The 144179-nt window shown below is 39.9% G+C and overlaps 2 protein-coding genes and 2 long non-coding RNA genes across 11 annotated transcripts in view; 1 reads left to right on the top strand and 3 right to left on the bottom strand.

Moving 5' to 3' along the window:
- Positions 1 to 38302: 38302 nt before the first annotated feature.
- Positions 38303 to 67239, bottom strand: net1 (neuroepithelial cell transforming 1). 4 transcript variants are annotated; one of them, XM_017494611.3, is made up of 11 exons: positions 67006 to 67239; positions 59412 to 59478; positions 51924 to 51983; positions 42038 to 42313; positions 41493 to 41555; positions 41236 to 41332; positions 41064 to 41140; positions 40711 to 40968; positions 40440 to 40610; positions 40081 to 40267; positions 38303 to 39976 (listed from the first exon to the last, which is right to left on the bottom strand). In XM_017494611.3, exons 1-11 carry the CDS (start codon positions 67146 to 67148, stop codon positions 39597 to 39599), a joined length of 1779 nt encoding a protein of 592 aa, XP_017350100.1. In that variant the 5' UTR covers positions 67149 to 67239; the 3' UTR covers positions 38303 to 39596. The 4 variants fall into 4 exon arrangements, with proteins under 4 accessions (XP_017350100.1, XP_017350101.1, XP_053544199.1 ...); XM_017494612.3 differs by lacking the exon at positions 67006 to 67239 and adding an exon at positions 60895 to 60953; XM_053688224.1 differs by lacking the exons at positions 59412 to 59478; positions 67006 to 67239 and adding an exon at positions 52097 to 52159.
- A 2030-nt stretch (positions 67240 to 69269) lies between these two features.
- On the bottom strand, positions 69270 to 99221 carry LOC108279743 (uncharacterized). Of its 5 annotated transcripts, none has more exons than XR_008398401.1 (4): positions 88798 to 99221; positions 88489 to 88668; positions 79234 to 79663; positions 69270 to 70369 (listed from the first exon to the last, which is right to left on the bottom strand). It is a non-coding gene; the product is annotated as an uncharacterized LOC108279743 (long non-coding RNA). The 5 variants fall into 5 exon arrangements; XR_008398402.1 differs by lacking the exon at positions 69270 to 70369 and adding an exon at positions 87637 to 87829 and having other exon boundaries at positions 74727 to 79663; XR_006984158.2 differs by lacking the exon at positions 69270 to 70369 and having other exon boundaries at positions 74727 to 79663; positions 88489 to 88665; positions 90944 to 99221.
- Positions 99222 to 129182: 29961 nt separating this feature from the next.
- LOC128635428 (uncharacterized) lies at positions 129183 to 134637 on the bottom strand. The gene is made up of 2 exons (XR_008398403.1): positions 134252 to 134637; positions 129183 to 131687 (listed from the first exon to the last, which is right to left on the bottom strand). It is a non-coding gene; the product is annotated as an uncharacterized LOC128635428 (long non-coding RNA).
- A 5788-nt stretch (positions 134638 to 140425) lies between these two features.
- Positions 140426 to 144179, top strand: part of mkln1 (muskelin 1, intracellular mediator containing kelch motifs) — a 39633-nt gene continuing 35879 nt past the window's right edge. Inside the window, exons 1-2 of the mRNA XM_017494175.3 lie at positions 140426 to 140544; positions 143277 to 143346. Of these exons, the coding sequence (XP_017349664.1) occupies positions 140465 to 140544; positions 143277 to 143346 (150 nt within the window). The 5' untranslated portion in view covers positions 140426 to 140464. The remainder of the gene's footprint in view (positions 140545 to 143276; positions 143347 to 144179) is intronic.

The raw sequence follows: 144179 nt of genomic DNA on the forward strand, positions 1-144179 counted from the left end.
TTTGATTCCACTTAACTGAGCCTGAAACAGTGTAATCTGAGAGAAGTTTAGAACCTGCAAAGCCTCATTAACATGTGCCAACTCACCTCCAACCAACCCCTCCTTAACTCAGGAAACAGCTCAGCTGAGGGCAGAGGGGAGCAACAGGGTGAGAAAACAAATTTAGAGGGCAGAGATGAAGTGTTAATAGTGCCTATGACAGATGGGTGGCAGAAGGAGCTGCTTTGCCTTGGGAAGCCAATTCAAAGCTTTCCTGAGCACAGACGCTCTTTCAGATTTGCAGCACAAAAGGTTCTTTTGAACAGCAGCCCAGCGGTTCAGACCTGTTCTTAAAAGGCTAATGAACTTCCATGAATAAGTGCTTGTGCAGAGGGTTTTACAAGGACATAGAAGGAGAGAGTTAGATTGAGACAAAGAAAAAGTATGCCGAGGGTTTGGAGTTGCATTCGCCTCAAAAATAGTTTTGGCCGTTTTTTAGAAAACCGTTTTTTTTTTTTTCCTTGCCCATGCTTTTTGCCAAGTCCAGATTGCTTGAGTTACTTGAGGCCATGACAGGCTTAAAAACTAAAAAAAAATGTTTTCATTCTGTCTGCAGTTTGATAGAGAGGAAGGAAAACTCTTAAAGTCTGAGAGCTGCTCTCCTGACAGCCTCTGGTTTCTGTTCAAGGACCAGCATTAAAAAACATACCATCTCACTGTGCTTGACTGAGTCTGTGCCCTAAAATAAACCAGGCTTCATGGGTGGCTCTGTGAAATAATGTGTCTCTCTTAAAGTCCCGAATCAGCATTACAGACAAGATACTAACACTTTCTATGAATCCAGCAATCATATAGCGTTTGCAACATTTTATACAGCATACATAATATAATAACGTGCAGTGTGTGGTATAGGCCTGTATAGCATTTATACCTTATGTGCATGCATAACACTTAATCCATGAGTCCAATCCAATAACGTCCAAGGATTGTGAGTGTTGAGTGTATGACTTCATAATGTCAGGATGTATGGTACATTGTAATATCTGTTCATAAGAACATTCTAGACACTAATGTTGTAACATGGGTTGTAGTATACAATCCATTTTGCATGTTATAATGCATTATAATGTACATCTTTGGTTTCTGAAATTGTAGTCACTCAAGTGTTTAAATTGATCACGAATATAACATGCAATGCGACCCGATGTACTGTTACCACCACAAAGTTAATTATTTTCCCATAACTGCACGTCCCGATGTGTTTTACTTCTCTTATACCACAGAAATTTGCTAACAATTTATTTATTTATTTATTAAAGATTGACACGTCATAGTTTTATCTGTTTATAGTTACAATTAAACATTGCTGAAGAGCCACAAAAGTTCTTCCTGTTATCTTCCTGGTATCCCCTTGTTCTCTTGAGGTTAATAAGAAAAAACGTGCAGCTTGTTATCCAGAGACTCATACTAAATGCTGACACTGGATGCTGAAAACTCGCTCTCCTTACAGGAAGCTTCGCCATAACAGTGATTATACATTTCTCTTTGCTAAATATTTGATTATACATCTCTCTTTGCTAAAGATGACAAGCTTATTATTAGACTTGGATGATTGTGGATTGTGTGCCATTCACAATTCAAAATTCAAGACTAATTCTTACTCTTCTTACGCTAAGGAAAACACATAAATTACAAATAGTGTGTGTGTGTGTGTGTGTGTGTGTGTGTGTGTATATGTATATGTGTGTGTGTGTATGTCCCTGTAAATTAGTTGTTAATATAGAACTGATAATGTATTAGAATGAGATATAATATAATGACATTAATAACTAATAGAAATCTGTGAGTCAGGTATTTGCAGACTTAGGTAACCTTGGGTCCCTAAGATTGAAGCTGAAACCACTAGACTGGATGGGATCAGGACAGCATGGCAGCATTCCCAGTTTCTCTTCCTTCCAACTTTCTAATACTTGTGTGTGTATTTGGCGCGTCATTGAGTCTGAGTCACTGGCTGGCCTGTTTAGGGTAAACAAATTGTGAGAGACCGGTTTACCCATGTTGGGTAAACACTGAAGGAGAGACTGAGGTTTTTTTTTTTGGGGGGGGGTGTATTTGAATGCAGGCAACAATAGTAGGTGTCAGAAAACTGTGCAGGAGAATCCATGCTTGAAATAGCAACTGAAAACTGATCCACACCTTTTCAAATTGTGCAAAGCGCATCGCACAGGCTGTAAAGAGAGCACTGGCAGGCAGGTCATTATCCTTTCTGTCACTTATCAATGATGGGTAAACGGTGTCTATTTCAAACGGTGTGCTAAGGTCAGAGTTCAGCAAAGGCCCTCTATAATTAGATGTGCTTCAAATCTTGCCTAACACCAAGGAGTATTATTATTGTTTTGCCCAAAGAGAGTCAGATAAAGCATGGGGTAAGGAAAGAGCGAGGAATGAGATGCTGTGTTATATCCCAAGCCAAATATCTCAACTAAAATATTCTTTCTATCTATAGAACAAATCCACAGAGCTGATATAGTATACATGATTATCACTGAAGCTACTCTATTTAAAACCCCTCATTTAACACCATGAATCATCACATCACACAAGGAAGAAGAGCGAGATGCACTTTGTGCCCCCTACTACCTTCTTTCAACCAGAGAGAAAGTCGGACACAAAGATAAATGTGACAGACCTTCACTCACAGGTCTAAAATAAAGCAGAAGCTGAGAGAAGACTCTTTGTTTGATTCTTTGTTTGATTCAGAGTTGTTCCTGCAGTGATCGGTCACTAGCCTCCATGCTTCTGAGGGATTAGCCTCTGACCCTGAGAGATAAGCTGCACACAGTCACAGTGTGAAAACACATACAGCACAGAACATCATGATGAATCTTCTTTCTAGGTGATTATTCGTTTTCTGTGTGATTTCAGCAACAGCAGCAAGTGATGAATCCAAGCCATTGGCTCAATTGCTTCCTTACATCAATCCTATGGCATGTGTCGACCAGCATTTCTTCAGTTCCTCACTCAAATTTTACTTTCTACCTGCAGTCAGGTCCAATTTACCAGCTTTGTACATTCACAAGAGGCTAGGGCTGTGCCATATCGTATCATCCATGATATAAACCGGTACAATTCCTCCCCACGATAAGAGTTTGTCATCCCGCGATATTGAAAATATAGTTGATGATGTACAGCAAAAAATACCATGAAATATTGTGATGTAGTTTTAAGTCTGTATCGCCCATCCCTACCAGAGGCACTTCTTTCCAAGCTTTATTTCTCTTTGTAATATATCCATACACATTTAATGAGAGGTCATATATCATAGAATAGGTTGGTCACAGGAATTGGTTTTGCACAACCTATAGGCAGTAAAGTGTTTTCTGATTCTGATTCAGACATGCCGAAAATGGAAGAAAAACTTATCCTGTCATATACGACCTCTCATTAAACGTCTATAGACACATTACAAAAAAATAATTAAAAAAAAGCTTGGAAAGAGGCTCTGTTGTGTGTACATAGCTAGTACTGTTATCTTACATTGCTAATCTGCTAATCCTCTGGACAAACTACAAGCCTCATGAGTGACTTGTGAGCACAGGATTGGGCAACCTGAAGTGGCAGAAGGTGTGAAAGCTTGACTATAAATGTAAGGAAGAGTTTCATGAACCACAAAAGCTGAGGATTTTTTCAGGGCCTGAATACACTGCAAACAGAATTTAGATCAATAGATATTGTTTTGACGTTAATGGACTTGCACATCCATCCATAAGCAATTCACAAAGTCGTACTTTGGTCAAAATTGAATTGTTTACAAGAGCTACTATGCTTATACTCTATATTAGAACTTTATGATCATGTTATCTCTGCTGAAAAAAAAAGTAACCTTCATAGTATTTGTACTGGTTTTAATGGTATAATGAGAATTGTATTGTTTTTAAATGGAAACTGTAATGGTCCCTATTGATCTTTTACTTGTAATTTGTTGCCTTCTATGTTCTGTCTAATGGATAACATTCAGGACAAATAATGGTAATGGTTTTAATAGTTGGCTGATGTTTTGTAATGGAAACCATTAGAATTTCTGTGATGGTTTCTATTGTTTTTTTCAGCGGGGGTTTTCTCCAGACTAGCTTTTTATTAAAATAATAATAATAACCCAACCAGTCTACAACCATTAGTCTTAAATTAATGGGTTTAGGATGACACAAACATGAGTCTTATGAAAGCTGTACTTATAAAGCAATACAATAAAAAGATGGAAACCGAGACACTTTTTTTGTATTTATTTTAAGCTACAAGCTTTAAGCCTTAAGTTCTTCCCTCTGGAAAAAGTAAAAAGAAAATCTCAGGTCAACTAATAGGGATTATTATTTATTCATGAGGAATTCATGAAACTATTCAACAAAAATGTTTTCCGCATACATTTGCAATGACTGGTAATTACTGTCACATGGTTAGTACTGTCTATTATAGAGTACTTATACAGTACATTTCTCTTCATTTCCCAGCACAGGGTAACGTGTCGAAATTCCCGTCTGTGGTGATCACAGTGGTGTGGTGTTCTAAACCTGCAACAGATATTAGGCTGAATGGAGCAACAGAGTCTTTTTAATAGGATTGCTCCATTAGCACACCTACATACACTCATCATGCAACTCTTGTACACCTGCAAATTCATGCGATTATCCAGTTAATCATGTGGTAGCAGTGGGATGGCCAGGCTGGTTTGAGCTGACAGGAAAGTTATGCCCAGTCTTTACAACCATGGTGAGCAGAAAAGCATCTCAGAATGCACAACATGTAAAAACCTTGAGGTGGACGGGCTACAACAGCAGAAGCCCACATCACTCCTGTCAGCCAAAAACAGGTACAGGCTCACCGACACTTCAAATATCCAGTTTTGGTGAACCTGTGTCCACTGTATCCTCACAATTCCATGCAAAGCATGACTAGCAAAAGCATATTGACAAAACCATCCAAGAGAAATGAATCACATTTTAGAGCGTGATGTTGGTCACGTAGTACTTAATGCACTGCAAGAGGAATCAAATATACATAAGGCGGCTATTCAAATATACATCAATTTGATAGCGCTTGATTACACAAAGATCTTCTAGACATTTTTAGAGTCTAGCGCAGCAGGCCATGAACTGGGTCAAAGGTCCCTGTGAATGTGCTGTATGGAGTATAGCAGATATATGACTCAACCTGATCAAGACCAAATATGCCCTTAAAGAGAAATAAACAAAACAAAACAAAGAAAAAGGATTAAAAGTTAAAATATGAATGGCAGATATTTGCTGAAGAACCTACAGTAGGTGAAGAATGTAAAGAAGAAAGGAAACAGAGAGGCATATGGATTGTTCTATCTGAAGAAAATATATTGCAGGCCTTGCGAAAGGCCACAGGGATAAAGTGATGTGAGTTATGAAAGAATGACCTGTTTGTAATAAACAATACTAATCTGCCTTTCTGTTGAAACTACATTAATGTGTAATTATATTATCAGTATAAAGTACACTAAAACGAGACGTTTGGGTTCAAACATGGCTCTAATCGGAGTGTTTAGAAAGAGTGTGTGTTTACAGAAACACAAAGGCATTTTGTTCGAGCAAACACTCACCACAGGTGAATGATGTCATCGTTCTCTGTGCAACTACGGCGAATAGGGATTAAGCACTTTGTCTGTGTATGTACACGTGTGTGTGACCTCACTGATTAGAGCCATACCACAGTGCGTATCAGTTGCTCCCTCGGGAAAAAGGAAAATTCCACCTCATCACGCTATAGTGCCATATTTATCCCAAGTCCCCCCCACACATATTTCTCCAATCACACACATGGAGCCCAACAGGACACACCAACATGCTTCACATTTTCACATTACTCATGCTGAAACACAAACTAGTAGACAGAAAGTACACAAAAAGCATGGAAATGAGTGCCACATGTGTAACCAAAAACTCATGTCTCACCCAAACATTTGTATATTTAAACACGTCTTTACACTGAACTCATGATCACTAATCAATGCGCATTCTACCGCATGCTGCTGAATTCTCGACTCTGATTGGTCAGAAGGTGTTGATTAATAAATTGTTGGCAAACTGCTGTGGTACAAGTGATTGATTATTTTCCTATAACGGCATGTTTTATACCTCACTACGTACATAAATGGCACATTAGATCTTACAGACAATACACTAGAACATTTGGTGCCACTAATTGGATCTGAGGGACTTTTATCATTGGCTATTGGTCCATAGGTACCAGTTCTGTGATTCTTCATGTCTGCTCAAAAGTTACCAGGGCTAGTAGCACTGATTTGTAATTCTGATTGGTTACACATGCTGTTGTGTCATAGTTTGTGCTAACATTATAATACTAAATTAAAAAGAAAATAGTCTGGTACACTGGTGTTTTGTTTGTTTGGTTATTTTTTTGTTTTCATCGTTTAATGTCTCACAAAAACGTACAAACCCAGTGATATTTTTTTTTTAGCACACAAATGAACAGAAATCCACTGTGAAGATTTTAGTGTGCTATTTCATTGATTCATTTCAGTGTCTTTTCACCAAGGCAGTTGAACCGATCATTTTCATCTTGTTATTGTTGATGAAATTTAAAACCTTTTTGTCGACCAGCCTCTTCGTGAGTAATTACATTGCCACTAATCTGTTTAAACAGTCAGACAAAGGAACCACATTAATCCAAGCACCTCATGCATGCTGGATTTAACCCTACGTTTTTGTTGCTGCTTGTCCAGGCCTGTTCTTGTTTTTGAATACGCAGTACAAAGAAAATAAAAACCCCACAAACTCTTTGCGAAGGCCACTTTTCACAGGCAACACAGTCGGGCTGTGCAGTCGTCGTGTTCCTGATGATCACGTGACATTAAGACACGTGTACAAGTAGAGCTGAATGTCCCCGTATGTCAGCGAGCTCATTTATTCTGCACAGGCGCTTTCAATAAATGTAAATGTTTGTTTTACAGTACATGAGTCTGGGCTGTATGTGAGAAAGTGTGCACATGTGTGTTTGTACAATATCGCTCTGTCTGCAGATGACGGGCTTCTTCCGTTCGTTCTCTCATTGTCTGTCTGTCATGTAGGTGTGAATGCTGAGTAAAACATGAGCTGCTCTATATGGACTGCTCTTCCTCTCTCACACCTACTCCCACACAGAGCTTGTACTTCAAACCAGTCACACGTTCTTGCTATCATTCTTCTGAATTCCCACAGACTGCGTAGGTTTGTGAATGTTCAGAAGTCCAACTGTGTTCGTTCAAGAGTATATTTGTGATCCAGTGGGATTTTTTGGGTTGCCATAAAACACTTTGTGACGTGTTGCTGTAGGAAAATAATCAACGACGGGGTGGTGTGATGCAGTCAGGCATGAAGCGAAGTCACAGTCAACACCCCAATGTTGATTATTTTCCCAAGCCCCAAGTGAACTCCTGTTGTCATGTACATTATATTCGTTACAAACTTCTCTCTCTCTCTCGCTCTCTCCTTTGCGCTCTCTCTCTCTCAAAGGCAAAAAAAACATAGTTCACTGTCCTGAGGATTTCCCTTAACTGTCTAAAACAAAAAGTCGAATATATATCTTCTTTCAGAAAGTATCGACATATCAATGATTAAATGTTTTTTCTTTGTTAAGTAGCAATGCAGTCTTATTTGTTTATTATTAGTCTTTGATTAAATGGTGCATCCTAAGTACAAGTGCCTGTGAATTAGTTGTTATGATAGACATTTCTGTATTATATATTTTAATGTATTAATACAATGCATGTTTTAATGTGTTATAATGAGTGCATTAATATAACCCTGTGATTTGTATTACAGCCGATAGTATTGTCAGAGCTGCTGTTTATAGAGAATGAATCAACACATTCTGACCAATCAGAATTGAGAATGCTACAGTGATATAGTATAGCTATAAGGAATTATACATATATAAAACGGAGCAATTGGATATAAAATGATTCAATACTTTCCGTTGTCCATATGGGAATGATGGGATTTTTTCCCCATTTTATTTCACCAGTGATAAGGTTTCAGTGTTGGATCCCTCTTACACACTACTCCTGTGGTTTTTCTGGATAAACACAATCATGTACAGCTAAGAATATAGAGCCAAAACCAAGCATCATGCCTATGAATCCCACTCACAACTGCTCACCTTTGCCTCTTGGTTTCACTGGAAATACAGACTAATTCATAGTAGTTAATGAATAATAGGTTTAAAATAAATAACCGAGCAGCAAAAAGAGATCTGAGCACACCTGATGAGAAGATTAAGATAAAGGAAAGACGATTCAAGCTGGTCTGATTATCTAGTCTTCAAGAACAAAGAGCTAAACTGTCAAATAAACTGAAACCTTTACAAAGATATAAAGGGCAGATTCGAGTCACCTGTTTTTAATAATAAAGGCTGGTCTATTGGGAAATGTTATGTCTGATAATCAGAGTTGACAAAAACACCAGACCTGTTCCTTGTTTCAGAAAACCGGTTCCTTTCTAACAAGGCCTTGTTTTTAATGACGTACGTTACTTATAACTCTAAAAGTAGGCATGTGTGTAAAGGCAAACACAGAAAGCGCTGATTGTTGAAAGGCAGACAGAGGAAAGATGAAGTGATAACATAAAAGTGTGTATGTTAGGGGTAAGTGAGAGATGCCCGGGAAGTTCATTTGGATAAAATGTCAGGTGACCTAGAGAAGACATTTTTGGACTGTGATGTCATGGCGATACTGATACGAGCTCGCTCTGAATTCCCATTGTGGAACATTGTTCTCTGGGCGAGTTAAAAAAAAAAATGCAGTGTGTGACATAACCAACTTTTTTTTAGAGGCCTTTCTGGACAGATACAGGCTAAATGTGGCTTCGTGGCGCCCTAAATTGTGATCATGGTCATGGGGCAGTCTGATTTTTCCACTCTCGCAACAATATGAGTACATTTATAGCAGACATGACTGCACTTAAGCCAGGAAGAGCTCCAGCATACAGCAAGCTTCTGTAATACCTGATATAGTCATGTAATGACGACAAAGATATCTAGCCATGACCTGAAAAACAGCACAGATGCAAAGTGCACATTTTTAAGAATTCATAGAATCCAACTTGTAAAGCTGCAGTCGTTATTTCTATTTGAATAATATTAATAATAACAACAACAACTATTATTATTATTATTATTATTATTATTATTATTATTATTATTATTATAAAGGGCAAGTGTGTGTGAATGTGGGTGTACATGGTGCCCTGCATTGGATCCAGGGTGTATTCCCATGTCATCCCCATGAACAGGCTCTGGATCCACCACAATCCTGACCCAGGATAAAGGGTTACTAAAGATCAGTACTAACGAAAAGCAGGTTTCATTTTAGATTTCACCAAAATCTAAAACACCTGTTTTATTAATCCAGAACTTCTTAAGGCAATGATTAGGTAGCCACGTTTATGGTTGGAGCTAAGTTCTTCAGGAAGGTAGATCTTAAGGAACAGGGTTGGTGACCACTGCTGTAGATAAATGAATGACATAAATATTGAGCCAAGGAAGTAAAAATACTTGGTGTTCTGAACTGCTATTAGTCTATAGCCCTAACACTTGTAGAAAACAGAAGCACAACCGTCATACAACCAGAGCTTGTGTTTTAACTAGCTAGCTAACTCTTTATGTTCTAGACACAGCATTAGTAATCAGGTTAACAAGGCATGAACAATGGCAGAACTCATACAGCTGGATCTTGCTAGCCAGCTAAGACTTGCTTACAAGCCACACTCTTGTAAGTGTTGAGAGGTTTTGCTCTTTTACCTGGTACTCAGCAAATGACGGTGATGTGCACAATAACATTTTTATTCTCATTATTCTTGTGTATTACTGAACAGACGATGATAACGGAAGCAGATAATTACATCCGTAAAGTCGTGAATACTTGGGCTGTGTTCCAAACCACATTCTGTATTAAACAGTGTGTCAGTGCACAAATTTACACTGTTTACTCATATTCCCTTATTATCGACACGATTCAGTTTTGATTAATAACCCAATGTTTCAGTTGTAGCGTAACTATCACTGAACAAACCAGTTCCTTTTCAGTCAACTCTTTGCCACCTTACTTCCAGTTTGTATTTCTTTCCCTTTCTTTTTCATTTTCCATCATCTTTATATGTTCATGTGTTCGGATTCTCTGCCTATAATCATCCTCTCAGCAAATCATCAAGTAATGACTAGCTCTAACAGAAAAGGCTTTGCTCTTGTCTCTAAATCACTCCACGGCACCAGCAAAGTTCAGGGTGACTCAAGATCGCACATCTGCATCTCTCTTTCTCTTTTTCTCTCTCTCATTTTCTGTCCATTATGCTCCCTTTCCTTAAAGGGCTAAAAGAAGAGTTAATTATAGGTGCGATAGGTAAGGGGGAGGTCATGAAGAGGTGTTGGTGCTGACAGCAGACTCTTGTTCTTGTTTCCTGTCGCTGCTGGGAATACGCTGACAGAACAAAGGTTCCGTGGTGATAGACAAGAGACATTTCATCGTTGTTTGTTTCAGCGCATTCATTTTAATAACATTTTTTAATGAAATGATTAACACTTAATTTTAACGTGACTCAAAGCAGAAACGCAGATGCTATTAAAATCAGACGCAGGGACAAAAGGATGTTTTGGGGGGCTTTTTTGTCTAACACATGGGTTCCCAACCTTTTTTTGTCAGCTGAACACCTTGAGCATAAATTATTTGTGTAGCTTAATGGTTAAGGTGTTGGACTACTGATCAGAAGATCATGAGGTCAAATCCCAGCACCATTAAGCTGTTACTGTTGGACCCCTGAGCAATGCCCTCAACTACTCAGGTGTATAAATGAGATAAATGTAAGTCGCTCTGGATAAGGGCGTCTACCAAATGCTATAAATATAAATGCAATGTAAAGTTTCCCCAAAGATGATAAGCAGGTTAACTTTAAGTGAATCTTACGCCTTTTGAAAAAGTTTTGTTTTACTCATTTACAGCTTTTGTTGCTTTTTAGATCTACGTAACTTGTTTGGTTTTATGGCTAGGTTTTCACATTTTGCTTCCAAATGACTTTTTAGGAAAGATGTCTTCAAACTTTCATTAGAAAGCTGTTTCAAACATATCACACATTTGGGAAAGGGTTTGGCCTCGTCACTGTCCAGGCACGTTAGTCCCTATATTAAATACAGTTTAGCTTGCTAACACTGTAATATAAACTATAGTTGAACTCTCACATCCTAAGAATGAATCATGAGTAATCACTTTTTACTCATGAGGTCACAATAAAACACTACAACATTAATGATTCTAATGAATTTAGTTTTTCACATGTAGAAAATATATATCGTTAAAATTTGACTAAACGTATCATTGACATTTCCATCAAAGTCTCATAAACCCCCTGCAAAGCCACCACGAAGTCCTGGTTGGGAAACTCTGGTCTAGCAGAACCTCAGATTACAGATGATCTTTTGTACACACAATACTTTATAATGTGGCAAAAAAACAACCCCAAAAACAGCCTTTCTAGCAGTACACTTGTGTTCTGAATGGAAATCGAGTTATCGGACATTTTCAATGAGTATAAACAAATGAATCATTTTATCGCCCCGAGTCTGTTATAAGATTATTCAGGACACTGTTGGGTTTCTGTGTGTTGAGTATCATGACTCTGTGTTTAGCTGCTGGTGAGCAGAGTGATGGGAAAAGGCATCTCTCCACAATAACATTGGTACAGAGATGAAACAGACAGCACAACTAAAGCTTTTTTGATGGTACAACACTGTATAAAACAGCTACAATAAAATTATAACATTACAACCTAGTAGGCCAGGTAAAAAAAAAAAAATACTTATGAAAGACTGAAAATTCCTAAAGCCCAGTGTGTCTACTTTCATGTGAGTCAATAACCACTACTGTGGAGTGTAACATCACAAAAATATTCAATGCTAAACACGAGCACCCCCAAAACAGGCGCAAATTCCCTTTTTTGACTCTGGTAAAAAGATTTAACAAATGTTATTTACCTGAAACATGCACGAAGGTTGTTGTGAAGGACACTTTACCTGTATTAAAATGTCTTTTAGCTTTACTTTATATAAATACATGGTGTAATATTCGTGGGGCAATAATAGCACCCTAATCATGGAAAGACTCAAAACAGAGTGCTAACAATTTGACAGTTTGTTGTTGTTGTTTTTTCCCCCCGGTATTTTCTGGTCAAAATTTAGAGTATAGTAATAAATCACACACAGTGTTGAGGTTAAAAAAAAGTGTATAGAGAGTGACAGGAGACGGCCAGCACCAGCCGCCATGCTGCTCAGCCAGACAGGAAGTGCTTTAATCATGATCTTCCTCTCAGGCTATGTCTGAAAGCTGTGTTTTGTCTGAGTGTAGTAACACACTCACCAGCTGTTACCACCACAGCTGGATCCCAGTGTATACGGACGTATGTGTGTGTTAAAACATTACAGTAGATTGCTAGAGCAGATATTTCTCTCAAGTGCTTCCTACAGCCCACTGTTATGGCTGCACTCGAGATGGTCTCAGTGATAAGTGACTTTTATGCCCCTCGAGTAATGTTGCTTTTGTTGAGAATAGCTAAGACGAAAAAAATGTTAGTTGAAGACGTTGTTCCATATTGTAAATGAAATAATAATCGACTCTTTTACTCAAACATATGATTAAATTTGATTAAGTACATGTTCCTCAACAAATAAAAACTAGATGAAAATGACAGATCTGGTCGATTGGACATAATCGCCAATGCTAAGAATTAAAAAAAAAAAGGTAAAGGATAACATATACTGTATATTTTTTCAGTTTATAGTTAGATTTTATGTTGTGGAACAGCCACAAAACAACAAGTTAGTTCCTGTTCTCACATAACCCTCACCAGCCTCTTTTATTCTCCCTCTTCAAGTTAAGACAAAAGATTATGCAGCTTGTTTGACTTTCCCATGGCAAAGTTACAGCTTTATCTGTGTTACAAAACATTTGAAAATGTCTGCTTACAGAAAACTTCAGATCAATAACTGCATGTTTATATCGAGCATCTACCATATAAATCAACGTGTAAGTTGTTACTATAGAAACACTAATCAACACCTAATGACCAAACAGAATCAAGAATTCATATGCTAAAGTGCCAGTTAATATGACCTCATAAATATCTGCAACAGGTTACTTTAGATGCTGCTGCTGGACCACTTGGCTGTGTTTTATTGTATTTTATTTATTTTTTATAAATGGGTGTTTCTGCAACAATGGGCATTTTTTAATTTTAGATTTATGTTCAAATTTGTTATATGATGCTTGATAAATATAAACATAATATCATTACACATCCTGACATGAAAATAATTACTGATTAATGTGATTTAATAAAAAATTATGAAACATTTATAGGTCCAAACACCATGTTTGTCCATGTCCCACAACTGTGGTCTCAACATTGAGATGCATAAAATGAGCTAATTCAATTATATGACATTAATTAAAATGAAATGTTCATATGTTCATATAAATATTACTTTACACCATCTAAAAGTGCTTTTTTGTTGTTTAGCGTTTAGCGATCATATATATATATATATATATATATATATATATATATATATATATATATATATATATATATATATATATATATGTATGTATGTGTGTGTGTGTGTGTGTGTGTGTGTGTGTGTGTGTGTGTGTGTGTGTGTATATATATATATATATATATATATATATATATATATATATATATATTTCATCTAAATGTGCCTGTCCCATACTTTTGAGTCCTTACCGCAACACTGAACAAATGTCATAGTAAAAGTTTTTTCAAAGCCAAACAAATCTAGTTTCTGTGGAAACAGAAGTTAGCACTTAAGGACATGGCTAACAGGTTGGACCACCCACTCTAGGTCACTCACAAGATCCAGAAAAATACAGTAAAGATCATCTTTTCTTCTGAAGTATTTTGTTGTGTGTCCTTGCCATACAGTTTAGTAATTGTGTATTTTGAACTACATTTTAAAAATACATTTATATTACTGTTGAATTGTATATTAGATGCTAAGAGTCAAAACTAATGTAGAACTAAATAAACATGTTCAAAATTCAAATCTTAATGACTACGTGCGATTTAGTGTACCTTTTTATATGTATTACAGACTCTGATGGTTAAAATTAAAATTCACGGGTTGAGATATATATATATATATATATATATATATATATATATATATATATATATATATATATATATATATATATATATATATTTGGGAGAGTCAAAAGTGGCCCTAGTTGCAGAGACACCCAAATAAAGCTCAGAAGTGCTATGCAAATGATATATATACAGTCCCCTCCAGAAGTATTCTCCATAATCTTCTATCAGTTGATGTTTGTTCTGGGGTGTTTCTCCCTTCAGTGTCTTCTTCAGGAGGTGAAATGCATGCTCAGATGGGTTAAGTTGACCTGCCCAGTCTAAAACCTTCCACTTTTTTCCTCATTTGTCAAGTTGGCAGTGTGTTGTGTATCATTGTCTTGCTGCATGATGAAGTTCCTCACAATTAATTTGGATGCATTTCTCTGTACGTTGGCAGGCAAAATGTCCCTGTAAACCTCTGAATTCATTCTGCTGCTACCATCATGAGTTAATAAAGATTAGTGAGCTTGTTCCAGAAGCAGCCATGCAAGCCCAAGCCATGACACTACCTCCACTGTGCTTCACAGATGATCTTGTATGTTTTGGATCATGAGTAGATCCTTTCTTTCTCCACACTTTGGCCTTTCCATTGCTTTTGTAGAGGTTAATCTTGGTTCCAGAACTTTTGTGGCTCATCTCTGTATTTCTCTGTGAATTCCAATCTGGTTTTCTGATTCTTACTGCTGATGAGTAATTTGCATTTTGTACTATTGCCTCTATAGTCCAAGTCTTCTTCGAACAGTGGGTTGCGATACCTTCACCCCTGCCCTGTGGAGCTTGCTGGTAATATCACTAACGGTTGTTTTGGGGGGTTTTCTTCACAATGTTTCTTTCATCAACTACTTGTTTTCCTTGCACGACCTGTTTGATGTCATGTTGTTAGTACAGCAGTGGTTTCTTCTACCCAGGGCTCAAGCCAAAAATAGACATTCAAAGCCATTAACTGTTTAAACAATCAGTCTAACTGGGCACACCTGGGAAACAAGAAACACATGTCAGTCACATGTTCCAATATTTCTGATCACTTGAGCAATAGGTGTGTTCAAACTAAAGTTGCCAAAAAAATGTTCTAAGTTGTACATAACTTGAAATGAAAGCTGAAATCCTGATGTCTAATGTTCATATTTGGACCTCAAACTAAAATTCAGAGTATAGCAAAAAAAAAAAGGGTTGGCCTTTCTGTTCCAATACTTTAGGAGGGGGCACATGGGAGTGTGTGTGTGTATGTGTGTGTGTGTGTGTGTGTGTATATATATATGCATGTGTATATAATCCATGTGTATATAATCCATTTAGAACAATACAGATATTGTTCTGAAGTGTATTTACTGCTGATTTACAAATAGATTTCTTGGTTTTCAAATGTTTAAACAGAGTTCAAAACTCTGACTCACACTTCCGAAAGCGGATAGAGAAAGAGATAAAGGGGGAGGGTGCAGACACGTCTCTGAAAATTAGATGAAACTAATATGATAGTGTTTTTGTGGTTATATCACACCTATGAACACACACACTGAACAGTAGTCTCTTTGTATTCAGCGTTATCAGATCATAGCTGAGATCAGGGTGAAATAGTTCCATACTGTGCCGTTCCCCGGCCTTGATGGGTGCGACAGTTTACTCAGTGATACTCAACAAACACTGCGTTGCCATAGAAACATCACTCCAAACACCCTGAGAGAAAATTACTTTACAAAAATAAAGACTTGGTGCCAAAGAAGTGCAGAAATACTGACAGTACTGTATATACGTCTGACATGCAGAATTCCCGGGATCGGCTCTGGATGCACTGTGACCCTGACCAGGATTAAGCTCTTAATGAAGATGAAAGAAAGAACGCTCTATACAAATAAGCATATATTAATATTTGTAACTAATGCTTAACAATGATGAAGTAATACACAGATAAAAGAATAAGTGTTGAGTACTGACAATTTGTAAATTGTTTTGGTAATTAATATTACCAAATAACTTTATGTTGTACTATTTAATTATTATATATATTATTAAGGAAATGTTAGGCTGCAAACTTGATTGTTTCTGGTAAATATACTAATGATAAAATAAAATATATTTAAAAAAAAACTGCAACATAATGTAACGTAATGTAAAAACATACCAAATATAACATCATATTAAAAATAGAGCACTTTTATTTTTTCAGATAAAAGGATAATGGAGGTGGTGGGGCAAATTCTACAGAACAACAACCTTCCTGCCGATTTCCTTAAAACATATGTTTAGATGTAGTAAAAGTAGCTTTACTATATTTGCCTTCAGGGTCATATATATATATATAGTTATAATTCTGAATATATACATGTAAATCATGAATCTATAAATGCAAACTGAAATACCTATATATTCTGATTTACATTTTTATATTCAGAATTATAACTTTATATTCAAGATTTATAAATATATATTCAGATTTCATAGAATTATTTCCTGTATGGCCCTTCATACATATATAGGCAGACATTACAAAAAGCATTGTTTCTTAGGAGGCAAAAAAAAAAGAAAGGAAAAACAGAACTCTTCTGGTGATCTTGTGTTTAAATATCAAAATACTTGGGTATGGCATACCTCTAAATATTCACAATTCAAGGAATAAATCTCTTCTTATTTCCTTATGCTATTAGCAAACTTGTATTCATGGTAAAACAATTGGTCTTATTTAGCGCTGACTCTTTCTTCAAGTTATTAAGCAACAACATTGTACTTCATGTTTTATCATGTTACTGTAGATTGAGTAATTGATCCTAGCAAAAACGTCATCTGACCTAACTGACGTGGTCAGTGGTCTTAGTGTAGACGTGATCTGAACTGAAAATAATGTCCTACATTTTGAGCATGTGCAATGACGTCAACAGCCAGGTTCAAAGTATGTTTTTATGCACTATGCTATGAATCAATAATATTCTGTCCATCTACTCTAGCCACAGCATCTGCTGCCTTATCCAATAACTGTGCCATTCATTCACTATTACTTCTAGGTGTCGTAAAGCAGCAGCAGGAAGCAGCACAGATAAACTGTGCATTGTTCTAATCCTGTTTTCCTGTCATAAATTCATTAACTGGACTTCACTTTGGCTATCTGTTGGTATTTAAGTGTTCCACTGATAAGCTGATAGCTTTACGTGTACTTACTGACTGTTACTGACACTGGAGACTCCTTACAGAAAGCTTTACCATATCAGCAATTAGTTACAAATAATTTCCTTGTTAAATAAAAGCATGTTTTTTTTTTTGTTTTGTTTTTTAAATTATTATATCCTTATATTAGATTATGTGGCGCACCTGCAATAGACGTACCTGTGAATGACATACTATAGAAATAATAACTAATTAATCAACATCTTCTGATCAGTCAGATTCAAGAATTCAACGTCGCTGTGCTATAATCATTTGTAGCACTACTAGGAGAAGGCTAGCTTATTGCCAGGAGACTGTGTTGTTTTTCTGTAGTGGAAAGGTTTGAGGAAATCGTGCAACTCCCTTCTTTCAAATGAAACAATAATAAAACTTTATGACCATGACTTCATGTAATTAGTGAAATTAAATTATTCACCAGAAATCATGCTGTTTTATGGGCATACCTGACCCCACCGGATAATATCTTAATAATCCCACAGTGCTGTTCATTTGGCAGGTGGGTTGTGCTATAGGATGGCACAACACACTAACTGTTCCTCTGAGGGGAACGCTATTCATTTCAATAAACGCTCCACTGCATCGTGAAGAGGAATGCTTTTGCACTGAGACATGACAAACCCAGATCTCTCTGCTGACTGGAGTTGTCTCAGGGATTGAAACCTCAGACCTACAGGACATTCCTGTATTATATATGTGCTTCGACAGCTCCTTGGTGAGGATATAAGTGGATAGATTTATCTGGGCTGAAGCTGGAATTAGAGCTTTCAGAGTCTACAGACTGCAGGATGAGGGTCATACAGTGCATTTCTCCATTTCTCTGTTAGTTCTCTGTGTCTCTAATTTAATCCACACGTTCAAACCTGGAAATGGACAAACATGCATTTAAACTATAAAACAGAACTGAGTCTAATAGAGTTAAAATCACCAAGGGGCAAGATGCTCTGCATAATCAAATCATAATGCTGCAAGAATGTGATACAGTGGGCCATTTTTTTTTCTTCTGTCTTTGGTTTTCTTTCCTTTTTTTCTTAGATTCACTTGACTGAAGTCAAAGAATTTGCCTGTTAATTCTTTCGTTCTTTCTTTCTTTCTTAGTTTCATTCTTTTCTTTACATCCTCACTGGCAAAACGAGTCCATCCGATTCTTTCATAGATGTTAGAATATGCAAGGGGTCTTTCTTTCTTTTTCTTATTTCTATATCTATGGGTTTCTTACATTCACTTCACTAAAGTCAAAAAATTTGCCTGTTTGTCTTTCTTTCTTTCTTTCATAGTTTGTTACATTGTTTTCTTTACGTTCTTACTGGCAAACTGAGTCCATCTGTTCTTTCATAGTGCTTAAAATACATAGGGGGTCTTTCTTTCTATTTATTTGTTTATTTATTTATTTATAGTTTATTACATTATTTTTACATTCTCACACTGCTTAGAATAAATAGGGGGACTTTTTCTTTATTTCTTCCTTTCTTTTGTTCTCCTGAAGAGGTTATGCTGAAAGTAGTGTGTGTGTGTGTGTGTGTGTGTGTGTGTGTGTGTGTGTGTGTGTGTGTGTGTGTGTGTGTGTGTGTGTGTGTGGTTTGTTTGTTTTTTTTAGATGTTTATAGAGCTGTAATAATGCATAAATGCTATGTGTTCTTAATATTTGGACCAACACACAAGAAAGGGAAATTTAAAGCTGATTGTGTTACACAAAATGTTTTAAACTAATTATATGCATAATTATCTAATCCCTTATTCAGTGTCAGCTCAGGTTTCTCCCTGCTCAGGTGATTTTTGTCATTTCTATGCAGACTTTGCAAATGTTTGTTTGTTTGTTTGTTTGTTTTGCATGGCTGTATTTCTGACCAATGAATGAAATAGTTTTAGATGTACATTCTGAGCTGTACTCGACCCTCAGTCAATCTTTTTTACTCTTCTGTTTCATATAAATATATGAAAAATGAAACCAAACCACATAACAAACTGACCAAAAGTATCAGTTTTGCTCTTGAACTATGGACTAAGATGTGAAAGTCTTCATAACATTTCAATTTTAAGTCTTTCAAATTTGCAGGCATAAGACATCTTATCCCCTGACTCATCTGATGCTCTTCTCCCAGACTCTTTGATTACTGACTGTGACATCCTGCGACTCTGAAGCTGAAGTGGAACAAAACTGTGTGGAGAAATAAATGCTATGTCATCCATGTTTGTTTGTGGGTTGGCAGCAGCTGGCCTTCTCCACTTGACTGTTCTAGCTGCTGGGTTTAACTGGGTTTACATTGTGTCAGACTCAGTGATGAAGGAGAGAGTGTGTATATATAGCAGTGCTGAAGAGTGTTAGATAACTGACACTTCTCTACACGGCCAGGGTGAAGCAGGACTAAGCCTGTACACAGCTGTTCATCATACACACTCTTCACCACTACTGTTCATCATACACACTCTTCATTACTACTACTGTTCATCACACACACTCTTCATTACTACTACTGTTCATCATACACACTCTTCACCACTACTGTTCATCATACACACTCTTCATTACTACTACTGTTCATCACACACACTCTTCATTACTACTACTGTTCATCATACACACTCTTCATTACTACTACTGTTCATCACACACACTCTTCATTACTACTACTGTTCATCATACACACTCTTCACCACTACTGTTCATCATACACACTCTTCATTACTACTACTGTTCATCACACACACTCTTCACCACTACTGTTCATCATACACACTCTTCACCACTACTGTTCATCATACACACTCTTCACCACTACTGTTCATCATACACACTCTTCATTACTACTACTGTTCATCACACACACTCTTCACCACTACTGTTCATCATACACACTCTTCACCACTACTGTTCATCATACACACTCTTCACCACTACTGTTCATCATACACACTCTTCACCACTACTGTTCATCATACACACTCTTCATTACTACTGTTCATCATACACACTCTTCACCACTACTGTTCATCATACACACTCTTCACTACCGCTGTTCATCATACACACTCTTCATTACTACTACTGTTCATCACACACACTCTTCACCACTACTGTTCATCATACACACTCTTCACCACTACTGTTCATCATACACACTCTTCATTACTACTACTGTTCATCACACACACTCTTCACTACCGCTGTTCATCATACACACTCTTCATTACTACTGTTCATCATACACACTCTTCATTACTACTACTGTTCATCATACACACTCTTCATTACTACTACTGTTCATCATACACACTCTTCACCACTACTGTTCATCATACACACTCTTCACCACTACTGTTCATCATACACACTCTTCACCACTACTGTTCATCATACACACTCTTCACCACTACTGTTCATCATACACACTCTTCACTACTGCTGTTCATCATGCCCCATGTACGCCACTATTAAAGTCATCATACAGTTATACAGAAATGATCTTATTGCATTCTTTTCTTCTTCTCTCTTTCTGTCTCTTTCTCTCTCACTAGTTCTCTCTCTTTATTTACTGTATCTCCTGTCTCACTCTTTAGTTCTCCCTCAGTCATTCTCTTTCTTAATTTTTCCTTCCTTTCATAGACTGGCAAAGAGTTTATTCTTTCATTCTTTCATTCTTTCATTTTTTCTTTTATTAAATTGGCAAAATGTTATCTATTCTTTCAAAGGGATAGAAATCTAGATAGGATCTTTCTTTCTCATTGAGAGGTTATGCTGAAGGGTGCTCTGGGCTGATTTTGAGTTAGTGTTAGAAGGCATGCTCTCAGTTTGGCTCTGATATAACGATGACTCAGAGGGTTGAATAAGGCAAGTGCTGCCTAAAGGCTGTGGCCCTATTCCAATTCTTTAAACCTCTCACACGCAACCATGAGCAGACCCTTCATCACTCGCTTACCGTTACCTGCACGGCCAAGCACGGACAGCCTCTCAGAGCTGTAGAAATGTGTGCAGGGATTTTTCAACACTCTAATTTTTAATACTAAGTTTTGCATCCCTTTATCTATCCTGGAGTACAGGGAGAACCGAGTCATAAATCCTCTTTATCTTCCCAGCACTGATGTAGAGGCTTCTATAAAACACTCCCAAAGGACAAAACCTTCAGAACAGAGCAGACAAGGCTACACCTAACTATGATGTCTTCTGCTTATACATTTCCCTCAAACACACACACAACCAAACACACAGACAGACAGACAGAGGAGAATAAGTGCTCTTAAATGCTGACCAGACAAAAGTGATGAGTGTACACATTGGCTGGTTATAATTAACCTCCCTAAAACACATCATGCACACACACGAAGGTTTTATCCTCAGCTGATATACAGGCTCACTCTGTGTTCTGATGTACACGTGTACGAGGCCCGAGGCTGTTAAAACAAGCACTGTACTTTCACAGCTTCTCAAATCCTCAGGTGTGTGTGAATAAGCCTTGTAATGACTTGACTCATGGCCTTATCCGCCACTCCGCCTGCAGTATCAGTTCATTTCACCACTCACAGAACAGTCTCGGTACTTCCAGATTATCTGAAAACAGGGATTACCCACATGTTCGGTTATTTAAATAAAAAAGGAGAGCGAATACAATCCAAAAATATATCAAAGAGAGCTGATAAAAGTTAAAGGCATTGCTCAAGGGCTGAACAGTGTGGCTGTATGGCAAAGCTGGGTATGGGACTCACAACCTTCTGAATAAGAACTTTAATCAACTCTGGAGCTCCAGTTTCTACAGAACCTTAACTGGGGCTTCATTTATGTGTGTAGTGTGCAGTGTAATCCTGAGTTCCCACATATGACTTATAACACATCTGTACACAGATAGATAGATAGAGCTTTATTGTATATTAATATATTTATTCTGATTGGCTGACAGACATTCTGAGGTGTGCAATTATTTTTCAGCAAATGCACGGCTATAGCAGGTCTTGACCGCATTACATTTCCAGATCACTTTGCCGAGTTAATTGAAATAACGGAAGAGTTAGCCTTCTGTCCAGCACAGCTCACAAAGCTAACGACAAACAAAATGACAGCAAATTTAGATTTTTCTTTTCAAGGTGGTAATGCGGCCATGAGGCGAAGCAGAGGCTTGAGCCTTTGCTGGAGAGAGAGAGAGAGAAAGCATGAGAGAGGCAGTGAACAAGTACACTCCACTTAGAGAATAGCCACAATAATCTTATACAGTAAGACACAAGTAATAAAGGCTGGTTAAGTCATTTGTCATAGCAAATATTTGCTTTTAAAAAAAGGCCCAAAAGACTGGTTCGGCTCTTGGTATCTGATAGGAACTCGCCTAATAGGACAAGTCCAAGTATAAGCTGTGTTGGAAAAATGCATCTGTGTAATATGCAATTGCTGAGATTTCTAACATTGAGTTGATCAGGAAATCAGGACAGAGGAATTTTCTCAGGTTCTCTGTAACAAGACAAGCGGCACTTTTAGTCTTATTAAATTGAATAGTGAAAGAAAAAGTGAGGCTGGTGAGGAAATGACTTTTATAGCTTCTATAACATAAGTGATAACAGGAGCTAAAGCAACATACTATTAAAGTCATCATACAGTAATGTTGAAAATATCTTGCAGTCTCTTCTTTGTTCTCTTTCTCTCTTTTTCTCTGTTACTTTTTCCTTTCTTTCATAGATTGACAAGGAGTTTATTCTTTCTTTTGCACTTTCTTTCATTTTTCTTTCATTAAATTGCCAAAGATTTTATCTCTTCTTTCTGGAAATGTACATACAATTAACTGTTTTCTAATAATCATATTCTAATGAATATTATTAGAATAATTATTCAGCTTCATGTCGAGCACCAAAACTGATCAAAACCTTTTAATAATGAGTTCCCTAGATATTACACTGCTACTAGTTTGAGGTACACAGAACATTTTTTTTGTAACATTAGGTTTCTCTTTTTGTTCTACAAAAAAAAAAAAAAAAAAAAAATTGTTATTCAGGTTTGGGGGGTGTTGGAATGTTTTTTAGCAAATGTTCTTACAATATTGCTGCAACTTTTTTAGTTGTAGAAAAATAAAAAAACCCAGCCAAAACATTATTCTTATCATTATTATTTTGTAGCATTTACAGCTCGACCTTCTTACAGCCTGATAAATAATTCACTACATGTTATGGGAACATTCTCCGCTAGCTGGCTAGCTTGATTTCACAGGCGCCAGTAGGATTTTGAGCTGGTTAATGTTCTAGGCTCCTTGCCCTGGACAATTTTAACTCTTCCAGACAATTGTTTGTAGTCTAGTGTCCCCATGGACCTCCTGTCAGCTCGAGCTCTTTTGGGGTCATCTCTGCGTCCCTTCTCTTTTACAGTTCTGTCAGGTTTGGTGTGGTGAGCTCTGGGCAGGGTGGATCTTGTCTCTGGATTTTGACAAAGCATGGTTTTGACAAAGAACAGGAGAGTCTGACATATTATAGGCTGTAAGAGACACGAAAGAAGAGAAAGGATTAAGACCTGCTGAGTTGGACTTGGAGCTGTTCAGGCTTGTCTTTCAGCGGCGCAGTCAGGTCAGGAACACATAATTGGAGTGTTGGGACGGCGTGCTCGATCTTTCACGCTGGGCTGGAAGAAGTTCAGCTCTTCTTCACGGAACAGAGCTCTTCACTGTCTCCAGCTGAGCATGCAGAGCTCTCAGAAATGCTTTGTAAAATTCAAACCTACTGCTCAGGAATCCTATAAGCGTCCTCCTGAATGTCTTCATTTGTCTTCCCAGTTTCAAGGCATGAGATCATATCTGGAGCCAAAAACACATTTATGGACTATTTAGGGAAGAGGGTGCAGACTGGAATAACTTCATACTGTATCTTGTGGTCTGATTATGATGAAGTGTGACCATCATGCATAGCAAAAGAGCATCTGGCATTGGACGAAGATGCGTGTTTTGAGGACCAGACATGCTGGAGTCGATGGACACTGAGGTCGGTCACTGGGGTCAGGGACAGAACAATGGTGCACGGGCTTTGCTGTCGCCTTGTGAAATTCGAAATAAACGTTTAGTTCCTGTGAAAAGGAAGAGACTCCCTTACAGGAAAATAACCACTAGGGCTGCATGTGTATATTTTGGACCTCATCCAATCAATGGTCACACTGCTACTCCACCCAGACATTGACTTTCCCCCTTCCCTTCTTTATACACAATGGCGATCACAAGTGTACCATTCAGTTTAGCCCTCAGTGTTGCTCCAAAGATGAACCTAAGACAATTAAAGTGTTTTAGACAGCAGAATTTTTGAAGTAATCCCCAAAAGGGAGGTTGATCCAGGAATAGGACTGGGTGGTCTGCTGAACAGTGTGGATTGTGATAGAGTCTACTCGGATGTTGGCGTGGACCTTATGGCCTGTGTCGGATCACATAACCCTCTGTGTGTGTGTCTTGAGTGTGTGGGTGTGTGTGAAGTATGAGCCAGAAATGCATTAGGACAGAGCTGTGTATATAAAGATTGTCATATAAATGCTTGCAGCTGTACATCAGAGGCTCGTCTTTGTCTTGTTTATGAAACTCGGTTCTGAACCTGGTTTCTCCTCAAACACACACACTTTAATGCAGTCAGACACATCAGACGGATGTCTAGGAGTCTTAAGAGGGACGGTGGGTTCAGTGTTGAGGAGGATCAAAATATAGCTGCACAGGACAAACCTATATAAAGTTACTCAGTTCATGTGTGTGTGTTAGGAAAATAATCAACGAAGAGTTGGTGTAATGTGACCTGATGCGAAGCTGAGTTACTGTTACATCCCCAATCTGAGTATTTTCCTATAACAACACATTCATTGTTTATTGTTGTTGGTACTCCCAATAATGTGTAAAGTAAAGAGTTGATGAAAATGAAATGATATAATTATATGAAAATATGCGATGATACAATCTGACGCAAAGGTTATTTTCATGTATCAGCTTGGTCTGTCGTGTTTTTTCCACTTACATCATGGCGATTTTCAAAAGATTACAATGTGTCATTTCTTTTAAAGTACAAGAAGTAGCACTTTTTATCATTATCGGCAGTCCTTCCAGGATCTCTCAATTTTGCGATCGCAGAAATGAACACAAAATCAAGCAAACTCGGAGGAGTATTGCAATATTTGGAGGAGCTTGCAAGTTTTCAAAATTACCGCAGATTCTCTGCAGATTTGGGCCAAGGTGCATCCTAAGCCTGCTTCGATTCATGTGCGTTGAACAAGAGTACAGCTAAAAGGTCTCGTTTACCAACAAACATCACTGTGAAAGACCGTGAAAAACAGTTCTGTGCCACTGCGATTTCTCCAATTCAAGTAGTTTTCCATTTAAGAAAAAAGTTGACAATTTTTTTTTAAAAAAAGGCACAGTAAAATCTAGCATTTTTAGCTACAAAAAACTCTGCGAACTCCTGTACAGAGTGTATAGTAAGATTTCATGTTGTGGAACATCTGCAAGACAAGTTACTTCCTGTTATCACTTATGTTATAGCAATAATAATAATTAGTTCCTTCTCGTCGCTCTCTCTCCCTCTCTCAGGAAAGAGTTTACTGTGCTGGGAAATTTAACAAAGCACCATGACACTTGTGACTACTTCTATAAATGGTAAATGCTGTAAAATGTCTCCAAACAAAAAAAAAAAAAAAACAGTTTTTTATAGCCAGTTATGTTTTTCCTTTTTAATCCACATATTTTTCAAAAATCTGTTTATTATGAGTAATGTAGACTATCCACTATACAAGTGTACGAGCTGTTACTCTAGAAATAATAGCATATTAGAACGAGCGCATTAATATAAACCTATCGTTCATGTTATAGCCGGAACTGCTGCCCGAGCCGCGAGGTCAGATAAAAACAGTGAACGCCGTCTGACCAATCAGATTCGAGAATTCAACATGGACTAACAAGGAATAGAATTCAGATATCAATAATTGTGATGTTGCATAACAAGATGAATCCAAAGCATGGGGGTTAGGAAGTTCCCCTTGCATCTCTCCGCAAATTAAGCATTGTCTAATTTAGGAATCCAAAATATGAACACACAAACACATAAACACAGATATAAACACGCTCTGCTTTCATTTTGTCTATCTCGGTTCCTAGAACTGGCTCCATAACAATGTCTCAGGGTTACTTTAAACACACAGATTGAATTTGACTCTGCAGACAATAAAACGAGTCGAGTCCGCATCTTATCAGCACTATCCAGCTCCATCTGGATCAGACCACAAACAACAAATTTACAGCAAATCGCTGTTAAGCTTCACAGAGCGACGGCACAGAACACTGACAGAGAACACCCTCGAGTGAATACTAGTGCTTAATCAAGCTGTTTTTCTTCCGTGGAACATTGTGTTGTACACATTGGCAGCACTTCAGAACTCTGAGACGTAGACCAGATCATTTCTCTGACACACACTCTTTCACATCACACAACTGGAATATCTGTGTTACATACGTCCTAATTCAATTTATACTCTCAATATCTAGAACGGTTTAAACATACAGTGCTGTGGAATTCTCAATCGGATTGTTCAGAAGGAGTTGGTTCATCTTCCACAGCAGCAGCTCTGACAGTAGTGCTGACTGCAAGTAAATCACGTTTATATTAACACGCTTGTTCTAACGTTTTTGTTCTTATAGTATCAGCTTATTCAGAGAGACACGTATAGCGGACGCTCTACATAAATAAAGTTCTAATAAGACATGGATTTAAAACAGTGTATTGTTTATTTTTTAACAAAGAAAAACATATAATGATTGTGATGGTGAAGCGTTCTGTGCTGACATGTTCATTTAATATTTATGGAAGGAGTCTCCAGTGTCCGCACTTTGCCAGAAAGTTTTCCATCTTGGGAAAGTCTTCGGTACAGAGGAGGTGCTTTCTGGGGTTTTTTTTTTGGGAGGGGATTATGACAAACCGTGCTTCTTTTTGGCTTACTAATTTCAAATGAGTGAATAAAGAGAAGCTGATGAGGAAAAACAATACTCATATCTGCTATAACGCCAGTGAGAATTTAATTCTCAGTCATTCCATAGCAATAAACTGGAAATATAAACTAGTAAAAACTAACGTGTTGTTCTTTAATTAATGTAAACATGTCATCATTGGTAAATTGTTGTGGTTTAAGAACCCATGATGCTGAGACTCTGAGTGAGTGGGGTTTGGTGATGATGAGAGTTTGGCTCGAGTCTCTACTCAGTTTCTCTTTCACATCTCTTTCCCAAAGAAGTCAAGTTAAGTGGGTTTTTATTGTCATTCCTCTATATAGCTCGTATACATTGAAAAGAAATTTGTTGTTTCTTCAGGAACATGGTGCGACACAGAACAGTACGCAAGACAACATAAAGTACAATATACAACAGTGTGAGACGAGTGCAGGACAATAAATACACAGAGGGGGACAAATAATACATAGAACAATAAATACACAGAGCGGGACAATAAATACACACAATATGGGATGTAAACTGTAACCTAGCGTGTAATGTAGCAGCACAAGTATAGCAGCAATATTGGCAGCAAAACCAAACAAAATGCAGTGCCTTACTGGGTTAGGTGTTTGACTAGCCCAAGTGAGCGTTGGGAGGCAACAGGGTGTTGAGTGTCCTGACCTCCAGTCTGCTGGTGATGGCACAGATTCTCCTGTACCTTCTGCCAGATGGCAGGAGGGTGAAGACTCCATGAGAGGGGGCGTCTACAATACTGATGGCTTTACGGATGCAACGGTCATCTTTTCAGCTGTTCTCACAATCCACTGTAGGGTCTTGCGATCGGAGGTGGTTCAGTTCCCGTACCACACGGTGAGAGCGCTGGTCAGGACGCTCTCTATCGTACCTCTTTAGGAGCATGTGAAGATGAGAGGGAAAAGCTCTTATACAATACATGCAGATACTCATACATCTGGCCTAGTACATACTGTACATGTACCTGCCCCCCCCCCCCCCCCCCTCTCTCTCTCTCTTGTTTATTGACAATGACACTGATTATTAATTATTTAAGGAATAAAACAAGTCATGGTATGCTGTTGTATGATAGTAATGAACCAAAAAAATCACTCAACTTGCATTATTTTCCTCCCACAGAAAATCTGAAGTATTTTATTATTTATTGGTTCTTTTTGGTTTATTCCCTCATTTTCTTCCTAATTTGGTCTTGGCCAACTCCCACCCACCAGCCAGCTCTCCCTTATCATACAACAGCTACCAACCAGAGAGGGTTTGGGCTTCATGAAGACACGTGAAGCCATGAAACACATTCGGAGGAAAGCGCTATCCAGCCTCTTTCACATGCATGAGTTCATAGACGCCCATGATTTCCTAGCATTGTTGTGATTGACAGGGAAGAGAGAATGCCATCCGTCCCTCCCACTTATCCAGAGAGTGCTCATCTTTTGATGAGTCCGTTTTGATCTTTTGCGCTGCTGGCACGGGTGACAATGCCATCGTCGGGATTCAAACTCGTCACCTCGAGACAATGGGGCAAATGCTTTCTGTTGTACCACTCAGGAGCCCATTATAGTTACATTTAATCACCCCTGCTGATCTCTCTCTCTCTGTCTCTTTCTCGCTCTGTCAAACTCCATACACTCTCTGTCTCCGCTTAATCCAAATGTCTTTTGGATCACCAGCCACCTGGGGAAGGCATTTGGGCCTCCAAATCCTCACAAACACTTGAAGCACTAGATGTACTACAACAAAACCACATGGCCACTGTTACTGGAGAGAAGAGAATGGAACAAATATATTAGTTTGGCATTTTAACAGTTATTTTTTCTAGTCTAGTTATTTTTGGATACGTGTGAGATTTATGGCATATTGTTGTAATTCAAAGCTGTGTGGTGTCCTCTAAAGGAAAAAAGGGTTTGTGTTTCTTATCCAATGATAAGAAACTCCTGAATTATTTGCACCCTTCATGAAAATTGCAATGCATGATATTTATGTGCTTAAATAGATACAACACTATATACAAAATAATGACTTTTTTTTTTTTTTGCTCATTTGCATTAAGGATGCCATTCATTGTGGAGATTATCTTAAGACCTTCATAGAGATAAACCAAGATCTCTGAGATCTTGAGTTAGATTTATTTGTTTGTGAACAAATATGGTGGTGATTGTACTGAGGAAGGCATGTTCCCAATACATTTAACAATTTTACCAGTGGCAGTGTTTAAAAAATAAATAAATGAATTGAGCACCATTTGGCATTTATTATTTAAGGAATAAAACACTTGTGATTTGCAGTTATAGGAAAATAATCACCAATGGGGTAGTGTGATGTGGCCTTATGCAAAGTGGAGATAGTGTTACCACACCAATGTTGATTATTTTCCTATATCAGCACAATGCATATTGTTTTATTCCTTGCCTAATTAATAATCAGTGGATACAGCAAATGAAAGAGACATGCAGATACGTGTACAGTGTGTACGAGGCCGACTGCTCCAGGCGCTGCACGCTGTGTGTGGTATATAAGAACAACTCTCTACAGATGTGAAACAGGAGCAGAACTGAGACTCGAGCCAAACTCTCCTCATCACCAAACACCAAACCCCACTCACTCAGAGCATCTCAGCCTCTCAAACCCAACTGGCTTATACACAGGAAATGAAAGCTCTGCTTTTGGTTATTAAGAATTGACTAGATGAAGCTATAAGACGTGCAGAACTGCACGCTTGGTTTGTTGATTTGCAGGGCCAGAAAAATAGAGCATGTTATTATACAGAGAAGGGAGCCAAATATATTAGAGGGAGCTTTTGGAGTATGATCGGTCCATCACACAGACCAGGCTGGAGGGTTCAATGAGGTCTGATTTGATATATGGTTTGTCTGATGGACTGGATATGACTAGCAGGAATTTTTGTACAGACTTCTTTGCACATATTTACCAAGGGTGCCAATATTAGTGGAGGGCACTGTAGTTCCTGCATTTGCATAGGTTTCCTCCAGGTTCTCCAGTTTCCTCCTGCTGCCCAAAACATTCAGATAGGTGGATTGGCTGTGCTTAATGAAATTAAATTACATTTAATTAAATGCTTAAATGTGCGTGTTTCCCTGTGATGGACCCGTGTCCCATCCAGGGAAAATTTTCTTGCCTTGTGCCCAGTGTTCCCAGGATAAGCTCCTGAGCCACTACTAATGATTGTAAAACTAAGCAAAGAAAAACCCTCATAAAAATCTGGCCACTTAATTACCTGGAGCATTTTTAAGGCTGGTAGTCTAGGGGTTCATGTGAAGATTGATAGCATTCTTCTGAGTACCTGGATATTTTAGCCTGAATCCTGGTTGCCTTTCCACGAGGTCATGTTTTGGCTGTAGACAGAGCTTTCAACATGATAATGACCCAAAACAAACATCCACATCAACAAAGAAAATGGTTTCAGGGGAAGATAATCAGAGCTTTACAATGGTTATCTCAGTCTCCGGATTTGAACCCAGTTTAAACTCTGTGTTGAAAAAGTCTGTCTGTATGTCTATTTATCTATCTATCTATTCATCTGTTGGCACTCTATCTGTCTATCTATCTATCTATCTTGAAATGTTGTCAATAGAGGCGTGTCTAAGATTCTCTATAATTGTCTCTAACTTTGTTAGGCTTTACAAGATGTGGTTCAGCACAGTTGGGGGAACTCCCAGTAATTGTAGAGTTGGAAACCAATTGTATTTGTGAAACTAGTGGAAAATATACAATGTCTCCATATGTTTAAGCTGAGCATAGTGTTCTTCTTATATGATAATTTTTGGTTGTTTTCATGAAGAGTGCAATTATTCAGGAGATAATTGTATAATATGTAAATATTTACTTGTAATTAGTACAGAATGACTCGGTTCAGTTCCGCCCAATTACATGTGAATCACATAATAGCTGTGGTCTATAAATAGTAGTGGCTTTTTATGAGATGTATGTATAAAAGATTTTACCATAATGTTCTTCGCTTGGGCATAATTAGTTGTAGGAGTGACACAGATAAACAGCTACCAGTTAATCTAAATTACAGGCAATAGGAGGAGATGGGAGACAGGACAGATAGGACATTGCAAGGAAATTCATGGTGTGTGTGAGAGCCAAGTAAATGCTGAGAACAAATTGTTGCATTACATCCAAAACATGACATCAAAAAAATTTATGTCTTTTCGATGTTGCAAGGGTTTTGCAATCTGATACAGTTTATGCCGTATTTCTTCATAAAATTTACTTGCCAAAGAGTGATAGCAGAAAAATAACATACGAAGCAGGACATGTGAAATGTTGGATTTCCCTGTTTTTCCCATTTTTCCTCACTGTCAATTTTTAAGGTGTTTCACTATAGAGTACAGAGAACTGGCATGAATACAAACACTGAAAAATGGTTACTTGAGGGTAGAATTCTGACTAACAAGCTTTACTTCCAGGTCTAGTTCCTTGACCAGTACCTCTTACCTCCATGTTTTAGAATCTCCTCAGTTTACTCCTTGTGTTTTGGGTCGAAATTTGACCCAATGCAAGCTAATTGTTGAAAGACATGAGCAATATAACTATCCTATCAGTTTATATATGTGAGTTAGAGAATAAAAGAGAAATTCACACCACTTCCCTGCTGATTCATTTATTGGCTATGTCTCCTCAGAGTTAGGGAAGTGGACAGCTGTTTACGCTACACTCTAAAAAAATTTTTTTTTTAAATACTGGGTTAAAAACATCCGAAATTGGGTTATTTTTAGCCGAAGGGCTGGGTAAATATAGGACAGAGCACATTTTGGGGTAAACTAATCCATCAAGTTGGGTTGTTGATTTTAACACAGCAAATGGGTTGTTTTTCAACCCAAAGGATGTTTTAATGTTTACCAAAATGCTGGGTTAATTTTGTTTCATAAGTGGGTTAATATTTTCAGGGTTATTTTTGCCCTTTGAAAATGTCAAATATACCACATCATATTTATTTAATATTTATACACAAGGTGTCCAGAAATGCATTGCTAGAGCTGCTAAAGTGGTGTTATATATAGACTTTGAAGTTAATGAGTCAAATAAGTCATATATTTAAAACGAAAATGTCAGATTTTGATCAAAGGAGACGCTTAAAACATCAAAAACAAACTGAGTAACCAACTTACGATCCAGTGGGCATTACAAACAAGTAATCCAAAGCTAACGAAGATAGCGGTGCATTTAATGTCATGTAAACTGGACTGTTATCACACATATTTGCTTTTTCTAGCACACTGTAATGGTTTTATGGATAAATATATTGATACGAACCTTATTTCTCCAAATAAATCTAACAGTATGTCCGTGTGAAAACCTCTACCTCCACCTGAGGTGAGTTCAAACAGCCCTCCCTGAGTTGATTTGACCCAAGGAGTTGATGATGCGTCGTAGTGGAGGAGGGGTGCATTGATTCAACTGTCGGTGAAAATGACCCAGCCTCTAACCCAGCGGTTTTCATACACAAAACTACCCAAGACTGAGAAAATGGCCCAATCAAATGACCCAAAAGGCTCAACCCAGTGTTTGGGTAGAAAAAATAACCCAGCATTTTTTAGAGTATAGTCATCTTCCAGCCCTGCTAAGTGATAAGTGGAAGACTCCTTTGTGCCACCTGGTCTACATACTGAAAGAACAGGAACAAGATGTGTAATTTAATTGTCAACATCTTAAAACTAATATCTAGGGCTTGGCTTCAGTGAGTGTTATGAGGTGATGCCGCCCAGACAGGGGGGGGGGGGGGGGGGGGGGTGTATTAGGACGACTCTAAGGGCCCTGGTCAGACAGGGGGCCCAGCAGGACCCCATACTTTCCTGTATGATTTTGGTATTTAAATGGCCTCTTTGCATAATAATCTATTAAGAAGCATGCTATAATGAATGTCCTCAGACTGTGCCTAGTGCATGTGAGTGTCCCCTTAAGAGGTTTCACGGATTATTCTGAAACGCTTCACTTCACAGTTGTGAGTCATTACATGCATCAGACAGATGGCTAGAGATTGTGCAGTCAAAATCAGGATACCAAAAGAGGAAAGAAAAACATGAAAAAGAGGAGAGAGCAAGACGGGGAAGACAGCTAGTCACCCAGTTTTAAAAAAATAAGGAGATTTATGTTCCCTGTTTTGTGGTATGATTCTGAAGCTAGCCCGTATGAGGCTGTTATAATGAACATCAAATCGAAATTCTATCAGTTACTCCCCACGATGTTTATCCTTGGAACTTGGAACACAATATTTCCAAGAGTGTATGTTTTTCCACGCAATTGAGCAATAGTAATGGCGCTTCAAAAAGGACGGAAAAGCACCAAGCGACAATAAAACTAGTCAAGATTTCTGAAGCCTTGCAACAGCTTTCTGTGAGAATTGATCGTAATTTAATGTAATCATATAAATCTGCTTTAACTGTCCGAGTGAGTTTATGAGAGAAGTGTTGTAATGATGTCCGATTTGTGAGTGAATCGTTTGTTTGAGTTGGTTCATTTCAACGAATTGGAGAATCCCGCTGATAAAACCAGTCTGAGGGAGTCATTCACAAATAGAACCGATTTGACTCTCAAGTTCAACTCACTGATTCAATGATCCTGTCACTGTTTTAGCTAATTTCCACATTTCTTTCTGGAGCTGCTTGTGTGTGAAACTTAATATTCACTCAATGAATAATAATAATAATAATAATAATAATAATAATAATAATAGTAAAGTTCATCTTGGTACATGGGGAATAAGAAATGTTACATTTTTTAAGCTTATAAAGTCATCCAGATGGAGTTTCTATAGTGTCTGTGTATGAGAGAGAGAGGGAGTACAATGGTGTTAATTACTTGTACTGTATATATAGTTATTTGTATATAGTTATAAATGCATAATTTCAGTTAATTTAATAAACTGTTCAAATTTAGTTCTTTATAGTCTCTTATTGAATATAATAATAATGCAATAATTGTTATGCTTATTGATAATGATTGTTTTTACACAGGGCCCGGAGTACAATTTAGCCAGAGGACCCGGAAACCCTAGCGGCGCTCTGGCACCTCGACCTTTTGTAAAACTGTAAAAAAAAACAAAAAAAAACACTGTGATCAAAGCAGTTATTATCTAAGATCTGATCAGGGTAATGCAAATTCCTGTGTACTGAGGATGTGGTTTACTAGAAATGCCGGTTTTATGTCAGTTCATATTTAATGGTGCAGCGCGCTGTAACTTCTGGAAAATGGAGGTGCACGTTACAACTGGATCTGCAGCCTCAAAGGTTATTTGAGTACATAATGGTTCTTTGCTTCCTGTGGAGTTTCAACATGCAACACAAAACCTGGTTCTAGGGTTCTACATAGAACATTTAAGGGTTTTTCCCAGAGCGACATGCCAAAGAACCATTTAGGCTTGTAGACTTAACCCTTTTATTTATCAATAGCCAGAGAAAGATGTCTAAAGTTATTAAAGAATTAAATTTAAACTTATGATCACAAAGGATAGTTATTCATTCATCATTTTTTTTACCCTATTACCCCTACTTTTTTTTTTGATAATTTACCAATTCCCTACCTCTAGCTCTCTCCTACCAACTGGGGAGTGAAGGATTTTTTCAGTTAATTTCAATTGTGTAGAATTAATTCAATCCAGACATACTACATCCGCTATGTTGGCATTGTCATGTGACCTTCAGCTTAAAAAGAGCCCACATGCTGCTTTCAGCCATTTAGCTCTTCTACAACAGTCCCATTGCCTTGTGGGATAGTGCAAGATGCATTGCTTCCATACTGCAGAATCTTGGTGGAAGCAGTAGGTACAGGATTTGTATTTGGAACCTTATCTAAAATCAAATCCTTCTAGGGTTCTACATAGCTCCAGGGTTCTAGGGTTCTGCATATCCCAGAGTGACATACTAAAACATTGTTTAGGGTGATATACGGAACGTGCTGGAACCTGTTGTTGGCAGTCATACACACACTAGTCACGGAATAATTTTTGTTTGACTCTATCATTGTATCCCACTTTTATACAGGGATTTACCAAATATGTGTAGTATTTTTGCTCGCTTGTTTATCGGTTCTAAAGTTGCATAACTAGGGTTTCTTGAAAACTACACAATGGAGACAAACAATGTTGTGCAAGTTAGGTTGTACTTATTCATGACGCATCTGACTGCTTTATTCCCTTCTTAAGAATTGAACCCTTGATGGCTTGTCGCCAAGAAGCGTAAAGACACTACAGGTGTGACGCAAATGCTTAGGCTTGTCTTGATTTACAGTTTTGTAAGTGATTTACTGCTCCTAAATCGTATGCCTGGCTCTCTTGTACATCCCCTTATAGCTCAACATTCTCAGTGTTCAGAGTGTCACGAAAGCAAAAACCTAACAGCTCTTGAATTTGATGAATTAGATTTATAATTGTAATCGTGTCAGTGGAAATGCAATGAGGTAACTGAAATGTCCTCAGTCCTCTGTTGTAAAATGACACTCACTGGCAGTTCTGTTTGACTTCAACAACAGATAATAAGTGTTTCTTTTTGTGCAGTAAACCACAATGGTGAGTGTGTTCATTTATGAGGCCGTCGTTGTTGAGAAGTGTCCAGTGGTTGAGCTGTTATTTATTCCAGCATACATTAGAGCTTCATTAATGTAAATAGCCAACAGGCAGGCCGGCTTGTGGGCGAAAACATGATCGAACAGTCAAAGAATTCTCTTATTATTGCTCACGACAGACATGAGGCAATTTCCATATAAAATCCTTGGGCCCCTGAAAACCCACCGCTGCCAACCATGCAAGGACCAATTAGAGCCAAGGCATTCGAGCTGCTGACCTCACGGATGTGAAAGTGTTTACAGCAAAGGCTTCTGAGCGCCGCTCCAGGTTATGAGCTCATCCGGTTATGGCTAGCCGAGCTAGAGCAGATCACATTCTTCAGGTTGATCGTAAATGCTCACGCGAAGCCACGCTGATGGATCACCTTGCAAGCCATGAAACGGGCGAGTGCTAGTTAGAGGCCGCACCGAGACGGTGGGCCTGAGTGAGTCGCGGCCGTGAGTCACGAAGCTTGCCATCTGTTACAAGAGGACAGACAGAAGGAGATTAGCACCGATTTAAATAGCGCCAGGGAGCAACATCCTGGAAGGGAGAGATAAATTAATGAATTTGTTTAATAGACACTTTCTTTCTTTATACTGCTGCCAGCCGACATTCTGCAGGATACTGGAAATGGAGAAGGAGAATGTGTAGAGGAATTGGTGCGTGGCACCATGCCAACATGTTTCTTTGTATTCAGAATTCACTAGAAATAAGCGTTCGACGTGGCGTTGATCGTGATATTAGAATGAACATTTTGGAACGTGATCCGTTTGAGCACATTATGCTAAAAAGTCAACTGAGAATTTCAATTCAAAATACATTTTGGATCACATTAAAAATGACAGTTTGATTATCACACTCACAAGCTCTACACGTGTTGCTCCTGGGGTAGCACTGGGCCTGACCCGTTCTGCTCTCTGGGCCGGCCTGGACCGTCCTAGTGCCCTGCTTCTGGAGTTCTCGTCGCTGAGGACGGCCCCATATGGACAGCCTTGGAGATGGCACTGCATTACCATTGATGCGGCCAGTTTTGGTGTGATGTCTTGAGACGGCGGTTTGCGGTGACAGTTTTGGATTACATTTGCACAAACAGACTCGTGATTTCAGCGGAAGTTGATTTCATGATTTGATTCATGATTTCAGTGGAATGGACTTCACGTTGAGATTGTGCTGAATCTCCCGATTACACAGTTGCAGTCTTTGTTTTATCGTATAGCACACGGTTGTGGAAGAGATTTATTTATAATCACACTATCCGGTGTCACCCAGATGAGGACGGGTTCCCTTTTTGAGTCTGGTTCCTCACAAGGTTTCTTCCTCATATATCATCTCAGGGAGGTTTTCTTGAATATGAATACATTATTCAAAGTAAACAGATCATATGTTCTACATGGACTCAAATACTGATATGAATAGGAGACGCTATTCTTTTTTTAGAAAGCTTGCCATAAAGGTTCACAAAGCAACTGGTTGAAAGTAGAGATGTGCTTTGGGGCTTGTATTCTGTGGGATGCTGGAAAAGGTATGTGAGCAGGAGCTTTTTACTTTCCTGATAGTGTGAGTGAGTGGCTAGATCCTTAGATCCTTAGTAACTGCCTGGTCAGGGTCACAGTGATTTAGACTAGGATATTTTGTTTGTATTTTGGGAAATAGAACCAACTAAATTTGTTAGATATTGAGAGAATAGTGAGAGAAGGCACAAATACAAATAATAACTCTGTGAGCATCATTTAAAAACAAAAACAAAACAAAAAACAGTCCCACACAACACGATTGAAGTGATGTAGCTGAGGTTGAGGAACTGTTGGAGCCAAAATTCACACACCATGCTCACACGCTTGGCATTTCTACCTTTTTTCAGTTTTCCAGTGTTTCTGAGATTATAGTACTAGGATTTATTCGAAACAAACAAAAAAAGTTTTCAGTTCATGCAGGTTTAAATCTGTAATACAGGTACTAATATATGGAACACTAAACAGATACTGTGGCATTGCTTTACACCCCTAGTAAAGTACTGCATGCTGGTCGACTTCATGGTGAAGACAGGGTTGAGACTAAGTCCATGTGAGACTAACTCACATGGACTTAGGGAGAACATGCACTGAAACTCCACTCAGATAGTAACCCTAGCTCAGGAAGACCAGGGTCCTCAGAAAACAGTTTAATTAGATTTGTAGGTTGACATGTTTTTGAGTTATTGGATTTGGATTAAACTGACCAGTCAAACAGACTAATGGCCAGATAATAATAATGGGTTGTGATTTCCACCACTGTAACAAAAATTAAATCACAGACCATGGTTAGAGTCCATGGCAACCCACTTGGTTCTAAAGATGGATGGTTTTAAGGAACAGGAATTTGGGACGTTTGTGGATTGAGGGTGTACGGGGCCAGTAGCTCATTTTGCCGTTTACAACAAAAGGCAAAAAAAGAGAGGACTCATATTTCAGATGCATATCTTACACAGATCTTTATTGTCCCTTTAATTATGTTCTCTTTATACAGCAAACAGATTTACAAGCTCACTTCAGACATCAACACATCGTTGTATTTTACACAAACTTCTTCCTGTGACTTATTTTTCAACCCAACATTCACTTTTGCCTTTCTTTCCACATGCTTTTCATCTTTCCTGGTAAACAACCCACACTGGATTTTCACCAGTGCATCCAACATTCGTGCTTTGTTCAGGACACTACGATGAAACACGAGCGAAAAACTGTGATCAAGCGCAGTGTCTAGAATCCAAGTCTGACTCTTCTTCCTCAGAATTCTTATAAAACAACATATCTTAAACCCTCATACAACATACAACATTCCTTGCCAGCGATTTCAGTGAACTCTCTTCTTTTTATACACAAGCATTTACATGCCATTGTACAAGTAAAGCTCCATGCAAGATGCTACATTGAAAATTGATCCGTTTCCTGTCGGGAGTTAGCTTTCTTAAAAAAGAAAAAAGCCAACATGGCTCAGTTTCAATTTTACGTGAGTAAAATTAAAAAAAAAAAAAAAAAAAAAAAAACACATATCCTGATCTTGACAGTGTAAATCACAATTGCACTGTGATTTCTTTTGGTTTTCAAGAACAAATGGACTTAAATTAATGTTGTTTTTCCAAATCATGTACAATCCATACAGCAAAGTATCATATATTGATATTCATTTAAGAGGAATGTACTGAAATTCAGCTCTTCCAGTAGTTTATTTTGATCGTTTCTTTTCTTTGTGGCTGTTCTTTTCCCTTATTGCTGCTTTTGCGTACACTCCATTTTTCAGCTGAACGCTACAGTGCTGTTTCAATGAAAATAAAAACAAACAAAAAAGAGCTACAGTAAATTTCTGATTGAGAATATATATATATATATATATATATATATATAAAATAAAAAAGGTACCATTTAATTACAAACCAAATTAATAATACAATAATGCCAAACTAACGGTAAACAGGGCTGTGATCTCATGCTCACTCTCACACACTGGTCACTGAGTGAAAGCGGATGCACGTGTGTAAAACACTTCTTGAAACACATGCAGTTAACCCTTGAGAACACCGCATCTCCCTGGTCCGGATTCGCTCCCCATGGGTCGGCTTAGCGTGTATTAAAGGGGATATAGCTGCCATTGAGGACAGAAACACAAAACACTGCTGTGGAACCAGAGGGTTCCAACACACACATAAATACAAGTCCACTCTGGGATGAGCTTCTAGTCCATGTAGAGCTTGAGAGCTCTCTACACCATGGTTTCCTTCCTCTTGCCCAGAGAGCAGAGAATGCGCTTGTCCTTTTTAGATTTCCTTGGCGAGCTAGATGACGAGGATGATGAGGATGTTGAGGATGAGGACGATGATGTTGAGGTGGTGGAAGGTGTGGGGCTGGGAGGCTCATGGCTTTGAGGCTGGTTCTCGTCCGTCTCCTCCATGTGGACGGTTGTGGAGGCTGTGGAGGAGCGGCGATGGGAGCAGGTGTCGGTGGAGGCGTCGCTCTGGATGACGGACATGGCACTGCGCAGGCAGTTAAGCCACTGCTGCTTGTGAAAGATGTCGTTGACTTGAAGTGTGTGAGACTGACCCTGCATAGGGTCCTGGAAACGCACACGGAAGATGTTCTTGGCTGTAAGAGGACAGAGAATAGTGTTAAAATGAACAAGTTTATATCCGTCGAGCAAGCCGGTGCGCCTAAAACAGCGCTGATAAGAAAACGTAGGCAAAGCTCACCTTTGTCAGAATTGCTGAAAGCCCCTCTGAACGAGCCACCCATGCGCACGTCTCCGTCCTGCAGGTCCTCCAGCACCAGGTCCTGTACTGGAATGGGCTGACGGTACACCTGGAAACACTGGCGTTCGTTCCGCATCACTGGCCGTGTCAGCACCAGCACTTCCGTGAACAGGAACACATGCAGTTTCTGTAGAGGAACACACCGGTTTGGTTAATGACTGTTGGACGTATTGGCTTGTCTCTCGGACACAGATATCACGAAAAGAATGAATCATGGATCCAAGGGTCATTTGACAGATTAGATTTGATTACTGAGCAATAAGCTTTTCTTGCAAAGAGTGTGAATGTGCGAAACTCACCGTGCCATTCTTGTTGCGCAGCTCGCCGTGGCACAGAAGGCTCTTGCACTGCTCTATGCGTGGATCTTTCTGCCTGTCGTCCAGGAACTCCAGTTTATCGATGTAGTACTGGCACTCCGACTCGCCTTTCTTCATGTTGATGTCACTTAGCACACCCTGAATAATGCTGACCTGCGAAAGTGCAAACACACACCATCATTCAAAGCTCATTCCCGAATTCCAGAGAATTCTCTCTTTTTGTGTTCAGCTGAACCTCTGAGTATATACTCACAGCATTTTCGAGGTTGGCAGTGTCTGGGTGTTCAGGTGGCGTGTGTCGGAGGATTTCTCTCAGCAGGAGCGGGTATTTGAACAGCCGTGAACGGGGGATGTCGAGAAAGCTCCACAGGTCCAACTTCCTGCTGAAGGGTGACTCAAGGCAGCGCTGCAGGAAGTCCTGCACTTTTGGGTCCTGCTTTTTCTGGTCCAGAAGGGCTTTGGCTGCCAGCTGGTTGCTACAGTATGCCCGGTATGCGTTCAGTCTGGGCAGCTATAAGAGGTAATAAAGGATCATTAATTCAAAGTCGCACTAAGAGGCTTTTACGAACACGGTGAGAGAAAGAAAAGAGAAATCACAAGGCTTACCCAGTCAACTACAATCTGGCCTATCTCTCCGACTGTCCCGTCCGGGCCTGTCGCTATAGCCAGCTGTACCAACAGATCTGACAGAAGGATAAAAGAAGGTGTTAGGTTCCCTGAATATCAAACACAAACACAAAGCCAAAGCCAGATGAGAGATATGGATTGTTGTGTTCACCTTCATGAAGTGGGATGTAAGCATCCAGATCTCCAAAGATGGCAGTCAGCTCCTCTTCAGACATGATTGATAGTTTCAACATCGGGTCATGGTATGCCTGGAAATAATAATAATAATAATTTTTAAAAAAGGCTCTTAATCAATTTATAACAGTACATGCTAACATAATTCAGACTGAGTAAAAGTATAGCTAAACTCAAACATGTTACACATCGTGTTTGCACTCTCATAAGTGCGAATCCACAATGAGTACCAACCTTGCGGGCGAGCTGGAGGTCCTCGATCAGGTCATGCTCTCCTCGAGACAGCTCAAATATGGCCTGCGTAAGTGCAAATCAAAACAAGGTGTTACTTTAGACACGTGATACATTGATTTCCAAAACAAACCCCCAAGAACCCTAAACAATTCAGACTAGCGCTGGCCTAGTCTGGCTAAACTAAATGTTTTTATTTTTCAGATACAGAATGTGCTATGGTAGTTTGCTTTGATGGCTGACTGGAGAGACTGAAACTCTCGGAGAGGCCCAAGTCTGTGCACCACAACACCTAGACTCGATTAGCTTGGTGGTGTGATGCACAGATGTGAAAATCCAGTCGAGATGCTCCATCTCCAAAAAAACAAAAAAACCCACATGTGAAGAAAGTAAGTGGGGAGGATCGGGAAATTATCCAAGCCAAAGGCCCTCAGGGTTTAATAAGTCAGCACAGTCTGATTCAGTACTGTCTCACTGGGAGACAGGGTGGATTTACTAGTCTGGGTTGTATGCTGCCATCTGTTTTCTCCTGCTCTTGCTGTACTCACCTCTTGTCTCTTTATCTCCTTTGTGGAGAAGGTTCCTTTTTGGTGCACATCAAGAGTTTCGGACCAGAGGGTGCTGTTACGGCGCTTGGGTGGTGTGGGTGCCACAGCCTTACTGCCTGCCTTCTGATGGGGCACGCCCGGGGAGCGCCCGTCGCCCCGCAATGAAGCCTGCAGGGTTTGACCGAAGCGCCGGACGGCCCCATTCTTCACAGGGGAGATGAAGTTCGCCAGCGAGGTGACTCGGGCCAGCGGCCGCACGCGCTTAGTACTGGGTTCCTGTGCAAGATAGAAGGGGGGAAAAAATTACATAAACGGTTGACTTACTTTTGACACAAAAACAATTGAGGCTCTGATGTGGCCAGAAGTCAGATAAGCTCAAGAAAAGAAGGCATGACTAGTCATGGGACATTTTCCCCAAAAAACCACAAGCTAGGAGGGAAGGGGGAGAGCAAAAGGAGAGATTATTGAGGGGTGGATTTTGGGTCAGACTGGCTGGCGTATCCTGGGCTGCAGATATTGGAGTCTCTAGAGGCAACAGCTGTTGGACACATCATGGGGAAGTCCCCTCAGCATGAAAGAAGCACAAAGACCTCTTTTTGCTTGCAGCCATGGAGTTCAGGGGGTCTGTAGGCATGTGAGGAATGTACAAGACCCCTGTCTCAGCTGTCCCATTCGGACTTAAAGACACACAGTTCAACAAAGTGGTCTCACACATGCTCTAACTGCCTTGTTTGTCTATTTAATTCACTTAGTTGTCTTGCTCAACTCACTTTCAGATGGGATTATGAACTGTTACGTGTGTATGTGTGTCAGGGGCGACTTGTTAGTGAGAGCAGGGGAAAAGCCCCAGGTCTGATAAACATTGTGCACTTAACTTCTCTGCCCCACCCCCACAGTGACCTTCTATCGTTCCTTCTCTACTCCCTTATAACCCTCCAGTGAGGCTGACGCCTCGTGTTGAGACAGGCCCCCCAGGCCTCTTGCGTGAGAGGGAGAAGCACACCTGAACCCCTGTACAAACAGCGCTACAGCCCCAAAGCCATAACTGGGACTCGAGCCAAAGCTTACAAACCAGAGCAAAGGGGGAAAAAAATATCAAAGCAAGACAAACCTGACAAGGTGATTTCACACTGGCAGACCCAGCAGCATTACTTTATAGTATAATCACAGTCCTGAAACACTCGAGGGCTTCAGGGGCTGAAAAAATCTCTGTGCTTATATCTTTAAAGCATGATACAGACAAATGACTATGTGTACTGTTTGAAAGGTGCTATTAAATATGGATGCCTGGCTTTCTCCCCAGAGAGGGAGAGAATGAGACTGTGTTCAGTTTGGCACAGCCAGGCTGATGAACAGATCCACCATTCAGGCTTGGACTGCTTCAAACAGCTGTAAAGCAGATTTATACTTTGCTAACCAGGACCACCAGAAGACTACTGTAATCGGCCTGAGACTAAGTAACCTGCCTCTGTTGTGGCCACTAAATGTGGGAGACCACATACAAGAGTTGTATACTGGTTGTCTCCGAGAAAAAAGCTGATGGACCACAAGGGGTTCGCCAACAAATCTACAAATACTTATTTACTTTTATTTTGAGATGGCTGGGTGAATTCGAATTGAATCCCAACCCGCTGGCTGAAGTTAACACAAACCACGGCAAGGACTCCTGTGCCAGTGACACCGTTGTAGACTTATTTGCAATACACAACAAGCAAGCAGACAGAAGGATAGGGGATGCTATTTCTGGCTTTGCTGACTGGGACAGAACTCTTACGAGAGGGAGTTTTAGCAGGCGCTGGACTCAAAAAGTCCTCAAACTAGATTACAGTACTGAGGGTTCAGATTGTGATGGAGGTGGTGGTAGGGGGAGGACACTGGGGGAATCCTCTGGCTCCCCTGCTGATAGACAATTGGCTTTAAATACAGACCAAACTGTTAAAACTGCTGATTAAACAAGAAGTGGGGGTGACTTGTGAAAAAAACTGCCAGGAAGATCTGTTTCATTTCAGACAAGTTCTGAAATGCCTCATTCACAATTCTTTTCAACTTCCCGTTTAGCTTTCCTGACAAGTCAAACACTTCTCGTTCTTCAGTTCCTAATCAAACCATAAAGGGGAAGAAGAGCCCAAAGAGGTTGCGCTTATCTAATCCTGCTTCCCCGTGATGTTTGCCTTGGGACAGGCACACCTATGCCATGGACTGCTGGAATGCTCTTATTCCCAGTGTGTGTGCAGTCATGCAGCTCTGGAGGCCTCACCAGGGTCTGCTTTACCTGCTCTTCAGGTCTGCAGTAGTTCATTATAACTGCCTGTTCAGGCACATCCAGCTCATCATGGCTGACATTTTAAGCAACACCAATCAAAACAACCATCTAATCCTGCGACCAAGGACAACCTTTGTACTCCTTGTGAGTACGCACACACCTTACAGAAACACACCTGTAGCGTTTGCCAGGGCAAAGTTCTCATTCTACTGATAACATTATAGGCACAAATTACGTGCAGGAAAAGAAAAAAGCGCATAAGCACTGAAACTGTATGATGTCATTTTTAACCTCTCAAGCCTCACCTCAAGTTCCTTGCACACTTGGTTCTGATAGTCTATTTTCTGTAGAGTCCGTTTGATCGGCACCACACCAGGTTCATCGTAAGCCACCATTTCTTTTAATAAAATCCACTGGTAAGGGTCTGCTATTCCCAAGAGTTATCCAGAAATGTAATCCACAAATGAGTTAAAACGTTTAAAAAAAAAAATCCTTTGTCCCCCCTAATACTTCATTGTCCGCCTCAGTGGCGGTGCCTAACTTCTAAACGCACACTCGGTGTGCTCGGACAATCTCCAACTTTGTTCTGGTGGATGTGGGAGGGAGTGAAATCTCAAATACTCAGAGCTGGTGTGAGGGAGGGACCAAAGAGTAAACCTCGCCCATTTTAAACAATAAGGGGTGGGAATAAGCAAAGCAACCTGAAACAGTCAGGCCCTCGAGTCGACTGTGTTGTACTTTTCACATTCAAAACTCACCCAGGATTGCCAAATCTCCTCAAACATTTCCCTGCAATATTCATCGAGTCGCACACTCCAATGCTTCCTAAAGGCATTTTACCGGAATGTACATGTTCACATTTGCCATGAAAATTACACCTGATAATCTCATTATGAACATCCCACTATGATGAAATTGATGTTAATGCAAACCCTTCCTAAGTAATTAACATTCAATTTGTCATCGAAGTCGGGAAGCACATAAAGGAGTTAATTTACAATAAAGATGATGAGTCGTATACAAGCAAGTGTTTCAGCATTGTTATGGTATAGCATTTTACGAGGAGAACTCATTTTGAATTAAATCTCCCATTTAGATAAGAACAAACCATTCACATTGTCGATTGCTCTAGATTAACATCACCAAACCCTTAAATACATGATCATGTGCGACCCTTAAAAAGAAAAGAAACTGTTTTCACACTTATTCGTCAACAGGTTTCACTGAGACTTGATTAAGGTGACATGTAATGTAGTGAGAGTGAGACCTGTGATGGTAAGAGTGGATTGAAGCAGCAGTCTGAGAAGTGGTAGAGCTCTGTGTCTAATGAAGCAGGGAGTCGTTATCAGGTACGGGGGAAGGGAGAGATGATCAATAGAAATACCAACCAATGTGCATAGAGGTAGGGCTACACCAAACACAGCTCAATGGTCTCTCTCTCTCCCTCCCTCTATTGATTAAAGGAACGGGAATTGGGTCTAAAGGTAACAATAAGTTTCGCAGAACAGAAGTGAGAATCTAAACTAAACCACACCAAAAAAAAAAAGCAGAAGTGATTTAGATTCAGGTCCAGGCCATCTAAATCTGTGTAGAGGACATAATTGAACCCTGAGGTGTGCTGCACAGATAGCCTAAGCCTTTAGAGTATGTATTTACTACTTCTTTCTTTCCCATTCAGCGAGGACTAAGAGCTTCAGCTGCGCAAATGGACCTGTGCATTGTTAGTGTGAGGGCTTGGTGTAAAATGGTGTAAATAAGGCTTGTGAATGAGCCCTGAGCAAATGGAGAAATGGCAGTTTAGTGTCCGCTCACCCCGCTGTGTCAATAGTGAAGTGTGAAATCTTGTGTTGGCATGGGAAGCTGCTTGAGGGGTTGGGGATTTAAACTGAGAGCAGGATCTTGGCGAAGAATGCATCGATTTGCTCTCGTTTGTGGCAACGTTTTTCATCAAGTACATGACTAAGTGGCTTCTCCAACCTAGGGCGAGTGCACGCATGCAGACCGAGTCAATAACAGGTCAGATCCGTATAGCCTCCAGGCTGGCGCAGAATGGCGATAATAACATGATGGTACTGTTTTGACGTGGCGTGTGACGGACGATTTGGACAGCAGACAGTGTGACCTGGTCTCTGCCTCCTGCGAGGTAGCACCCAGACAGCTGGAGAAATAGGTGTGAAACACAAACATCTCGACTTTGCAGAACTACTCTGCCACACGCATGATTGAGTCACCACAGTGTAGCTCGGCAGGACCGGACAAAGCTATCCGGTGCTTCAGTCTTTCTAATCCTTTAAAAAATGCTGAACATTTTGAACTTAAAATGGTTAATCCTTCATTCCCAGGTAGTAACTACTTAATCCACCTAAATGATTAAAAACAGTAAAACAAAGTTAGGAAATATACATCATGTCTCTCTTCCTTAAATCAATCATGGAATAATTTTTTGTTGCTAAATCATACATTACTGTTACAGTACTTTATTAATAAATGATTGAATAAACACAGAAAATGATTGGTCTGGGTTCAACAACCAGAAAGAACTCAAGCGAGCTATACTGTGTTTTAATTTGATATAGTTAACCAGAACCCTTGCATATGTGGCACTTATGTGAATCCTAGTTTTCGTGAACTTTCTCTAAGCGACTGTCGTTTTAGCTTCATGCATCGCTGCGGCTCTGACGAAGCCGGTGGAATGAAAACGTCTACGAAACTATACGGTGTAAATTGGTTATACGCCACATATCCGGTAGACTTCGTATACATTTCTTCTGTGTAGTAAAAACCTTGCAGTGTCTAAAATGAAAAAGACTCAAAAGCTTAAGGTCTTTGCCCCTTCTGGGCTGAGTGGACTGCTGCCCTCTTCTGGAGGTCAGTTCAACTTCTAATAAAACGAGACATTTCGTTTACTGGACATTTGTCCGACTGAAATGAACAGGGTGTCAAAAGGACCGGCTCTTTCTCAGACAACGTTGCTTAACGGGTGCAAACCTGAGACATCTGATTCAGTGTTAATGATTCACGTATTACATCAGGGCAGACCATACTATACATACATACACAGAAAAACAGCTCATAACCATGGTAATGTTACAAGACTAGTCATGGAGGAGTGGGGATCCTACGCATAGTCCAGCAGGACACCTGGTTTCAGACTGATGACTGTGTGTAACGTTTGATTTGAGCAGACAGGATGAGACCATGTGTAATACAGTCAGTGGGGCAAGTCTGTACAGTATGTATAATTGTATGGAAAGCTGTAAAAAATGCAGAGAATTTTTTTTTTAGTCTTTTAATCTACACCTACACTTCCCACCCAAAATATTCCTCTCCTGTTTCTACTGTTCAACGTCAATTCCAAAAAGGTTTACACACAGACCGTGCAGCTTTCTGATGAGCAATCAGGTCAGATTCTTCATATTTCCAATAAGCACTCCTGCCTACACGATCCGGTCATGAGTCATGAAAATGAAAGCAAACACACCCTGTAAGTAAGAAGCGGATGGACGAGGTGTGTTCATCACCGCCTCTATTCCTAAGTATTACAATTCAAGCTAAAGAAGAACAGCAACTGATGGAGTTTATTTCATTATCTACCATCATCGTGCATTGTTTGAACAATATCTGGTTTTGTGATGAGATGGGGGGAAAACTACGCACTAATGGTTAATACAAAAAGTGTGCACAGTAGAAATAATGCCATTTAGAGCAACAGGAAGTCCAGTATGTGAGGTCTCACAGACGCTCATTTATCATCACAAAATATTTAAAAAAAACATTTTTTTAAAAATCAGTCACCTGGATGTCCGGGAGAAACAGATTTCATGTCCGGGCTATTGTTTTTTTTTAATTATTATTATTCGTTTTTGGTGACCAGAACGAAAAGTCTTGAACCACTGACTTTCACAAAGCAAAAGGTTTTTATTTGGTCTGCATGTTTAAATGTGCTTCATGGTGGTCTGATGCACCTCAATGTGCTACAGAGGGAGCCGCAGAATCCCAAAGCCTGCTGGGGAGGCAAGATCAGGCTGATGTAGAGCATTTTTTACTGTGTGGATGAAAGTAGTGTGTACGGACCTCAGAGAATCTTTTAAGAATCAACGGGCGTAAATTATCCAGCTGGATATGAATGGATTTAGGCGTAAATCCTTTGTACGTGCATGTTCACACAAGAATTTGGGATTCACGAAAATCCTGTAAATTCGGAAGAACTTTCTTATCCTACTCCTGAGTGTATGTAAATTTACATTTAGACAACTAACTAATGTAAACCTCAATTCGTCAGCTGAGAATCATATCATTTGCGATGAGTTACTGTGTGTGTGAGATATATATTTATTAGCTTATTTATTTGAAATGCACACACAAAATACATTTTTATTTCCGTTGTTTCATGTATATATTATAAATAAAAAGACAGCAAGTCAACCCAAATCTATTTTAAGACATGTAAGGGGAGTTGTTCAATTAAAATGAAAGGCCGGAGTATAAAAGTAAGATGGGTTGGGGTTTGCGCAGATGGTGGCTGTAAGCCGAGGCGGTGCAAATGGTGATTTCTGCTGATTTTAATGAGTCTTTTTGATCACATATACATTACAGCACAGTGAAATTCTTTTCTTTGCATACCCTAGCCTGTTAGGAAGTTAAGGTCAGAGCGCAGAGTCAGTCATAATACAGCGCCCCTGGAGCAAAGAGGGTTAAGGGCCCAACAGTGGCAGCTTGGCAGTGCTGGGGTTTGAACCCCGACCTTATGATCAGTGACCCAGAGTCTTATCCAAAGATTTGCTTTGGATAACTGTCTTGTCCATTTTTTTAAAATATGCGCCTTTTTTTTTTTTTTTTTTGCTCATGACTTGTTTTTAAATAGAAAAGAAAAATGTAGCTTCATTTCCTAGAGACTCCAACCTTTTAGCCACTCTTAAACCTACACATAATCTCTGAACCTTGAACACGTATAATCTCTTTACACCTGGAGTGTATGCTGGGGAAATTTTTTAAACTTTCTTTTTCACTTTATTACATCAACAGGAAACACTGGACTATCCATTACTCAGTGGTTTAAGTGCTTGGACTCGAGAGCACACCCACAAACAGAACTGGTTGCTACCAAACAGAAGGGTTAACTAATACACCCCCGCCACACTGTAAAGACACACACATATAGAATGGTCGAAATGGTCCTGACAGACATACACACTAAAATGTACACATTCTTACCACCGCATGTTCATGCTTGTTCCTATTATTCAGAGCTTGTTTTATTCAGAACTGTAATACATTACGCAATGTAGTGTATAGTTTAAAACTAAGCCACAGGGCATTTCACAGAACATATCTGATTTAGCAAGCGGATGCCTCCGTTTTGTCAGTACGCTCAATGTTTTCTGGGAATAGCAAAGATTCGATTTCTGATTCATCAACGCAAACCGTGTATGTTTTGACATTCATAGTGGAAATCTGATAACCAGGAGTGCCAGTTATTAGTGATGTCAGTCATTCGATACACAAGTGTACGTCAGTTTACTCACTTCTACTGGCTCACAGTTCCAATACTTCTGTTTCTTAGTTCATGATTTCTGGGGGTGGGGGGTTTAGTGAACACCTGTGGTGGGGTGTCCTCCTCCCCCTCAAACACACAGGAGGGTTTTGCACATTCGAGTATGTGTGTCGTGTTTGACAAAGAGGTGGGGTTGGGGAAGGTCTACAACCTGCTGTGGTGTGAGACATGGTTTTTTGTGTCTACCATGAGGCTAAAGTAAAAAGAACAGATGTGTGTCAGTCAAAATGTGTGGTTTGAGTGTGCATGTAAATGCATGAGTGGTTTTAAAGTTTCAAATCAGAAATAAATAAATAAATAAATAAAATAAAAACTCTGACTGCTTCACTGTTTTAGCATGTTAACATGAGTGTCCATGGAAAAACCCATACGCGAGGTAAGGACATGGAGACTACTGTTAACAGAAGTAAAAATAAAAAAAAAAATTAAAAACACATTATTGAAAAATTTTAAACCATAAATAATATAAAATGCCCAGCGACAAACTCCGAGATGTCTCACCGAGAAATGAAACCAGACTGAGAAAGTGAAGACTATTGTGCCCTGATGTATAATTGCTCATTGTGTTGCGTTGTGTTTTCCTGATGCGTGCATGATACAGGAACACTGCCTGTACAATTATCCTGACAGTTAGTGTTGCTATGGGTGTATAAAGACATAATCAATCCCTGTCAAAGGCTGCAAAAAAGAAAATAAAGGATAGGTGAGAGTGGAAAAAAAAACAGAGAGCTGCCTACCAAACAGGTCTGTGCATCACATTTTCCTATATCACCATATTCAGCTTTCCAAAAAACAAAAACACACACCACAATGGCGGTGAATAATCGTGAAACATTTACGTTTTAGGAGAAAAAGTCTATACATTTAATTTAGTTTATAACAACTTCTCGTCATTGCGTCTACAAATAAACATGATTTTATCAGGCTCTAACAGCGTCATTTCTTAAAATGGTCATAGTGTTAAGATAACCTACAGTGTAAAACAGAAAGAGAGCGTTCTCTCTCTCAAACATCTTATTACATGCGAGGTTTTTTTCCCCAGCGCAGACTCAGCATTTGTTATTCCTTAGCCTGAGAAGCTGTTTGATAAGTCACCTAATTTAGTTCCAGTTAAATTTCTCTGTGTAGTAATAATGGGCCCCAAGCTGTTTCTGGGTAACTAGATTACGCGATTTACTTCTTGTGTCGTTCGTCAGATATACATCTTGTTCATGTTGAGACTTGATTTGCGTTTGTTAGATGCATCAGGGCATTAATGAGCTTGTTCAGGATACCGCTGTACTATAGTGTCCCCTAACTATCGCCAATTGGCAAGAGTATCGCTCATGGCTTTAGAAGGGTGTAGACTGCTGCGACGCTGACTCTGGGAAATAAAGAACGGGACGAGGCCAGAAATACCGTCTACACAGCCTTGTTAAAACTGCAGGTTTTTGTGATGTAAAAAAGAAACCAAGATAAACCATGTCTGATCTTTTTCCACCTTTAACCTGACTGCACGTGTCATATACACGTTACATCATTACAGAAAGAAAAAAAAAAAAAAAAACAGAAGCAGCTATTCGCTAACATTAAGTTTTTTTTTACTTAACTGTCCATTGACACGGTTAGTAATGCTTGCAAAACTGAAGTCAAGACTGTAAATAAACCTAACGAGATATTCGATTAAGACACGCTGTGGAAAATTATATAAACTAATTGTGCATGGGCTCCATGTTGACAGCAAAGGAGATACTGATTGAATTCTTGAATACATGTTGTGTCATTTTCATTTGAGTCCCCATTCACGGCTTTATCTGTTTGGTAAGCATGGACAAAGAGAAGCTATGAGGCAACAGAGAAAGATGGAGGGATGGAAGATAGGGTTGGTATCCTATCAACAAAACAAAAAAAAAAGACTAAAAGCAAACATATTACAATTTTTGTCGATCTTAAAGGTGCAGACGCCATATTTTCTGACAGACATTTAAAATGTCAAACTTGATAGACACGGTGATAGGTGGAATATAATCGGCAATTCCTGATACTATCGTCAATTGTCTCAAGCCTCACACACACACACACACACTCACCTTAAAATCAAAGCTGCACAGACTGACCGCATCTTCATCCTTCTCTCTGCGTTTCCGTTTCTGTGGAGAGACAAAAGGCTGTTACAATTCAATAACCACAGACTTCGTATAGAAAGCCTAAATATTCTCACTACCAAACAAACACAAGAAAAACTGTTTCCCCCAATACACACTCTCACGACTGTGAAAAGAAACGAGGCTGAACTCTCTCTTGCATTCATTCGCTGCCTGCCGTGTCAGACGTGATGGCCTGAAGGCTGGGTGGCTGCTCAAAGCACACAGTACTGAGGTTTACAATGTCCCACAAGGAGGCCCATCAAACTCAGGAAGGCCATCATTACCTCCAGGAGACTTTAGCATCTGTAAATGTGCATCACATGTAAATGTGTAGGTGTGTGTGTGGTGAAAATCAGCAGGTGAAAAGTGTAACCTGCATTGTGTGTGTGTATGCTCCTGGTTCACTTCAGGAAGTCATTCCACAAACTTGTGAACACAAAGACAGGCAGTCATGACAGTTTAACAGGTGACCCGCTTACAACTTAATAAACTTACAGAAAAAGGACACACCTCGTCCTCAAACTTCTGAGAGCACACAAAGGGTGAGGCCCATAACACTACATTTGTCCAAGGCCCAAATCTCGAGCCTGTATGTCCCATTTGCGAGTGCAGCATTAACACCAAGCCATGTGTGGGTCTGAGCTGAGCAAGACCTCGGCCAGCAGACTGCAGCTGAAGGGGAGCTTAAATTTCTTGATAAAATGGGAGGTTGTGGATCAGGTGGTAGAGCGGGTTGTCCACTAATCGTAGGGTTGGAGGTTTGATTCCCGGCCCACGTGACTCCACATGCCGAAGTGTCCTTGGGCAAGACACTGAACCCCAAGTTGCTCCCGATGGCAAGTTAGCGCCTTCCATGGCAGCTCTGCTACCATTGGTGTGTGAGTGTGTGTGTGTGTGTGAATGGGTGAATGAGACACAGTGTAAAGCGCCTTGGAACCGCTAAAGTTAAAAAAGCGCTATATAAGTGCAGACCATTTACCAATTGATTTCAGTATAACTTAGGACAGTGGTCCTCAAAGTGGGGGCCATGAAGCACAGCCAGGGGTTTTTATGATTTTTCACGAGCTCTTGTAGTGAGGAGATTAATCCGAACCTCAAGAACTCAAAAACGAGTCAATAATGTATACATAATGTAAACTTGGACGTGATGTGTTCTGTTGGTGGCAATTTCAGGATTTAAATAAATTCCAATAAATAGCTCAAATATTGTACACAATATTGGAAAAGCTGGATAATGTTCATAATCCAGGGTCCATGACTATTCATTTACAGTTATAGAGGTTGTTGGCAGCTAAAAAAAAACATTGTGAACATCTAACATGGAGGACTAAAACGTGAGTTTTAAAACTATTGCCTCATGTTCACACTAAGAAATAACAAAAGCATTCAGTTCTATGTGCATGCCCAACATGGAGCTGTAAGTGAATTGAGATTTTCTCGATTCTGCAAATGCGCTACGACACTGTAAAGTGACGAAGGTGAACGATTGGCTTGAACGATTGCTCTGACCAATCCTATGCCGTGTGACCTCTGGTGTTTCTTCATTTTCCCCACACACAACTTCAGTTCCTACCTGGAATTAGTTCCCATTTAGTGTTTGATTCAATAAAATGGAAGAAAAACTGTGGTTTCGTCTTATCCCGTCATATACCTCTTATCAAATGTAAATAGAGACAATAGAAAGGGGGGGGGGGGGGGGGGGGGGGCTTGGGTAGAAGCAGCAGAGATCTTTGGTGCCCCTGGTGAGTGTTTAACTATTCAGCTCCAGAAGTGTTTTCATTTGGTCTACTGCCATTTCTCATCAGTACAAAAGCACAAGCCACACCAGCAGCAGTCACTACAAGAGACAAATTACAAGTAAGTAGTTGCTGGCTAGTGTGAAAATAGGGTTATTCCAATCAACCAAGTCTACAACTTTCAATGCATATTGGTTTGCAAGTAACATTTCTTTCACGCAAAAAATGCCAGTGCGGTGACAAATAGTGATCTGGTTATCTTTCATTTTTGGTTAGGCATTCACTGTTAACAGCTCTGTAACGCACGTGTAATTAGCTGTGATAAATGACGAGCTCATTTAGAAAAATCTCCATTCAGAGACAATAGAGAGAATTAATCAGGCCTGTGATGAAAAGGCTTAGTTTGTACTTAGAAAAGGTTAGAGGAGTTAGAAACGGGTGATATGCAGTCCAAATCAACAGAAACCAGTGTTGAAGGTCTTTAATGGGGAGGGGCCATGATGTTATCTGGGTGAGAGTCAACAGATTACTTAACACCAAAGAAAAAGCTAGAAACAGTCTTTACTGTTGCATACCATAAACATATGTGAATTTCTACCATTTAGCACATTACTGACTTTAACGTAGTGACTTAATTTTGTGTAAGGCATCTCTAACCTTAAAAATGCTGCCTAACTCTAACTTCAACCTGAGCTTAATCAGAAACCTCACCATAACAGAAACCAGTTACACACTGTGCAGACTATGGAAAAAGAAAAGAGAGGGTGATCAGTGCTGTGGACTGCCACACTAAAATGGAAAGGAAAACAGTGCAGAGTGCACTGTGGCCTGAATATACAACATGCCTGATAGATATTTTTACAGGAACATCTGCTGACAGAAGGTATTCTGGCATCCCCTCCCTTCACAACGTAGATGAGCCCACTGTTTATTTTGATTTAATTTCAATTTTCCACTCAACTGAACTTGGTAATGAAAGAAGCTAGCACATAAGCAGTTGGAAATTCTCTGCAGAAAAAGAAATATTTAGGCTGCATAATACGACTAGCCTAAACTGTGCTCATTAAAAGGGAATCAATCTACAGAAAGATGTTGGGGTCATCCCGCAGCTTAGTTAGGCAACACTATTTAAAAAAAAAAAAAAAAAAAAAAAAAAAAATATTGTAAAAAAAAAAACACAACGTAATTATATAAATGTTAAACTTGTGGCTTTAAAGGAAAACTCTTAAATATAGTGGTATTATTGGTGGTTTATGTGGAAGTGGTTAGGATGTTGGACTTTTGATTGGAATGTCAGGAGTTTAAATCCCAGCACTGCCAAGCTGCCACTGCTGGGCCCTTGAGCAAGGCCCATAACCCTCAACTGTTCAGTAGTGTATATTTATTTATATATATATATATATATATATATATATATATATATATATATATATATATATATATATAAAAAGAAGAGATAATTGTAGGTCGCTCTGGATAAGGGCATCTGCCAAATGTCACAAATGTAAATGTGTTTAGATAAACTGTTTCAGGTTTCACTGTTCGCACCTAAAAACAAAAGGAACATGAGCTTCTTTTCTCGCTCTTCGTTTTCGGCACCGTCCTCTTGTCCATGTTAATGGGAACTACAGCATAGAAGTAGTGGAGACAGCAAACACTGTTATAGCGATGCAGCTATAGGACACAGCTTCGCAGAGTTACAGCAGCGATCTACGAGATGTCGAGCGTGATAGCACTGACAGCGATAGCAGTCTGAGAGACCAAAGGACTAAAGCTCTATTGCATCGCTCTCTTTAGGTAGAGATGAAGTGGTACCCGGAAGTCGAAGGGTACATTGTGGGTAATGTAGGAAACCATAAACCAGAGTCAAAATATACAGACATGTCAATGAAATATGTTTAACACTGGGGGGAAAAGTCAACTCAGAATGTCACTACTAAATCAATCTTGGACCCCACTGAAGATCACATGTTAATTATATAGATTAATATGCATGTTCACAATTTGAGTTTGCGTGTTTTGGGGGTTTCCTCTGGGTACTCTGGTTTCCTTCCCCAGTCCAAAGACAAACAACCGATGATCAGTTTGACCGATATTTAAGCATTTTTCCATAATCGGATATCCATTTTGTAATATCGGCTCTACCGATAAATGGTGCCATCTGGTGGCCGTTATGAGAATTGCACGTAGAACCACCATTGCAGCACTGCATCTGGTTTATTTATTTATTTATTAGATGTTAGATTTATTTTTATGTGCTTTATTTGTTTACATTATCAAAGCTTTTATTAAAAAAAAAACACTTTAGTAACAGTGCACTTATTTTTTGCACTCTTAAGATCCCTCTATTCATTGGTGTATTAATAGTTGTTTTGTTTTATATGGAAGGAAGAAGTGAAATTGACAAAATTGTTTTAAATAACGATCTGTTAAGTTCAGTGGTGTTGTCATCATTGTGTCAAAAACTGAAGTAATACAGTAAATAAATATCTGTTCTGCATATTGGTTATCGGGCACATAAACATGCAAATAATCGGTATCGGTTATAAAATTATTATTATTTTTTAAAAATCAATATCGGTTGATCTCTAGTTGTCTGGCATCTCTAAACTGTCTGCCATGTGTGAATGGGTGTGTGTGTGTGATTGTGCCCTGCGATTGGTTTCTCACCCCGTCCAGGGTGTCCCCCGTCTTGTGCCCCGGGTCCCTGGGATGGACTCCAGGTTCCCCACAACCCTGTGTAGGATAAGTGGTACAAAAAATGGATGGATGGATGGATACAGCCATCCGTTGCTGTGAGCCAAGGGTGTAAAATTGGTCGTGCTCTTTGGGTGGGAGTAATGGCTTTATCCCCTCTCTCCCCATCGATCACTTCCCTCTGAGTGTCATGCTGTACACAGCAAGAGCAGAAAAGATGTGTTGGCTAGCTTCTCGGAGGAAGCACAAGTGAGCTGTCCCTGGCTGATCGCCATCATACGAAAAAAAAACCCCAAAACTTTTCTGTCTCGAACACAAACAAGCTCCTCGGTTTTCAATGACAGCAAATCTCCTCTCCTCCTCTTGTCATTTTGCTCATACTTAAGAGTAAGGTTTTGTGTGTAGTTTGGAACAGCTCAGGAAAACCCAGGGAATCTCAATATTATAGACAAGCCAAGGCCATCTTTCAAACCAACTGGCCAAGGAAACCAGTGAACACACATTATTCTGTATTTGCCCTGAGGCTTCCCAACCTGCTTTAAGTCAGGCCATGGATGTGTGCCCACATCAAACTCACTCCCTCCTTCACCTTGGCGCAGCGATATTTCAAAAAGGACAAGGTGGGTTATGTGAAACTTTTACCAAAATACGGTTTTGAAGGTGAGATAATGAAGCACCAACTGGAAGCTTAATGAGCGCCATGTGTTCATCTGATGAGCTAATGCGTGTACGTATTCGGGGGGGGGAGAATACCTTTATATCAAAGCAATCATTTGGCACAGGATGAAGAACCCGCTTCTCTTCCTCTCCCTCCAATTCGCCTCGGAGGAATGATGGCTAGAGTTTCACTTGGCCTTCATAAACGGTGGAATTCACCCGGCCTCTTTGTTTCCTTTCTAATCGGGCCTCTTATGCTCTGTTCTCAATCAGACACCAGTTTACATTTACTTCAAATGGCACTTAACTGATCCAGGAGGAATGGGAGCTTTGTACATTCTCTTATGACGGTGAGAGGCAGCGCTGGACAAAGGAAGGCTTGAGGTATCGTAGGATCAGATGTTTATCTGCAGCAGCTGGCCCATAGTCACGCAAAGGCATTTGAGATCATATGAAGGGATTAACCTTGCCTAATGTAGTAGTCATCATAGCTATTGTAAAACAAGAAAGCAAATCTTCACTAAAACAAGTTGCATGGTGGGGGTGATCTGATGACCTTAAGGTGTCATTGATATATAAACTATGAAATGTATATATAGTTATACCATGTTTTTTACTATTCAACCTGAAGTATCTATGGAAATAAAGCACTGATACAGGTATCAAGTAGGGATGTGACTAATAGACATGTGACAACATCGGTAATACAGGTATGGGGGGCTCCCCCCCCCGATTTATGACTGCCCGTGCGTGTTTCACTTTTGAATTGGCAGCAATTCGGGGGGGACGGGGGAACACGTCCAGTTTTTAAATGTAACTGAACTAAAAGATTTTGATTGCTATAAAATGGCAAAATGGCAAAATGACAGTGGGGGCGGTGCCACAGTGGGCAAGTGATGTAATCAGTGTGTGGCCCGAACACCGGCTATCGCAGAAAGCCTAATCTCAAGTTGCTTAAAAGTCCACCATGTTCTACGCCTTCCACTGCTCTTTTAATATGGACTAATAATCATTAAAAATGATGGTGCCAAACTGAACAATGTTAAATAACTGATGAACTTTACTCAAGATTAATAATTCCCATCCCAGTGGATTTATTATCATTATACACTGTGGCACCTGTGAAGATCCTACCTGAACCCTTCACATCTTCAGACTCGGAAAGTTAAACACGACGATATAAAATTATATTATGTTTATTATGAGGTCATTACTAAAACATGTGCAGAGTTAAAAATCACACGTTTCTTCTCCAATCTCCTCATTTATATAGCTGTAGTTTATAATAATCGTTTCTGTTTATAGTCATGGTTCTCAAAGTGGGGTCCGTGATGGAGAGCCAGGGGGTCTGTAACACAATTTTTTTTTTTTTTTTTATTATCACAAATTTTGGAAACTCATCATTATAAAAGTTAGGTCATGTCTATAAATAATGTCAACTGAATCTTATAACAATTTAAAATTAAAATGGGTTGCATGGGTGGAAAGTCCTCTGGCTTCAATAAATAGCTAGAATATTCTTTCTTACTATTATACAACAGTTAGTTCCGGTCTACTAATCTGATTGGTCAAGCAGGGTTACAAGAGTGCTTGTATTTATTATAACCTCTCTGGGACGTTTCACTGTGCATCACGCCGCTTGTCTGTTTTCACAACGTAAAATCCCACTAAAGCCGTACTACAGTAGAGTTAGAAACATCATCGTTGGACATGGCAAAAGATACATTTTTATATAAAAGCAATGCTGTAATTGGTACAAAACAGAAACCCTCGTTAGTGGTGATATTAACATGAAAAGCATAAAGTCTGAAATGTTAATGCAGCACATACACACAGACAGGCTAGAGAGTTTAGTCTGTTACCAGCTGGAACAGGAAAAGAGGACGGCTAATAATCTAAGGCTAGAAGAGCAAACCCAAGGAAGAGCTGCACGTGAGGATGAACAGAACAGCAAGTCAACACGGAACAGGAAGAGCCACTCTGAAACTCCATAACAGCTTCCCCAGATGTGCACGCACACGTACGTGCACACACACACACACACACCAAAAGACACTGTTTACATCAGGAGGAGAAGAGATTAGAAGTGCTCTTTGCACTAAACCCATAAACACACACTCTGACAGGCTTTATAGTCTCTTCATGTAGTCCAAAAGCCCTGCGAGGTGTTGGGTGACAAGTGGACCACTTTATCCATAAAAACATGTCTCCTAGCTTTCGAAGTTGATCTCCACTAAAAATACCTCGCACACAAAGTGCAGAAATATCCGTGTGGAATGTCAACTACTCCTCACAATAGCCATTCTAGGGCTCGTACTATGAAAGACGATCGTTTACTCACCAAAGTGAAGTCCCAGTGAGGGCCGGGTGTAAGAAAGGCGAAAGAACTTCCTCTTCTCAAAGCAGGCCTGTGGCAAACAAAATGAGAGTCATGAAATAAGAGCAACTGTTAAAAACACAAACCGCTATTTACGTATAACCGATTTCAAAACATAAATCCTGCAGGTTAGCGCAAGCAAAAGAATACTAATCCTGACTCGAAGGTCATATGCTGATAATTTTCTTAGAACCAAAGTGCGCCGACCTTAACAGAGACAAATACAGGACATCCTGAGGTGCACATGCAGTACATAAATAATTACTAACAATATATTGTGCCAGGACTAAAATCCCAGAGATACTTTGGGAATAATTACATTACCAGATCTAGCAGTTTTTTGTGATTGTTGCAGCCAAAATGTTTGATTTTGCTGCGGCTATTTTGTGTGAAGTTTTTTCGAATTGGCGAAATTGCAGTTGCAGGAAACTGTTTCGCACGGTCTTTCACAGCGATGTTTGTTGGTAAATGAGACCTTTTAGCTGTACTTGTCTTCGACGCACATGAATCGAAGAGGGCTTTGGCCTATATGCACGTTGCGATGACATCCATGATGTGTCTTAACCCAAATCTGCAGTTACTCTGAAAAATTGCAAGCTCCTGCGAATACTGTGGAGTTTCCTTGCTTGTGCTCATTTGTGCGATCTGATCTACCCACATAAAACTAATCCACTCCGAATAGTCCTCATGTCTACATGGTCATCCCCATCACCAGAATTCATTTATACTATACTTATAGGACACCTGACCATCACAGCCATATGTGGTTCTTCCCTAAAGTGTAGCCATAAAGTTGGACGCACACAATTGTATGGAACGTCTTTGTAGGCTGTATCAGTACAATTTCCCTTCACTGAAACCAAGAGACCCAAACCTGCTCCAGCATGATAACTATCCTGTGCACAAAGAGAGCTCCATGAAGACATGAACTGCCAAGGTTGGAGTAAAAAAACTCGAGTGTCCTGCACAGAGCCCCGACCTCAACCCCACTGAGCACCTTTCGGATGAATTTGAACGCCAACTGCACACCAAACCTCCTCGCCCAATATTAATACCTGACCTCTTGTGACACGAATCCCCACAGCTACGCTCCAAAACCTAGTGGAAAGCCCTCCTAGAAAATAGGAGGTTATTCTAACAATAAAAGAGGAATAAATCTGAAATGGGTTGCTCAAGAAGTACACATGGGTCTGAAGGCCATATATGTGTTCATTGCCCTTAGTCACGTAAGGCATGAACTTGTTCGTCATACACTATTACATTACCTTAGCAACCATTTATTCTGCCTAGTCAGGTTTCCGGGCAACAAAAACATGAAACTACCTAGCAGACCGGAGCTTTTACTTACCCTGTGGACTAGCTAATGAACTGGTCATCCATTCACACCAGAGTCATGCATCTGCATTCCTCCATTCCTATAACTTAATATCAAACACACGTTACGTACCACACCCCGAGCCTGGTGTAGCGCTGCTTTCCGTGATGCTGCATCTTCAGCTGATGGTTGCAAAAGCAGGCGGAGAGGAATGAAGCTGTCAAACATGAGCCATTGCACCAACTCTTAATCCCCTAGCTTCTGCACTCATTCAGAGGATCCAGTGCACCACGTCTTCTCCTCCTAATTCCCTCTCTTTGTCCGAAAGCAGCGCAGCTCTTTATTTGGGGCCTGGAAACAACTGTGCGTGCAGGGTCATGTTGACACAGATAACGAGTCCTTTTTCAGCTGCACAGGTGAGAACCCCCTCCCTAACACACTGAAACATTCTTGCATTCATCAGCTAATCTGCAGTGTGTGAGTGAGTCTGACCGGTGCTACCACCCACGGACTCCATCTGAGTGGATCACTTCAACCACAGTGCAAGTATTGACTTTTTTATTACAGATAACAGTTAGGGCTCGGGAACGGTCTCCGTTGTTCTCAGATGTTCCTGTGGTACATCTACATTATCTATGTAAATCTACATTAAAGACACCCTGAAACAAAAAAAAAATGCCCTTTGTAACTGTAATTACTTCACATCCCTGGCTTTTATGCAATAAAAGCTTTGTACCAGGGTTGTACAGCTGATTATTTTAACTTCCTCAGTTAATTACGACATAATTAACCAGGACACTGTGTATTAGCACTAGCCATGTAGCTGGAACATTAGACATTATAAATTCATTAATAAGTTTATGTTACACCAATTACTTTCCTTCAAATATGGTATTTTAAAGCTCCCTAAATCAAGTTTCTTATTTTGGCACAAAGCATTACAGGCCTGCCATAGCTTGAGGGTTAAGACACTGGCCGCCTGATCAGAAAGTCATGAGTTCAAATCCCAGCTTGAGTAAGGTCGTTAACCCTTGACTGCTCAGTTTTAAAAATGAGATAAGAGTGTCTACCAATGACATAAATGTAAATATAAAATGCTGACTGAAGATTTCGTAAAGGAAGGAAGCAACAAAGCTTCTGATAAGTAGGTTTTCCTCCTATTTTATACCTATACAGAGGAGAAGAAATAAAAGAATTGAGAGGTACTTCACCTCTCAGGTCACAAGTAGTAGACCGTGTAAATCACCATGCAGACTCTGACCCTTTGTATTCATTGCCAATTGATTAGATTGAAGGATGGAGGGGTAACGTCATATCTACCCCCTCGCTGATGAAACTTTTTAAAGGCACACGAGCACTGAGGCATTCTTCTTACTCTACGGTAAACTCTCCTCTGGGACACGACACTTGCCTCCTTTCAGCTGCTGTCCCTCTTCTCTCATCCATTTGTTATTGTAGCACACAGGGAATGTGGCCACAGCTAACAGAGATGTGTGCCGAGTCAGGGTGGTCTGTAAATGGTCGCTCGGTCCTCGCTGGGGTCTGCCCAAGCAGCTACAGTTAGTCTTGCATTACACAAAACTTTAAATTTAATAACTTCGATAAGAAGATAATCTATGACACTTAAGCCCATCTTGCTCTGAAACTTTTACTGAGGTGAGCCAAACAGGTTTCAACCCTCAACATTCTGAAGGTAGGAGCCAGAAAAGTGCACATAAGACATCCGGTGCTCTGTATGCAACGGGTGGAGCGCCTGACACGGAGACCACTTGCACTATTAACGGTCGCAGTGCTAATTCACAGTTCCAGCACTATCTAAATGTGTAAACGTTGATTAGGAGTGTGCGCTTGTAATGATAGTTTGATGAAGGTGGAGCAATTTTTTCCTGTAGAACAATCAAGCCCAAGAAGGAAAGTAAAAGAAACGGTGAGGTTTGAAGCACGCTGCAAGACGTGAGAAGTAGAAACAAGCAGGCGCTTTGCGTTATTTCACAAATGCTGTAACCAAAACCTACCTATGCTCGTCAAATGCAGCCTCTTGTACAAACCTGTACTTGAGCGAGCTGTGCATCATCCTTACAAAACTCCTGAACATTGTTGCTAGGAAAAGAAGAAGTGAGCTCATGTATAGTGTATGAGTGTAGGTGTGATGTGAGGGATCATATCACTGCAGTATAATAGTTGGGGAAATCTGTGAAAGAGAATGTGATATGGCTGAGAGAAAAATGAAAGAAAGAGCAGTAATTGCCTTAAGGCCAAGAAGAATTTCCACATGAATGCTGGATTATGTTTGATGACAGAATCACAGGAAATAACAAGCAAGCCCAAACTCTCTCTGTGTCCGTGTGCGAGAGTAAGAAACGCTTAGGTTGTTTCCGGGACTGCATTAGGTGGGTGCTGGTGTGAAAGGCATGGACCTAGTGAGCTGCAGCTGCAGTGGTTAGTCGACCAACCAGTTTTACTGATAGTGAAAATTCAAATAAAACTTTTATAGTATATAATTAATTTTTTTTTTATAAAAAATTTTTTTAAAAGCACACATGGGAAGTCATAATATTTTATGCAAACTTTTCACTGATGTTTGTTCAATGTGTAAATCACAGCATTGTGTATATGTAGATTTGTTAAAACATGTGCAATGCGTCATCAATCAGTGGCATCGCTTTAGAGTGACCATGAACATCTCTTTTGGCAAATACATTTGTCTCGACAAGGACAGGACACGCACGGAGACGCACTTAAGGAAATAAGAAACTCCCTCATCGCCAATTTGATCAGCTAAACAATCAGAGCTCTTTCTCCCGCAAGCCTCCACTGCTGATTGTGTATGCTCTTGTAGTACCGCAAAGGGCCGACAGTGCAGCATGTGATGAAAATACTACTGAGGGTCGAAGGGCGTCTGACAGCTGACAGTTGGCTTGGTGTTTCAAAATACTAAATCAAGAGCATCATGGTGGTGCGGCTATACTATAGCTCATGCTTCTGAATCCCACTGCCTGCTGCACTACACGCATCGGCCTAGGTGCGACATTAACAACTTTATCAGATGATGATGATATTGAACAGGGTTCGTCATACCTCATTCCCAGAGTCCCCTTGGACAGGCTCCAGGCTCCCCGCAATAAGCGGTACAGAAACTGGATGGACGGATATTGACCACGGCTTCAAACCCGTCCACTCCCAGTAATTCATATACTGTATCTGTATTAAATGCATTTAACTGGCTTTAAACGCTATGTGGTATGTTGACACCTAACCATCATGCCCAAATGTGTTTGTTGAACAGATTTATTCCCCCTTTGCTGTTATAATAACCTCCACTCTTCTGGGAAGGCTTTCCACTAGATTTTGGAGCGTGGCTGTGGGGATTTGTGTTCATTCAACAACAAGGGTATTAGAGAAGTCAGGCACTGATGTTGAGTCGGGGTCTGGGGTGCAGTCTGGGGTGCAGTCGGTGTTCCAGTTCATCCCAAAGGTGTTCAGTGGTGTTGTGGTCAGGGCTCTGTGCAGGTCCCTCAAGTTCAAGTCCAACGTTGGCAAACCATGTCTTCATGGACCTTGTTTTGTGCACAGCAACACGGTCATACTTTCTTTCATTCCCTGATGGGTTGGCTACCATATTTGTGACTGAAATAAATGAGATTTGAACTAAACAGGTAAATCCTTCGCTATATATTTTGATGAAATAGTAAACAACCCTCCCTCCAAAACTCACCTACCCACCCTTCCTCCCACAGACACTCAAACACGCCCTCGAATTAATCTGGAAGGTTGGAGAGCGTAAACAGAACAATTCAATATTTCACACAGTCTAGCGCTTACATACTCCTCCTCACACCCACACAAATGCCACGGGCCATTTCTGACACACTCTTACCCCAAAGCCAGAACAATAAGCCTACGTCAAAACAAGATTAAACCTCGCTGAGAATACCTGTGTGGTAATGTGTACCGACAGCCGTAATCTTTTCTACCGCTCTGTACATGTGAATAACCTCAGAGTTATTCTGCGTGGGAAACCTTCCTCCTGAGCATTACAAATGTCTCGTGTTCGAGAGCGGGCAGTAAAGAGGACGACGCTGAGGGCCTATAGCCTAAGAATGCGAACTATGGATTAGAGTCAAACTTCAATTTGTTATTTATATGGTGGGAATAATGATGAATAAGTGTGCATGACTCAAGAGCAGCTTGGGCATGTGCGTTTGTTTTTAATGTAGGGATGCTAGGGACGGGGTAGCAAAGTAATCACGTCAGACATTTCCAAGGAGTGCACTGCACAGATGAGACAATATTAACAGGGTCATTAAGATCACATTATCGGTGTGAGAAAAGCTTCGTTCTCTAAGAAGCTCTGACCAATGAGCTATCATATATCACTCTACAGCTATAGACCAGACAAAAAAAAAAACATGTTCTCTTGCTTCAATTCATAGTTATAGCTTCATAGTAAACCCAAAAAAAAACCCCATAGCGCCGAACTATACCTTCTCTCAAACTGACATGGCGTTAGATTCATTTAATCAGTCTGAAGAGTTAGTCAACTGTGCTGAGTGTATTGTTTATTAAAAAAATAATTTTAAAAAGATCTATACAATTGTAAAAAGCTTTACAATTATCTTGGAAATCTTCCCAAATGCTCTGTTCTTGATTCAATCATAATCAGTTTTTCTAAAATGGCAGGAAATTAAGAGTTAAGCTTTCTTTGTCTTTATATTAATACTCTAATGACAATCAGTACATTTACATGAACAATAATCCAATATTAACCAGATAAAGACGATAAGAAACTAACATGAAAACAGCAATTTTTAATTACCTTAATCCGACTAAAGTCATACTCGACGTAAACACAAATGGAATTAAAACGTGTGGAGTATTCCTGTTTTAGTCACGTTATCGACGTGTATTACAGACATGTACACACCTTAATCACATTATTAACGTCGGGTGGGAGTTTCTACCACATTTTGTGACAGGACATGATCACCCACGGCAGTGCTCCACCGTTTGATGGCAAACAAGAGAGCACGGCTGTGTCCCAAACTGCGTACTTACCTGCTATATAGTAGGCGAGATACATGTATTTCAGCCACAATATAGACGGTATGTACGTGGTTTGGGACGCAGCCCACGGCTTCAAGCAGTTGTCTATTAGCACGTACAACATGACAAAAAATTAACTGCACTTGAAGCGTTTGTAAAAATTTTAAATAAAAACACCCAAAACTGTATACGGTACCATAAGGAAGACCAACTGTATGTCGATACGTGAAATTCTGTAGGGAACGTTGGACAGTGTGGCGTGGGGATGTAATGACGTGTGCCATTAATCGATCTATGTGCTACATCATGTAAAACCTGAACATGAAAGGAATATTCTAAAAGCAACTTGTGTATACACCTTAATCAGTATATTGTCTTATTCAGGTCAATAATTAGATTACTGCTGTCCAGGTAAACGTAGTCATAGGTATGGAGACGCCCTGTAGTTTCTTCTTGCAAAATGGCCAACGTTATAATGTACTTTTTTGAGGATCATGGGAAAGATTAACCATGAGTGCCAGTGTAAATTTGCTTTATCTGTGGCTCATAACAGAAACTTTACTGTGATTTTTTTTTCCGTGATGAAGAACTCACGAGTGTGTATGTAGCGCCACCATGTGGCGACAGGAGGAATTACACAAGTCAGCCACCTGCCACTATAGTTAACTAAATTTATTTTTTAAAAAGAAAAAAAAACTCTTAAGTGTAATATGTTTGTGCTGATTAGCCAGAGGTACAGCTTATATCTCACTCATTGTTTTTCTTTATTTCTCTCTTTTTTAAAAAAAAAAAAAATTATTTTATAAAGAACAGGCTTTTCACCATGGGCTCTGTACTTGAGGTGTGCGGTAAACAAATGAAGTTAGCTCATAAGCTAAAATCACAAAACGCTCAAATTAAACTAAACGTTAGCTTAGGCAAGTTGGGATAAACTCACAAGATACAGGCTTCAAAAACACATCAAAGCAATAAATCTATATTTAATTTAAAAAAATAAATAAATAAATAAATAAATAAAAAGTCATGCGAACAGAACGAGAACCGTTTATGAAGCAAACAATATGTTTTGCGCCATGACAGTACAAAGAATGTCTACGCATGAATTGTAATGCACAGCAAGCCGACGCGCCAGGAAGTGGAGTTAAAATGAAGTTAGATATGAAGAGTTAGCCTTTCAGCTCGCCGCCATTTTCTCCTCACCGTTGGCTGCTGCTGCTACTGCTCCCGGGGGAGGAAGAATCCGGCGCGAGGACACTCGACCGTCTCTTACAGCTCGCTTTTCTCTTCGGTCTCTCATTCCTCTCCTCCGGCACCGCTTCTCGTATCACATCTGTTTCCTCCATTTTAAATGAAGACGTAAACAACAAAAAAAGAACTCTATATTTCTGCGATATAAACTGAAGGGAAATGTGTAAACACAGACTGATATGGAGGGCAAGTGTTTGAATATGGCGGAAACTTGAATCGTGACCAATAAGAAAGAGAATAGGTTGTGGTTGCTAGGATACGGGGTTGAATGGGCGGGGTCATTATGAAAGCGGTTATTCTGTGTACAGTGCAAAGCGCCATTGTTGCAACTGACATTCTGGTGTTTGCTCTGGGAAGCGACTGTGTTTTATTTGCTGGTAAATTCCAGTGAACTTGCCAACTGCTTTTGTATTTGAATAAAAAGCCAAACCAAAGCGCTTCTTTTGTGGAAAAACATCAAGCACATATACACAGTCATGCCATCTGTTGGTTACAAACACAAACTGTTCCTACAGAGATAAAGATAAAGACACGACTTTTTAATGGATTCCATGTACTAGGGTGCCATTTTGCCTGTTAAAAAATGTATTTCATTTTTTTTTTAAACATTGAGTTTAAGAAAATATGCATTTAACTGTTTACATTTATCTCATTTTACTGTTTTAGCATAGTATTAGATATACACAAACTGTCCATGCTGGGGGGAAAAACAAACAAATAAAGAAACCACATAAATTGTAATGGTTTCCACTACAAATACCACTATAAACCATTAACTAATCATTAAAACCATTACTGGTCATTAAAAATCCCAGGGCTCTCATCATACAAGAGTTATGGGTATAACCCCGGTGTCCTGGCGAAATTACCCCATTAGCCCATTAGGGCTATCATGGCCCCCTATTAGTCCCCATCTCTGAATTGACTACATCACTCTCTCCTCTCCACTAATAGCTGGTGTGTGGTGGGCGTTCTGGTGCAATATGGCTGCTGTTGCATCATCCAGGTGGCTGCTACACACTAGTGGTGGTTGAGGGGATCTCCCTCATACTATGTAAGCGCTTTGAGTGTCTAGAAAATGTAAATATAAATGTAGAAAATCTATATAAATGTAACAGTAACTAACTAACCAACTAATTACCATTATTGGTCCTTAATGGTATCGACTAGACATAACATGCCACCAATAGAAGGCAACAAATTACCAGTAGCAACCCACAGGGACCATTATAATTGCATTTAAAATCCATACAATTCCCATTATAACCATTAAAACCATGACAAATTCTGTGATGGTTTCTATTGTTTTTATTTATTTATTTATTTTTATTTTTATTTTATTTTTCCAATGGGGCATTTGATTAGCTGCTAATCTTTTATGCAATTATCATAACACTAAAGACACCGATTTACTAATGGTTTACTTAAAAATTTACATTAATTTATCTTCAGTAACCACTCCATCCTGATCAAGGTTATGGTGGATCCAGAGTCTATCCCATGAACACTAGATGTCAAGTCAGAAAAAAAATGCTCAATGGATGAATTTCCTGAAGATCATAGGAAGAAGAAAAGTACATTTGTTCATTCAGTGATAATGTAATATGCACTTACAGGTCACTTTTGAAAGTACAACCGTTATTACGAAAAAAAAGTAAATTATTAATTTTAAATAATGTATGTTAAATTAATAACATATGTTAACCCCCCCCACACACACACACACAGCATTATATCTGTGCAGAGTTTCACATGTTTTACACGGCTTAGCTTGGGCTTCCTCTGGATTTTAAAGTTTCCTCCCACCTCCAGAACCATTCCAGTATGTGGGTTGGTTATGATTAATTGCTCCTACGGGATGTGTGAATGAGTGTGTGAATGTGTGTGCATGGTGCTCTGCGATTGATTGGCATCTCCTCCAGGGTGTTCCCATGAGTGTAGATGAATGAATAAATAAATGAATTAAATGCATTTTCTTTGGAGTTCTCTTCATGTTGCAAGCATATGAGGTAGATATCGCTATATAATGTGCTTTCACTTCAGATTACAAATCTTACATTCACAGAAGCAGCAGCTCTGGCAGGCAACTTAATTCCCTTGAACATCCTCAAGCGCTAGCACCTAACAAAAACTTTATTCAGTCTCTAAATGTTCATCAGTAAAAACAAATACACAAATATGTATCAGTAAGAAAAATGAAAAGGCAGAAACCGCCATGACACATTTCACTTTATTAAAAAATTACAGCCAAACCCACACAATACAGATCCTGTTTTAAAGAACACCATATATTATTAACATCAACTGAGCAAACAACTCCATTACAATATTATAAATATAAAACAAGAAGGCATTTTTATTATACGTTTGACTCTGAGCAGCTTAGGCTAATAAAGCATGAAGAATTCCCAGAAGGCATAACTCCTAACAAATGAGCTGCTCTCTAAAGATTTATTTCAGGACATATAAATGTGCCCACTGGAATAACTAAGCACTGCGTCAGCACTCCTGGTGAGGCTCCAATAAACTGTTCTACTACAGCACAATGCTCCCTGGCATGGTGAGACACCGCTGGAGAGAATTTCACTAAAACTATCCATAAGTAGTGCCACTAAAATGTTTAAACCAAAAAGATCAACTCAACTCATATTTTAATCATAAAATAAACCTTTTATACAAATAATGATCACATATTGATTACAAATACAGATACTGGCTGTTTCCTTTAATATGGTATTATGCTTCAATTCAATTTTATTTGTATAGCACTTTGAACAACGGACATTGTCTCAAAGCAGCTTTACAGAAATATATAAACACAGAATACAGATTTTAAGTGTGTGAATTTATCCCTATTGAGCAAGCCGGTGGCAACGGTGGCGAGGAAAAACTCCCTAAGGTGAAATGAGGAAGACACCTTGAGAGGAACCAGACTCAGAAGGGAACCCATCCTCATCTGGGTAACAACGGATAGTCTGAAAGTAAAGAAACGTTCATTATAGTTTTTATATGAAGTCTGTTTGTTGAACTAGTCCACTGTTCACTAAAGGAGACTTGAGTGCAAAGTGGTAATTGCAGTCCTGAAGCCATACCAGCAACCGTATTCCCAGCAAACACATCACAACCGTTCATGTGAAATTGAGGTTCAAAACCATTTCCATGGTACTTCAAGCAGCACCATCCTCAGCAATCTCCAGGCTGTAGCCTCCAGTTGATGATAACTCCAACCAGAAGTAGGGCATCAGAATAGATCAGGCAGGTCTGGAGAGGAGAAAGGGTCAGGATCACTGGCATCTCTATAAAATCATGTGTGCCTCTATAGAGGGAGAGAGGGAGATGGAGGTAAAGAGTGAGAGAGAGAGAGAGAGAGAGAGAGAGAGAGATTATTAGGTATGCTTACTATCCCGCAATGGATAAGACTGTGTACTTTGCGTAAAAGAAAGTCTACTCATGGTAAGCTTGCGTAAACAAATATGTTTTCAGCCTAGACATAAACACTGAGACTGTGTCTGAGTCCCGAACACTAATTGGAAGGCTGTTCCATACCTGTGGGGCTTTATAAGAGAAAGCTCTTCCCCCTGCTGTAGCCTTCACTATTTGAGGTACCAACAAATAGCCTGCAGCTTTTGATCTAAGTAGGCGTGGCAGATCATAAAAGACCGAAAGTTTGCTCAGGTACTGTGGCGCAAGACCACAGTCAGTGCTTTATAAGTTAATAATAGTATTTTATAATCAATTCGGGATTTCACTGGGAGCCAATGCAGTTTGGATAAGATTGGAGTGATGTGATCATATCTTCTGGTTCTAGTAAGGACACTAGCAGCAACTGCATTCTGCATTACAATAATCCAACCAAGAGGTGATGAAAGCATGAACTAAAATTTCTACATCATGTAATGACATTATATTTCTTATCTTAGCAATATTTCTGAGATGAAAGAAGGCTATCTTAGTAATATTATCTACACAAGCTTCAAATGAAAGACTGGAGTCAATAATCACACCAAGGTCTTTTGCTGCTGCACATGATGAAACGGAAAGACCATCCAGAGTTGCTGTGTAATCAGAAAGTTTTATTCTAGCTGCATATGGTCCTAGTACAAGTACTTCTGTCTTGTCAGAATTAGGTAGGAAGGAAGTTAATAAGCATTCAGTGTCTAATGTGCTTTACACATTCCTCAACTTTATTAAGGTGCTGTCTGTTGTCTGGCTTTGCTGAAACGTACATCTGTGAATGTTTATAGTGTTAACATTTTTAGCCAACAGAGGGCATCACAGCTTCAACAGTGCATGTTTGAAAACTCCATTAAAGAATCCATTTAAGAAAGAAGGATTGAATAATCAGTGGTAAATCCAATCTTCAGTCCTGGGTTGAAAACATCTAAATTGATCACCTGAGGGTCCCCCCCCCCCAAAAAAAAACCAAACAAACAAAAAAAAAAGCCAAGCTGCATCAGGATTTATGCATGTTCATAATAATATTTACAGTCATCACTGAAACAGTGAAAATGTAATCAATTACAGAGTGCAGGACCATTTTTTTCCCTTATATAAAATTATGAAGATTATCAACACATTATTTTTTTTTAAAGCAAAGCAATATGGCAGATGGAAATGTAGTGTAGTTGTGCATTTACACTATATGCCCAAATGTCTGTGGTCACCTGACCATCACATTCATATGTGCTTGTTTATTTAGTCACTCCTTTGCTGATATAAGAACTGAAAAGGCTTTCCGCTATTTTTCGGAGCCTGGCTGTGGGGATTTGTGTTGATTCAGCTATATGAGTATTACTGAGGTCAGGCACTCATGTTGAGTGAGGAGGTCTGGGGACCAGTCAGTGTTCCAGTTCATCCCAAAGGTGTTCAGTGGGGTTGAGGTCAGGGCTCTATGCCAGACACTCGAGTTCTTCCACTCCATCCTTGAGATACCATGTCTTCATGGAGCTGGCTTTGTGCACAGGGGCATTGTCATGCTGGAACAGGTTGGGCCTCTTAGTTCTAGTGAAGGGAAACTGTAATGCTATAGCATACACAGACATTATAGACAATTGTGTGCTTCCAACTTTGTGGCAACAGTTTAAGAAAGGCCTACATATGGGTATCATGGCCAGGTGTCCACAAACAATTGGCCATACCATATAGTGTATTTTGCTTTTAGTATTTAGGTTAAAGAAAGAAGAGCTGTTGGATGCCATTTTGCCTGTTTTGCACATTATCTGTATTATTAGGTTAATTTAGCTGCAACCTTAGTAGTATGAACTACACATGGCAACATATTAATGTGGAATACAACACCATAATTTAAACAGTCACGTATTCCTTGTAATGAAGCTATGACGGATGCAAATGCAGGTAAGAGTTTAATGAGAGATAGTCAGGCAGACAAATCCAAAACACGAGACAATAGAGAAGTCAAGAAACAGGCAAAGGGTCAGGCAATTGGCAAACAGGGATAACCAGGGCAAGGCTGGAATCGAACGAGAAACGAGAATACGCTCAAGAACCAGGGGGGAAAAAAACGAGGAACAGGTTAATATCGCTCGGTACCGTGGTAACACTAATACTTCACAAAGACATTATAGAAAACAGTGTCTTTATACTGTGGAGTGAGTGTGTGAAATTGTATGCAGGTGTGCATGATTAGAATGAATGAGTGCTCTGGGAATTGAAGTCCATGGCAGCCATGTTTGTAGGCTGCATTGCAGGATGGGAAATGTAGTCACTGGTTTGCTGTGATGAGACAAATATGTTTACTAATATTTGATTTGTTTAAAATTCAATTGTTATCGTATAGTTATAGCATAGTGGTACATATAGTAGTCATGTCCATTCATATATGTAAAGTATAGGGTTACCATATTTGAAATAAATGCCAGATTAACATCATCTTTTTAAGTGTGAAAAGACATCAACACATTTATGGAGATCCCTGTAGTAGGGAAGTGTCTCATTTGCCAATAGACTACCCATAATACCCACATTACAAAGCGTTTTGCACTGCAGGGAGAATGTGACGAGACTGTCACAGCTTCACTCGAGTCCTGTGGAGGTAAACATTTAAAACCTAAGTGTGGTAAATAAATACTAAACATTTGAATTCATTATTTGGTCTGAGATTAACATCTTTATTTATTGTCCAGGACATTTCTGACTGCTTTGTCAACAACCCCTGAGTAAGAATAGCTGATGTTTCTATTAATCTAGCATCTAAATATGAAGCATCTGTTGCAAGTAATAATACCTATTTAATTTTCACCAGATGTCTGTAAAAGACTAGTGCACTATCTGTTCTATCTGCAGAAACAAAACAATTATCTACAGAGGAAGCACACAAGACTGAAAATGAAAAGGGCAGAATATGAAATTAAATTACTGGAGCATGAATTGAAGATTGGCTTGTGGTTGTTTGTTCTCTTACTGTGAATCGTGGCAATAGACTAAAGCATGTCTCTTTTTTTTTGGCAGGACATAGATCCAAAATCAGAAAAGCAAAACTGCAAACCATGTGAAAATGAATACTTAAAATATTCTTGAGAGCTTTAAAATTGACTGACATCTTTATTACAAATCATGAGAACGTGTTGAGCCTTGAGCACTGTCCCTACCAGTTCAGGTGATGTTGAAGTGGTGAAAACATTTCGCTTCTTCTTTATTGAAGTCATATACAGAATGTTTAAAACATCGGCAGTTTAGTGTCTAATTTTTCTGATGTCCTTCACAATTAACAGTTTTCCAAAGCTAGTAACACATGCATACACAAACATGCTTAACCCTTGTGTGTCCTTATGGACATTTTGCCTTTTTAATAATTTTATTTAAAAAAATATTTTTTTTTATCATTTTTTCTGTGTTAATGCAAACAACAGTGTGTATTTTTAATGGATGTTTAATATTTCACCCTCATTTGCTTTCATAAATCTATTTTAAACTAGGTACACAAAATAGTTACACTCAGGATGCTAAGGACAAAAATGTCCCCATTGAAACCCATTCAAACTGCAATATTTAATCCCCATGATGTTTAAGCATAAAATCATGCATTCTGTGTTAATAGGCTTTTATTTTGTTGACAAAACATTCAAAACATTGAATTTTAAAAAAATTGTCTGAAATGTGTAGTATTTTCTCAGGTTTAGCCTGTGGGGAAAATCCATGCTTTCCCTTTTTTCTGATTCTGCTGTATTATACAGCACTGCAGACCAACTGAATAAATGATGCAGATATTACTGTCAGTGTGTTTGTATGGATATCAGAGTTGTGGTCTGTATGTGTGTCCTGAAAATTTTATGTGTGTGAACAGTTTGAAAGAAAGAAATGATATAGTACTGGAAATCACAAATCCCACCCCATGTATATGAGTCAAAGAAGATTCCTAAGCGTTGAAGATTTTTGCATTATGTAAAGAAACCGGCGTTTAAAGGGTTAAAATTCTGAAAATGAATGAATGTTTGGTAATTATGATTAGAACTTACGCTGGTAAAAAATCAAAGTCAGTGAAAGTGGAAATAAATATTTGACACTGCATAAAAATATGAATGCATCAAAATTAATGTTGTTAATCACTGACATATCAAAGAAAAAAAAATCTGCTTAGCATTTAGTATATGGGAAATAATTACTATTTTTCTTTATATATATATATATATATATATATATATATATATATATATATATATATATATATATGTGGCATTATGTAAACAAACCAGCATTTAAAGTGTTAAAATTCTGAAAATGAATGAATGTTTGGTCATTATGATCAGAACTGATGCTGTTAAAAAATCAAAGTCAGTGAAAGTGGAAATACATATATTATTATATATATATATTATTTTTATGACAGTTTTTGGACCTATGTGTAACTTTTTTTAATTGATGCTTAATACTACAGCGCTGTTCATAATTCATAATTCTGATTGGTCAGAAGATGTTGATTAATTTTCTAGACAATTGTACTGATTTAACTCAAATCATAGGTTTATATTAATGTGCACTTCTAATATGTTAGCGTTTCTATAGTAACTCATTCACAAGGACGTATGGTGTATGGTGGACGCACCACATAAACAGAATTAAAAAAAAAAAAAAGATGTTGACTTAGCATTTTGGAAGGAGTCTCCAGTATCAATGCTTTGGTAAAGCTGCCATTTTAAGTTGTCCAACATGAGAAAGTCTTCAGAACAGAGTGCTTTGCAGTTTCTCTGTAATAACAATCTGCATTTTGTTCAAGCTGGTGATGGAATGAATGTTTATAGCTGTAGTAGCATAAATTATAACATGAACTAACTTGCTTCGAGCATGGTCCACTATATTCATAATAATAATAATAATAATAATAAGGAGAAGAAGAAGAAGAAGAAGAAGAAGAAGAAGAAGAAAGAAAGAAAATGTATGGTACGTCTTTCTTTAAAGAACAAAAACATTCATAGTCTGACCGAACTGCTGTCAGATAAGAACAATAAAATACTCTGAAATGGTTTATATCAGTAATATATGACAGCGATTTGCCCACAATATTTTTCTGTTACGCAAATCACAGATGAAACCCTGAAACAAATTAAAGCGACTAGGATACAGTACATAATATAACACAATTCAGTCATTTATAACACAATAAAACTGACATTTGTATTCGCACACTACTTGAGCGTGGGTGGACAGGTGGGTGGACAGGTGATTTAGGCAGGTTTAAACCTGCACATGCAATCAGATTGCACTTGCAGGAACACAAACACTGCTACTTCTTCGAATGGGAAACTGAAGAGTTTGTCCCCAGGTATTATAACCGATTTCAAATGGTGCTAGAAGATAGAGCAGACTCTAAGCACCAGAGGAAATCAGTCATCGTTTGGTGGGGTGAGAGTGGACAGGACAGGAGAGGGCTGGGTGAGAGAGAACAAGGGAGGGAACACTTCCATTACAAGCCCACACAGTGCTGTTCAGGAAAACCAACAAAGACAGACGAGCACTGAAGCAACACTGTTAGTCGTTTAATAAACGGTAATGGACGAATGGATAGCTGGATCTGTAACCAAAAAAACAATGTATTATTTTCACTCTTTATATTTTCTATTCACATTAGCACAGATCACATCTCTTATGTTGCTTGTAGTTTGTCTCTTGTGTGCTGCTCCACGCCTCCTTTTCCAGAAGAGGGCTGTGCTTTTACAGCTCGTGCTCCAGATACTACGGCAGCAACAAAGGCGGGTCAAAGTACACGTTGTTTGCGAGCAGCCAATGAAGACCAGAGACGGGTTTTTCGTTACAAACTTACTTAGGTTTGGGCGGGAAGTAAGTCTGGAATTACTGGCTGCATCCGAAATCGCATACTATGACAGTACGTACTGAATTTGATGCAGTACGTACTGCGTTGTCGTTGAAACAGTACGTACTAATCACTCGCGTAGTGTGCATCGATTGCATACTGCAAAATCTCAATACTCAATATCCGGGTATTTCTCGCCTATTAAGAATTCAGGCCTACTACCCCTCTAGCATACTGCATTTCGCCTACTGTATACTGGTTAAGTGTGCGATTTCGGACGCAGCCACTGACGACTCGTTTCAACTGTTCAGAAGACAATAACTCCGTTTGTCGTGCACTTTGATTTTCGAAAATTTGCAGACTTTTTACATTCACAAACAGCTCTATAACACATTACATGTAAGGTAATATCTGAAAAAGCATAATAGGGGCACTTTAATAATGTACTAATCAGTGTGAAATTGGTTGTTTGATGCTTGTTTATACTTTGAACTAGCTATATACACGCAGCCAGCTTCATTCCAAGCTTTCTTTTTCTTCCTAACGTCTCTATATGCATTTAATTAGAGGTCATGTACGACAGGCCAAGATGAAACCACAGTTATAAGTTTTCTTCCGTTCTTGTGTGTCAAACAGTAAATGGGAACTAATTGCAGTAACTAAAGCTGTCAGTAGAGAACTGAAGAAACGTCGGACCGCAAGTGCCACTGGAAGGGTCCGAGGCATTATTCAAATCATCCGCATCACAACTAATTTGCATAGAATTGAAAAGAATCTCCGTTCAAATGCCTCGCTGTCGCTTTGCACGTACATACAAAATTTTGTCGCTAAAGACTCTGGTGTTGATGTGTTTAGTGGTATTAAAATAAATCAATCCCTGTGCACGTTTCCTCATGTAGCCCATGTGGTTCCTACTCCACAGCTGCCATTCTTCTTCAGGAACACTGATTTCAAATGGTGCTAGACACTGGGTAGAGCACATCTAAACCACCATGTGAAACCAGCATCCGGGAGAAGATTTGTCCTCAGTGGCTCCTGCATGCTGTGTGGAAGTGCCCAGGCTGAAAAAAAACAATACAACAGGAAAAGGAGAAAAACGCTGCGATAGCAGGTGGTTCGGTTTGAAAGGAAGTGGCTGCCCCTGTTAAAACAAATGAGGCCAGCACAGTGACCATCCACCAAACTGGTTTCTGTCACGATGACGGAACAACTTTGCATGGCCAGTGATGCGAGGTGAAGAGCAGGCTCCCTGCACAGTGCGCTCTGTTTATCTGCGTGTAAATAGGCTCGAAAAAAATCCCTGCATGAGTTACAGTCGTGGGAGGATGACGTCCGGACCTTTCAGAGGGCGACTGCTAGGAGTCAGAAGACATGAGTCACGGATTCACGACCTCTCCAAACACTTTAAAGAGACAATCAGCTCCGTGTACTCACCTGTACTCACAAATCTTCCATTGTACATGAGCGTAATCGCAAATAATTTGACAAATGAGCTAAAAGTGATCCATCAATTTGACCAGGAGTTACATGTTTACAGCCTAACTACATGACAAAAACCTTACAAAAAGACCTGAAACTAGCCCAGGCATTTGCAAAAGGGCGACACATTTTTCTCTGTCGTTATGTGGGAAACTAAGTCACTGTCGTGTGCATGCATTTCTAATTTGCGATATCTGCAATACGCCTATTTATCATCGCATTCTACGCTCATTATCCACTCCATAATCCTCTTCCCTTATCCAATCACTGAAATATAGCTTACACCAAAACGCCTTCAGTAGACTTGCTTTCTCCACCTGCAGCTCTTTCCACAACCAGCCCAATTAGGTGTAAAAACTGCATCCCCGACAACTTTGAAGTATTCAGTCAAAGCTGATTAAAAAAAAAAGCAAAGAAATAGACTGTCAGCAAGCAGCTTTGCCAAAATTGGGGTGTAGAGTTAGACACCTAATGAACAAACCAGAGGGGACGGTGGCAAAAAAAAATAACTCCCTAACACAACACGAGTTGGGAGAAAAATAGATCTGAAGCAGACTTAAAAAGGAACCCATTCTTTTCTGGGTGCGATTATAAATCATCACAGTATACAGGCATAGATGAGTAAAGACAAACAGTACAGTGCACTGAAAGCATGTTCACTATAAGTCCTGGGATGATCACAGGACAGTTCTTTTGATTTTAATTTTCCCTACGTGCTCTGCTGAGATTGTGAAACAGTGCCAAATAATATCTAGAAAACACTTCCGGTGGATAAATTATAAGTGCATATGGGCAACAATAAAAACCAGAATGTGACAATTAATAGATAATAGAGGGGTGGGTTTTTTTTTGTTTTTGTTTTGTGGACTCATCGTCCCATGGGCTGGACGAAAACATAAGCTGTAGGTGTTTCCCACCCTGGTTTAAACTGCCAAACAGACACATGAAAACTGTTGATTGTTTGTAACCACAGGTGTGGCACTGAAATAAGCTTTGCCACCCTCAATTTCACCCCAACCCTGACCTCATATCACTTAATGAATAATATAGAGTGCATGTTGATTTAAACCATAACTGCACTGTTGTAGGTATATTAAGGAAATAACTTCCGTATTATAAACTACAGAGCAAATATCAAGCCAAATTCTAATTCTAATTACAATGCAACTTTAATCTATAAATAATTATTTGGTGCCACAACTTTTATATAAAAACCGATCTACTGCAGGGTAGCATGCAGTTCTGTTTGCAAACACAAGAGGGCAGTGTTTCGGATAAGTCAGAGAAGGCCCTGGTTGTGAAAATACATACACACACACACGCGCACACACACGCGCACACACACACACACACACACACACACACACACACACACATTTCAAATGTGTTTTTGTGATTATGTTCGTGTGAGTATGCGTGTATTAAAAGCCCACCATGGAAGTATGATTCCCGTCACCCAGTCACTCCACTTCCTCTTCCATTCTCTCCCAGGAAGTGACAAAAAAACAAAAATGAGACGTTCGTGCTCAAAAATCACTACCAGACATCGGCTGCTTCCTGCTTCCTCCTTTTCAGCCTGTTTGGATGGTTCAGCTGGCGTTTATATAACCTCTCTGTGCCTCTTTCCACACGGCCATCCAGGTTTCCAGCAAGGATGGGTAAACACTTTCCGTTTTCACTCCCTCTGAGCGAGTACTGGGATGACGTGGCTCCTGGAAAGCCGCTGTTTGCTCGGGTTAGTGTTTTCCTCCTGACTGCCCTGACAGAACCACACTTCATGCTTCATGCCCACACAACCAAGACTTTGGGTCTGTGCTGCTGCAGTCAGGTGGTAAACAGAGGGGAGGGAGGGGTGATCGGTATCTGAAATGGATAGATGTAGAAACAGAGAGAGAGAGAAAGAGAGAGGACATATGAAAGCAAATACGGAATGGATACGCAATGGTATTTGGTATCTAAGTAAGGAATAAAACGTAACAGGGTGTGCTGTTATAGGAAAATAATCAACGATGGGATGGTTTGACATGGCCTGACATAAACTGGAGTTATTGCTTCTAGCCAGAAGTTTTTCAAAAAGAAATTTGACAAAAATTTCTTATTAATTCAGAATGACACATCATGCTTTTTTTTTAATTTTTTTTTTTATCCATTTATAGTTACATATAATGTTATGGAGTGCCCACAAAACAAGTTAGCTCACATTATGACTTACTCTCTGACAGCTCGCACTTTCTCTTTTTTTTTTTTTATCTTGCTCTTGTCCGGGGTACACCCTGGACAGGGTGCCAATCCATCGCAGGGCACAATCACATACACACTCACTCACCCATTCATACACTACGGACACTTTAGACATTATATATATATATATATATATATATATGCTCATGGCAGTAGCGCTAAATATTTCTACTTCTATTTAACAACCAGTGATGATTCACATCTGAACCAGAAAAGGTAATGAGAGTGTGTGTGTTTGTTATTATTAAAAGGACCTAATTAACACTAAGCAGAGGGTGAGATATCAAAGCGTGACGCACAGCAGCACAGTGTGTTGTTCTTTCACACACACACACACACACACACACACACACACACACACACACACACACACACCCACCCAATCACCCGAGAGGCTGCGATCCCTGTGTGATGTGTTATTCCTGTAAGTGGTCCTAAAGCGACAACTCGTTAAACCCTGAGAGGTTCCAGTGAAAGAGACGTAACTAAAAGTCTATTGAAAAGCAAGTGCTTCATAAAGACCAGGTGTGTGACAATGTGACGCACACATACTCACACACACACACACACACACACACACACACACACCAGAGTGACGTGAGAGCTTATCGAACCGGATGAGTCAAAAGAATCAAAAACACAATGACTCACATGAAATAAGGAGAGGAAAAGTACTGGAGGAAAATAATTTAAACTCATTTTTGCGATTAAACTGATACAGCATTGCAACGTAGGTACAGCGATAGAAACCACACAATCATACACCAACTGAACTAAACCGCAGGCTTCGGTTCGCCAGCTAGCTCAACTAAACGTGATCGTAAAGTGAAAAGTGTTTTCTGTCGCTAAATATTCAGCGACTATAAAACTAGCCGTGTACAGAATTTCAGTTCAACCATAGACACTCAAGGTGCAACATAACGAGTCGTGATCGTGTGATCAAAAACTTCCACGTCACCATCCGTAACGCACAATCCGAGATCAAAAAGCAACACTGCATTCCTCCCAGACAGAATCAACATTGCTACAAAGTTCGCAATTCTCATCTCACCAACTTACATCTTTTGTTTTTTTCTTCTCAATTTTAAGAAAAACTGTTTTTATTTTCAATGCTACTCATATTCCACTATACCACTGCACAGTTGAGTTATTGAATGTGATTGGTCAGAAGGTTTTGAATAATATTCTACATCAGCAGCTCTGGAAGTAGTTAACCACTGCAGCTACACGAGCGAATGCACAGCCCCTACCACAAACACAACAAGAACTATACTAACTCTTCCCACAATGCATTTCCTTTCCTGAATACTTGAAACCAGCTTAATTATTTCACTCTAATCTAAGACATGCTCTAGAGCATTTCTCTCAAACTCCTCTGCCGATCTTCCGGGGAATTTCAAACATCTGGCCGGCCCTTTTGATGGGTTTACAGGAACAGTTTGACCTCTGGCCCACTTCTTCTTACTCGGAATGACACAGCGGCAAGACAATGAAACTGTTTTGTGGTCGAAAACATTTAAACAGCCATAACAATCTAATTGGAGAGGAGGTATAATTTTGGAGCCAAGGGAAAATAACCAGAAAATCAGAAAAGCTCTGGAAAACCTGGGAGAGAAGCACAAAGAAACAGACCTCACATTGGATACGTCTGTCTCTCTGATCCTTATTTATGTACACACACACACACACACTAGAAGGGTCACCGAGGGCGTAGGTTTCAGTATGATGTGCGGATGAGAGAGGGGATATGATGCGGGTTGAGTCATAGTAAACATTCCACATTTACTTAGCAGCCTGTCTTCTATTACTATTCATCCTACCCTGGTGTGTGTGTGTGTGTGTGTGTGTGTGTGTGTGTGTGTGTGTGTGTGTGTGTGTGTGTGTGTTCCTTTGACTAACCCCAAAAATATTTGCAACTGATCTCTGCAAGTGAATTCCATACAGTTCCTTTTCACAGAATGAAATTTGCATCATTACACATTTGCAAATTAGACTGCCAAGATGTCGCATGCATCCTGGAAATCTAATGATCTGATAATCAGATAAAGACCTAACATATTCTGAACTGCTAAACAGTTATTGCTAATTCCTTATCACTAAAACTAATTCGTATTACCCCTCAGTAACTCGCCATTAATAATAGGGAAACATTAGGGTTGAGCTTTATAGCACGGGTTCCTGTCGTATACGCATAAAGCTATCACGTATACACACAGGAACACATACACACTCGCTGAAAGAGAGAAAGATGACATTCGTGCTTCCTGATTGTGGTTTCATTTTCCAAGAGAGACCTGTTACAATAAAACGGTGTGTGAAATTGACAAGCACAGACAAACACAAGCACATGTTACAACATAGACTCTACATAGACAAGTGGGATTGTATAAAATGTCTTGTTTTGTTTTTTTGTTTTTTTAAAGAAATATCAGAGGGTTTAGATTTAAAAGTTCAAGTAAATCAAGTTCACTAGTATTGCCAAAATGTACAGTTCTGTCTTTCCCAATGTGTAACTTGTACTTTGATTGGATGACGCGCACTTTACTTCTAACTCCTAAACAAATGAACATACAAATTATTGAGAAAGTACTCCCTCGCTATTCTTAATCACTGCTAATGACGTGTTACGGACGTGACAGTGGCACGGGTTTAAATAAATTAGCCACAATAAATGCTAAATCTAGGGGGTGTTTCACTGTGTATAATCACTTGACAAAAGTCAGTGATAGGCTGTGTGAATGTACAGTCTGGGCTAGAATGAAATCAGTCCCGATCTATGATGTCTTTATACGTTGTAGCATTACAATTTTCCTTCACTGGACCCAAGGCGCCCAAACCTGTTACACAAAGTGAGGTACATAGTTTGCTAAGGTTGGAGTGGAAGAACTCGAGTGTCCTGCACAGAGCCCTGACCTCAACCCTACTGAACACCTTTGGGATGAACTGTAACGCCGAATGCACCCCAGACCTCCTCACCCGACATCAGCACCCGACCTCACTAACACTAGTGGTCTAAAGAACACAAATCCCCACAGCCACGCTCCAAAATCTAGTGGAAAGCCTTCCCAGAAGAGTGGAGGTTATTATAACAGCAAAGGTGGAATACATCTGGAATGAGATGCTCAAAAAGCATACGGGTGTAATGGTTTGGGTGTCCACAAACATTTGGCCATATATTGTATGTCAAGCCATTTGTTAACAGGAAATAAGATAGGGATATATTTAAATGAATGAATGTGTTTTTTTTAAAGAAAGGGAAGACTTAGCCCTCTAGCCCATTTCCACCAGCTAGTTCTGGCACTGCTTGACTTAGGTGCAAGTGCTGGAAGTGGTTCTGTGTGTGATCTACAACTCTAAATGACTCAATATGACTCATACATAGCTGCCGGCTGCATCCCCACGCGACTGGCAGACTGGTTGACTCTTTGCTCCTGGATCTCTTCTTCTCCTTGCATGTTTTTCTTTAGCCCCATTTGCTTTCAATTTCAACACACAGACCTCACTTCCTCTGAGTCAGGCAGCAAGTAGTCCCCAAATCACGACTCGTGTCCAAAGCCGCGACCTCTGCCGATGACTAATCGGTAATAAAAGAGCAAAAAAATGCCGAGCCCCAGCTGCGTATGTGTAGCGGACACCGGCGAACCTTTTGATAGGCAGGCATCGACACGGGCTCCTAACCGCACGGGCGAATCATACTGAAGAACTCCGTGAATCCTTGCCCCTCTGGCACTGTACCAGGATGACTTCCCAAAATCGAAAGGAGCCATGAAAAAAAACAGGCTTACAGTAAGTACTCCTTCCTGGAATCCTGACGTGCTGGATGGATGACTGTACAGGACAATAATAAACTCTGATAAGTTAAAGGAACAGCAGATTTGAAAAATGTACGACTTCAACAGTGCAAGTTAAAGCCTGTGTGTGTTTGTGTGCTTAATAGGTAATGATTTATGTTTATTTTATAATTCCGATAGCTGGATTCAGGACTGAACCAACATCAGGGGAAAACAAACGCCTGTTATCGCAGTACAAATCCAGACGTCATTTGGACTCGATACTTTAACATTGTAAGAAAACAATGTTCTGGGTGTGAGAAGCTTCAGGCGACGACATGTGGAGTCTGAATTTGAGAACTTGTAGGAAGAGTACATTCTGCTGTGAACAAGATTTCTGTCTGGCTTGCACTTACTGTTACAGTTACATTTATATAGCGCTTTTCTAGATACTCAAAGCACTACACATAGTACTGGGGGTTGGGGGGCAGGGAGATCTCCTCAACCATCACTAGTGTGTAATATCCACCTGGATGATGCGACGGCAGCCATAGTGCACCAGAACTCCCACCACACACACATTTAAAATGACGTCCAGTTCATGTACTTCAATAGATACCAAACAGCCTAAAAACTTCAGGATTTTAAACACGCTCTCCACCACAGTGTACTGTGATTGGCTTCTACTGGGAAACAGAGTCTGTGCGTGCTACAGGGATGACTCCCATGTGTTGTGTAATTGTTACACCCTACACCCTACTGCCCAGCTCTCTAAAGATCCTGTGCCAGCTCCCAACTATCTGAGGTCTTATATCAAAAGCACAGATCAATAAAGACATGTCGGCTATCGTTATGGATCCTTTCCCCTTTTCAATCACTAATACAAATCCGGTCAGAAACCTGAGACTCCGAAAAGACAGAGTTGCATTTCAGGTTCGCAGTGGATCCCAGTGTTCCTGGGATAGGCTCCGGATCCACCAGGATAAAGCAGACTAAGATAAAAGGCAACCTCTGATCTAAACTATAAAACTATCTAAGTATCTAAGATAGTTAACTATCTAAACTATCTAAGCTATATCTGTAAAAATCTGATGTGTTTTGGATTTTTCTGGCCACTGAAATTCAACGTTGTGAATTACTGCCAGAGGAACAGAAATAAATCTTCAGTTATTCTGCCACAATGGTTGGGTACAACCCAAACCTCATCCCACTGAACAAATTAGCAAATCTTTGTCTTTATGGTTTCCACAAAGTGTAAGCCAGAGCCTCCTCATAAAGAAGACTTGTAGATCTGTAGCCATTAGTCTATACTGCATTCAGAGCAACTGTAGATAGACCACTGCATGAATGCCATCCATCCATCCATCCATCCATCCCATTTATCCCATTTATCCTACACAGGGTTGCGGGGGACCCTTGAGCCCATCCAGGAAGCTTGGTCAACCTACAGTGCATGTCTTTGGACTGGGGAGGAAACCAGAGTACCCAGATGAAGCCCCTGAAGCATGTGGTGAGCATGCAGGCCCCGCCCACACAGGGTGGACGTGGGATTCGAGCCTCCAATCCTGGAGGTGTGAAGCAAACGTACTAGCCACTAAGCCACCATGCCCCCCAATGTCTTATTAAGAACCATTTTATTGTGTTATTTAATTGAACTAACAAAAACAAAAAAGCACATGCGGTGAACTTCAGATCTGCGTGTTGTTGCCTTGTTGATAAAAACGCTCGGAGGAGAACGGGCCGACTGGTTTGAACTGACCGAATACAATAAGTCAAATAAACACTCTTTTCCACAGTGGTGAGCTGGAAAGCGCCTCAGAACGCACACACGTCCAACCTTGAGGGCTACGGCAGCAGAAGATCACAGGAACAGAAGGAATCTGAGTCTACTGTGAGCACAGACTCACCCAAATTGGACGGGTGAAGATGGGTGAAAGACCAGGCCAAGTTTTCCAAGTGTTTTCCAAGACTTAATACTAAAGTTACCGGTGTTTGATATTACATAAATAATATTTGATTTCTCATTTTAGCAGATCTGCTGCTCCATATGTTCTTCTACATTTACACCTACAAGGTCGTGTATGAATGATTCTAGCCATGCACAATTAAACCACCCACGTCGTTCACCAGAGAAAGAGAGACTCTATCTATCGTCTACTGGAATTAAAGCTTTCATTTAGAGAGTGCAAATTAGGAAAACGTTACAGGGTAACTAGACACCATGATACAAGACAATATATACACGCTATGCATGAGTACAAGCCCATCTACAGCCATGGCAGCATGACTAACATATGCCATTTTTATAATCACAAACCAGAGGGTTTTTTTTTTTTCCAAGAGTGACACATATTGGCTCTATAACCCCAACAGGCCTAAAATCCACAACCCTGCAGGGACGTCTAACAGTAATAACACCAACAACTAGGATGTAGTGTTCCTGCTGTGACAAGTGTGTCGGTGTGCTGATGTATGTTCTTTGACGTAATTGAGCTTGACGTCACTGCGCCAGTCCTAATACGAACGCCAAACTAGGCAAACCCGTTTCAGACCTAACTACAGCAAACATGAGGATTTCATCAGCGACAATACAGGTCAGATAAATACACACTTGTGTTAACGTGTAATCGATACATATTTATGAGCAGTGTTTGACCGTGGCTGGATATTAGTATTACAGTGTGTGTAATAGCTATTACACATTATGATACATAACCATATACAGGAGCATGTTTTTTTTTAAAGGAGAAGTCTGTAATTATTCCAATCCTTTCCTTTCTCCTTAACAGACCCCACCCACTTTGGCTGATAGTTTTCCTTTTCAGGAAAAAAAGGTCAAAGCTCTCTCCGCCACACACTCAACTGACCGAATGACTGGTTGAATGAATCAGATTTGTCCTTCCGTACAGCCGTCGTTCAGTTTCAGACAGAAAAACAAATCGCAACACCTTTAAAAATTACTGCGTAATTTTGCTTCAAGCAGTTAGTGGTGAGTAAACATGGCTGGTTATTTGCAACCTCAATCAAATGACCTCTTCCTGTGAAAGTCATTGGCCAATCTTAGTCGTAAAACGTACCAAAACTGGAGGTGGGGCTAATTTCAGGGCTGTAAAACTCTACGTCTAATGCGAAATAAACTAGCAAGATCCGCTGCATACCAATATCGTGAATGACCGTGTTATTTCTGAGGTATCGTTGAAATAACATGGTTGAATATACGAAGTCTAGAAACTTTTTAAGAATTACAAAGCGCACCTTTAAGCACAATCATATCTGGTCAAACTTAAATGTAAACACCATGCAGGTTTGCTAATCTACTTGTCCTGCAAATGCAGGGCTGTTCAATGTCCTCTTTGATACTATGGTTAATTAAATATATTGATACTGGACTGTTATCATGCTGTTAAACATTTTATACCACAGCGTTGTTCAACTCTTGATTCTGATCTTTGTCGGAAGGTGATGATTCATGTTCTGTAGCGGCATCTCTGACTGTAGTGTTTATCTTCAAGGCAAATCAGCAACTTACACAGGGACTTCAATGGAGGATGAGCCATGTAAACTGATTATATTGAGCATTTTTGTAAGGAGTCTCCAGTATCAGTGCTTTGAATCAGTCTGAGATAAAACTGTTCCAGGAACTAAATGCGTTCCACACTGTTACATGTAACTATAATTGTAACTATAAATGTAACTATAAAAAACACAACGTGTCGCTTTTCTATCAATAAAGTTGTACTAGCATTGGCACATTGCTGTGGTGTTAGAAGAAGAAAAAACACTTTGTGATGTGTTAGTGGAAATGAATCAGATTTAGGGTGGTACCAGGATCTCGCTTCGGGTCAGGCTGAATTACACCATGCTGTCGTTGATTATTTTCCAAATAATATATTGTTCTAGTCCTTCTTGAGAGCTTAGACTGCAGTGTATGGGCTCTAGCATCTCTCTCCCTCTCCATCTCTCCCTCTGTCTCTCTCGCTCTCCCTCTGTCTCTCTCTCTGTCTCTCTTGCTCTCTCTCTGAAAAACACACACACACCACCCTGTGACGCAGAGTTCCAACTCATTGTCTGTGCCACTGCATAGTAATGTTGTCATGCTCACATCCTGAGGTCAGAACACTCCATTAAACCAAGCAAGCGTTACTCAATAGCCCAACTAGCTACAAAAAACATGTTTTGTGAGAGACACACACACACACACACACTGCTGTTTACCCATGAGCACATGGGAGAAAGGGGGTGTGGTTAAGTGGCTGGATGTACATCAGATAGAGTGGCCTCAATTTGTCCTTTGTTCTGTGATTTTATATTCCCCTTTCTTATCTTTCATCCAATTCCCTCTTTCAGGACTATTCCTATTGTTATCACTATCTCCATCTCTGTCTTATACAACACACACACACACACACACACACACACACACACACACACACACACACGGAGTGTGAGCAGGTAGTGGGATGGGCCAGTTTCAGTTACCTTCTGTTTGACGTACTTTCAGCTCTCAGTTTCACACAGACTCACACGTGCACACACACACAAACACACACACACACACACACACACAAACACACACAATTCTTGGTTAACACTTCACAAGCTCCAACTCATGCAAAGAAATTCTACAAAGCATCTGGAGCTAAACTAAGTACACCATTCGTTTAAGCGGTCACAAACCTTGTATGACCTCGGCAGGAATCAATCGCTCCGCTCAGGGCTGCGTTCCAATCCTCCGTCCAGACGCAGATCGACTTCTCGTTGTGTTCCTGAAGCTCAGCGGGTCGGCTGTCCCGCCGCAGAATCCTTTTCTGTCAGATCCAACAGAGCACCTGCTTCGAGTCCACCAATTAGGCTCTACTGAGAGAGAGCGAGAGCGAGAGAGAGAGAGTGTTTGAGAATCCCTTTCTAAAACAGGGTGTGTCTAAGCCCTCATGAGCATTCACAAACACATAGTCATAAAAAAATAGAAGAAAAGGAAGCACACACCCATGAAAGAGAATTAAAGAAACATGGCACCGATGGAGAGAGAGAGAGAGAGAGAGCGAGAGAGAGAGAGTAATTTGAAGTCCAACCCTTTTCCTTGGCACTTTTTCTTACACACACACACACACACACACACACACACACACACACACACACGTCTCACAGCATGGACGCTCCATTTCTTGGCTCGTCAGATTTGAGCAGAACAAACATTTTCCGTGCTCCGAACAGCTCAAAACTGCACGTATGAATCAGACTCAAGCCACATTTGTAAGCGGATTCACAAACTAGACATTCACACATTCTTGCTTTTTTTTTTTTTGGTCCTTCAGTACTCGAAGCTTTCTGACGATATGAACAACATGGAGGAGCAGCATGACCTACCTGTAGTACCTGCAACAGAAGCAGAAACGAACACGGCGTAAACACACCTCTTTATTGTCATATCACTGTTCCAGATGTCCTGACAGATGTGCCACATCACATACCTGACATACGGTCTATGGGCTTTAATATTAAACTGATATTTAATGGCTGCAGAAATGTTCGCATTTATAAGCAAGCACCAGGAGTGTATAAGCTTGCAGACGTGCATATAGTAGTCCACACCTATATTATACTGCACATAATAAATAAAGCATAAATATGTAATACAGTGTGTGTGCAGACCCACTTGCCTTCCCAACACATAATACATACAAAGATGATGAAGGTGAAGTAGGCTATGCTATACATACTGATAGCACAGTTAGTTAGCTACAGTTACATTTATATAGCGCTTTCTTAGACATAGTATGGGGAGAGGTTTCCTCAACCAACACTAGTGTGTAGCATCCAGCTGGATGATGCAACAGCAGCCATTGTGCACCAGAACGCCCACCACACACCAGATATTAGTGCAGAGGAGAGAGTGATGTAGCCAATTCAGAGATGGAGATGCAAAACAATTTTGTGCAACTGCAATTTCGCTAATTCAAGACGTTTTCCACAAAAAAAAAGCACACACACACCTATAGTAAGCACTTCACACTGGTCAGGGTCTACATGGATCCGGAGCCTGTCCCAGGAAAACTGTGTGCAAGACAAGAGAATTCACCCCAAACAGGACTCCACAAACACACCTTCACACACTCATTCGCTCCTAGGGGCAATTGATCTTAGCCAGTCCGCCTACCTGCATGGTTTTGGGAGGAAACTGGAGAACCCTGAATAAACCCACGCAGGAGAAGATCCATCAAAACTCCACACAGACAGTAACCTGAGTTCAAGATTGAACCAGCGACCCTGAAGCTGTGAGACACCCATTGTTACTTTCTGAGTCACCATTCACCACACACACACGCGCACACACACGCGCACATACGCACACACACTCACACACACGCTTACACTCGCACATGCATACACGCACGCACACACACACACACACTCCTCCAAATCCTCTGCCATCATTCCTGCCCCTCTAACACATCACTCAGCAGCTTGATAGGTCAGTAACTGCAGTGACCAGACGTGTTGCCCTGGAGAACAGGGAGGAGAGGAAGTGGAGCTCACTCCTGCACCTGGTTGACCTCATCCTGAGAACACACACACACACACACACGCAAAGAGGCTAGGGTGACATGGAACTCCCCTTCTAACTCTCCCTCCCTCCCTATATTAGAGTCGCTCTCCCTCCCTCCCTCCTTCTCCCTTCCTTTTCTCTTTATTCTTATTTCTCGTCTCCACCAAGCCAGATGGCAGCAGCGTAATTTCTTAGCGCTCTGAAGAAGTGCTAGCGAGATAAATGGTGTCCCAGCTAGAGAACGTGATCACACAGAGAGTGCTCAAGCCATGTATTGAACAAGCTCTAAAGAGCACTCCTGTAAGGAACAGAAGCACCAGTATTCATCCTGGGTCGGGATCAGACCAGCTTTGACGTTATTTCACGTTGTACGGCCGTGTGATGTTGGCTGACTCACGTTACATCAAAGCTACACACGTCTTAGCAACATCGCCTCTGTGGTCAGTATCGTCTATACAGTACAGATCTGCATCACTAGGACATCACTTAGACAGCATGTAACTCTCATACAGGAAATGTTGTTGGGATGCTCGTAAACATTCTCAGAAACAATCTGTGAAACAACCGTTCCTAGAAAAACCGAACCTGAAGTCTTCCAGGACCGGATACAACATCATCGACAAGAGTCTCATTAGAGCTGGCTCTGATTGTGGCAAACCAACAAGGGTGCGCCTTTTTACAGCATCCCGGAAAATCCACGTCTCAGGGCTGTAACAGAAAATCCAAACACATGTGCAAGTCACACTGACATGATAACTGTGTATGTGTGTGTGTGTGTGTGTGTGTGAGGGTTTATGAGAGGAGCTGGTTGATGATCAGGGCAAGGTGCATAGCACAGCCATCATGCCCTGCCCCTTTCACCTCATACAGTCACACATTAACAGTAATTACTGAAGCTCTGGCATGGACTTTATCATAAAATACAAGCTAGCAGCAGTCAGGGTGAGTGTGTGTGTGTGTGTGTGTGGGTTGAAAAGTGAGCGAGGAAACAGTGAGTGATCAGTATAAGATTAGTATATAGCACATATTTACAACACACACCATAGAAATCTTGACAAGTGAATCCATAAGCATTATTGTCTATTTTCTTGTATATTCGGTATCATTCAGAGGCAGCGACACACACACACACACAGACACACACATACACACAACTCTCACTTCTACAAGCACTCTCTGACTGAAAATCTGACACACCCACAAAGCCACCACATTACAGCTATTCAGTATAAAAACATCTCCAGAGTGACCGGTGGAACACTCACTCACGTCTCATGCCGTCTATCCCGTGTGTCTGTCTATCCCGGTGCCTCGCTGCCTTCTGAGAAATACCGAAAAGGAAAGGGAAAGCGGCTGAACATGGAAGGGAGAGCGAAAGAGAAAGTTATCCCATGCACTCCAGAATGACTGAGCTTCTAGGACTGTCATCCTCACTCTGTGCATAGTCTGCTATTGTGATGGTGTGTGTGTAAGTGAGCGAGAAAGAGAGGGAGAGAGAGAGAGAGCAAGAGAGAGAGAGAGAGAGTGCATGCGCTCATAACGTGTCAGCTTCACAGTCATACATGACACATCCAACAGCTCCAATTTCTACCGAGTGAGTCAACACGTAAGCAAGCTCTTCCTCACGCCTTTCCAGTCCTCCCTCCGCCTCTGCGCCTCTCTTTCTGTAAACGCTTACCGGCTCATCCATCACGTCTGAGTCATCAGCGGTCGCAGTGCGCTGTTCCAGACAGCAGGTCGTGCTGTTTCACCGTCCTCGCGCTCTCTTACGTAGCTGCTTCGTGGTCACGCACACACGTTGTGGAAGTCGACGAGTTACGAGAGAGAGAGAGCGAAATCGAAAGCAGCAAATCACCAGATTAAAAAAAAACCCCGGCACATTATTTTTTCCATTCAGCCGAGTATGAGGGAGAATGTGCCTTGTGCCTACAGTAGGCGTAAGATAAACATGTGCGCTTTGCTTCATTCAAATCAAACTGGCCACAGATCACATCTATCTCTTATACACACACACACACACAAGAGGAAATGATTGCATACAAATAATATGTGTCCGTGTGAAACCTCAGCTGACTCACACAAACAGTGGAAAACAACAAAAACACAGTGTTCACTGAGTCACTGAGTACCATACAGCTGTGGCGTAAAGGCCTCCACCTGTGCTATATAATTGGGGGGGGATGGGGACTTGTCAAAAGGCACTCGGAGTAAAGTGCTATCTGCCCTCTTCCACATACACGAGCTCACAGACACTTGGATTGGCTGGAGACATGATGATTGACAGAACGAGAATGAAAGAGAGAGTATGTCATTCCTTGGCTAGTTTTGACCACACTAGGACATTTTTGTCCCACACACACACAATGAGAACTTCTGATTCAATAAAAGTTTGTACAAAAAACGTGCAATAACCATATTGCTAACATAATAGAGGAAGGTGTGTGTCTTTCTCATGAGCAAAACAACACTTCAGTTTGGAAGTGTTGTTTTGCAACCTTAATCAGTTTGCAATTTGGGGCATTTCTGCTTAAGCATGCAAAATACAGTGTTGAACATGCAAATAATGACACGAGTCCTAAGTCCTAATAACAAAAAGCCTCTCAAACTGATAAGAATGATTGCAGAAATATTATTTAAATATTATTTCTGAATTACATACCAAAATAACGAAAAAGATAAAACCACAGAATTTAACTCAACGTCTCAATATAATCAGAAAAATGTCTCCCATGTTAATGAACGTGGCTTTTCTTTGCCCCATGAGCTTTATCTGACTGTCCACTCCCACCTGTATGAGAGTAAAAACTGTCCACTCCCGCCTGTATGAGAGTAAAAACTGTCCACTCCCACCTGTATGAGAGTAAAAACTGTCCACTCCCGTCTATATGAGAGTAAAAACTCCATTCATGCAACTTTTTTGACTATCGCAAAATCTCTGTCCAAATTCTCACCTCTAGCTTGAAATTGTCTGACGTAGAATCTCAAAATAATTACATTTGTAGACACCAGAATGTATACCAAAAGTATGTGGACACCTGACCATCACACCCATATCTGGTTCTTCTCCAAACTGTTGCCACAAAGTTGGAAGCACACAATTGTCTAGAACACAAAGTACACAAATCAAGATCCATGAAGACGTGGCTTTGCCAAAGTTGGAGTAGAAGAACTCGAGTGTCCTGCACAGAGCCCTGAACTCAACCCCACTGAGCACCTTTGGGATGAACTGGAACACTGCACCCCAGTATCAGTGCCTGACCTCACTAATACTCTTGTATCTGAATGAATACAAATCCCAAGAGCCACGCTCCAAAATCTAGTGGAAAGCCTTCCCAGAAGAGTGGAGGTTATTATAATAAATCTGGAATGGCATGCTCAGAAAGCACATATGGGGGTGATGGTCAGGTCCACATACTTTTGGCCATATAGTGTATTTCAGTGTATTATTTGAATTTTTTTTTTGCACCTCCAATGCTAATAACATTTAAATATATTGCAAATATTTAATATAGAACCATCTTCACCATGGTCAAAATGTCTGAAATTGTCAGATCTGTCACACGTTTCCATCATGATGAGGCTGTTTGGTCCGAACAATATGTTAATCACAGACACACACTGACATGCACACACACACTTCACCACCAGATGGATCCGATATAGGAAGGATCACTACTGTGACAGGTGCCTCTCCAAGTCACAGCACAGGAATCCAGTGGTAGACCTCTCACTCTCTCTCTCTCACACACACACACACACACACAGGCAGTTGGGATCTGAGAGTGGCGCCACTAAGTGGGGAGCTCAGAGACCGCAGTGGTACGACTCATGCTGTGGTCATGTGACTTAACCCACAGGAATGTGATGGTCAGTAACTTAAAAGTGTGTGTGTGTGTGTGTGTGTGTGTGTGTGTGTGTGTGTGTGTGTGTTATACACACTCTTCTTCTCTGTCCAATGACCCTTTACCCAGTTATCACCTCCAATTCACAACCCTCCCTCTTTTTCACTCACATTCATCATTCACAGCCCACCAGCCACCAGTCAGCCACCAGTTCCACTTCCTTCCTTTTCGTCCATTCCACTGTTCTTTTTATCCCTTAACCACTGAGTGCTTCCACCCATCTATTCTCCCCTCACTGATCCAAGATCACGTCTGGCGTTGTGGTCAATAAGTAACTAGACTTGGACAATACAGCAGGCCGCAGACTTTGGAGATGAGTGTCACTAATTGCTTTGCCAAAATGTGATGGGTTCAATGTGCTCTTAATCGTCTCGCAGCTCTATAAGGGTTAAAAGTACGCCCCCGTGCACAAAACCAGCTCCATGAAGACACGTTTTCCCAAGGTTGGAGTAGAAGAACTCGAATGTCCTGTACAGAGCCCTGACCTCAACCCCACTGAACACCTTTGGGATGAACTTTAACACCAACTGCACCCCAACATTAATACCTGACCTCAGTAATGCTCATGTAGCTGAATGAACACAAATCCCCACAGCCACACTCCAAAATCTAGTGGAAAGCCTTCCCAGAAGAGTGGAGGTTATTATAACAGCAAAGGGGGAATAAATCTGAAATGGGATGTTCAAGAAGCACATGGTCAGGTGTCCACAAACTTTTGGACATACAGTGAATTTTCATTAAACAGGGCTATTCTATATGTGAATGCATCCCCCATTGCCCCTCATTATCCCTCATGTCCCTCATTGTCCTCCCATAATGGTGAGTTTGTAGATATGTACACTCTTCTGTATCATGCTATAGTCAGGTATTGATGCTATATAACTCCATAACAAGTAACAAGTAACCATCTGTGCATTCAAATCTATATTTTTATTGCCAGTTTAGCTGGGTTTCCACAGTTTTGTTGCTCCTTTACTAGCAGAACTACATCAGCACTAAATATCACACAAACATTTTCGTTTCTGTATTAAGAATGTATTTTGGAGGCTTGCTGATATAGCGAGGTTTTCTGTGAAGAGATGTTCATTTAGCGTCCCAGAGTCGGAGCTTTGTAACAGTCAGAGGTCTAACTTTAATTTGACGAAAATGTTCAGGACAGAAGGCTGTTGTTGTTTCTCGGTAACAGTAAAACTATAAAACATCTCAGAGATACTGGAGCATGTAACTGCCACAACACGACTGTGTACACATGTAAAATATATCACGTTCTGTGAGTGATCAGGACGACATGTTTGGAGGTTGTTTAGAAACCGCGTCACATTTATTGCTGTGGTTTTCCTGTAAAACGTGTGAATTCAAACAGTTCCAGTAAATCTATGGGACACAAACATCGCTCTATCAAACAATATATCCATCTGGCCTTAGCGGGGGTGGGCAATAATTAAGGAGTAAAATACATGGTGATGTTATGCAACCTGACATGAAGCGGAGTTCCTCTAACCAACCTGCGGTTGATCGTTTTCCAATAACAGCAAGGAAGTGTTTTATTCCAATTATACCACAGAAATCTGCCAGTGATTACATTATTTATTTAGTAAAGATTGACACTGTACTTTTTTTAATCTATTTATAGTCGGGTTTATTGTTTCTGTTATCAGACTAACTGCTGTTTCCTCACAAGTTTCTTTTTCTCTCTTGATGTTAAGGAAATAAAGTACAGTTCTTCTGACATGTATTCAATTTACTACTACTACTACGAACTAATGTCCGAGGGCTTGTTTGTCAGTTTTCATCACGCATACAGAACTGTGCAAAAGTTTAGGCAGCCCCCTTTTTTTTTTCTACTCCAAACTTTTGTTATAGATTTTACATTATCGAGTCAGTACGAAAACATTTTAGCTTTCAAAATTAAATGTTACAGAAAAATGTTTGTATGTCAGGAAAGAAAGCAGTGTATTACGTAAGAGACACTTTTCAGAGAAAAAACACAATGAAGGCTACTGGGTTTTGCTGCAAAAATAAGAAGCGAGTGCGACAGTCAAAGTCTCCAGAAGAACCGTGTCTGGTTCTGCAACATGCTCAATAAAACTTACAGCACATTTCCTTATAAACCTGCACTAACTCTACCAGAGAATACTATTTTAATTTTTATTTTTTGTCACACCAAATATTGACTTTGTTTCATTTACTACTGTGTACTGCTCTTTACGGTATTTTTTTTAAAATGTAGAAATGTGGGTATCTTTGCTCTACAGCATTTCTTTGCATGTGCAAGACTATTGTATATATGTACGTCACTGAGTTCTGAATTTCCTTTGAGCTGGGGTTGAGTTACTATTGATAAAGCCATAATGTCTGGTTAGATTTTGAACATACTGTATGGAATTCTTCCTTTGGAATGTTTAGCTCGTTAAAAACAGTATTGGTGACAAACGTTTCACTGTGATCAGGTCTTGTGTACATTTATCCAGAGAACAATGTGTACATTTATCCAGAGATCCAGATTTATCTCTGATGGAGACATTAGCTCAAGCTTGCGGGTTCTGAACTCAAAATTCAAACAAAAATAATCCCCTCGGTGTTCACTATGAAGCCACGCCCCCAAACATGAACACACAGCCTTGGCTAGAAGACATGTATGCGAGTAAAATGCTTCGTTTGGCTAAAGCTTATAACCAGGAATTTCTGCCCTCTGACTAGGGGTAAGGAAGAAAGAAAGAAAAATACCCCCTCGGCTCAAAATTCCTACTCAGAAACATTTTCCGGATCAGTGATAAAAATCCGTTTTCACATGCAATCACTGCAGATTTTTCACATGCTATTCAAATGTCAGGTTCTCACCTCCTGTTACCACCACATGTATGATATCTAGATGATGATACTGTATTTCTGACCTGTCCTAGGATCTGCGCTGTGCTCGTTCACTCCGCAGCGCTGTTCTCAGCGTGATGTGACACGGCTGATCTGGGATCAGTGCTGCTCGTTGCCCGAGGGGGATTTTTTCACCTGGCTCTCAGTAATCCTCTCTAACCGTAGCTCATTGGAGGCAAAGTTCAGTCTGGAAGGTGCGGTGAGAGTCATGGGCCAAGAGTAAAATATGGTTTCACAACAGGTAACATCAGGTCAACACCTGCCCACACACACTCACACACACATTCTTAACATTGTCCTGCTGACACAAACACTCTTTACACACTAAAGACCATGATGCAGAACTGCCTAGCCTGCAGCATGAGACTCATTTGTACACAATTTGTATACTCATTTGTGTAGCCTGTAATGCATCTTAATTAAGTAAGGACTAAAAATACTTAAGTGTTGTAACTACGGGGTAGCGGGAGAGCCGGGAGCCTATCCCAGGGAACTCAGGGCACGAGGCAGGGGACATGCTGGACAGGGTGTCCCCATCACAGAGCACAATCACACACACATTCACACACTATGGACTATTTGGAAATGCCAATCAAACTATAATGCATGTGTTTGAACATTATAAAAGGTTTTATCCACGTATTTGGCATTTACATTTATTCATTTAGCAGACTCTTTTATTCAAAGCGACTTACAAATGAGGAATTTTGTCTCACTGTCTCGCTTACGCGCTCTCTCTCTCCCACTCTGTCTCACTCTCTCGCTCACACACTCACTCTGTCTCTCTATCACGCTCTCTCACTCACTCTCTCTCTTTCTCTCTCACGCTCTCTCACTCTCTCTCTCTCTCTCACTCTATCCTGCTCTCTCACTCTCTCTCACTCTCTCCCACTTTCTCTCTCACTCTCTGTCACACTTTCTCTCTCACTCTCTTTCTCTGTCTCACTCTCTCTCTCTCTTTCTCTCTCACGCGCTCTTTCTCTCTTACTCTCTGTCTCGATGTTAATAAGATAAAAACACGGAGCTCGTTACAGAGAAACAGAAAGTCCTCTGTCCTGAAGACATTCCTGTGTTGGAACTGTTACAGTTCTGTTACGACTGTTACAAAGCACTAACACTGGAGACTCCTTTCTATAGATGTTCATAGTATCAGTAATTGTCAATACTGACATTATTCTTTGTTAAACACGTTTTTAAAAATCTGCTTATTAGTCTTAGATTATTGTGGGCCATTTGAGTGCAGTAGAAATTATAACGTATTAGAACGAACGCATTACTATAGACCTGTGATTTGAATTACAGCTTGAACTACTGTCAGTGCTGCTGTTATAGAAAATAAAATCACCTTCTGACCAATCAGATTTGAGCACTGACAGCATAACAGCACTGTGGTATAAATATCACATGATAATTAAAAAATAATTACGGGCCAAGCAATAGGTAGGCACCTATTGTTTTCTTTAGTGTGCTTTATTATTATTGCTCTGATTACTTTTGCCCATTGTCATGTGACTGGTCTTCCAAGATTCCTTGGCTCAGGCCGAGAACAATGATACCAATTAGGCCACGGTCGGCCGAATCTGCTGTCCGCCATTTTGAATTGAGTAAAAAACCCCGACTTTTTCTAACTCCTCCTAGACCGTTCATCCGATTTTCACCAAAATTGAAACAGATCATTTTCAGACCATGCCGACAAAAATTATGGAGCTCAATCTGATTGGTCAAACCGTTCTCGAATGATGCACAAATGAATTTGAAAGCGAGCACGGCAAAATAGATGTGATGCTATATCTCCATAATGCTTTAGCAAATTCAGACCAAACTTATTATATGCCATGGGTATCATAACATGAGGGTAACTGCACAGTTTTGGAACAGTGCCACCTTGTGTTCAGGAGATATGAAAAAAGCTCATTTTTACTTATAACTTCTAAACGGTTTGTCATAAAATCATGTCCATGCTAAAATCCTGCTTGCTTATCGCCTTCCTTTGCCTCTGTAGTGCTTGGGCCCATAATTGTGTGTATGTGTATATATATATATATATATATATAAACACACACACACACACACACACACACACACACATATATATATATATATATATATATATATATATATATATATATATATATATATATATATATATATATAGAATTGACCTTTTTTATTACACGAAAATGTGTCTGGAAATTTCTGCTTAGTCATTTATAACTAATTTGCATATTACAAATGCCAAAATGATATACACTTGATAACATGAGCGCAAACTCTAACATGTGTAATTAACCTTGTCCATTCACCCTATGTTAACCTTCATTAAATGAAGGCTACACAACATAACAGACATGATAAATCTTGCTAACTCGCTCCACACTCTCTCTCACAGCTCTCGCTGCTCACTCTTTCACACGTCAGCATGCTGAACCAAAGCAACCAGGACATTCTTTGTCTGAGCGATTACATAAGCGCAGTCATATAATCGTCCTTGGAGGTGCGAGCTGCTGCTTTAACAACCCGTTCCTTTCGAAAGTTTCTTCTTTTGTTACCATGGCGATATGGATGCAGTTGTACATCACTTTGAACAACATGCAGAACCATTGTACAACATGTCGCAACATCGAGATGATATTGAAACGTAAAGTCAGGGAGATTTAACTGCAGGCACAAAAACTATAGCTGTAGTGTATTACAGTAATGGGAAAAATCCCACACATGCTGTGTTACTTTGTATGAATACGGACATGTTTTATCATGCTGGAGAATAAGAGCCAGAATTTAGCATGCATGAATGTGTATGTGTAGGGGTGTGTTATTACTCTTGGGTTGGAAAAAAACTTTGGTGATTTGTGTTTCTTGAGGGATACTATGACCCCTTGAGGGGAGAATTCATTTTACAAGCAATGAAATAACGTCTTGAATGAACTCTTAAATGTTACAAAGATCATCAGCAGACTGCTAAAACTTTTCTATTTATAGTAATGTTGAAAATAAAACAACAACACATTTGCAGCTGTCCATATAAACTCTTCAGATCTTCATTCTTCAGATCTTCGAGGAAATCATTAAAATCATATTCTTTTCATTTATACTGCTCTTGTTTGGGACATGCATGAATGCCCTTTAGAACAAACAGAGCCATCGTAACGCGCCCACACACACACACACACACACACACACACACACACACACACACATCTTTGTGACGACCTTTCCTTGGCATAAAAAATTAATACAGATAGTTAATACTATTCAACACCTAAATCTAATATTCATTTTAAACAAAAGCTTTAGTTTTAAAAGCAGTTTTCCTCATGGGGATCATCCAGATGTCTCCAAAAGGTCTAAAATGAAACCTATTCCTATCCTTGGTCCTATCAAGATAGAAAAACATATCCTCACACAATCCTCATAAGTGATGTTCCCTTAATAGCATAGAGATGTTAATAGCTCTCCCCTACTTTTCCCCTTTATTTCCCATAAAACTCAGGAGTCTCATTCTCATTACTACGGCAATCTGTCACCATTTAGGACCACCGCCACACCCACCGCCACCCCCGCCACCCCCACAACCTCCGCTACACTCTACTACACTCTCTGTGAAATGAATTATTGAACCACTTACACAACGTTTTATTTAACTTTTTACGCACATCTAGGGGGAAAAAAGGATCGATCAGGTGCCATAGATTTTTCAAGGTGTTAAAACTAACAAATGATTCGCTTTACTTATAGATTTATTACAGATTGCAGATTAGACATACATTCCATCTCTTCACATGATGAAATGCACTCGGGGAGCAGCCATAAACAATCCTATAAATCTGTGACTACAAATCGCAGAACATTTCTGCTTCCATTTGAATAAAGGTACAATAAATAAAAATTAAAATTAAAAACCCAGAGCTCAGAGAGCACGCAGGCATCTTCACAAAATCACCACTGAGAGGCAAAGCGGCAAAACATCCAGGTGGTGAGATGTGGTTAGCTGGGAATATCAGCCTCTACCACACTCTGCCATTCCACGGACACACAGCAGCAGATTTCCCACTCAGCTCCACCTATTATACACTGATCCATTCACCCACCCTCGCTCTCTCTCTCTCTCTCTCTCACACACACATTTTCTTTCTGCACTTCCAACATCTTCCCTGGGAGCACTGAGCCTGCTGTGCCATTTAATATCGCCTTAACTGGTCTTTTTCTGGACTCGTAATGGGATCATTAAGAGGTTTCGCACTGCTGAGTGCTCTTTAGGCTCAGGATAAAGATGCTGGTGCACTGCGCGCGCACACACACACACACACACACACACACACACACACACACACATCTGCACATTTACACGTGAGATTTGATTTAAATTCATACATACAGTACACAAATGGTACATAAAGTATTGTGATAAGGATTTTGGGCCAGCACTAGCCATCAACAGCTTCAATCAAGCAAACTCCACAAGCTACATTTTCAATTTTTCAAAATTACCGCAGGTTTCCTGCAGACTTGGGCCAAGACGTGTCACCACAACGCACATTCAGCCAAAGCCTCTTCGATTAACGTGCACTGAACACGAGTACAGCTAAAGGGTCTCATTTACCAACAAACATCACTGTGAAAGACCGTGCAAAATTATTTCGTGCAATTGCAATTTTGCCAATTCGAGTAGTTTTCCGCAAAAAAAGCACTAAAAACTCTGCAAATTGCATCGCAAACCAGCCGTGGCAAAATCGAGCGTTTTTGGCCGCAACAATCACAAAAACACTCCACGAAATCCTGTACGGACTGTTCAATGCACCTTGACATGGATTCTACAAGTCTCTGAAACTGTTCTGGAAAGATAAACACTTTTTCCAAATTATATTCCCTCAGTTATTGATCTAATGCTGGCAGCGGAGAGCACTATCTAACACATCGCTCCAAAATGTCTCATAGGTGTTCAGTTAGGTCGAGATCTAGTGGCTGTAGCATATGAGTTGCATCATTTTTATCCTGGTAAATGGTCTACACTTATATAGCGCTTTTTTAACCTTAGCGGTTCCAAAGCGCTTTACCCATTCATTCCCACACCTATAGTAGCAGAGTTGCCATGCAAGGCGCTAGCAACTTGGGGTTCAGTATCTTGCCCAAGAACACTTCGGTATGTGGAGTCATGTGGGCCGGGAATCGTTCCGCCAATACTACGATTAGTGGACAACCCGCTCTACCACCTGACCCACAGCCGCCTGCCTCGTCAAACCATTCTGTGAGCCTTCTGTGGATAGGGGTGGAGACATCCTGGAAGGGAGCACTCCCATCAGGATAGAAAGGTTTCATCATAAGATAAGGGTGATCCGTCAGAAGAACTTTGAATTGATTTGCAGTAACGCTTCTCTCTGAACTGACAACAACTAGTATCTAGAAAAGTGTCCATTGTCTGGAAATGTGACATTTACATAAGCAAAATACCTGTAAGTATTTTTTTATGACTGTCATCCCAACCAGGCTGTATTCCCATCTCAATCCCAGTGTTCCTGGGACAGGCTCCAGATCAACCGCTGTTACTAAAGATGAATATATGAATTCAGGTTCATGAGGTTTTATATTTTTATATGTTGTTTGACTGTAATTTAAATCCTTCCCCCACTAGCATTGTTTCTGTGGAAGCACAGAATCATATTAAACTCTTTCCCTGACACAATGGTCTCACACAGTCTCCTCATACATCAGTGCATCTGAAGTTCTCAGAGATTCACAGTTAATTGCTAATGGTCTGTCTGAGTTCGTCCATTTGTTCACTTGGTACAGCTGGCTCATGGTCACACAGCTCTCTCTGTAAAAAAAAAACATTAATTGTGTTATGAATTTAATATACCAGGTAATCATGCATCATCATCGCATTTGGCATGATTGATACCGAAATCTGGTGCACAGCATGACCAGGAAATAGTCACTGCTTCATGCACGAAGCTGTTGTGGAAATAACGTCTAGACAAGCTGGCATGCTCGCAAAGTTAATTGTTTCGAGAAATCTTTTTTCCTTGTATATATTATGTGATTTACAGTTAAACCGAAACCTACAGAAGAAAGAGTCAAGTCAAGCACATACATACTTGTCAGATATTAGGATAGCGTAGCAGCCAAACTATCAATATGCATGGATTAAACATCCTGGTTTTGATGCACAGTAGTAATAAAGGTCTCTGCTAATGGCAAAACATGTATCCATAGCGGTTGTGTTTTAAGGATATAAAGCGAGACTTGTGGGTTAACTGTGACTCATTGGAATCTTGGAAAAACGTTCATGTTCATATGTGCTACAGTCCATTTGAAATATAACAGTTGTACACTAACAACCTGATAGAGATCATTTTTAATATCTACACTGAAATGTATCTGAATGTGTGTGTTGTTGTTTTTTTTATAGATTTAATTGATAAAATACTTACTATGAAACTCACTATTGTTCCTGAACAGTTAGATTTCAAAGATTTCAGAAGACTATATATATATATATATATATATATATATATATATATATATATATATATAGTTATATTAATATATTCTGAAATGTTTTGTATTGATAGGACCGCAATTCGAGGGAAATACAATGACCTGGAGTGTGAAAAACCCATTATGCAAAACAAAGAAACTCTTTAATACCTACACACTTAAATCCTACAATATTTTTCCTCATACGAGTCGATAAATACACATACACGTGATCTGTATTTTAATATTAATGGTACATACACTTGAGTGATTTTGTACTACTTTAAACTCTGTACTACCACCTTGTGTTAAGCATTAGAAGTGCACACCTTGAGAAAAAGTCAGCAGCCTAAAGCCAGTTTCCTTGAGCACCGTGAGCTGCACAAGATGCCCAGGGTCCGAAGTCCGAATATCCATTTAAAAAAAATCTTATCAATATTGAGGAATGGACAGAGTAATGGCCGTGATATTCAGCCATAGAGGCTGGCGTAGACAGCAGGATAAAGATTCATTGGTTGGTCATCTTTAGCTGCCGTATTTATTGTGACAGCTTGTGCAGCTGTAACACGCTAGACAAAATACTGACGAGTGTCTCGTCTACAAACTGAAGACAACTGGACGTGACTTTCAGCCTATACATAAAAGAAGTCAAAGCCTTCAAACATTTCTGTGTAGAACTTCAGAGTAATTAGTTTAGTCTCTATTAGCTAGCATTAGGAATGATGATTATGAACATTTGTGACTTAAAATCCTTTCAGAAACGTGTATTAATAAAGCAAATTTCATATCAGTGTAGTCATTCTCTCAGGTACCCTGTCAATACCTCATGCTAACTCATCCTAGCAAGTTTATAGTACAAGCAAACAGTGTTAGCATAAAGATGATTAACATTTATAAATTTGATCAAATTACCTCAGAAATCCACACTAAAAATGGAAAAGCTGTAATCAGTACTGTGAAGCAGCTTATTATTATAAGCTATTATAATAGAATATTTATTCATTTGACTTCCAGTTATTCCAGGTAAGCTAGCTTACCAGGTTAAGCAGTTAACATTCTGATCTTTTCTTAATATAATTTAAACCTTGTAAGTTTGGCTCATGTTAGCCGAACCCGATCAAGTTGGTATATTAACCAGGTGGCTAGCATTATACACACTTAACATTTTAACATGAATTAAAAATTCTCTCAAAACTCGTCAATTAACTAAGAACTAAATAACGTTAACTAAAGAAGTGGCTAGCACTGGCAGTGAATAATGTGAAAATGTACAAATATGATTTGAAACCTTGTCAGTTTAGCTCATTTTAGCCAGGGAGCTAGTGTCACTAGTGACATTTATATGACTCAGGTTACATCAAGTCAGCTAGCTGGATAACAAAATCTGCACATATATAAATGCCTGACTTCTTCCTACTTGAAGACTTCCATATATGGATTCAAAGACACGCCCACATTCCCATTTATGGCCTGCTACACACCCACACACACCCGCTCTCCGGTCCACACGTTTTCTGTGGAAATCCATCCGATTAGCAATAAAGGGAAAAAGGGAAAAACAAAAATCTCAACTTTTTACCTCTAAAATTTTTGGACACGTATTTACAGGGTTACTGTGACACAAATGTAGTCCTTGTTTATTCTCGTGGCGTCCCTTGGCACGGGCAACGGTGAACATTGTGTTCTAGTGTGTCTTTTTTGTCTGACAGCCATTTACTTTGCCAAAGAATGTGCTTTTTGGCCTCACCATCGTGCCTGAGCAGGGCTCCAGGTTCCTCTCTGATGCGCTTGCCTAGCCAAATTCTCTGCCTTTTCCCACTATTCAGAAGCATAGCTAGGGGGGATTTCGCACTACTTTTTACTTTGTTTAATCGCATATTATTGGCTAGCTGTTGCTATGGTGAGAAACAGAATTAACCAATCAGGTTAATATTTTTTTTTTTTTTAGTATTTTTACTATTAATGACTGAAAGCTACTAGCCAGCTAGCTACACTCTGTACTAGACCGGGTTTTATCTGAGAAAATGTCATTTCCTCACATTACTAGCATCTTATTCTTTTTACCATAAGCCAAGAAATGGAATTTCCACATGTTTGGGGGCTGCCCATGAATTTTTAACGTGAATGTTACTAATATGGCAATATTAACTAATATGGCGCGGTCATGTCGTACTGATAAATATAATGCTACAGCTCTCATAGTGATTTTATTTGGTATACCCCCACAACCGAAATGAATTCCTTGCTAGTCCAGTACTGTTGTGTTCTCCACCTCTGAGTCTCTTCACTGCCGTCACTCTCGATCTTTTTTTCTTTGCACCTGTTATCTTGCCTTGAATTTGTTCTGCACTTTTATTTCTCTTCTTTATCTACATTTTGTTCTCTTTCACATCTTGATTCACTTAGAAAACATTTAACATGTTTGCATGAAGACCATCAGGAAATAAAACACTTTATTTATAATCACAAAAAATTAGGTGAGAAAAAAAATAATTCTCAGCAGGAAAACCTCATTTGTGGCCTGGGCTTTACAAGTATTCTCAGTCTGGAAATGCACAAACAGCAGCAAAGAGTGTTTACTGCACGTACATTCTCACAAAAAGGGGCCTCGGTCCGCCGGAAACCCCAGCCGACACGTCTCTTTCCTGAGAAAAAGGTAAAATCCCCGCGGGAGGTCTGGCACCAGGCCAAGTCCACGTCAGCATGACACGTTGTCTGACTGACATGTCAGGCGGCCATTCAGGAGCCAATGATTTCCGAACTAGTCTACTGTGGTACAGGTCCCACCCTTCCTGTGCTGTTTTGACTGTGCGTGCTCTCTCCTTACCACACACACACACACACAGAAGTGAGCACTTATCTTTACCAGTTCTCTGTCGATGGGAAGGTGCAGCTCTGAGGCGCTGTCATTTTAACCAGCTAATCCCTAACACGACGTTATAACTCACACATTCCCTCGTGAACAACCATGTAAACTACAAAGCACCTCTGATTCTGTGTTAGAGATATAACAAGAAATTAAAATTAAACGTACAAAAGTTGGCGTGACGCACTTAAAATGACATTACATTCGAAAAACGTTTTTAACAGCCCACCGAGCGGATAAACGAATGATAGCGAATGTTCTTTTCTAATCAGAATAATACATTTTGCTTGCGTTCTCATCGGTGTCTACGTGTGTGTGGACCGAAAAGGAGTGAGACACCCAGACTGATGATCCAAATACATATCTCCAAATGCATAAAGATGAAAAACCAAATGTTATGCCAGAAAGCAGGAGCTAAAAAGAAGTGAGACAGAGTGCAGGCTACTCACCTCCCGTCTCACATCACTCAATCCGCCTCTGTTTCAGAGCTCGTAAATCTCTCCCTCTTTCTCCAGAGCGCAGGAAGGAAAGGAAAGAACCACAGAGCGAGAGAAGAGACAAGTGCACACTGCCGAGTCGTTTCCCCTCCTTAAACTGAGCTGTCACTTCTCTCTCTCCCTCCCTCTTTCTGTCTCTCTCTCTATTAAGAAGCAGCGAATCGCAATCTATTTCTCTCACTAATGAAACTAGAGCATGACTCACTATCTCTATCTCTCTCTCTCTCTCTCTCTCTCTCTCACACACACACACAGACTGCCATCACAGGTAAAAAAACTGTCCTCCTTTCTTGTTCCTCCAAAGTCCAGGATTTTTGCTGGGCTCCTTTTTATCACTTGTGGCCTGATGATTCATTCGCTTGCACAACTAGGCCGAGAAAACACACTTTTACAAACAGCCAGGAGCGAGCGGGACAACAGGCCATCTTTACTCCCACACACACACGCACACACACACACACACACACACACAGAAAGAGAGATTGTGAGCATAAAAATGGTGCAGGAATGAGCAGGGGGAAAAGGTATTTTCACAGACAATTACATCTTTTTGAGCTTACTAAGCAAAACTGCCTCCTTATTACGGCTGTCAGCATTGATCCAACTACACACACACACACACACACACACACACACACACAATTCACAACCCTTAAACTACTGCATAATACTACCGTTCATTATTAGCAACGGTAAAAGCCTAAAAACTTTTTTTTACAGACACACAGGATGCATCGTTGTACTATCAGCAGTAATCAGGGCTTACGCACACCAGCATGTGCATATGTGTATGAGTGCAAGTGTGCGTGAGCCGGTGCATAAATGTGTAGGAAGATATTTTAGCAAGGAATTCTTATCATTAAGTCATACTAGACAATATGCCAAGTTTCAAAAAAGGATGACGATGCAATGTTGCAGACTCACATCACATGTCAGAGCATCATCAACAATAACAGCATCGGCTCGGAGAAAACAAGCTCAGAGTGACTGAGGAGCAGCAAACACTTACTGAGAGACACAATCGTCTCCTTCCTTTACTCCTTTTCTTTATGTCATTAATGGAAAGAGACAGGGTGTTTGTTTGAATCGCCATCCTAGCAATAAACCTGCCCTAAAGATGAATCACATCATTTCACCCCCCCCCCCCCCCCCCCCCCCCCCCCCCAAATGGATTATACAACTATGAGCAGGTAGAAATCTGAGAATGCCCTCGTCAGTAGTTTTCCACTGAATGTTGCATAACTGGATTTATACAATCAGTAAAATCAGTAAACCCCTTTCTACCACTTTTTACAAAATGAAATACTGCAAACTGAATAAGCTCTTTAAAAAATATATATGCATTAGTATTTCCATTTTATACTTAGAACTTATTACTATCAGCAGAATCAAAGCACTTGTCAGTGAAAGGGTCTTTAAACAAAATAAACGTTAAAATAATGAAGTTTAATGTGAATTTAATATTTAAAAAAAGAAAAAAAATATTATATGTATTTTCATTAATTATATATACTTTATAATGCAGTTTTTCACTAAGTTCACCTCCCAGTTTAAAAAACAAAAGCTTGGGGAAAAAAGGAAAATACAGTAATAATCATATTCCTTTTCATTAATATCACTCAACTGTTTACATTCAAATGGTCTTATTTTAGATAAATAATACCTTAAAGTAAAATAATACTTAAAGTCTTATTTTAGATAAATAATGTTACACAAAAATATGTTGAGATATAACCAGCCAAACAACTGGCACTTGCACAGCTATAAATAAAAACCATAAAAACCGATTACTACTCATATTCCTTTTCATTAATATTACTCAGTTATTTACATTCAAATGTGCTATTTTAGATAAAACCTAATGCATGCACTCAGTTCTGAAGATATACAGTAGAATCATCCACAACTGCAAATTAATAAATTTTCCTATACAACAAAATATGTTGAGAAATAAATAAGGCAAAATTTGAATAACCAGCCAAACAACTGGCTCTTGCACAGCTATAAATAAATAGAAAAAGATGGTGCATTAAAGCTCCATTAAATCCAAATTATAAAAAAAACAATCATCTTAAAGTTATATCAGTGCAAAACCTCATAACCTAATTATCAATAATACTTTACAGTATCATTATATCCATACTGAATCAAATAAGCCAAATATGTGCTGGTTAATTTAAAGCAAATCACAGGTTAATATTAATGTGCATGCTAGCTATAGTAATATGTTATTGTTTTTAGAGTAACAGCTCATTCATAGTGCTTGGGACATGTAATCTAAGGCTAATAATAAACAGATTAAAAGCTGTGTTAAAAAAAATAAATAAAAAAAAAGTGTCAGATCAGCCATAACATTAAAACCACTGACAGGTGAAGTGAATAAGATTGATTATCTTGTCACAGTGGCACCTGTCAGGGGGTGGGATATATTTAGGCAGCAAGTGAACAGTCAGTTCTTGAAGTTGATGTGTTGGAAGCAGGAAAAATGGGCAAGGGTAAGGATCTGTGAGACTCTGACAAGTTGGGGGTGGATAGACGTCTCTTTCAGTTGGGATCCTTTTCCTCTGCACCATTTCTCTCTCTTTCTATTTTTTCTTTCTCTCCTTTCTTCCTCATTTTACTTCCTTCTGGGAATCTTTTCCTACAACCTAGATTACGCACAAATGAAGCTGTAAGAAAAGCGGTGCAACCTAACACCACCACCCTGAGCTTAAACATGAGTAACATGATTTGGACGATTGTCTTTTTTCCTTTTGAACTTAATTACGATGTCTAACCACCGAACCATGCCTCACGTACACACATGTACAAACAAATACACCCACGGACAAGATCAAAAGTTTTTCTCTGTACAGCATGTGTTATTGACGGCACTTCATTTACATCTCGAAGCTACATCTCAAACTGTAAAACTACACAAACACTCAAGAACTAGGGTCTTTTAAGGGAAACACCACTTTTATTACTTCCCTACTTAGTGTAGAAGTGAATTCGTGTATGGGTGTGTATGTGTGAACTTCTCTATATTACTACCGTACAGTAATTCAGTACATTACAGTTACTCATATCAATACTGGGACTTTATGAGCTGCAACAGTCATGGGTTAAAAATGTATTAAAAGTCCCTAAATAGTCCTTGTGACAATCTGGACAATCTGTGTAGCATGTCTTAATGGAAACGGAAACTGTTTCCAGTTAATAGAGGTGTGGGGAAAAAAATGGTCAGTGACTGTGAAAACATGACCACGGTTAGAAAGAGCGGGACCTCTGTGAGAAGCTGAAAGCAGGCGGCAGGACCACAGCGTCATGACAGTTAATTATTTCGTTAGAATGTAATGACTGTGCTGAGTTTCTGATTGACTGAGCAGCTTGATGACTGAAAGATTACCTGCTGGTTACTCATCATTAGAGCCTTGGCGGTTCTGTTATTGCGGGAGATTTCAGTGTGGATGGCTGATTGATTGAGGCGGCTCTCGTGTGATGGAGTGGTGTGACGTGCTCCTGTTGCTCTGAAAGAAGCGGTTGGAGCCTTTACTTAAAAGGATTTTCTTAAGTTTTGTTCAAGAAACTGTCTACAGCAGGTAGCAATGCATGTGCACAACATCCTACCTGATTATATTCAGGTATCTCAAGTGACTTTACTCTAACAATCATGGCTACATTTTGTATCTTTTGCTGGTTCTCTGACTCACTAAGCACGCCCAATTGTCGTTAATATTCAGAAGCACACCCCAATTATCATTAATATTCATTCGTTATATATTAATAAATGCCTATTAAGGGAGAAACACTTTGCTGATCATTACCACCAGTCATCATTTTTTAAATGAGTGACTTGTATTTAAAAACATCGTTACATAGCAATGTGTAATAGCGAAACCTTGCAATCGGATTGAGTAGCTGTTCGTCTGTTCACTGCCGCTACAGTAATGTCATTTTTACTCATGTGCCCATATAAGCACTAAAAATAACACCATTGTGCTTTCTCATAAATTTCCCACAACTACTGGAGTAACAGCTCCCCTACAAACTCTAACAAATGGACAAAAGTCACGCATCTTACGAGACAAAAAAAAATTAAGTGTCATGCAGTCCTCACTGCTGTTAAATGCTCAAATCTGATTGGACAGCAGCTATTGATTCGTTTTCTCTAACGTTATACTACTGCACTTTTTCTAATCGTTTCCGTAGTAACAACCTACCCTATACAACAACTTGTATAGTGGTCGCTCCACATGAAAACATGTCATTGTTGATAAGTTGACGTTTTCTGGACATTTTATGGAGGGAGTCTCACAGTACCAGTGTTTTGTAACATTCAGAGGTAAAGTTATAAGCACAGCAAAGCCTTCAGGGTGGAAAATTACGAGCGTTCTCGTTTCTCGCGAACAAGATAAGCTGCATTTTTGTCTTATTAACTTCAACAGAGAGAAAGAAAGATGCTGGTGAGGGAAAAGTGTTCATAGCTGCTATAACATAACTCGTAACAGGAGCTGGCTGGTTTTGAGGACGTTCCGCAACATTAAACGTGAATTTAAACAGATAGCATTGTGCTTGAATTAATACAAAATAATAATTGTTAGCAATTTTAGCAATTTAGCTTTCGTTAATTGTTTGTTTATGTCATGTAATGTGTTTAGCCTAGCTTGCGGCAGTAGGAAAGAAAAAATAAATGCATGTCTCAACTGCACTCAAATGTTAACTGAAGCCTATCTCTATCTTTTTCTAAATCAAATTTTATTTCCTCAATTTGTGCTCACCTTTGCTGTGTACAACTAATATTACTGTTACGTTTGATCAATTAACATCCACCACAACCACAGCATGTGGGGAAAAGCGGAAATGTGCTAATAAAATAACTTCTTAAAGCAGTAAGTCATGAGAGGCTGTGCGTTACAGTGGTTTTACCATGCGACGTGGGCCGTCGCGTTGTTAAGTGCAAAACTATGATATGTACACAGCTTCTGTGAATACATAGGTACTCATGCAATATCTCTTTGAAAAGCTAAGATTCTTGTGATTCTTATAAACCATTTCAAGATACAGTCACAACAGCAGCTACAATCAACGACTCTATCAGACCACTTACAAACACTTACAAAACTGAGGCAACTTGGCAAACTTTAGCTAGCACATTAGCAGAGGTCTACAACTGAGCCCTGGGCCACAACACAAATCTCCACATTTGAACAATCTATACTTCATAAAATAATCGAACACACTTACAGCTTCTGATTCAGAAACGCAAGATTGTCCGAGCAAAGTGGGAATTGCCCCATTTTTCAGGAGTAGCCTTCATATATAGCCTGCGTTGTACTCGCCCAGGTTCAGGAAGCTGTCCTTCATATAATGCACTATGCACAAGCAAACATTTGGGTTGTACTTCTCAGGAACAGCATTATAAATAAACAGTAACCACTGGTTCCTAATTTCGTCTGTTTTTGGAAGGCCAAACAAAGGGGTTTTGCTTTCGCACCGAAACACACAACGTCTCCACGACATGGCACCTGAATTCACTGAAGCCTCGCCTTCTTTCTTTGTGGCTGCCTTTGGGCGGGATTATGCTAATATAACAAATAGTTACGTGGACGTTTGCGGGAGGAATATCTGGACTTCGAACGAGGCGTTTTCGGCAGGTCTGGAGCAGTGTTCTCTATTAGATAGAGTAAATCCCTTTGGGGAGACTATGAGCTTTTTAACTTTGCAGAGCTTATACATACACAAACAGATACATTACACGTTAAACAAGAAAGAAAAACATTAGAAAGCAGAATATGACTCCTTTAAGAAAAAGGATGCCGAACAAAGAAAACACTCATGCACAAGGACCGCTCTTGTCAATCACTATCCTCTTGTTTAGTAAAACCTTGCCTCTTTTCATTGACTCTGCCTGAGACAGAACAAGCTACAGACTTGAATCTAGTGCTGCTCTTGTACACCTGCGATAACAGATGAGTCATGTGGTGTACATGTACTTTGTACTCGTGTGACAAAATGCAACAGAACATGTTTACACAGTAGTGTTTCAGAGTCAACAGATTCGGATGTTTACAACGTTGACACCTACGCTGAGTCCGAAACAGGGGTACTGGGTCAACGGTCAAGGACAATGTGGAAGACAAACTTTTACTATGCATGGGGGAGCTTTATGTAAATAAGTCATTTATGGGTACCGCTCACTTTTGTTTGTTCTCTTTAATGGTGGACGATATGACCAAAAACATAATAATTCTCAAAAAAATGTCTGTGATGCACAATATGTATCACGGTGTATAGCAAAACGTTAGTGCTGCATTTTTATTTATTTATTTATTTTGAAAACCTGTGTTTAATTACCTTCATATACCCCTACTGGACATACATACTCATCTTAATATTCTTTTGATAAACTGAAGGGCAAGTGATATCAGTTTGGTGCAATTATAATTTATGTCATGTGTAAATTAAAATACAAAATCTGGACACTAGGCTTTTACAATATCGAGTTTTCTCTGATTGAGTTTTTCCATTTTAAAATATCACAATAAATGATTTTTATGTGATTTAAATGCAATAATGTGCAGTGAAAAGATTTTTTTTTTAAAAACACACATAAAAGTATTCTGATTTTGTCCTTTTCCAAGGTCTAACGTCCAATATTTTCACTTTTGTTGTTGTTCAGTGTTGATCAGGTAAGTGCCAGTCAAAAAAAAAAAAAATGGCATAACATTATTTTGTTTGATTTGACAATTCATTGTAGGCCTATTTATTCTTTAAGGTCAAAATCTTTGTCCTTTTTTTCTCTTTCAAAACTGTGAAAAACACAAAAGCTGTTTGATATTTTGGGGCAAATGTACACTATATGGCCTAAAGTATGTAGGCTCCTGACCATCAGAGCCATATGTTCTTCCCTAAAATTTTGCCACAAAGTTGGAAGCACACAATTGTATAGAATGTGTTTTGTATGTTGTAGCATTACAATTTTCCTTCACTGGAACTAAGAGGCTCAAACCTGTTCCAGTATGACAACGCCCCTTAGCACAAAGCATGCTCCATGAAGACATGGTTTACCAAGGCTGGAACTGGAAGAACCGAGCACAGAGCCCTCAACCCCACTCAACACCTTTGGGATGAACTGGAACACCGACAGCACACCAAGCCTCCTCACCTAATATCAGTGCCTGACCTCACTAATACTCTTGTAGCTGAATGAGCACAAATCCCCACAGCCATGCTCCAAAATCTAGTGGAAAGCCTTCCCAGAACAGTGGAGGTTATTATAATTGCAAAAATAGGACTAAATCTGGAATGGGATGTTCAACAAGCACATATGGGTGTAATTGTCAATACTTCCATAATGTCTCTATACACATTTAATGAGCGGTCATATATGACGGATATAATGTTGTCATTCGCTAGTGGAGAATGTGAGGTTAACACTCTTATTAGCTAGCTGGTGTCACCCAGAAGACGATGGGTTTTCCTTTGAATCTGGTTCCTCTTAAGGTTTAATCCTCATGAGGTCTCAGGGAGTTTTTCCTTGCCACTGTCTCCTCTGCCTTATTCGTTAGGGATCTAAATCTACATCTGGACTTCTTTGAAGTTGCTTTGTGATAATGTCTATTGTTAAAAGTGCACTACAAAAAAAATCAAATTGAACTGAACTTATAACTGAGGCTGAATCCAATCTTTATTGGGATTTGCTCAAGGACCAAATTCACAGCCTTCCAGTCACTAACACCAAAACCTAACAAATGTGTCTCCTAAACAGAGATACACATGAAGAGTGATTCCTCTTTTATACCTGCTTTCTTCACTGTACCAGTCTAGTTGGTAATTAAACTGTTACCTCTTTTGTGTACTGCTACCCCCCCCCCCCCCACCCCCCGCTCTCTCGCTCTCATTCTCTCTCAATCTACGTCTCATTTTCTTAGATCAGAAGTCTTTGTGCAGGAGGGGGAAATATAATGAAGGAAGTTTAATATAAAATGACTCATGCACTCTTTCCCAGAAAAGATGGTCAAGGACATCTTGTGAATTCGTGTGAAATGACCTAGATGCTTCATCCAATCTGCTGCTTCCATGTCATGACTGTGAGGCCGAGTACACTGCCCATCAAAACCGACAGCTAATCCAAAATAACCTACTTCCATTACATGTGACCTTTAAAGTACGGTTGGATGACATTTAACCTATATATATTTATTTTGATGCAGTAGCACAAAGAGAAGAAGGAAACCACCATGAAAGTAGAAGAAACAGAGCTTGAGAGAGAATTTCACTGAGGAAAATCCCCCACAAAAGCACATAATGTTGATGATGTCAGCACATGATACCTAGAGGCTGTGACTGTAAGTGGAAGTCGATGTAAATGTTTATTGTGTGTGCATATCTGTAGGGTCATGTTTGCTGTTCCAAGTTTCTCCATACACAATTGATCACTTCCTGCTGTCTCACAGTGAGTACACATAGCCTACTGTTCTCCATATTTGTATATGTTGCAATTGCTTATCATTTATATCATGTATGCTTATTATGCTTATCATATATACCTACAGGCTATTATCTCCCTCTGGGTGGAGGGAAAATAATAGGGATGCACTGAATGATTGACAACCGAAATTATTCGGCCGAAAATAGCAAAAAAAAAAGCACTTTCGGTGTTCTGCCAAATAAGTGAAAAGGCCGAATAAATTTGACCGAACAATGATGTGTTTGATGACGCGACCAAATAGCCTAGCAACCAGAGTGAGACGTGCGAATGTCATGACCTCCACTTCCGGCATCGCGCTCGGTGAGATGAGACGGATGTTGACAACCGTGACATTGTTTACTGTGGACACGTGCATTTGTTTTGTTTCTGTTCCGGAGTATTCTGTCATGTCGCGAGACATAAGGGAGTAGAGTACGGAAGCAGGTAAAGACGTATTTATTTAAGGGCAGGCAGACAAATCCAAATCGTAATCCAAAAAAACGTAGTCAAGACAGGCAAAGAGTCGGGCGATCAGCAAACAGGCATAAACGGAGCAAAGCAGGAATCGAAGTCGTGGTCACAGAAAACAGGGTCAAAACACAAAACATGAAAAATGAACTAGTACTATGGACAGGGAGTGGAAAAACCAGCGGGGACTAAATGAACTAATCTATAGTTTAAACTAACCAAATCTATCAAAGAACATAACATTAACAACGTATCTAACTCTACTATATCTACTATAATACTCCGCGAGGTGTACAGGGACGCGAACGGTACATATCCCCAATATAATCAGCCGTATAGAACTGAATAGAACCATTTTTTGCACTCTTGTCAATGCACTTTTTAATGCACTTCTTTGTTGTAGGCTACAGAGTGTTCCATTCTTTCAGCAGTCAGTTATAGGCCTAACATCGGCTATTCAAGGGGGGGCTCAACGATGACCACATCAAAATATTTTTATTTTACTCATTTATTTATTTAAAGTTATATTGGGCCTTGTTGGTAGCCTATGCCTGCTGGAATGAAAAATAATGTTCAGTGTTAAATAAATATTTTAAAACTGTAGTTTTTGTAAATGATTTTTTTCTTTGAAAAGCAAGACAAAATAGTAATAAGCGCATTTTGACTATTTAATTTATGCAATGGTGAAAAAAATGACAAAATAAATGGAAAAAACGCAAAAAAAAAACAGGTTCGGTATTCGGCCTTCGGCTTTCGGCCAAGTTTTTCATTATGTTCGGCTTCGGCAAAATAGTAAAAAGCACATTTTGACTATTTAATTTATGCAATGGTGAAAAAAATGACAAAATAAATGGAAAAAAACGCAAAAAAAAAGTGTTCGGTATTCGGCCTTCGGCTTTCGGCCAAGTTTTTCATTATATCCGGCTTCGGCTTAGGCCAAGAATTTTCATTTCGGTGCATCCCTAGAAAGTAAACAAGAGAGAATGACAAAAAGGAAGTGTGTGTGTGTGTGAGTATGAGAGAGAGGAAGGCTTCTAGAGTGTTCAAAGACAAATAACTTACAAATAACAATAAGTTATAATCCAACAGCGCACGATGGTGGTTAGTGGTTAGCACCTACTTAGTGGTCGCCTCACACCTCCAGGGTTCGGGGTTCGATTCCCGCCGAGGAATGTGTGTGGAGTTTGCATGTTTGCATGCGGGGGTTTCCTCCGGGTACTCCGGTTTCCTCCCCCAGTCCAAAGACATGAATGGTAGGCTGATTGGCGTGTCTAAAGTGTCCGTAGTGTATGTATGGGTGTGTGAGTTTATATGTGATTGTGCCCTGTGATTGACTGGCACCCTGTCCAGGGTGTACCCCGCCTTGTGCCCGATGTTCCCTGGGATAGGCTCCAGGTTCCTCCGCGACCCTGAAGAAGGAGTAAGCGGTAGAAGATGGATGGATGGATATAATCCAACAGTCTTCAGTCAGTGAAGACAATTGGCTTTCTAGAGGTATTTCAGAATGTTAGTATTGATCGACTATCATGAAACCTGAATAGTATGTTCATCTGTGGTTCCTTAGTGTTTTACAGCAAGAACTAGCCTTTTATGGAACCTTTTAGCAAATGGTGCTTGGACCCCGCAGCTTGCAGCTGTATTTCCAGTTACTTTTCTCTACAGAAAAACAGGAAGCGCTTTTGTTTTCTATCAGCTCATTCTTCTGAGGTTTGCAAATTCTCAGGAGTAAAATTCACCTAGGTGAACTTAACGTGTAGAAAAATTCACCGTTACCAGCAAATTCCAGTTTCCGCATCTCACAGTGCGTTCAAGTCCTCCTGGGAAATTCGTAATTACGAGTTGGGAAGTTGAAACTACGTCAGGTGCATTCAAGTCACTTTGGTCGGAGCAAGATGGTGGCGTACACACTCTTAATTAAATACAAAAATACAGCAAGGTTTTTTTTTTTGGGGGGGGGGGGGGGGTTAACACTACTTCTAAAAAAAATTCAGAACAAAGAATATGCATCAGGTGTGTTTTGCTTTTTTATGTTTTTAATCAATTTATGAAGCCACTGTAAACTTTATCGTTAGATATTATATCACAATTGTACAATGCTATAGTATTTTGTGCAGGTGATTAGCTTGCTTTGTTGTAAATAAAAAAGCCCGACAAAGACATGTTAAGCAATTTGCTTGTATTTCAGTAACTTGCTGTATGTACCAAGCACATAATAACTGAAATCAGCTTCTGAGACAAGTAAACGTTCAATTTCAACAAATTTACCGTCAACTACAGACGTTACGTCCATTGATTCCACCGTGTTTTCTTACTGACACGCGCTCAACTCGGAAACTCAGGGCTCAAAGAAAATCCCGAGTTTCCCGCCCGTAATTACGACTTTGTGGTGGCGTTCATGTGCGTTCAGCTCGTAAATACGATCTTATCTTTCCGTCACTTGAACGCATCATTGCGTCCTTTCTCAATCAAGTGGCATACATCAATAACAGAGAGAAACAGAAGCAACACTGCCCCCAACAGCTTCGTTACTGTATAACACTCTACTTTTCTTCTTCTTTCTTTTATTTAAGTGGAATACACATTCTTGCATTGCAACATTGTTGTTTCTTTCTTGGTTAAGCATATTATAAAAACATTTTTTTTTCATCGGCCTCCGTGATTTTTCATTACCGAAGCTGTCGGGTTTGTCAACCAATTGTTGCAACCCAAATGACATCATCAATATTAACCTCTGAATCGTTTATCATGAGTAACTTGAACACCACAAAGTTTCATTACATTTCTAATGCCATTGCTACTAACTGTAACAATTAACTGACTGGATGTGAAATCCTATTTTTGGACAAATTATTATCCTTGTCAAATAGTTTTTTTGTTGTTGTTGTTGTTGTTTAAATGTCAAAAATTAGATAGCTGAACTGAATTTTATTTTCATAATATTGTGTAATATTGGTGCTTTCTAAGCACAGCCTCGATATCAACATATATCATGCCACAGAATACTGCAGTATTGCCCTGTATATGTCCTGATACAGTCACAGCTTTCTGAATGCTAACAGTAACACTTACAAAAAATTAAACGTCAGAGAGAGAGAAGTGAAACTTAATAAGGAAGAAAAAGAGACATGACGTACACCGAAAGCCACTGGACATCTGTCCTGTGTGTGTGTTTTCATTTCAGTGTGAGAGTACATAAAAAACAATAAGTAATAAATATGAAGCCTGAATCATTATGCTGTTTGTACATAACCTTGTGAATGCAAAGGTGTTTATTTAGCCATCTGTGTGTACATACTACTTATGTGTTAAGAGAGAGAGAGCGAGTGTGTGTGTGTGTGTGTGTGTGTGTGTGTGTGTGTGTTTGTTTGTTTGTTTGCTTGCTTGCCTACAACTACATTATTGACTTGCTCTTGTGGTGTGTGCCAGGCAGCTGCCTACATGTCTAGAGCAGGATCATCACCGTGTGTGTGTGTGTGTGTGTGTGTGTGTGTGTGTGTGTGTGTGTGTGTGTCTCCAGACAGCCACTAGGTGGAGGCAGGCGTTGGTTGTCCACTCCAGCAGAGAGAGAGAAGCGGTGTGAATAGTGCATGGTCATGATGACCAGACTGCCAGATCACTGACAGGTTGCGTCAGCATGGTTTCAGGCTGATGTAACAGTAGCGTGATGTCGATGAGTTCATTTCAGGGGGAAAACATTGAGATTATGGATATGCCTGTATACTAGTGGGATGGGACGCACCATACTAATAAAATCAGATATAATTATCGCTACGCCAAAAAAAGAAAAAAAAAAAACCTTTCTGGATAAAAATGATACAAGATTTTCACACAGGGTATGTTTTATTTCTTAAAGTACTCCATAATGTCATTTTAACTGTCTTCAACATGTATCTAAGCTTTCATTCTATTAAAAAAAATTCCAGGATCTATGACTAAACATAAAAATGTCATTTCGAAACACCTTATTATCCCCCTGCAATAACAAATCACTTAATATTATTATCATTAACTAATGTAGAAGGTTAATTCTATTACTTTTATTTTTTTACATTATTTAAGTTTTGAATTTGTTTCATTTAATCACATATTTTTTTAAAGTTTATTCACAGAATATAATAACTGTCCTTGCTTGCACTTTTAAGCAAATAGTTTTGGGGTTGTTGGGTTTTTTTCAGCACAGGAACGCATGATGAAATTATTATCCGTGATCATAACATTCATCACAGATGCGATGAATGGAGATTAAGTTTTTAAAAAAATTCTGTATCACTAGTATTCTTTGTTGTTATATGTGTTCATCTGCCTGTTAGCAGCATTATCTTCTGAATCTGTGCTCATAATAATAATAATAATAATAATAATAATCTTTATTTGCGTAGCACTTTTATTTTTCAGGTCAAAATCTCAATTCTTGACTTACATGATGATAAAGCACATTAAATAAGCACTGCTTGTATACTACCAAATTAACTATATACTGAATCTATGAGCATAGGTACAAATTGTTAAGTCAACGTAAGAAAATAAGTCCTAACCGCAGGCCTGCCTCAGCTGAGTGAACTGCATGGGCTGGGTTATACTGCTTCAGGAGATCAGCAAGATAAACCTGATCCAAATCACAGCTCTAATTCACAGCTTTCAATGTGATGAGCAAGACTGTGTAGTCAATGTGAACCGTAACAGGCAGCCTGTGTAGCTTTAATAAGACTGGGGTAAGGTGCTGTGTCTTTCTGTTCCTGCTGCTATTAGATTTACGCTACGTGCCGTACTATGGCCTTTCTTTTCCTTACTCTACTGTAAGGCAGAAAATATCCCTGTTCATGACAGAGAATCAGCAGCAATGTGGCTAAATATGGTGGGCATGCCAGGTCCATTTTTATAAAATGTAGGACGATCAGGAACAGAGACACAAATAGAGAGAGAGAGAGAGAGCGAGAGGAACAGAGTGAGAGAGGAGAGAGAGAGAGGTGAGAGAGTGAGAGTGAGAGAGGAGAGAGAGCGCGTGAGAAGCGAGAGAATGAGAGAGGTGAGAGAGAGGAGAGAGGGAAAGGAGACAGAGAGAGAGAAAGAGAGAGAGAGAGAGAGGTGAGAGAAAGAGAGGAGAGAGGGAGAGGAGACAGAGAGAGAAAGAGAAAAGAGAGGAGAGTGAGTGAGAAAGAGAAAGAGGAGAGAAGAGAGAGAGTGAGACAGAAAGAGAGAGAGAGGAGAGGGGGGGAGAGAGAAGAGAGAGAGTGAGACAGAGAGAAAGAGAGAGAGAGAGGAGAGAGGGGGAGAGAGAGAAAGAGAGAGTGAGAAAGAGAGAGCGGGAGAGAGAGAGATAGCGAGAGAGAGAGATAGAGAGAGAGAGAGAGAATGGAGAAAAAAGAAGCTGCAGTGAAAGCACAGTACACAGTAACCCAGGGTTTGGCCAATAATGAGAACAGATAAAGAGAAGTAAGCAGCACGACCTCCTCTCTTTACTGAAACTGAGAAGCACAAGACACTGACTGTATCACTGTACATCTGTAGATCTAGGGATGTGTGACATAGCAAGATACACGGTATAACATTTGATAATTTCACAATACACTACGTATTACCAGCAGAGTGACATGATACAGTAGGGCAGCCATTTTCTTTCAAGGTAAGGACTAAGAAAGTCGGTTTTAAATGAGTAATGTGCTGCATTAACAAATTCGACCCCAAGTATCACGCGTGTGTGAGCTCTCGCCCATTTCCACATAGCCGCTGTGTGAAAATAGAGAACTAGCTAGCGGGTCAGAATTTACGATTAAATGTGTAATAATAATAATAATAATAATAATAATAATAATAATAATAATAATAAAATTAAAATAAATAAAAACAAACAAATAAATAAAAACAAAGAAGCTCATTGTTTATAGTCACAGAACTGCAGACTGAATTATATTCAAATCTGTTGGAAATTATGACCTCATTTAGATTTGACATTTTTATACAGATTTATCTTCAACAAAAACAAATTATTTACCACAGAAACATTGAGTCCAAATCAGTTTGTTGTTTCTCTGAGTAACAATGCCAAAAAGTCAGTGTTATAAAAGTATTGAAAGTGCACACAATACCCTCAGAAACATCTATCCTAATGAAATACATCCCTAATAAAACATATAAGGACATGCTGTTAGAGGAAAATAAATCAATAACGTTGATTATCTTCCCATGACTGCACATTCTGAAGTGATTTACTCATTTTATACTATGGTCGTACATCTTATCCGGTTATAGTTACATTTAATGTTGAGCAACATCTGCAAAACAATTTCCTGTTTTTATTTCCATTACCACTATAAACGGTCGTTACCACACCAAACTCTCTTTTCACCAATCTCTCTCTTCCTGTCTTGAGGTCAATAAGACATAGATGCAGTCTATTATGTTATAAGAAGCCACAAAATGCAAACTTCTCTGTCCCATTCTCAAGTCAGAAAACATGGCAGCGTTACTTCTTACTTCTATTACAAAACACTGACACTGGAGACTCCTTCCAGAAACGTTCACAGAAAACTTCACCTTATTAACACTTACACACATTTTCAAATCAGTTTATGTAGCGTCTGAAATACCAGTCCCTGTTTTAGTGGCTACTACATAAATGACAGAGTATTAGAACGAGCACATTAATATAAAACTGTAACTTCCAGCCAACAAGAGACCTTCTGACCAATCAGAATGGAGAATTCAGTGGTATAAATCACGTATTAACTCACACCTAGTAACAAGTGGCATATTCATGAAACAAAACTCTATCCTACTGATTCACACTTCACTACAAGCCTGTTTAAAGCTGCCCTATAAGTACAGTTTAGCACCTTACTGGATGGCATGCCCTCGTCAGCTTGACATTTATTTCCCCCATGTTGAGAGCTGGCACTGAGGCTCAGCCTGTAGTTGTCTAATAATCTTTTATAGTTGTTCAAATTAGACACTGGATGCAAATGTGATTTATTAATCAATGAGCAGCACATAAACTGAAGGCATGTATGTTTGTACTTACAATTTCAAAACAAAGTCTAGTCTTCCATACCAGACTCCTTTGCCATAATAGGGTACTTTATGGGGTATCATTTGTTTGAACTGCCCTGGCCATGACTCTGTAAAGCACTACTGCATCACTGGATGTTTACTAGGGCCATGACTCGGCTGTTTCGCGGCTGCTCCGGAATTAAAAGATAGATGTGTCCGAACTCGAGACGTGATAAACCCAGCGAACAGTAACGATGTTGAAAATCAGGCTCGGTGAAGAGACGGACAACATGCTGTTCGCTGTGCAAATGGGTGCCATTGATCTGTTTGTGTGCGTTCCTTCTAAACTGCATTCGGATCCATCAAAGACAGAGAGGGATGGTGTGGTTTTAAATACGCTTTTCCTGTGAGTGAGATGGCCCAGTGGAGTTGACCTGATTTCCACTTGCCCCAAAAGGCCTTGTTCTCCAAGAAAACAAGCGACCCTGCTGCTCGGCTTCTTTCTCTTCTGCAGAGGACTCATCAACGTTCCAACACGCTGGAATTTGTTAATACTGTGTCCTCGTTTCTAAACTAACGTTCTGCCAAAATCTGAAAATGACCCATTACCGTTCATTCAGAACAACACAAGATGGGCCAATGATTATTTCATGTTACGAGAAATGTTTAGTTAATGCCGGCCAAACTGCGAGACACTAGAGCGTCTTTGGCACTGGGCTCTCAATAATAATGGATAGAGGAACTTTTACATATTTCAACATGGTTCAGACTGCAGTTTATTTACCACGGGAGACAGGTAACTGTGAAGTAGGAGCTTTTAGCGGGTATTTTTTACACATTTTTCCAAATTTAGCCGTTGGTAATTCCCACCCAGGGTGGCAGAGTAGCCATGGCACAGTTCAAGGATCCTCTAAAAAGCATCGCTTGTAGGTGGACTGCCCGTGCTTCATTGCTCCTAGGTGTGAATGAGTGTGAATGTGTGTGCATGATGTCCTGCGATGGACTGGCATCCCATCCAGGGTTTATTCCTAACTAACTCCTAGTGTTCCAGGTATAGGTTCTGGATCCACCACAACCCTGACCAGGATAAAGACATTACTGAAGAGGAATGAATGAGTGAATGATTCACACTCACTAGCTTAGGGGTGTCCAATCTTAGCCGCAAAGGGCCGGTGTGGGTTCAAGTTTTAATGCCAACCAAGCAGGAGCCAATCACCCCTGTGATTGGCTAGTTGCCACTTTTTGCTCAGCAGCAACACTTGCTGTCTTTTAGAGACATGAAACCACTCATGCATCTTCATAGGACAGCTGAACACACTTAGAGGGGAGCATTAACTTACACATGAGATAACAGGCACCTATGACTGGTTTATGTCCCTCTGATTGACAGGAAAAAGAGACCATCCTTTCCACACAGATATTCCCACCAAACAATTGGAAATTCCAATTATTCTCTATTGGACCCCAGACACAGATGAGACTCGAAACGCTTCTGAGTGTTCCACAAAGACATTTAAAAAGTACACAAGTTCAGAAATAATGCTCTAGTCTGGAAGGTCTCCACTGAACTGTGTGCTATCCTGTCTCATCAGTGCTGGGTTTTGATGTCCATCCCTGCTGAGGGGCAGCAACAGGTTGCGCAATAGGAACATCTCGTCCTCTCTGGTTGCTTGCAATCAAAGCATTTTCGACGGTATTTGCCAAGTCAAGCTTGTGTCATTACTCTGTGAAAACGTATCCGTCAATTTACGGCGGCCACTTTCAAAGCTGTGGTTCATCTTTCTTACCTGCCTTTCCCTTTCTCTCGCATGCACACATGCAATCACAGGCCGGGTCTTGATAGATGTGGTTTTGAATAGGTAGAGTGAAGTGCCCGTAGAGAGTTGCTCTTTGTGAGGGGCATTTCGAGTGAGATGTGATTTCACATCGAGTGGAGCACAGGGTACGGGGGCTGTGCCAGCTCTGCTTGCCTGGTCACATTCCTCTCCCATTGAGTGCTTGGGAACCAAGGCTTCAGCGCAAAGTAGAGTGCAAATATTACCTAGCCCACACTGTTTGCCTTCAACTGGGTTGGGGGAAAATATATGGGTTGCTATACTAGCAATGCGACGCAAACTATAGTGTGGGTAAATAATATTGCGCTAAATTGCATTTCATTTTCAATATCATCTCTATACCTATAACTCTAATGAACTCTATGCTGCCTTTAAAAAAAAAATAAATAAATAAAAAATAAAAAAAACCTCAGGCGCATCTTCCGTGCACCAGTTTCTGACAGGAAAAACATTTTGAACCCTGTGACACGATGAACTTTTTAAAGCAGTGTATAATCACTAGTTCAGAACATCTTTACTAGATATAATTGGAAGTGGTTAGTCATGAGTAAATGAAATATCCTGTAAGCTGTAAAGGTCTGTGGTTGAATGCTCAGTTCAAAGACCTCTTCCTTTTAAAAAAGGCCATATTTGTCCACATTAATGGGTGATATTTAGAGCTCTAGCTTGCTACAAAAACACAGATTTCCACTGCAGCTCCAAAGCAATTGTAAAATGTTCAGTTATAAGTAGCTAATTCATTCTTAGCCTGTTATGCTACTATCTTTTACTTTTTATAACCTGTTTGGAACATTAGAGGGCAGGATGTGCTTGTGGTAAGTTAGTGTGAGTTTAATGTTTACCTGTGTTTGGAAAGGTTAGTTTGACATTCAACAGTGTGTTGGTATTAAGAAAGAAGCTCATCATCTTATTGAACTCCATGTATAAATTCAATAACAACAATCGGTTTCCTTTACAGTACTGAAGAGTTAAAGCTCGCTAAGATTCTTTTATGATTCCTTTGAAGGTTTACTGCTAATCTACACATCAACGATCAGCATATAGCTAAAGTGCTTCCAGCAGAGCATTTCACTTTATCTTACTTTGTAAGTAGGAAGATAAAACTAGCCAACATCACAGGTACAAAGTACACATACATGACAACGAAATCTTATATAAAACCAGCGTTCGTTTTTATATATATATATATATATATATATATATATATATATATATATATATATATATATATAAACTGTCATTAACTATTTTAACTATCTAATCTGTTCAATTGACCTCTTGTTACTTGTTAAGCACTTAATGACTAAATATGATATCCTGATATCATAAAAACATCCTCAAGTATCATAACATGATATTTTTGCCAAGTCATGGTGCTTCTGTGGAGCTGTTTGAATGGTCAGGTGCTGTTCAGTGGAATAAAATCTGGGTTTCTGGGTTGGTTCTGTGAGCAGAGAATTTCCATTTATCAGTGACGGAATTGAAAAGCTGATGGATTTTGGTTTATTGCGCAGTTTAATTGTACCGCACGCTGCCGAGCATATGCTTCTCTGTGTTTCGTCTCACGCTTCCACCCCTCCCGTGTCTTTTCACTATCTGACCGTCCTTATCTTTCCTCATCTGCATTTCAGTTTTGCTCGGTCTAATTTATTTTTTTTTACTGTGTACGACCTCTTGGTAAGCTTCCCGCTCTCTCATTTTAACCCTCCCTCCCTCCCTCCCTCCCTCCCTCTCTGCACCACAGTAATGGCAGCAACCTCCGCTTCTGCGTGGCTTTTTCTCCTGCGTCATTGCTCACCACTGGCGAATGTAAACACACGCACTAACATGAGAACAGCAGATGCGTGACCACACACATGCAAATAGTGTTACAGCTGAGAGCTGTTTGGATCAGAGACGCATGAACGGACGTGTCTTTCTATATTCGGTATGTAGTCTATAGCGTTAGGCAATTATAATTAACGTATAGCCTGTTACTGATATGAGTGCTTGCGCTGCTGCTGTTAAGATTAAACTAAACTTCTCGTGTGATCTAGGCTGCCAAGACAGGAACAGCAGCCTGTTTCAAAACAACTAAACAAGCTGCAGTGCGTCATAACAATCGTACTGCGTCACGACACGCTCCTATTCCTCAGCCATCACACCTACACAAGCATGCATATATTTGAATATGACCACTGCACTATATAAGCAAATGTAAACAGCAACGCCCACAGACAAAGGTCTCCACTTAGATATGTTTAGCATATGTAAGAGTCACAGAAATGTCAATAAAAACTGGCTTTGCCTGGAAAATGGTACTGCCAGAATCCCTTTTTTTTCTTCTCGAGGACGCATGATCTTGAGTTTGCTGTATATTTGCATCAGTAGCTTTGCCACTGTTGACTCATCAAAACTCCGAGCAGCTTACAGCAAGTCAGCTGATGTCCAAAGCTGTATGAAGCCTGAATGCTCCTGAACCAGACAGGTTCTTTGCAGGAGTGGCGCATTAATGTGGTAGCAGATTACCAGACGTTACTCTCCTAAACTAGTTCTGAGGGTCCTTGCAGTCAGTGTGACTGTCTTTACTGCTGTTTGTTCACACACACACACACACGCACACGCACATGCACAGTAAATCCTCACGCAGCAGACTCCCATTACATCAGCGACATATTCCTCGTTTCAGATGAAGTTCTAATTTCATTGCTCTTCAGCATGTGGATGCATCTTGCTCAGAAAGAACTGCTCAGAGACCAATAGAGACTAATAGAGACTGCTAAATAAAGTGCATGTAAAACACCCCTGTGTGTGGATACAGGCCGACTGACCGTATTAAAGTTCCTAAATGTTCAGTAGATTTGGTGCTCGAGACAAGCAGATTGTGTGTCTGGATTATTATTTTATTATTTGTAGTTGGCCTTAATGACTTCCGCAATGTTAATGTTTTGATTTGATACGTAGCTACGCTTACGTTTACGTCCACGTTAATCCGGATAGATCTGAAAATGGCATTTTCGTTTTAAAAACGCTCTCCAACTACAGTGGCGTTTTCAAATGTTTTCCAAAAATTGCTTGTACACACTGAAATGTCTGAAAACGCTTACGTCCCTAAACTGCAAATGCGTAAAAACATAAAAATCTTTGGCCCACGTAACATACTCGGTTGTTTCCCTAATTTGCCTGTGAGATTGTCTGTGATGTGTTATCGTTCTGTTGCATTCCCTAACTATCACCCGTTGATGATAAAATCGCCTTGGATTTAAAGGGGAAGGAAAAGGGGCGTGGCCAGATATCAGTAACACGTGCCATGTACAAGTTATATCATTATATCGCAAAAATATACAGGAAGCTAGTTACGACGCGGCTGTAGCTGCAAACGTTAGCGTTTCGCTTTTTTTTTTGCTTAATTACTCGTTAAGAAGGTAACAATCCATGCAAAACTAAACTCAGCACTGTAAATAAACGTAATGAGTTATTAGCTGTACATGCTCTGTGTTGAACAGCATTTGTCAGAGAAAGATGTTTTGTTGCTCTGCTCCGAAGCCAGACAGCAGGTTATTAAGGTCTGTCTAAGATACGAAACAGCTGAAAAGGAAACACACATCACGAGACACAACACGCTGTGTTTTTGTCAATCTTACAGCTACAGATGCCGTGTTTTCCAAAAGACATTTACATCATTTGACCGATAATCAAGTCCCGATAGCTGGAATCTATCGAAGTTTCCTCGTTCTAACGTTAATCGTCCCAAGCCTATTCCCTAATTCTCTATTAACGCTCTTAGCTAGCTAACTAGCTCACCGTATGTTAATATTAAACTTTCTAGCCTAGTTATTGCAGTTTCCAGGCCACCAAAGCACACGAAGCACACTGAAGTTTTCACTTGCCTGATGTGGTAGCTAAGGAATTTATTTATCATTTGTCCACCCTAGTATTGAGCGCAACAGATGAAGAAAACCGCCTAATGAATCATTTCAGAGTTTCTCAATAGGAAATACAAGAGAGTATAAACATTTGGGCTTGAGTGATATCTCTATTCAAGTCAACGTTTCGATATTTGATTGATCTGATAGATTGAAGTGGAAACCTATTTCCTGTGCATGGTTTTAACCCCAAACTAGCAAAAATCTTGAATGTTTACATCACGCTGATTGATCATGTTCTCAGGAAACCCTTAAACACAAGCATCTGTAAAGCTCAGACACACACGAACACATGCATGATGACTAGAAAATGCTTTTGTTATATGCAAAGGTGTGGTGGTGGCACTTAGCAGAAAACAGCCGTAGACCATTTATCGTATAGTCTCACGCATCAGGTCAAACGCAGTCATTATTCCTTTGGTGTAGTAACGACGACACACCATAAACGGTAACATCACATTAGATCCACAGCAACAGAGCTGGAATAAAGGCAGTGCTGGTAATGCAATAAAACAGCCACTTGTGTCTGAGCTCTGGTGGGCAGAGTTCACTGGGTAGTTTTTTGTGATTGTTGCGGCCGAAATGGCTTGATTTTGCCGCAGCTTTTGTTTTTGTTTTTTTAAATGTGCGGTGCCTTTTGCACAATTTTTTTTTTTTTTTTTTTTTTTGCAAAGAACTACCTGAACTGGCAGAATTACAATTGCACGAAATTGTTTTGCAGTGATGTTTGTTAGTAAATGAGACCTTTTAGCTGTACTCATGCTCACAAACGTATAGCATAAAAACACATTAATTCAACTGTTAAGTTAAATTCAATTAGTAACACAAAGTTCAGCAAATAGGCCAGATGAAATCAGATTCCAGTTTTCTTTGTTGCTGTATGCCGGGGGTCCTAGAGAACATTTAAAGAGGCGCTACTGTTGTTTTATTCACACTGACATTTTCACAGATAACAATAATCTGATAATACTTTCATTTCAGACAATCTTATCGACCAGCCAGTACATTGGTGTGTCTGTTTTATTTCATGCCCCATTACAGGTTAGTGGGGGGGGGGGGGGGGGGGGTCCATGTCAATCAAATTGGCAGCAATATTACTGACATACATTTGTATGAGTAACAAATTTTCATGACTTACCAATTTCTTGTGTAAATTCTCCTGCAAACGATTTACGAATAGACTCATTCATATCTAGTTTCATTCATATCCATGAAGAACAATATAGGAACAACACTGTTCAATTAACATTGAAATGTTTTAGCTTTTAAATGGACTAACTAACACTGACTACGTTTACATGCACCTCAAACTCTGTTTAAGGTCAATATTTGGGTTGCAGTCATATTCCAAATACGATGTTTATATGCGTACAGGTATCGTAATATTCCTGCATACATGGTTGTCGTAAGTATGCCTGAGTTGCCATTCCTAAATACCTAGCTTACAGCTAAGCACCTGTTAGCTCCCACAATTCCTTGTGGACTGAGCATGCGCATATATCTCCTTTCAATGGATTTTCTGAATATGGTGTTTACATGCAACAAATGTCCGATTAAAACAGGCATATTCCATGGGTGTGAATCAGAATTTGAGGAATCAGAATATTGTCTCAATCTGAATCGGGCAATCATTACAACTCAGTAATAATCAGAATATTGTCTCAATCTGAATCGGGCATTCAGATTGTGCCGTTTACGACTCAGTAATAATCGGGATATTGATGTGCATGTAAACGTAATCACTGATATCTAGGACATATCTAAGAAATGTGTCTAAAACAAGATTTAATATTTTAGATCTGTTTCTTTCATAAGGCATTAATTTAACCAAATACTACAACTGCATTTACCGAATGACTAGCATGTCAGCTTCTGCATCAAAATGACCAAAACTCCTTTTGTATCATTTTTGGAAAGGATCAAATACAAAGTCTTTAACCTAACAGACTGACACTGACGCACCGATTTCAGCAGAATCAGATATCCAAGCTCTGTGTATCACCGACACCTGATATTGATCTGATATTGTTATACTTGCAGTAACTAGCAGACTCACTGTGGGTTGTGCAAATCGGCAGATATGCACAATAGCGATGATCAAACTTGGTGTCCTGTCCTCCCATAAACCAAAGGTGCACTCCTCCAGCTGAACCCTTTTGACATATTGACTCCAATATGTCAACAGCTCAGGAAGAGAACCAAGCAGAGGAGAACTAGTTTGCTATAGACCACTGATATGGTATGGTATGCAGATTTAAACGCACTACTGTGCTGTTTACTCTCTCTCTCTCTCTCTCTCTCTCTCTCTGTTTCCAACGCGCGCGCCGCACCCGACCTACGTGTTGCGCGCGTGCTCGTCGCCACAGACAGCAGCGCGCGCTCTTAATCTAGTCTTCAGGTGTAGAAAGGCGGTGGCGTCACACCTTTAATATTAAAAAGCCTTCAAATGATATAAAAAAGTCTGTGCAGGTCGCCTTTTCACATCGCCTCCTCACACCGTGTCATGTCCACCATCAACTACACACATTAATTCACATTCATAATTATGTGATTTATAGATGGGCAAATAGCAAGACCACGTAGTCAAGTCACATGAGACGCAAACCTTTGACAAGTTTTATGAAGCACTTTGAAACATGCCTGAACAGATACCGACAAGCTGCACTCATGACAACTTTATTAATACTGATTAGAATAAGGGCTCCTTCACAATGAAGAAGACTCGAAAGATGCATTTTAAAGAGAAATGTTCAGGTTTCCAACAACAAAAGCAACATCATCACCATCATCATCAACAACAACAACACCATCATCAACAACAACAAAATAAGATTCATTCACAGTTCATAAGAACTGCGTTTTTTTTTGCGCTGAATGAATAACAAACACAAAATAAAAACATTCCGGTGTCGTTTTCAAAACAGCAGTCCAATATCGTAAAGAAATGCGTAACAATCTTACGCAGGGATCCGCGATCAGGTTTTCGGTCCGTCTCGTGCGCAGTCTGTAATCCTACTTGAGCAGAGCGCGCGTGTCGGTTCCGCGTTCCCTTCTGCACTGATGACGCCGGTACTGAAGGAAGAAAAAAACCCAGCAAAACAGCGCAACTTACCAAAGTGCGTCTCTTTCTGTCAGACAGCTCATCAAAACTTCGCATCTTTTACACCTAAAATACACCGCGCATGTTTACAAACACCGTCAATAAGGAAAAACTACGATGTACGTATGTGGATTCGATTTTTTTTTTTTTTTGCTCCATATGCTGTCGTAGTAGTGATGAGAAAAAGAATCAGGAATCGGTTCTATAGAAATGACTCTTTTAAGAGAGTCGAGCGAATCGACTCACAAGCAAGAATGGATCTGAAGTTTGGGAAGGGCCAAGCCTTGTGCTATGTTTATATTATTTGTTCTTTTTTTTTTGTTCCTATTGACAAATCAATCTATGGGGTCTATTTGCCAACACTGTGTAGTGTTTAGATATGATAATAGCCAAGATACGATTATTAGCTAGTAGCCTAATTCAGGGGTTCCCAAACTTTTCCAGGGCAAGGCCCCCCAAATGGCATTAACATTTGACCGAGGCCCCCCTTTTGCAAGATATCTTTAAAACACATTAAAAATACAGACTTCTGAATGTATCCTCCCTTTTTTTTTTTATTAATAATTGCATCTTACATCTTTACATTACATTACATTAGGAATTGATTGTGTGTGTGTGTGCGTGGTTGTCTGAGCATGAGAAAGAGAAAACACACTAGTGGGCGGGATGGGCTTGGTGGCTCTACCAAATTGTTGAGGCCCCCAGGGCGCCCCTTGGCGGCCACCACTTTGAAAACCATTGGCCTAATTAACCTGCATGGGGAAGTGTAAACAAAACGTGGTTTGTTATTAGTCTATATATATATATATATATATATATATATATATATATATATATATATATATATATACACACACACACATATATATATATATATAATTAAAGCCACTGACAGGTGAAGTGGATAACATCTCATTAGAACAGCACCTGTCAGGGGGAGGTATATATTTAGGCAGCAAGTGAACAGTCAGTTCTCAAAGTTGATGTGTTGGAAGCAGGAAAAATGGGCAAGCGTAAGGATATGATCTGAGTTACTTTGACAAGGGCCAAACTGTGATTTCGGACCTACCAAAAGTGGTCCAAGGAAGGACATATATCCATCCATCCATCTGTCCATCTGTTCATCCATTTTCTCATGGGGAGCTTAGAGCCTATCCCAAGGAACTCTGGGCACAATCACATACTATGGCCAATTTAGACATGCCAATCAGCCTACAATGTATGTCTTTGGACAGGGGGAAGAAACTGGAGTAGCCAGAGGAAACCCCTGATGCACAGGGAGAACACGCACACAGGGCAGAGGTGGGAAACCCTGGAAGTGCGAGGCAATCATGCTAACCACTATATATATATATATATATATATATATATATATATATATATATATATATATATATATATATATATATATATCTCCATCCATCCTTCTTCTATACTGCTTATCCTTTTCAGGGTCACAGGGAACCTGAAGCCTATCCCAGGGAGCATCGGGCACAAGGTGGGGTACACCCTGGACAGTGTGCCAATACACTGCAGGGCACAATCACATACACACTCACACACCCATTCATACACTACAGACACTTTAGACATGCCAATCAGCCTATCATGCATGTCTTTGGACTGGGGGAGGAAACCGGAGTAGCCGGAGGAAACCCCCGCAGCAGGGGGAGAGCATGCAAACTCCGCACACACAGGGCCACGGTGAGAATCGAACCCCGGACCCTGGAGGTGTTAGGTGAACGTGCTGACCACTAAGCCACCATGCATCATTATATATATATATATATATATATATATATATATATATATATATATATATATGTGTGTGTGTGTGTGTGTGTGTGTGTATATATATATATATATATATATATATATATATATATATAATCATTATTGTTATTATGCATCTATTAGCCTCTAACTATGCATTTACGACGCACAATACTGTACATCAGACGCTCTGAATGATTCAAACCAAATGAATCTCAATGATCGGTTCATTTAAAGAGAAAGTTTGAACGAAATGATTCAGTGACTCGTTAATGCCCATCGCTATACCACAGCGTACTTTAGTTTACCTTTCTTCAGTTTACTACGCACTTACAGCTGCAGTGATGTTCTTCAGGAGAAGTCAGTGGTCACAAATCGAGCTTTGAACTCGAATCATACTCCATACTGTCACCAAAACCCTCCTCGAGGCTTCAGCACAGCCGGTACGAACCCGCCGCTGTCCGTTCAAACGCCCGGCTTTGAATTTTAATCTGCGCCACAGCGCTCGGAATGCGGACGTTGGCAGCGCGCGCACTGTGCAATCGGAGCCGCGTGCCAATCAAGCATCTCGTAGCAACCTTGCGGCTCGTGGTGTGATGATGTTGTTTATAGCTAATAGTGGTTTCTGGACGCCTAATGAGAGCATCTGTTAAAGCCACATTGCCAACCCTGAACGAGACACACACGTACACACACACCTGCGCGAACAGAGTTGAGCGGTCGCGCGCGGTTCTTGCTAAACACTAAAAATAACTTCACTTACTTTCAGCACGTAGTCCTCACGTGTCCTGTACACACACCTTCGTCTAAAAGAAGAAGAAGAAGAAGAAAGTCTTGTTTGTGCGGCAGGTGCAGTCCACCATCACGTCCGGTGTGTACCGCAGCAGCTGCAATGCTCAAACTAACCAGTTAAAAGCTCCAACTCCACTGAGACACACCGGGACGTCTGGACGGGCTCGTGCGCGGTAGCCATGGGCGCGCTTTGGCTGTCTCCGGTTTGCTGCTTCGTTATGTCATGCTCGTCATGTGACGGCGCGCGCGGCCGCACTCAGCAGGACTTTAAAGGGACCACCCACGTGACTCGGTGATTTGAGGGACCTGAATTTTGGCTCTGAATAGGCTAACTTCTAGCTAGAACAAGAAACCGAATGTAATTGGTCTGGGGTGGGGGGAATGCATGTAAAATGTAGCTGATTAAAACTGGTTCTGTTCAGAGTCCTCCAGTTGAATCCAGCTGAATCCAGTCTCATTCTTGTTGCTTCAGACAAAATGAGCCTTAGATCAGGAGTATTCAATAAAACACAGGAATGTCCCATTTAATAAAGTACCTAAAAAGCTCACATGACTCAATGGGGACAGCATTTACCTTTTAATTAAGCGTTAATAATGAATTATTTGCCTATAAAGAAGATCATTTGAACGGGTATGTTTTGTTCCTACTGGCGCTCCAGGTTTTTGAACTGTAGCCACAGACTCAGCAGATGAGACACTGTTTTGAATATGTGCAACTAAGTCTGTTTAGTCATCTCTGAACTTTCTGGTTTCGATGTCAACCCTTTTTTTTGTTTTGAGCAACAATAATAATAAAAAAAAAAGCCATAAATAAATATGTGATACATAACAGGAGAAGTGTCTAAAACATGCAAAATTGACATGTGACAGTTGACAGGTGAATCAGACGTAAGGTGACTTTTCTGTCAAAAGTTTTGAAACCACTTTCCGTTCTTGTTGAGCTGCTCTCAGGTTAATACTTTACAGAAATGCATGTGACTGACGGCAACAAGCAACAGGATCTGATACGGAATTGTGCTGGTGCATGTTTTTTCAAACACTAGATCCAGGGAGTTTTTTTTTCATCAGTCGACTGCTTCTGCTTCAATGCTTTTCAAGGGTTTGGGTCGACCTGCTGAAAGACTTTACTGGGTCTGTTTCCAGACCTCGGTCCACCAGTAGTCGAGTCCTGCTGTAGAGGACAAGCTTTATTAGTTTACAATATTTTAAGGCGTTATCACTGTCATCCTGTTAAGCTTTAGGCTTGAACCTTTCCACTCATTTGCCTTGTGTGACGTGACGTCAAAGCCATTAGAGCAGCAGGTCATGTTCCGGTCATGGAGGACTACAACTTTACTGTTCTCCTGCTGCTAGGGAAGCACGCTTTAACAAATGATAATGACTACTCGTGATTATTTCAATCAATATTGAGATTACGGTTAAGTAATTTGGTAACGTTTTAGAATAACAGTTCATGAATAATCATGCACTAATTCCTGAATTAATACTTACTTAAATATGAACTAATGATGAGTTAAGGCGGGCGCATGGTGGCACCTCCAGGGTTGGGGGTTTGATTCCCGCTGGGTACTTCAGGTAATCCGGTTTCCTCCCCCAGTCCAAAGACATGCATGGTAGGCTGATCGGTATTTCCAAAGTGTCCGTACTATATAAATGGGTGTGTGAATGTGTATGTGATTGTGCCCTGCGATGGATTGGCACCCCATCCTGGGTGTACCCCGCTTTGTACCTCTTGTGTCCCTGGGATAGGCTCCAGGTTTCCCGCAACCCTGTAGAGTAAGCAGTATAGAAGATGGATGGATGGATGAGTTAAGGCATGTACTAATCATGAACTAATGAAGAGCTAACCGTAACTACTATGTGTGTCTTGTGAATTCATGTGTGAATAACGACCATATGAATACATGTTTGTTTGTTAATGTATTAATGAACACGTAGAAATAAACTAAATAAAACATGTTCTGTCAACTGTGTGAACACAAACATCATTGTATGGTGCTGGATTACTTTCATAATTTATTAACTTATCGAACGTAGAAAGACACACTAATAATAAACACCAGTAACTTAATTTCAACCCATTTTGCATCATTCTCCATCCGGTTCTCTTCAAATCCCCAGAGCGCATACTAATACTACAGTGGGATTTGAAGAGAAATGGATGAAGAATTATAATTCATTATAATTAATTGTCTTATAGAGCATGTTTGATTTAGTTTACCCCTACGTGTTAATTCCTACATTAACTAACCAACATTTACTTAAAGTGGTCGTTATTCATGCATGAATGAAATACTCATGTCTTGGTTAAGGTTAGTGCTTCATTAGTTTGTGATTAGTACATGTCTTAACTCATCATTAGTTCACATTTAAGTAAGTATTAATTCAGGTATCAGTGCATGATTATTCAGGTACTGCTAGTGTATAGTGTCACCAACCTGTTTAGGAGTTTAGAAACTTTCATTCTTTCATTCATTCAATCATCCATCCATTTATCTTCAGTAAACGCTTTATAATGGTCAGGGTCATGGTGGATCTGGAGCACTTTTCCACTGGGCTACAAGGTGAGAATACATCCTGAATAGGATTCCAGTCTATCCCAGGGTGCCTTGCACACACATTAGCACACTTATTTGCACCTAGTGGCAGTTTAGAGTAGGAATCCACCTACCTTTATGTTTTTGGGAGGGGGTGAAACCATAGACCCCAGAGGCAACCCATTGGGGGAACCTGCAAAACTCCCTACAGACCCTAATACTACAAGTGCTGGTGTTTATTCACGTATGCACAATATTTAAATGAGAATAATGACAAATGCTGTGTAACTGTGGCTCATCAATATGAACAGTTTGGGGAATCTGAAACCAAAGTATTTTTTTAACGATACATACCTTTTTAATGCTACACTCTATGCTCAATTTCCACATAACTGAGCAGAGCTTTAGTATGAATCAGAACCAACTACAATGGCACATCATTTACGGTATATTAAAAACTTCTTGCCAGGTCCAAGACATGCACTTAGCAGAAATTGCATTATCCCCCAGTACTTATATCAGCTGGCTTCCGGTAAGAGACACCGTCACTGAATGACTCACTAGAACCAAAGTGCCTTTATCTGCAAGGTCATATCTTAGCAGGGAATGATAATCAGACGTCAGGACTCATTAAACTCCTGTGGCTGTTGATTTTATTTGTCAACTCTCACTAGGGTGCATTTAGGACAATCATATCTAAACGTTTGTCATCATATTATATTTAGGTTTAATATTCTGTTAATAATGGCGTATATCGCTTCATCTTTGTTTTCGGAGATTGTGTGAAGATGGTGGGTTTGCAGCCAATAAACAGGTTACTTATGCAGCCTATGCACCTATAAAAACATAATAATAATAGTAATAATAATAATAACAACAACTCTCTTTTCATCCAAGGTTGCCAGATACTGATTGGTTCCAGCTCCATCAAGTTATAACTTCCTATATACAACAGTCCAAGATTGTTTTATCCCAGTGTAATCAAAAATAGTTCCGATGGAGAAGCTGCTCTGACTGGACGCTCCGGTTACTGAATCTGGAGTGCAGCCAGCAGTGCACTCACCAATGTCAGAGCCAAGCACACTCATTCTCTTAGCTCAAGACAAGTGTTTTGCTGGACTGGTAATAAAAGCATAGTGGAAGAATTGCAAGCTTTATGGCCTTTACCATGTTGACAGCGAACCAGATTGTAACTCTTACTGGAATGATCAGTTTGAATTAGATCTAATGAGTCTTCAGAATTTAATTTATAGATAGAAGGAAAATATAAATATATAAGGGGGGCATGGTAACTTAGTGGTTAGCACACCTGTTTCATTCCCGCCACTGCCCTGTGTGCATGGAGCTAACGTAATGTTTTCCCCATGCTTCAGGGCTTTCCTCTGGGTACTCCGGTTTCCTCCCCCGTCCAAAGACATGCATTATAGGCTGATTGGCATCTCTTAATTGTCTGTAGTGTGTGAATGGATGTGTGGGTATGTGAGTGTGTGTGCAGTTGTGTCCTGCGATGGGTTGGCACCCCATCCAGGGTGTACTCCAGCTTGTGCCCTGAGATTAGCTCCATGGTCCCCTACAACCCTGGGGAATTCACTTAGTAAATGAGTTCAATACACTCCATTCAACATTCACCTGAAAGAATTTAATAATACTTTTTTAAAAAAATCTAAATATATTATAATTGCATACTCATCATGAATATGCAGAAACAGAAATTTCTGATATGACATGATACTGAAATTTAACTACATACATTTTTCAATGTTCTTTAATGCCGTAATTTTTCCATGAATTAACCAAAATATTAAATAATGTCCTGTATTTGTCTTGGGTTGACTGTAGTAGTATTAACATTGTGTAATGTCATTGGTCTTTATATATGTTTAATATATATGTTTAATAAACTGAACATGTTTCACAGACATTTGAGGAACAGAAATGGAATAATGAGTCCCCGAACAAAGGGTGGGGGTGGGGGTGGGGTCAATATTAAAAGTAACAGTCAGTATATGGTGGCTTCCAGCTGCTTTAAGTACTACAGTGCATCTCCTCCTCATGGACTGCACCAGATTTGTGAGTTCTTGCTGTGAGATGTTACACCACTCTTCCACCAAGGAATTAGCAAGTCTCGATCACATCTGGGGGGGACACGGTTACATGTAATTTTCCACTGCAAGGAAGATCAGCTGTCCTTCCTGTCTCCCTGTAGCACTGTCTTAGGCGTCTTACATTACAGACATTGTAGTTTATTGCTCCGGCCACATCTGCAGTCCTCATGCCTCCCTGCAGCAGGCCTATGGCATGTTCACGCAGGTGAGCAGGAACCCTAGACATCTTTCTTCTGGTGTTTTTCAGAGTCAGTAGAAAGTTCTCATTAGTGTCCTAAGTTATTGTAAATGTGACCATAATTGCCTACCGCCTGTAACCTGTCCGTGTCTTAAGGACTGTTCCACAGGTACATGTGAAATAATTGTTTATAGTTCATTGAACAAGCATGAAACACATTGTTTAAACCCTTTCCAACGAAGATCTGTAAAGCTTATTTGGATTTTACAAAATTATCTTTATAATACAGTCTTCTGAAAAAAGAGACAGATCTTTTTTCGCTCATGAACACAAACTTCCTCGCGGGAAGTTTGTATTCAGGAGTTGTGAAGCCGTAATTACGACGTCAGATGCGTTCGAGTCACTTTGGTCAGAGCAAGATGGTGGTGTACCTTCTCCTAATTAACTATGAAAAATACAGCAAGGTTTAGAAACTCTACTTCTAGGAAATAAAGCACAAAGAATGCGTATCAGGTGTCCCGCCAGTATTTACTTCATACTCTCATCCAGTACCTCCGAGTTTGTCGGGGTGGCATGAATGAAATGTTGGCGAATGAAAGTACAGAGGAGGCCTGTTGTGGAAAAATTGTATCCGCCGTCGTCTATTTGCACACATAACATGACAAATAATAAACTACACTTGAAGCTTCCATAAAATTAAAAATGAAACACCCAAAACTGTCGATACATGAAATTCTGGAGGGAACATCGGACGATGTGGTGAGGGGACTTAATGACGTGACGTTAATCGATCTATGTTCTATAACATGTAACATGGGAACATGAAAGGAATATTCCAAAATCAACTCATGTAAACACCTTAATCAGAAAATTGTCATTCAGAATAAGGTCAGTAATTAGATTACTGCTGTCCATGTAAACGTACTCGATGTTCCAGAAGTGTTTTCTCAATTAATTCATTGTTTGTTTGTTTTTTAATCATGTTCTACATATCTTACAGGTTCTTTGTACAAGCAAGAGAAAAAAACCCCCAACTATTGCACCTTTAATTCTTTCAGTCTACTGTAGGCATCACATTCATATTGGCGGGCGCCATGCCTTGTTGCTGACACGCCCCCATCTGTTACAATTAATTTACGACATTGTGTTGAGCTTTAAGTGCGCTCACCTCGTAATTGCGAATTTCCCACAGGCCTTTAAATCGCGTCATTATTGTTATTATTATTATTATTATTATTATTATTATTATTATTATTATTATTATTAGACATTGAACCGCTCACGCGCGGTCACTTTAAGGCGCCGCCACGCCCACAGGAGGCTCGTGCACGCGACGCGCTGCTTGTTGTTTGTGCTCCAACAAGATGGCGGTGGCTCCAGAGAGCAGAGTGCTTTCCTACACTGTTTATAAATGGAGTTCATACTCCTCGACATATTTACCCGAGTGAGTAATGCAATGAAACACTACTGCGACTTTTTTTCCTTTCCTGTCCAGTCACACTGTGAAGCCGTTGCTCAGCTGGATAAAACGGGCGAAGTGCTCTACCCACTAGATAACCAGGGTATTTGCAAGTCAGCTGGGCGGTTAGCTAACGCTGCTTAGCTTAGCTCAGCTCAGCTTAGCTTAGCTCAGCTCAGCTCAGCTCGTGGAAACGTTCGCGCCGAAGCCCGCGCTGCATTTCCGCGTACACGAGCTAAAAATTACGCTGAAATAGTTACGTTGCTAGGAAACCGCTAACTGACTAGCTCGCGAGCTCGCTCAACGCTCAGGCAGTCATGTTAGCTAGCTAACTTGCTAGCTAGCTAGCTAGCCAACTTCTGTGCAGAAAGAAGACAATTATAAAGATCTTAATATCGCGATTATTTTGTCATGCGTGACATGTATCTAATGAATCATCTGGACAAGTTATCCAAGCTATCTCTAACATGTTCGAGAAGTTCACCAGCAGGCTTCCTTCAGGGAAAGTTTAAGCTAATGTTTCGGTTTGGTCCGAATTGAAGGCTTTAATGCTCCAGTTAACTTCGCTTTAACTTGAGTTTATCCATAAACTAGCGAACTAGCTATTCACTCTGGTTAAGTCCAGTGTGACGAGACGCCACAGGAATGTGACCCGCGTCCGTACCGCTATTTTTACCTCAGGTTCTGTCATCAGGCTGTTAACGCTTTTACACACACACACACACACACACAAAACTAACTTATGAAGTAATTGTAGCTTTGATATATTAATAGATAGAAATGCCACCGACTAATGTTTATAGGGTTACACGCTTTGTAGCTGTAATCTCAGAGTGTGACTACAAGCGCAGAATTATTTGCACCCTTCACTCAACTGAGCAAAGATGAGTATTTGTGTGATATATATACATACACACTCATCTTTGCTCAGTTGAGTGAAGGGTGCAAATAATTCTGCACTTGTACTCACACTCTGAGATTACAGCTACAAAGCTGTAACTAATATATAGAAATGTATGTGTATAAACGCGTTAGTATGTTGTATAACTTTTAATACAAAATGTTGATGTATTTGAACACTTTTCACACCGAAATACTTTTCTTTGTGTGCTTTCCCCCGTAATACTATGTAGAGTTTTTGGTGTTGGTGGTTGTTATTATTTTTTATTATTATTTTAGCTGATAGAGAGCAATGGTGTGCTTTTAATGTTAGTAATGAAATTCCTTGAGTAATTATATAAAGACGGATGCACTTTAATATGGAAGCCCTATGCGTTGCTCTGCATGCATTATTATTATTATTATTTTTCTTGTTTTCTCATGATCTCAACATAAGTTGTTTTCTCCTGCTGACCACTTGTATTCTCCACATAATAAACAGTTGTCTTCTCATGATAGCGATTGTTTTCTCGTGATCACAACTTTTTACTTTGATCAGGGACTCGCTCATGCTGAAATAGCTCTACAGTCGTTCAGTACGTGTGCATGGACAACAATACTCTGATATTAACCCGATTAAGACGATACTTTAAGAAAGTAGCATGTAAACGGTGATTATTGATGACCTTAATACGACTAATGTCATACTCGAAGTAAACACGAATCGGATTAAGACGTGGAGTATTCCTGTTTTAGTCGCATTATCGACGTGCATTAATGACTATGTTTACATGGACAGCAGTAATCTAATTTTTGACTTTATTCTTTATTCAAATAGACGACTGCTTGAAGCCATGGGCTGTGTCCAAAATCACGTTCTTGCCTACTATATAGTAGCTGAGATACGGGCATTTCTCCTTCTATATAGTAGGTAAGTACGCAGTTCCGGACGCAGCCGTGCTCTCTTGTTTGCTGTCAAACGTTGAGCACTGCCGTGTGTGTATGTGTCCTGTCTCAAAATGTGGTGAAAACTCCCACACGACGTTAATAGTGTGATTAAGGTGTGTACATGTTTATAATGTGACTAAAACAGGAATACTCCACGTCTTAATTCAATTTGTGTTTACTTCGAGTATGACTTTAGTCGGATTAAGGTAATCAGTAATCGCTGTTTACATGCTAGTTTCTTAATCAGAGTGTCGTCTTAATCTGGTTAATATCGGAGTATTGTTGTCCATGTAAACCTACTGAGTATCTGTCAATGACTGAACGTCCATGTTATTGTCCGACACTCGAGAAGGGAACATCCCTCTCCTCTCTCATAATGGTGATATAAAGTCCATCTTTACAACGGGCAATTATTAAATTTATGATGGCGAAGACAACAACGTGTATGCAACACCAGTCCCGTTCACAAGGCGTGAGATTTTCTTGTGATAAAATTAAGTTGTGAGAAAACAGCTTTTTGCTATTTGGAGCTCATGATAAACAAGATAGAAAATAATAATAATGCATGGCCTATTAGGGCTTCTGTACTTTAACCGTAATCCAATCCACATTTTTCCCCCCTGTGGCTCAATTTTAAATGATATACACTATATGTAGTGCACTGTGTAGGGTGTACAAGAAAATGATGGTATACCCTAGAGTGCAAGAAATGCAGGTCAAATATTATTTTTAAATAAAATATTTGTCAGTGTAGCACAATAACTTTCTGAATGTTGGTAGCCACTTGAATGTGTTATTGATTTCATTTAAATTAGCTTTATTAATTTGAATGATTCAAAGCAGTGGGTCATTGGAAAAGTGTCATGTATTTTGCTTGTTCTTGCTTGCAGGAACATTTTGGTGGATAAACCCAATGACCAGTCTTCCAGGTGGTCATCAGAAAGCAATTATCCTCCACAGGTGTGTATTTGGACCACATTCAGCACAATGCCAAGCCCTACGTCTTGTAGATTAGCGCAATACATTTAACCTGAGTATATTTTTGTTGCATCAGAAACCAGGATTATCGGGGTCTTAAAAAAGTGCTCTTGCTTTGAGTATTTTGATATCTGGATCCTGTTAGGCTTAACATGCATGTTAAATATCTGCGTTGCACTGATTCAATTGGACGGTATTCTGCACAGTGGTGTTATTCCCTTGTTACGTCACTTAACGGAAGCAGATAAAAAGGTCTAGAGTTGATTTTAAGTGTTTGCATTTGGAACCTGTTGCTGTTGACGCTCAATATGAAGTCCAAAGTATTGTCACTGCCAGTGAAGAAAATCATCATTAGGCCGAAAAATCAAACAAACCCATCAAAGATAGCAAAAGCATTAGGTTTGGCTAGATCAACTAAGCATGAAATAGTTTTGCACGGTCTTTCACAGTGGTGTTTGTTGGTAAATGAGGCCTTTTAGCTGTACTCATGTTCAGTGCATACGAGTCAAAGAGCTTTGACTGAACTACCCTTGTGATGATGTCACATGACACTTTTTTTTTTTTACCCAAATCTGTGGAAAATGTGCAGTAATTTCTTTTAAATTGCAAGCTTCTCTGAATATTGCACTGTTTGCTTGATTTTTGCATTAATTCCTGCGATCACAAAATCCTGGAGAGACTGTTTGGTTGTAAAGACCCTCAAATTAAAGCTGAAAGTCTGCTCTCTGAGCTCTTATTCATTATTTAAGTTAAACATTTGTATACTGTGGTAGATGATGCTAAAATTATGGGAAATTTACCCGTGTCTAAATGTT

The sequence above is a fragment of the Ictalurus punctatus genome, chromosome 19, assembly GCF_001660625.3.
Source record: "Ictalurus punctatus breed USDA103 chromosome 19, Coco_2.0, whole genome shotgun sequence".
Lineage (NCBI taxonomy): Eukaryota > Metazoa > Chordata > Actinopteri > Siluriformes > Ictaluridae > Ictalurus > Ictalurus punctatus.

What these genes read in the sequence shown, in the direction of transcription:
- net1 (XM_017494611.3), bottom strand. Translation starts at nt 67,148, where the DNA reads ATGGAGGAAACAGATGTGATACGAGAAGCGGTGCCGGAGGAGAGGAAT. An exon ending in AGTAGCAGCAGCAGCCAACG is followed by an intron (nt 59,479 to 67,005) that starts GTGAGGAGAAAA and finishes TGTTTGCCACAG; the next exon opens with GCCTGCTTTGAGAAGAGGAA. An exon ending in TTACATCCCACTTCATGAAG is followed by an intron (nt 41,141 to 41,235) that starts GTGAACACAACA and finishes TCCTTCTGTCAG; the next exon opens with ATCTGTTGGTACAGCTGGCT.